The sequence below is a fragment of the Opisthocomus hoazin genome, chromosome 1, assembly GCF_030867145.1.
Source record: "Opisthocomus hoazin isolate bOpiHoa1 chromosome 1, bOpiHoa1.hap1, whole genome shotgun sequence".
Classification (NCBI taxonomy): Eukaryota; Metazoa; Chordata; class Aves; order Opisthocomiformes; family Opisthocomidae; genus Opisthocomus; species Opisthocomus hoazin.
The window spans coordinates 135,552,829-135,695,998 of NC_134414.1; the positions used below are offsets into that span (position 1 = coordinate 135,552,829).

The 143,170-nt window shown below is 46.8% G+C and overlaps 2 protein-coding genes across 3 annotated transcripts; one reads left to right on the forward strand and one right to left on the reverse strand.

Moving 5' to 3' along the window:
* Positions 1-4,793: 4,793 nt before the first annotated feature.
* UPK1B (uroplakin 1B) lies at positions 4,794-29,946 on the forward strand. Its single transcript, XM_075436941.1, has 8 exons — positions 4,794-5,200; positions 23,511-23,598; positions 24,155-24,355; positions 25,889-25,963; positions 26,688-26,810; positions 27,087-27,266; positions 28,045-28,128; positions 28,675-29,946. The coding sequence occupies exons 1-8, from the start codon at positions 5,070-5,072 to the stop codon at positions 28,723-28,725; spliced, it is 933 nt and encodes a 310-aa protein (XP_075293056.1). The 5' UTR covers positions 4,794-5,069; the 3' UTR covers positions 28,726-29,946.
* Positions 29,947-31,654: 1,708 nt separating this feature from the next.
* Positions 31,655-98,439, reverse strand: ARHGAP31 (Rho GTPase activating protein 31). 2 transcript variants are annotated; one of them, XR_012765654.1, is made up of 13 exons: positions 98,327-98,439; positions 61,274-61,376; positions 60,631-60,775; positions 55,286-55,368; positions 54,523-54,630; positions 52,640-52,785; positions 50,655-50,853; positions 48,765-48,889; positions 46,194-46,253; positions 44,894-45,520; positions 44,275-44,588; positions 40,508-43,381; positions 31,655-31,719 (listed from the first exon to the last, which is right to left on the reverse strand). XR_012765654.1 is itself a non-coding variant. In XM_009933243.2 (12 exons), exons 1-12 carry the CDS (start codon positions 98,424-98,426, stop codon positions 40,913-40,915), a joined length of 4,479 nt encoding a protein of 1,492 aa, XP_009931545.2. In that variant the 5' UTR covers positions 98,427-98,439; the 3' UTR covers positions 34,999-40,912. The 2 variants fall into 2 exon arrangements, 1 of the variants encoding a protein (XP_009931545.2); XM_009933243.2 differs by lacking the exon at positions 31,655-31,719 and having other exon boundaries at positions 34,999-43,381.
* Between the last annotated feature and the right edge of the window lie 44,731 nt (positions 98,440-143,170).

A 143,170-nucleotide genomic window follows, 5' to 3' on the forward strand; every position in this document is an offset into this window, starting at 1 on the left:
GGCGGGCAGCGCCCGGGCGGGAGGCCTCCGCCAGCCTGCTCCGGCTCGGCCTCCGCAGACACCGGCGTGCAGCCTCCTCCCCCCCGCCGTCGCTGTGGGACGCGGGCCCGCGCCGAAGGCCGCCGGGGCGGGAGCGGGCTGGGCGGCAGGCAGCAGCCCCAGGCTGCCGCTCCTCAGCCCGGCGCAGGAGCCGGCGTTCCCCGCGCCGCTCTGCGGCCCTTGCACCCGCTCCCCTCCCAGCCCGCAGCGCGGCTCCCTCCTCAGCAGCCCTCGGGCCGGAGGGCAGGGCCCTCACCGCCCCACGCAGGCCGGGAGCCGGCAGGCGGGTGGGCAGAGGCGGCTCTCCGAGGGCCCCGGCCGCACCCTCACAGCCGCTCCCTTCGCTCCCTCCCTGCCACAAGGCTGCTCTGTTGCTCGCCAGACCTCGGGGAAGCTTTAACTGGGTCTGGCCGCAGCTGCGTGAAACCAGGGGCCGGAGGGGCTCAGGGCCACGGCGTGCGGGGAGTCGCGGGCCCGGCTTCAGGTACCGGCAGCCTCGTGGATGGCGCAGCGTGGAGCTCGCCGCTCCCGCCGGCACCCTCGGCCCAGGAGAACCCCTGAGCCCCGACAGCCGCTCCGGCATGGAGCAGGGGGACAAATTCCCCGGCCTGGTGCTCACCAAGGCCCCTTGAAGCAACCATGTTTGATTCTCCAGTGTGTTTCACCTCATGCGTCCCATCACGATTTTCAAGCACCAGATGAGGTGACAGGAGTTTAAGACAGGCGTTTTCGGGGTTTCGCTATTATACATATATATATTTACAGCTCAATAAAACAAGAAGAAATAGTCAAAGTGAACAGACTGTGGAAAGTGATTTGTTCCAACTCTTCACTGCATTGCAAGAAACCAATCAAAGAGGCTCAGGAGTGGCTTGAGCGTAATTTATTAACCCAAGAGGGGCCGCATTGTTAACCAACATTATTTATAGGGAACAGCTCAACCATCTCTACCGAACAACCGTGTGATACTGCAGGGACAAATGCAATGAGTTACTACACAGACAGGACAAAACCAGCAGCAGATCTTTGTTACAGCTGTTAGAAAAAGTGTCCCCAGGAGACAGGCACTGAATCTCTAATGGCTATCTTATTTCTCTGACAATTTATTTAAGTTTTAACTTAACAGCGGGAATGATAGCCACAGTTACGCAGTGACTTCCAATAAAGGAGCGTATTGCTGATCTGCAGCTGGTGTTTTCTTATTTATTTCCAAGTCTTTAAGTTCCAGACTTAGCATATGGTGCCATATAAATAATGATATAATAATACGGTTTTGCTTTCCATGTGCCTGGATCGAAAAAAGAGCCATGTGATTTATGTTACATGAGCATTGTATTTAAGGCATTATTTTGCTCAGAATTTTTAATGCATTTAAAATGCATCTTCTGCGTTTCGTAATCTGTTCTTCTGAAAGAATAAACACAGCAGTGATGTTTATTTAATGGAGTCATTCATCTTACTTCCTTGTACAAAATCCTAGCTTTCCAGCCCCAGCAGCCAGACCCCTGCAGTAGGCAGTGGGGTTGGAAATGGAGAGATCTGCTGTTTACCAGTGAGGCACCGATGGAAGGAAGACATGGGGCTCGAGATTTACCCACAGCAGGACGCTGTTTGAAGCCAGCAGGCAGCTGAGAACTGCTTAGTCCCATCCAGTAAAAGATGGAGAGGAGAAACCCACGGGAGAAATTCTGCAGGGAGTCATGCTGTGGAGAAGACAGCACTGGGCTGGCTCAGCACACAACTGCCCATACACAGACAACTGAAAGCACATGCCTACTTCAGTCAAAACTGTAACCGCAGTTCCTAGAGCGAACAGCACCCCCCTGAAGTATGACAGGGCTGTAACGGTTTACAGCTTTCCTCTCAGACCCTCGATAAACTAGCTCTGTCAGCATTACGGCCGTGCAGAAATACCTCGCTGCAGGGCAGGGAAGATCTCCAGACTCACACCTCAACTGTTTCTGGACGTTGCTGTCTTAGTTTCCAGACTGACTGGCAGCAAGACCTCATCAAGCAAAAATTTCTTCACAGCTACAAGGGTTGCACACACAGATCACTGCAGAACAGAGTATTTCTAAGGGCTGTGCAAGACAAACCAGTGAATATTCTGCCTAGAAACTTAAGCCTGCTCCACTGGTCCACAGCTGCTAAAGGAAATATGTCAGGGTCCACAAATCAAAGACTGACAATCCCGAGCACCAGGCAGTCCACTGCACCCTCTCCCATCATGTCAGGACGGTATAATCAGTGGACGTTGAAGAAGTCAGATCCTGCTATCTCCCTAAGAGTCCACCCAACCAGCTGCCTAAGACCCTTCAACAATTTTACAGATTGTACCCAGCATCTTTCTAAATCACTCCAAGCAAACACAGACCAAAAAAAACCCGCCACACTCAAAAAGCCAGCAGTCCCATGCTGTCCAGAACCATCACAGTCACATGGGAAAGTGGGAGACGTAAGATGGGCTCAGAGGAGTTGAGTAATGACCTGGCACCCCACAAGCGCACACTGTAGTGCTGCAGTGCAAGATGATCTGAGTGGGCAGTGTGGCTCCGGACACAGACGTCACAAACCCAGTACTGGAGCAGTGGGCAAGCCATTTCTCTGGAAAGGTCAACAGCATAACCTGAAAAACACACACAAACTGAGCTGCTCTGAATGGAAGTGACACCTGTTAGTTTAGCACAGGTTCTGAAGTCCGCTATCTCCCTCCCTCTCACCCCCCATCAACCCCTATGGCAGTTTCAGCCGCTCATGTTTCAATCCCAGCTCTTGTCACGCTGGAGCATGAACCAGAGTATTTCAGAAGCTGGTTACTGTGGTAACCCAGCACAGCTTTTATCTTTATTTCTTTTATCTCCTCCTTGGGGGAAACTGCCAATCTATTTATTTGCTTTTTCCGATGAAGTTCATCACACAGCACACCATCAGGATCTGTGTAAAACCGAGGAGAGGAGAAAGCACCTCTCACGTGAACGTGCATGTAAATACTTCTCCCACCGCTCTACTACTCTACCTCTTGGTTCCCTGCTTCTTTTCACAAGCCGTTTGCCGTATCCTTTTCCATCTGACCCTCCGCATACAGCTAGTCTCTGCCCTTCGCCTCCAGGCCTCCTCACCACCATGGTACCAACAGGGCCAACAAGAGCAAATGGCTACTCTGGGCCTTCTTGCGTCCTTTACAGAGGCACGGTAAGGCCGAAGGGACACTGGAATTCAGAGCGCAGCGACCCAGCTCCCCACAAAACGAAAGGCCTGCAGCAGGCTGGGCTACGGCGACCCCCACACCCTCCCCTCTGCCAAGGGACCCCTCGCATCCACCAAGCCACAGGCAGCCGGGGGCCCCCCCAGAGGGCTCGCTGCCCGCTGACACGCACCAAGAGACCTCTCTGGCTGCTGCGGGGGGAAGAATGCCAGGGCCAGAGCCAGGCCGAGGCCTCCCCGCAACTCCTCGCCACCCCCCCCCCCCCCCAAGCCCCGCCCGGCGCTTCCGCCTAAACCCAAGATGGCCGCGCGGGACTCGCTGCCCACGTGACCCCGGCGGCACCGCCTACCGAGACAAGGGGCTGCGGTTTCCCCGGCAACCGCCCCAGCGTCTTCCGCCGCCTGTGCCGCCTACGGCGAGCGACGGGCGGCACAAGGGGCCGGCGCCGGGGGAAGGCGAAGCTCAACCCTGCCCCGCCATGGCGAGTCGGGGGCTGGTGAGGGCGGGCGGCGGCGGCCCCGGGCCCGGGCCCGGAGGCCTCTTCCCCTCTTCTCCCGCGCGCACCCAGCCCCGGGGGCCGCCCCTACACCCTCTCCGGCTGCCTCGACCCCCAGGCAGCCTGTCCCGGCCTCCTGCTCCCCCAGGCCCCCTGACCCCGCGGCCCACTTCTCCCCCGCCCCCCCCCCCCCCAAATGAAGCATCCTGTCCCCAGTCACAACACCCCCCTTCCCAATTACAGGGAGGGGCGCGGGTCGTGCCCCCCTCCCCGGCCTGCCCCCGACGCAGGCTGCAACCGGGCCCCCCAAAACCAGCGAGCAGCTGACATGGCTCCAGCCTCCTCTGCCCCGGGGAGTGTGCAATAGAGTCCCCCCCCAGCTGGTGAGCGAGGATCGGGCACAGGTGCAGCCCCTGCACAGCTCAGACCAGGTCTGAAGGCTTGGGCCTGAGCTTGAACAGAGTTCCTGGGCTCAGGGGCAGAAGGACCGGTCACAGGAATTAAAGCCTGTTAGTGCTTGCTCTAAGAGGGGCTGCAACGTATGCGCAGAAGGATGCAGTAATGTCATGTACATGGTCTGCAGGGCTATGTGTTTAAAACATTCTTTGTTCTCTATTTTTTAAATATTTTAGCAAGACCCCAATGACCATTCAGAATCTGAAGTGGAGGAATCTGGCACACCACCAGCTGTTGAACTGTCTGAGGGCCAGATGCCTACAGTTGAATCCCCACCATCGCTGGATGACTTACCTGGGGTTAAAACACCAGCATCTGCAGACCAGCCATGTGTAGTGGAATTGCCAGTGTCTGCAGACCAGCTGGTTGTTGAGAAACCACCAGGTTCTGAGGACCAGTTGCTTGTCACCGAATTTCTCACATCCAGGGAAAACTCAGATGAGATCAGACCACTTGTGGGTGAACAGCCAGGTTTCAAAGTCAAGATGGACGTGTCTGACTCCGCACAGGCTGGCAGTAAAACACCTGGGGCTCAGTCATCAGCAACTGTAGTCAAGCCAACGGAGACTACATGTGAAATATCAGAGCAGCCAATGGTGTACGAAGACCCCTTTGAAGTATCACTTAGCTACATGGAGAAACACAACATTCTGCAGATATTTCAGGTGAAACTTCTTTTTCCCTCCTCCCTCCAGAGGCTTGCTTGAAAAGCTTAGCCTAAAGTTACCTTGGACTAAATTATCCCTTCTCCAGATCACTCCTTGTCCTGTGCTTTCTTAAGCATAAACTGAAGAAAAGCAGTAGAAAAGGACCCTTGATCATCTTTGGTAGCTGAAAGAAGTGCTTGCTTTTTAAAGTGCAGCTAGTGTTGGAATGGAAAGAGCAGCTACCCATCTACCCAAGGATCAATGCTTCTTTCCTTCTGTCTGTCTCTGTCTCAGGACATCACAGAAAAACTGGTGTACCAGAAGCCTGATGACCCCTTGCAGTTCATGTTGCTGCAGGTATGGTGTCTTGCTGGGGCTCAGTGGGGACTGTCTGTTAAGGCAGCAGCAGTAAGCCAGCTTTGCTGAGAGCACTGGAAACATGGTCAGCCATGACTATTTCTCTCACTGTGTGTCTGCTTACTTGGGAGAAGGAGAAGCACAGGGCAGGAGCAGAGTCCCCGGTATGCAAGGGACCACAAGCTAAAAGGAGAGGGAGGAGAGGTATGGGAGGTGGGTGTGCAGAATAGCGAGTGGGGGGTGGGGGGGAGAAGGGGGTGGATGTGCCCTGGAAGACTGTTATCTGAGAGGCAAGGGAAGATTAGGGACAGAGATAGGGCTCCTCTGTGTCCCTGTGACCCTTCTCCAGCTCCCTCTATCCCACGCTGGGAGGGAGCACTTTTCCTGCCCACACCCCCCTGTTCAGGGGAGCTGCCTCTGCTGATCCTGCAGGGTATTAAAATACAGGCAGATCGGAGTCAATGGAGTGAGGCAATAGTCTGGGAGTGAGTTAGAAGTGTGGGGAGCAACCTGGGGAAAGCAGGAGGTTAGAGGAAAGAGAGCAGAGAGAGAGCCTTTTCCTTCACTGCCCTCTAGTCAGCCAGCGGAAGCACCACCTTTGATTTGCTGCTGGGCTCTTGCTGTGTTGAATGCAGAACCTGCAGAGGACTGGCAAGGTCAGTAGTGGGCACCAGTGGCAAGGAAATAGGCTCCCAAATGACCCTTTTCCTCTTCCTTTTGCCCAGGTGCAGTCTATGATAAATGCCAGGCAGGCAGAAATGGAGGGAATATTGGAGGAGAACGAAGATGCGGAGGTGTTTCTGGAAGAGGTCCTGTGCACTCCTTTCAGCACCTAGTGACCTTGCTATTGTGGTATTGCATGGAGCCTTCATAGCACCATGCTTTTGTACTTGCTGGCAGTAACTTAGAACAGGTCTGCTTGTATCTCCGTTTCCTGATTTTTCTGTTCAGTATGCTTGTGGTTCCCCTTGGGTATAAATCCTGCAACCAAATATTGGTTTGGATGCACAAACTCGTATCTTAAAGTGTGCATGGAGCTGCATGCACGTGGCACATCTCGGAGAGGCAGGTCTCCTGAACTGCTGTGCTGTCTGTGCATACAAGTGCGTAAATCCCACATTTAGGCCACACCTAGGCTCTGCTCTTCCGTGCAGGGAAACCTCACAGCTCAGCCAATGCAAGCACAAAAGCAAGCGGACTGAAAAGCAGCCCTGGACAACCCACGCTCCTCTCTTTTTTCGTACTGCATTGGTGGCTTGCTGTCTTCGGCTATGCAGCAGCACCAATGCCCATCTAATACTTTGAGAGGCTGGGTCTGTGGCTTTCCCCCAGAGCTCCTCTCATGCAAGAAGCTGTCTCTCTGCCACTTCCACACACTGGGTGCAGCTGTCTCACCCTTAACCATCCCTGCTGGGCTCCGATCACTCTGCTTTTTGAGGTTGCCCTGCTTGTATCCTTGCAAGTACAGTGTATATTTTGATAACCAGAACAGTAAAGCAATGGTTGCATGTGCCCTCTGTGGCTTCAGAAGACCTTGTCACTCAGGAATGTGGGAGGTGAATGAAAATAAACAAACCAAAACCAAGCACAGGTAGCCCAGGAAATTCAGAGACAAGGTACGCTTTGCAAAACTGCTTTTGATTCTCAAAACACTTGCAGTCCTCATTTTCATACTGTCCAAGTGTCTGTTTCCACCCTGTAAAGAAACTTTGCCTTTCTTTTTCTTGTCTCTTGCCTTCAATGAATTTCAATGCATTGAAAATGTGCAACCGAGCATACTGTTATTTTGGCTCCATTTAATGTGTATGTGCAGTAGATGCCAGAAGATTTCTTGTCACTACAGACTTTTCTTTTTTTTAGGCAAGTGCTCTAATTTCATGATGGATGGTAGTGTATTCCCAAATGACTGTCTCTGTGGCTATGAAGAGAGCACCATAGAAACTTATCTTCCATCTATCTATTTTCAGCTAAAAGTCTGATGATTAGGTTGTGTGATACTCCACAGCAGAGCTTGGGCTCAGAAAGTTTGGGAATAGCAGAGGCAAGTATTTGGCATACAAATTCTGTGTCTGAGAAGAGTTGCCTTTCTGTCTAAGGTTCTCAAAAAAGGTTAGTTAACTCGTGTGTTTCCAGGTTAAAGGCAGATAAGCAACCCTGTCATTCATAGGGCAGGAAGGTTTTCAAGGATATTGTGAGCCTAAAGATGACTGAAGATTCAGATAAAACCTTCATGGGTTTGACGTAGACTGAGGCATCTAGGGCCCACTGAAGCAGGGAGATGCTTTTGAAAGCCCTGCTTATCTTCAGGAACTAGAAGAACTGGACACTTAATGAAACCGAGAGACTGACTGGTTTTCACCCTGATATATTTTTGATCAAGACTTTATAAGCAGCCCTGTGCATATGTGCCCTGTGAATGTAAGAGAAGTGCTAATGCGCCTCTGTGAAACAGGCAACGCGTGGAAGATGAAGATAGTGGCTGACGCCTTTTCATCTCTATGATCACTTGTCAGCATGTTTCCCAAGAGATAGAGAAGTTGGCATGTCTTTGAATTTTGTTGCAGAACAGAATTAGGGTGCTTTTGTGTACAGCCTTAGGTGTGAATTTCCTGCTTCTATCGTTTGCGTATTGTATTTTGTTGTCCTCTTTTACTTTTGAAAAAATCTTTGACTTGTAATATGTTCTTGGACTATAGTTGTATACCCTCAACTTCATGTTAACATTATGGGGGTTATGCAAGGAAGAATCCTTAATTTGTCTTTCAGATAAGTTGAAGTGATTTGGAAAGTAGTCTTCTTACAGATGACAGAAGTTTTGCAAGAGAGGCCCTACCCAGTGTTCCCCAGTAATCTCGGGACCAAAATTCTCCCTTGGTGGTCTGGCCACCTTGTCTCATGCCAACAAAGTTGCTGCATGGTGGCAAGAAGTCCTCCCCAGTGCACATAAGAGAGCACAAGTGTCTTTTCTGTTTCTCAGGACCGAGGTCCCTCACTGTTGAGGAGCAGTAGTTGTATAGAAATGAATGAGGCTGTACTCAGCACAGCCGTGCGGGCCTGGAGTTGGTGTGTGTCAGTGGCAATAGACTGTGGAAGGCAGTAGGCCAAGGACAGCCCTTCAGCTTTCACAGACTTTGGGGGGAGTTGATGATCAGCTCTGAGCAAGGGCTTTGACCAGAAATCTTGGGCAACTCATCAAGAGCTGAGGAGAAATGTCACTTTCTTTGCCTCAGCCTCTCAGGTGATTGGATTGTATTCTTAACTGCATTTTTTCAAGGAAAAAAAGTCCAGGAACTTAGTTTTATGAAAACAGAAAAGCATCCTCCAGAAGATGTACAGATTAGTGCGTTTAAGCTAGTGCCACACAGCTGTCCTTTCTCTATTTGCTTCAGAGTGTCGCTGAAAAATACACCTTAGCTCTAGAAAAATTCTACCTCAGGTTAAGGCACTAACGCACCACTGCTCTTTGTGGTATGAAGGCTTTTCTGTGGTGAAGAAAAGCAGAAAAGTTAGATTTAAAGTGGAAAGATTTATTCTAGTCTTAATTCCAGAGTGACTGTCCCTTTTCCATTATTTCTTTCCCAAACCACTGGATACATGTTTCTTCTTCATAAGTGGACGTTTATCAACGTGACATTAAACTGTCATTAGATTTCTTGCCTTGAGTGCTCTGAAGGAATTAACAGTTCGTTGTGTGTAACCGAAACTATTCCATATAAGTCCTTATAGCATGCTAGTCACAGTAGATTTGAATGCCCTCCAGTAGTATGCTGGGCAACGTGACTAACATCTGTTGTTTGTTCTTTCTCCTCTCCACGAGGGAGATGTCTGTGCACTGAAGTGCATTCTTTTTGAAAGGGTGTTTTGTTTTTTTACCCACACCTGTGTATTGCTGTGTGCTTCGAGTGGATAGGGATAGGTCATGGAGTGGAAGGTGGGGAGGCTGGAGGCAGTTTGTAGTTCCCAAAGATGTTTCCTCCATAGTTTGAGCTGGCCACCGAGAAAGCGTAGTATTTTCACAGACAAGATTTTTTGTTGATCCATGGACTGGCGCAGAAGTGTGACATCCAGTTCAGCTGCCAAACAGCATGATCTTATGGTGCACAGACCGTTTCTGTTGTAAACCTTGTACTCCCCCAGAAGCAGGATGCAGAGGGACCGACCAGAAGGAAAGTGTGCTCACCGTGAAATAGGTGTCTTGGATCAAAACATCAGTTTCTTTTTCTGCCATCTCTGTACGGAACTTAAAATGACTCAGATGCCCCAAGCAATACTAAAGTTGCCTGTGTACTGCCTCTAACCAATGAAAAAAAATAAACGATGTTGTAACTGCTGATTAAATATCCTGTGAAAAGTTCACACAGACTCTGCTCTACTTCTTAGTTAGGCGGAGGGCACACGCAGGATAGGTCTTCAATGGCCAGCTACTTACAGCATGAGACATTTCATTGTGACTCACTGGATATGAATAACTGCTACGTAACACCAATTTTCAGCTAGTTTAATGCCATTGATTTCAAAGTTTTGCAATCATGTGAAACTCAAAGTAGGCGGCAGCAACTCTTCAGCACTTGCATGTCTGAAATGGAGGAAATTAACCTCTGGGTAAAGCCCGACAAGGAGCTCAGCTCGAGAGAGAGCTCAAGCTGAAGACTGGAGAATGTGGGAGTGCTTAGAAAGGGAATATACCAGGGCAAATTGACCAAACCCTGTCTGACATGCCTTCAGGTTGTATTCAAAGGAAAGCTTCTCTCGACTGTTCTTTCAGCTGGATGAAATGCAGAAGAAAAAGAAGAAACCTTTCCTTAAGGTCAGGCATCAATATCTATGGCTGCATTCCTTATTTGGGACTGCCTTCATGGACAACATTCATGTAGCAGCATCACCAAAAGTTCATGACCCTGCCTCAACATACACAATGAAAAGGGTTACTTTGAGTTGTTGAGGTGACACGTATTGGACAGTCACTTGCCATCTTCTCCTGGGGAAAGGTGATGGGCTGGAATGTCACTGCAGAACAGCTGAAGTTAGGCAAAGCAATCCCAAGAGATTTCTAGACACAGAATTCAAGACTGGAAACAGACTGCAGACACTGTGGTAGTTGGTCCATATTCGAAATGCCTTGTACGAAAGAGTGGAGTGGCTCTTCCTTCCTCCCCCAAGGCAATCATCTCAATTCCCCATGCAACTCCTCTCACAGGTGGGAAGAGCTCACCCTCCTTCGCCACAGACCTTGCTGCCTTCAGGCACCAGGAAGTCCATCTCCATGGCATATCCATCCAGGAGTCTGGGGTAAACATTCTGTCTTCCAGTGCAGAAAATAGGAGAAATTTCTGGTGTCATTTAATAAACTGCAGTGAAATAATACCAGGGAAGAAACCAACTATGAGATGGACTCACTTGCTTTTTTTTGTTATTACTTAGAGACCAAAATAAGCCTCTTGTTCATTGTCACTCATTAAAGTGGCAAGAAATGGAGGAACATGGGGTTACACAGAGCCGGACTTTTGAAGGTGCACAGCCGTTTAGTACAGTTCACAAAGTAAAAAGGTAGGCAGTGTAGCTAAGGGAGCGCGACACCCAGTTTACACTGGCTGTGATAACTTCACTATAAACTTACAGGCCTTTGAGGCAAATGTCTTACTTGGAATCACCTGGTCCAACACTTCAAAATTCTTCTTACAAACTAGAAGACATGATCCATGTTAGGGTTAGGGAGTTTCGAAGAACAAGACATGTGGAATAGCACAATTGTTTGTTAATGGGAAAAATGCATGTCATACCAGCCCTTGAAAAAAACAGTTCCCACCTTGAGGAGCTTTTGGTGTTTCTATAGATGGGTAGACATTAGGGAGAAAGCTATACTAAATGCAGGCAAGTGGTCAGAGCGCCAAATGTGTTTAACAGTGACTGAAAGGTGCCTAAGCACCATGAGCACCACAGGCGTCCCTCTGAAGAGCAGAGTGATACCTGCTCGATCCCGCTGTTGTTTAAGCATCCCCTTGGGTCTGGCATGATATCCTGCCTCTTGGCAAGGAGATTCAGGGAAGGGCAATGTTGCCAGTTTGCTGAAACCCCACAGTACTGAAAGCAAGTTGGCTGGAGAACCCAGCTTTTGGCCCTGTTGTTTGAATCCTTGGTAGCATAACAGTCTTGAGAGACTCCTTGACCATGGTGTGATGCCATGATGCTGATACATGTTCGTCATGGCAGACAGGAGTGCACGTGGGAGAAGCTCAGCCTGTTGTTGGGAGCAACAGCTCCCTACTTTTTGCCCTGTCAGGTGTCTAAATGTTTCCAAATGAAGAGCAAAGCTCTTTGGAAAGGTAGGAGCTGGGCAGGGTCCAACACTACTGTAGACAGGATTACTTTTCGTAGTTACCTTTCATAAACTTCTTAGAAGTTGTTCATAAACCTTCCTGGCTTTTCAGAAATCGTGTGTTGAAAACCGGTGCTTGAGTAGTAGGTTAAAAAGTGTGTGGAAAAAAAACTGAGGGTGAAACTTCACCTTTCCTACGTGTGCCCATGAGAGGGCAGCACAGACCGGCTGAGCCTTCGCTAAAGGCTATTGCGAGGCAGGGAGACTAACAAAGAGGTGATGTCCAGCCGTGGAGTAGCTACAAGTAGAGGAAAAAAGGTCTGTGTAAAAGGGCTGGATGGTCCAAAGCACAGCTCCATCCGTCGCTCACCTGAAACTAAAACCCAGGTACAGCTGGCTACAAGATTGACCAGGTACCAAACCCCAGGTGCACGGCAGGGTCTGAGTCCCACAGGCTCCTCAGGGAAGTTCCCAGTTAGTTACTGAAACCTCAGGAGAGAGTTTCAGAGAGAGAATATAGGCCAGTGCCTACAGTTCTGCCACAGCAATAAGTCGGTGGGAGACATCAACCACACCCTTGCCAAGGCAGAGGCTGTCACCCCAGCAGCACTATAAACTCGCCCAAGGCATGCACGCTATTTATTTCCATCCCAGTGCTCCTAAGCACCGTACCAGCCAACACCCCTCTGCTATTCCCCTTTCCTCCTGCTGCTGAGACTCTTGCGATGCAGCTTCCACTTGGCTGTCCTGTCTCTTTCTCTTGGGTGCTCCAGCCCTCTGGCAAGGGGGACGCTGGAGATGCAGAGGTAAATGAGACACAAGCTTGCAGTGCTTGGCTTACAGCAAATGTGTTGGAAACCGGATAGTGCCAGGCAACCATGTGTAGATGGCAGTGCTCCACTGCCAGCCTGTTACAGCCTCCCAGATCAGAAGCAGCTAATGCAGAGGAGGCAAGCAGGATGGGTCTGGGAGGAATGAGGTATCCTCAAACACCCTTCAATAATGAGCTGGAACAATTAATGTGAAAAAATGTCTTTGGTGCCTTGCAAACAAGCAGTAAAGGTCTCCAAAAAAGACCTCTTCTTTCTACCATGTTATGGCTCATGACTGGCACATGGGATTCTGGAGAGGTTTTTAACCATCAGCAAGAGCAATGCAGTCCCTGGGTCCAGACAGAACAGCTTGTTACCAGTCTGTTAGATGAAATTCAACTGAATCCCCAGCACCAAAGGATCATCACAGTGCCAAGGCCATTCAGGAGCTGGGACCACATCCTAATAGACATATTGACACTGGCATCTGCAGTCTTTCAGAGACCAGAAAGCCCTCAAATTCACAACCAAGAGCAATACAGAGACACTTTCTAGCAGACCTTCCCTGGACGTTGTCAGCCTTTCAAAGGAGCTGTCTAAAACACAAGCAGAAATTTTCCATCTTCTCAAAAGTCTTTTCTCCTGCTATGTATTTCACAAGATCCCAGGCAATCCTTTTCCTCAGGCACACTGAGATTGCTACCCTCTCTGTGTTCAGGCTGGCCTGCCTTCATATGAAGAGGAAGCCATGTCCCATTTACTGGCCCTCTGATGCCATCAAAGGTGTTGGCTGGGCAGCACCACTCTTGCAGGGCTTGGCTCCTCGTCCTCACGAGGAGAAACTCCTACCTGTGGGAGGGGAGCTAGGGCAGCTCCCCCAGGATCCTCTCTGCTTCTTTTATCTTCTGGTCTCTGCAGGTACAAAAATGTGACCTGTAGCTTGCTGAAAGACCTAGGTGAGATCAGCAGATCTAAGATGCAGATATTTGGCTCTGGATTTTCCGTTGCAGAAATTAGCCTCAGGCCTGGGATGAGGCTTTCCTACAAGTTTTCTTTGTTGGCAGCAGAGTTAGAGCCTTTCTTAGGGGGAGATTTAGAGCCCAAATCTCACGCAAGGTGTGCAGGAAGGCATCCTGAGGGTCTGCTTTCTGAACAGCAGTAGCAGCCAATGGACATTAGCATTTATAAACATTCACTGTTTCCCTAAGCTTTTGGGTTGAGACTGCTGCGGCACAGAGCCACACCAGCTGGCCTAATTGTTAGCAGTGGGATACTGAGATGTGTTACTACCTTTACCCACATGTGCAAACTTCACTATGAGCACTAGTCCAAAACTCCCTGGGGAAGCAGTTCCCAGCCTGAATCCAGTTCTTTTACGGCACAGAGCAGCTTCTTCCAAGTTGTTTGTCCTTTCTGCTTGCACACTTGTCAGAAGGAGAAGAAATGGTCTCTTCTGGAAGGCTGAAAGTATAGATTTTCATTGCAATCACATGATTCTGGTAGCTTGGACTTTATGCAAACACCCAAAATTGCAAGTCTTCACATCACCAAAATACAGCCATGGTTATAAGCTTGTGAATAAAATTATCATACAAAATTAGAAAAATAAGGTGTATCCCCTTCCTTCCGCAAAATATTGGGAAGCCCCAAACCTTGAGAACGTTCTTTATACCACTCTGCTTAGGAATGAAGAGTGCAATGCCATATTCATGGGTGGATTATGCACTGCCAAATGCAAAATACCAGGATTACTGGCATCACAAAGATGCCTGTATCTGGGTTTTCTGTAACGCTCTTCACCAAGGTATCTGAGGTTTTAGAAAGAAGTTGCTTGCTACATTCCACGTTATGCTAAATATATACATACAGTTCTGCTTTTCAGTCTATATGTTTGCAGGCTTAGAGGGACTGGCTAGCCCAGTGACCCCGTGGTTTATCCTAACCCACTATAATTAGCCCGTGGTTGTTGCTAACGGTATGCCATTTGTCTCCCCACACTCAGCACTGTTTGGTAAACAATTTCAGGGGCAGAGTTGCTCTCTCCTGATCTCCCTAGGTGGTGTTCACTTGTTTATTCTCCTCACCCCACATTTATTCCTCTCTCTTGAGGGTGAGAGGTGTAGAAGTGGCAAAAAAAAGGGGAAAAACATTGCAGAAAGGGGGAAGCAGCTGTAACAAAAGCCACGACCCAGCTGGGGAGGCAGGAGGCAAGGCTGGCGCGCGGCCAGGCCAGCTGGGAACCCGAGGGGCACAGCGGACATCTGTCCCCCATGGCCCGCATCCTCGCCCCCTGCACGGGTGCACCCGGACTGGAGAGGAGGTGGCCGTGAGGAATTCCCTTCTCCTCCGGGAAGGAGCTGGCTCCTGGCCACAGCACACGGAGGGCTTGGGCGGCGGGCGCGAGCCTCAGACCCAAATCTGGCCGAGGGAAGGGAGGTCGAGCCGTGGACCGCCAAGCAGCTGTTCGCAGCCCTCCCGGGAATGCGGGGGCAAAGCTGGGCAGCAGGGGTTGGGGCTGGGGCCGCTGGCGGCGGTGCCCTTGGGAGGAGGTCGCTGGCCCAGCCGGTGAAGGGGGCTCTGCCGGGAAAGGCGGCAGCCCCTCCGCTCCCACGCGGTGCAGAGCGGCAGGGATGCTCGGCCTTGCCCCTGGCAGGGATGCCGTGCACTGGAGGGAAGATCCGTCAAAAAAGTCCCCCTTCCTGGGACAAACAGACCATGTGTGTCAAGCTGAACCTGTGCGCAGGTGCACGGGCCCAGCCGACTCCCCAGCCACGCTGCCGGGGATGTGGGATTTACTGAGCCCCCTCCCTCAACCCTGAGATCTGATCTTCCTGCGCAACATCATGAATGCAGTTCGGAGCCTCCTGTTCGTGGATAGGAGTGGTTCCTTAGCGATGCTGGCATCAGGTGATCACAGAAATGACTCCTGGGACCCGGCCGCTTTGGCCATAACCTCCTTCTCCTCCCTGTGTGAGCTCTCCCTCTCTCCCTCCCTCATTCCTCCCTCTCACACTCTCTGTCTTAAATCACTATTTGCACGCTATGAAGAAAGGAAATTCAAAGGCTGCAGGAATGTGAAAGAGTATTCTCAGAGGTTAGGAGCAGGGCCAGCCCATTGGAGTTACCTACAGCATCTAATCAGCCCTTTTGAGCATCTTTGGGCATCCTTCAGCGTCCCTCCCACGCCAATTTTGAAAAGCCACAGCACACTTAGTGACAGGTGTGATCTCACGTTGCCCTGTGACCCATAGAGTGCGTCGCCATAGTCAAGTGATAGATCTCCTGAAAAATTTCATTTTCCACCTCCATCTGAAGATGGGCCAGGCTGTGGCCTCAGCATCTGGCTGTGCCTCCAGATGAAACCCCGAACTGCAGTGTGTCATCACTCCCAAGCCAGCACTTGCCTTTAACCCACACGCAACAGAAGTGTGCACGTATGTGGACCTAAGTCTGGATACACGTCAGGAAAGCATCTGCATGTGTGGATTTGTACATGTGCCCATAGATCTGTGAGTACGTACAGCTCTGCGAGGAGCTGTGTGCGCTTGTGAGCCTGTAGCTTTCGCAAGTGCAAAAGCTTGCACAAATGTATGGGTCTGGCTATGTAGAGGTGTTGGCACATTCTCATCTGGTGTGTGCCAGCACAGACGCAGAGCGACAGGGGAGGCTAAAGCAGCTGCATGCGCCCCTCTGGAAGTACCCATGGTGGCACCTGGGCTTCCCACACGGTTTGTCAGCCCCACTGCACTGCCTTGCTCAGGCAAGGTCTCTGTCTGACCCTCTGCTCTGCACATGCATTCATGCAAACTCACTGCCTTGATAACACACACCAAAAAAAGTGCAACCAAACAAAAGCTCCATACCGACTCTCTCCTTCCCAATACAAAATTTTTCTCCAGATATCACCAAAAAATATACTTACCCACTAAACCAGATAAACATCCAACTGTTGGTAGACAAATGGTGAGGGCAGCTTGGGACTGAATACCACCCTCCCCAGCCTTGCCCACTCATCCAGCTCAAACGAGGATTCACGCTGACATCTGTTTGCAGCTTCCCGGACAGGGCTACAGACCAGCAAGAGCTCAGCCACACCAGAGCTCTCTCCCAACAGCCGCTCTCAGTGCTGGTGTCTGGCAAGACCATGGACTTCAGCAGCAGCTTCCCCTCCCCTCTCTCCTCTTTCCTCATCTTCTTTTCCCAAATCAGCATTTCCACACTTGCTGCCTCATATCTCCTCCCAGCTGAGGCGTGGTGGAGTGTCTTACCATGGCAGGGTTGTGCCTGACTGCTGCCCCATGACTTGCCAGGCTGTGATGCACAGGAGACACACTGCTTATCCCCCGCTAGCTGCTCTCAGTGTCTGGCAGCGATGATGGGATCCTGCCTTCCTAGACCCCAGCACACCAGTCGGCATGAAACGTGGTCCTCCCAGCACTTCTGAAAGATGAGACAGCGACTGCACCTAGCCAGGTCTAGACAAAACTGCATCCCTGCTCTTGAGCACCCAAGTGACAAATTTCTTGTCCCTGTCTACTCGATCAGGCTGGCTGCAATAGCTGGGTCTTCTTTTGCTTATCGCTGTGATAGCTCACGGACCTGGAAATACCAAAAGCACTCTCCCGTCCTCAGGGCAAAATCTGATGGGGTCTCATGCAAGAGCTGGATCTCTCTTCAGTTGTCTCCAAGTACCAAGAGGATCCATAAAACATTAGAACTATTGCAGTTCTCACTAATGTCACACAAGATTTTTGCAAGGATGGCTACCAAGAAGATATATATATATATATATATATATATATATAAATGCAGTGGTTTGATGTTTGCTTTTGACTTGTGTAGGGCTCTAAAAACGTGAAGTTGCCACCCCCCTTCCCAAGCCCATTATTCATTTGGCTGGTTTCTGCACCAGCAGCTGAAGAACGCCAAGCACAAGCACCTGCTCTTTTGCCAGAGACTTGCTCAAGGCTCCAGTAACAGGAGTCATGACTTTTGGCTGACTTTTACTGGAACGGGTGAGAGCGAGGAAGGTGAGAGACATTCCTTTTCTGCTGTGCTCCTCAGCCTCAGCCCTGCTCATCTCCTCACAGGCCAATTAATAGATATGTCTGTGCTTGACTCTACTCAGTCTTGATAAGACTGAATGTGTTAGAAATCCAGAGTACCCAAGGAAGTGCAATAGTGTCCTCACTTTTCATGTTATCCACAGTGTCTTACTGAGTAGCCAACACCTACACTTCTGTTGTCAAAAAAAATCCCAAGCTAAATAAAACTGAAATGGATCCATCCCAAACCACTGGATTTTCCCCATGCAACATAATTAAATGAAATCATTCAAATTCATTTTTCCCGTTTTCTAGTCAGCACATTCTTCTTATACCCATACTCAAACAGCAGCCTAGAAATCCTAATTTTTATATTTACATCCTCCCAACTTGCCCACCCTCTTTAAAGTTCAAGTATCTCATACGAGTGAGTCATTTGTCCACCGTTTCGAGAGTTTAATAATAGAAATTCTTTAAAGCTTTGTGTTTTCGGCACAACAGCATTCCGATACGATCTCAGAATCACAGAGACACCCTCCGGTCCCACGGAGGACTGGGGAACAGGTTTGGCTAGAAAAAAAAGTTTTCCTCGTGATGGGCACCCTACCAATCACACAGCGCTTTGCTCAAGCAACTTGGGCTCTTTAAAGCCCAGCGCAGGTGGGAGAAAGGGGCTTTTTTGGCATTGCAGGTGGGTTGAGATTCCTGCTGGGAAGCATCACGAGAAGGTGAGTGCCTTGCTTTGGTCATCATCTTCCTCGTAATGAGGCATGTGAGTGAGAAGTGTCTGTTAGGAGAAAAGGAAGCTTTTATGTTTAGTGATTTTTATTTTAGTCCCCGGGCTGTGCTTAAAATGTGGGAGTCTGGTACCTGGATAAGGTTAACTGCAGAAGATTATTAAGTATTTCATTTTTCTTACCTCAGGCTGTATCTTCTCTATGGCTGTTCTAATTTGTTTCATTTTTTTTCTCCTAACGACTGGGGAGGAGGGAATGGGAAAATTAAATCTGTTGCAAATATATCAGAGTGTAAAAAGAAAAAGAAAAACTGTTGCAGAGAAAGATGAATCCTGTAATTCCCCCTCACTTGTTAAAATAGGAAAGGAAAAAAAAAAATCCTCTTGTTTTGGCTGTGCTGAACTAATGAGGGAGAGAGGAAAAACCTACCTCCTAGCTCTATTTCCGAGGTAATTATGCCTGATGATGATTTACCAGCCACTCCACTGTTCACACAGGCTTCATTTCATAGCAATCTGTCTCAAAAGGAAACTTAATTAGTCTCTGACCCCTGCTTGATTCTGAGCTTTGTTTTTGCTTTATTTTTTCTCCTTTGGTAGCACAAAATAGCTGGCTGGCTCTTCGTTTTCTGAGTGTGGTTGACTCCTGATGCACAAGCTGTTCTCTGTCAGAGGCGGCTGCACTTCGGGGCAGGTGGAGCGATGGGGAAAGTCCGGCGGGGCAGGAGGAGAGGAGGAGTATGTGGGTTTGTGTGCGCTGGAGGTGTTTGCTTTCAAATAAGTAAACAATGATGAAATGACACTTGTAAAGAATTTGGCTTTTTACAGCAGAGTCCAAGCAATTCACCAAGAACATATTTAATTGCATCCTCTTAGAAACTGTGTAATGCTGCAGATGTCCCAAACACTTGGAAACTCCCTTCTTTTTAAGCCCTTTAGTTGCTAAATCTTGTGCTAAAACAAATTGGGGAAAAAAAAATAAAAGTAGGTTTATTTCTGTCTGGCCCCTCAAGCCTTGATGCATCAGAGCCTGCAGCAGGTCAGGGTGTGGACAGGTCTGTGGCTCCTGGACGCTTTCCACGACACCGGCACCAGCACCGGCACCAGTGCTGGCACGGCACCTCCGGCAGCAGTTCCACCTTGCTGGCTTCCCTCCATCAGTGCCCCAGCCCAGGCATCTCTCTCCTGCCTGTAGAGACACACTTCGCAGCTGGGGCGGGGGAGCGTGAGGGGCAGGAGGTGTGTTCCCGGGCTTCTGCTCTGGAGGGGGTTGCCAGCAAGGACCGGGTTTCTGCCGTTGCAGGGCTGGGTTTGTTTAGTTGTGCTCCAGTGGCTTGGAGCCCTTCAGTCAAGGCATCTGGACATTGCAGAACCTGTGAGTAATAAAACAAATATGTCCCTTCTCCCTGCCTCCTTACACTAAGGGATGAGAATGCAACACCCTGTGCAGGGATGCTGAAGCAAGGCGGGTAGCAAGGGGTGAGGTGAAGCCTCTATAAGCCCTGCTGCTGCACTAAGAAACCTCGAAGAGCAGGGTGTAGAAACAAATGATGCTCACAGGAGGGTTTTTGGACATCCCTTGGTCTCAGTGCCGTGACTCCACCATGACAACTGGCACAAAGCGCAAGGCAATCAAAATGCAACGTGCTTTTCTGCATGGGGCAATGCCAAACCCATTCTTACCCACTGGCTCTTCTGGCTGATGATGGAGTAGGACTAGGTAAGCAGAGGGCATTAGTCTGTGAGGCTACTGAAATCCCATCCCAATCTATAGAAAGAGGGTGTGGAGGCTTCAAAAGCTCCACCAGCCCAGTGGGTGTGAGGGATGCACAACAGAGACTGAATCCTGCCTGCATCCAGGAACTACTGCGAGCAGGGCTTCCTTTGAAAGCCCACGTGAGGCTGGTCACCTAAAACACAAGGGCAGAATACAGCCTCTGCAGAAAGGAGCTTCCTTCTTGGCTGCCACAGTCGTGCTGCAAGTCCAGGAGAGCCCTTGTGAGCAGAGGAAAGGAGGAGAGGTCAAGAAAGCTCTGAGGGCATGGAAATAACAAGTCTGTAGGCAATCTGTGGAGGGGCAGAGGAGGCAGGGCTACCACTGCTCCTGGGCTCTGATGGGCCCAACTGGACCCCCATGATTGTCAGGAGTGTTTTGGGGTGTAGGGGGAGAGGAGAGGGAAGAAGTTGCAGTGTGGGTTGTGACTAGGCTGTAAGAAAGAGGAAGAAAGATGTGCTTCAGGAGGGGTGTAGGTTTTTGTGGTACAATGAGAGCAACAGATACTTTTCCAAAGCTGCTTGGAGCATGGAGGAAAGTCTGTGATAGCGATAATTGAATACCTGGCACCTAGACAGGTCACGGCTAAATTGCAAGCTTCCTGGGATGTGCTGAGGAACACCAGGTCCATGCAAGCTCAAAGCTGAAATCCCATGACCTGGCTGCCTTCTTGTGAGGAGGTTTTGGGTAACGGTTACAACTGAAGCTATGGTTTCATCAGGGGTTTCCCTGAAGCCCCAGGAAACTGTATTTGGGTCGTATAAGTGATCTTAACCAGCCCATGAAGAAGGTTCCTCTACCTCCAAACCGATTTGTGTCTGCAGGCAGAAGCTGCTGGCACCCATATCTCCGGGGGATGGGAGGAGGGCTGCCTACCACGTCACACCCGAGGGTGGCTGTGAGTCACCTGCATTCAGCTTGCCTCGGCTAGGGCAAGCCAAGGTTTGCCTCATGCCTCTGTAGCCACACACCTGCACCAAGCGCTGTGCAAGCTGCTCTTGCTTAATGCAGCTTACCTCTGAGGCATGAGGAGCACGCAGTGGGTGGAAAGACCCAGATCTCCCACAGCTTCTCCCCTGGAGGATCGGCTCTCCAGCTTCCCAGCTGTTGTCACAGCCTTGGAGCACCTCCTCACCCTCTCTTCTGTGATGCCAGTAGTAGACTGTCTACAATGGAGAAGTGGCCAGAGAAGGGCTTGCCACGTGTGGCACAGGGGACACCGAGAAATGGAGTCCTTCAGTGCCAATGACTGGGAGGCAGAGGGAGAATTCCTACTAATATGGCAACATCATTCCAGTGTTTATTTTTAGGTCTACAGTAAAGGTTCTTCCTTCCCTTTTCCTCTTCCCGGTGTGTCTGCTTCCCTCCACCCTGCAATCCCATCAGACTTAGGTAGAGTAGAGCCTTAGGTTGCCTAGAAGCGTGCCGCTCTCCAGCTGATAACTGTGTGGTGGTGACTGTGTCCGGCTTTCCTTGCAGCTACAGTAGCCTAGGAGATGGGCTTGCCCCAGGAGAAGAGTCTTGCTTTCTCAGGCTGGTGTGACTGCAGTAATACCTGCCCAAGGAGAGGCAAGAGCGAGCCAGGTCCTGCCTGCCAGGGAGGAGAACAAAGCCAGCTTGTGGGGAGACAAGCACGTGGGCTGGGTGGACAGCCCAGGTACAAGGTGTGAGTGCTGACGATACACTGCAGGGCGGACTGTAGGAGAGACAGGGAGGGAGAAAGAGGTTCCTGCACTGCGAAGAAAAGGTTGTGACTTTGTTAACCACACTTGGTGTGATCTGTCGCGCTAGCCACATGGCACGCTCAACCCTGCTATCTACATGGCAGCTGGAGCAGACCTGCTTTTCCATGTAATGGAGTTCACAAGCTTGAATTCAAACAGGGAAGATTTCCTTGGTTTTTGGACTTCCCCCTGACTGCCTATAACCAAAGGCTTTTTTAAAATCTCTGAAATTTGCAGCACGAAGATCCATGAGCCAGGCAGCGGTCCTACAGCTTTCAGATGAGTGGAGGACCCATGTTGGTCTCAGGTTTGGCAAAATCTGCAGTGTTGTATTGCAGACCACACGTAGTCAAACAATGCCCAGACCCAGATCTGACCTGTGATGCAGTTTTATGTGGCCTCTGGGCATGCTGTTTTGTCAACAAGTTTGGTAGGAAAAGGGCTTTAGGTTGACCTCATAAGCCTGCCATTTTCAAGTACAGAGCTGTACAGATTCAGGTGTATTGGCCTGGCCTCCAACAGCCTGGCTGGCAATAAAAAAGGCTTCTTACCTGGGAAATAATGCCCATCCCCAGGTGCGCTATCACCCAAAAATACTTACATACTCTGCTGCTTGTATAATGGTGAGAGCACTGGAGATCTCTCTGTGCCTATCCTCAAACCACTGCAGAAAGGGTGCTGGTTTTCCCTCTGTCACTGTTGGAAGTCCTGCCTACCCTAAGAGGGCAGCTGCTGAGGAGGCTGAAGGTGGCATTGTTAGAGAGGTCCTGCAATGCTCTGTTCCTCAAGAAACTCCCTTTCATTGACAGCTGTGTCTGCTCTTATTTTCAACAACTTATCTGAAGAATCTCAGAGTCAGTAACCCCAGCAAGAGAAGGCACTAGTGCAGGTACTCTAGCAGAAGAGGGGCATTTAAATTGCTTTTCCTGTTGTCTGCTCAAGTTGAGCCCACTTCAGCCTTTCTTTCACAGATTATATTTTCTCAGCCACCCAGCAAAGGCAGCTGTCTTGGGGGCTGGGGGAGTTTTCTCTCCCCCTCTCCATGCACACACGCACTCCGTCTCTTTGAAAGGAGGGATTCGTTGGTGCTGGCATCTGGACCTGTTTCTCCAAGAGGTCTCACACCTCTGACTAGTGCCTTTATGCCGCTCACTCTGGAAGGGGGTGAATTCCACGTGGGGCGCCTGGCCCCAGCTTGCAGGATATAGTGCACTCAGGAATTTGGTGGGAATGCTATTTGGCCCAGCTCCCATGAGCCCGCTGCAGCCTGAGCTGCTTCCTCCATCCCTTGTGCCTGGGTGGGAGTGGGAGACCCAGCTCCAATTCCTGGCCTGGGGGGCAGATTGGGCTGCCCTTAGCAGGGTGGTGCCAAGCTGTGCGCCATAGGTGTGAGTGTGAGATACAGCTAAAGCACTGTGGTTACCAGTCCGGTCAAACTGTGCCAGTGCTGGCCAAAATTAAATAGCCAGCTGGGTGGATAGCACACCCTGGGTTAAGTCTGGCTCCTTTGGAAGAGGGGCAAAGTGAGGGCACTGAACTTGTCCTCTGTCCATCTGGGTGTAGCTGGTGTTTCTAGCTGGGTGGAAATGCAACACCATGAGCTGAGGTTTGCACAGGTGCTATTGTGATGGTGAAAACCCCACTCAAAAGGGAGACGAAGACACAGGCTGCCCCAAAGTAGTCCCAATCTTCTGTAGCTCAAGTATCAGGGAGATTTTGAGCTACCAGATTCATACCTGGGGAAGTTTCTCCTCTGAAACTACTGTGAAGGCAGAGGTGGGAGGTGTACAGACAGGCTGGCAGGTTCTGTCTAGGTTCTGTCTATCTTTCTCCTCAGGGATAATTTCTATTTCTGAGTGAAGCCTATTGTACTAGTCTGACTGATGATTGTCTTTTTTCCCAGGTTGCATGAAGAATTAAAGATGGCAAAAAGTGGAGATGGCATACACATCTTGCAGGGTCTCTTAGTCTTTGGGAATGTGGTAATTGGGGTAAGTGAAGCACGACAAGTATGGATGGAGGCTTCCTTTCAGTATGACACTTCTTAAAACCGTGGTTCCCAGCCATAAAATTCCTCTAAATAAATAAAGGAAATAAGTAGATCTAAATAAATAGACCAGCAAAGAGTGAGAGGAGGGGTAAAGGACAGCTGTGCTAGCTGATCAGTTGGGTGGGGAGGAGAGAGCAAGGGACAGCAGAGGCTGATCCACAAGACCAATATGAGTTCCAGAGGAAGAACCCTTGCAGCTGACCAACATCCTTCCAGCCACCTCCCTCCATATAGTGATGGGAAAGGTTCTGTTCATTCCTCCTTAACATCCTCAAGTCCTAGGCCTGACCTCTCGAGTCTAGGCTGGGTGAATTTTTCCTGCAATTCTTCTGTCAAGGCACAATACAAGAGATTGTAGAGTTGGGCAGAGGAGGAGTAGGGTAGCTCCTGTTTGGCAGGAAGCTGAATGAAAGGAAAGCAGTCTCCATCTTCTTCTGTCTCTACTATTCCTTTGGGGAAGCTTGATCTAATGCATTTTCCTAACTTGAACTTCTCAGATGTGCGGCATTGCCCTTACAGCAGAGTGCATCTTCTTTGTGTCCGATCCGCATGGTCTCTACCCTCTGCTGGAAGCCACAGAAAATGATGACATCTATGCTGCTGCTTGGATTGGCATCTTTGTTGGCTTTGCACTCTTTGCTCTGTCTATCCTTGGCATCATTGGAGTCATTAAGTCCAAAAGGACCTTGCTGCTGGTGGTAAGTATAGCAAAGTTTGCCCAACCATTGCTGCCAAACCGAAAAAAAATGCCAGCTTAGTTTCCCTGTTCACCTTGGTAATCACGCACTGAGCAAAGACAGCTTTTTTTAGTCATGAGAAGGCAAAGGTTCTTCTTGACCATGGCTGTGGTCTCCCACAAGGTGACTCCTGTGAGCACACATGCATGAGAAGCTCCCGAACCAGGATGAGGGAATTAATGGTGATATCCACAGTGGAGGTTTAAGCTGACTGGCTTGGCCCTGACCTTGTCCTGAAGCGATGCAGAAGCACTTGTGCAATCAGATGTAGCTGGGATGCAGTTTAGATCCTTGTTTCTCTCCACCCCTTACTGCCTTTCAGTTGTCATGTACGATTCAGTTCAGGAGCTAACAAGTAATGAGTTCTGTGCAAGATATTAGTATGTGTTAGTATACGAAATATGGGTGCAATCAAGAACATTAGACATCAGGAAGCAGGCAGAAATTACAGGGGTGGACACAGAGAACTTTGGATAAGCCAAGGACAATGTTGAGATGTGAACAAGCCTCTGTATGATTTCTTACTTAGTCCTTCAGCTTGATGGTGGTGAAACTTAATTGGTGCTTGCATTAAAGCTGAGTTGAACTGAAAACTCTGGAATTGGCTCTCTCTTGGATTAATATGGGATGGCAGGGTGCCTGTTTTAAACAGCAGACACTTAGAGATCTGAACTCTTGTGCCAGGGAATTTGCCAGCAAACAGCTGATGGAAGAGTATTCCCTTAAGTCGGCATTTTGGTGTCTTGGCTGAAACCCAAGGCTGTGATATGGGAGAGAACAGAGGCTACAAGGTGCAGAAGCTGGGGTAAGAAGAAAACAAATGCCTGGAATCTGAGAAGATTATGGAATGTGGGAGGAGAAACAGAGGCACAAGAACTGCAAAGGGAATATGGGAAAGGTTAAAGTGGTTGTGCTGAAAAGGGAAGAGAAACAGTGAAATAGACTACGAGAGGTGATCAAAGTAGGAATGCTGAAGGGTATCTGATAATGCAAACTCAAGAGAATCTGAACGACACCCGAAATGGCACCTTCTGTTTCCCGAAAGCACAAGCTCTTCTGCTAGGAGTGAGCAGCTTCTTGCTGAAAAGCTTATAGCTGGCAAGTGAAAGTGGAAGGAGGAGAAATGGAACAAGTGTAAGTTGCCAATAAGATGCAACAAAGAAAAGGGCAAGTGTTACTCTAGGACATATCAGGCAAAGTATTTTCTACAGAGGCAGGGTGGTGTTAATGCCATGAGGTTCTGATGAAATCTTGCCTGTGAGATGGAGAACAAATTCCAGTTGTAGACCTTCAAGAAAATAGATTGCAAACTGAAACAAGCACAGGGAAGGGTGACAAGAATATTCAAGGGAATGGAGAGGACTGAGAAGACTGGGACAGACTGGCCTCCTTTGTCTTGAGTGGGGTTTTGGGCTTAATCTTGAAAAATATATAACTGGAAGGAACTGCATAACTGTTTCTCCAAGAGCTAACTCTGTTGTCTTTCTCCCACAGTATATTATTCTGATGCTGATCACTTATGCATTTGAAATGGCTTCTTGCATCACAGCAGCGACGCACCGAGACTTTGTGAGTATTGCTTTCCTCGTGTGTTCTTGTAACCACGCTGGGAAATGTTGCTGTCCTAGGGCACATGGCTGTCCTGTTCAGTGTAAATGGCCTGAATGGTGGTACAGTGGAAACTCAAAGGACTACTGCTGAGTTAGAATAAGGCTCCCACAAAGAAAGTCTCCAACATCATTATTCCAACTAAGGGAATAACTTTGTTCTTTTTAAAATAGTTTTGTTATTTTTAACATTTTAAAATGTTTACAGCCTTGCAGTTAAGGAAATAATAGCGTGGGTTAGATGAATCATCAATACAGTGCTTAGTCTTTCACCTACAGACTGATTAATCTATCATACATGCAGGAGACAAATCTTCAGCATTGCCCTAGGCAGTGTTATTAGTGAAGGAAAGATTACGTGAGCTATTGGAGATATTGGCAGAGGTGCAAACAGCTTGTGGTGCTTCAGTTCCAAGCAACATACCAGATGTAACCCATAGCTTTCACACATCTCCTGTGATCTGTCGTCTGGTAGGGCCTGCTGAAGAGTCGTGCTCAAGATGTATGTCTTTGTTGCTCCTGCTCCTCAAATCCTGCTCTTCAGTCTCCTGTGCATAAAACTGGGGGATTCCTGTTCTCTAGCAGGACTGAAACAAGCAAACAAACCCACCCCAAACAACCCCATATTTGCTTTACGTGGTCACTTATTTACATAGTTCCTGCATTCTTTGTGTTTTTTTCTGTAGCTCACTCCGAATCTCTTCCTAAAGCAAATGCTGGAGATGTATCGGAAGTCAGAGCCCATAAATAACAATGACAAATGGATGACTGAAGGGGTCACAAAGACATGGGATAAACTCATGCTTGAGGTAATAACAACACTGAAAACTCTCACTAATCACTGAATGCTCTGCAGCCCTGGAATTTCAAGTCCTCCTTGGGACCTGATAAAGAGGACGGCATCTGCCTTGAACCCTAGAGAAAGTCCTGCCACACTCCCTGTTTTGCTCATTTATCAGATGGCAGACTGTCAAAGGCAGGCACTTCAAAAATCTCTCCCATAAATTTGTGGTTAATGCCTAATCCGCCATGTGCAGGGCTGTGACCTGGGCCTGTAAAGACCGTTCCCTTCTCTCGCTTGGCAGAACCAGTGCTGCGGGGTGCAGGGCCCCACCGACTGGCAGGAGTACATGTCCGCCTTCCGCACCACGCACAGCGATGCCGACTTCCCTTGGCCACACAATTGCTGTGTCATGGATGCCCAAGGGTCTCCTGTCAACCTCGATGGCTGCAAGCTTGGAGTCCCTGGCTACTATAACAGCAATGTAAGATCCTCTCCACTTTTTCCAGTTAACCTATGTTGGTCATAAGCACCTTGCTGGAAAGGAAAGAAACAGAGAATAGCCTTGCTCCTCCACTGTAAGCTACAGGCATTCAAAAGCATTTTGGAGGGGAAGCAATGCTTGTAGGGTCCTGGCCATGTTGCTGAACACAGGATAGGTTTTAATAGAGGTTTTCCTGATGGAAAGAGAACTATTAGGAAAACTGTCCCAATGCCACCAGTAAGAAGTGACATCTCCAACATGTAGATGGACAGCAGCTAAATCAATCTTAGCCCAAAGATGAATGCATACCATACAAGTGAGGGAGTCAGCAATTCTCCTCAAGGCAGAACTTTTCAGTAGGCCAGCTTGTCCTATTCAAACAGATTGCTGGGTCAGGACCATCAACTTCTGCACCAGCAAGCATTTCTAGAAGGCATTCAAGCTTCCAAATTTGCCTGCAGCTTCTTGATTCTAGAGGTCAACTCTGTGTTAGCTGTGTTCGGTTATATGTGTGTATTTGGCGAGTGGATGGCACAGGAAGTTGAGCTTGAAGTGTCCGAGGTGAGTCTACTTTGTATTTGGAGCTAGAAACAGTAAGCTATCTGCAAGTTGTCAGTAAGCAGTGTAGCTCTGGCTTGTCTTCTTGAGACCCTGTGAGCTATCTAAATTGCCATAGGAGAGGAGCACACCACCTCAGTCTCTCTCAGACGTGGATGAGCTTGTCGCCTTGTGGTACAAGCTCAAAGCTGATGTTGACTGATTCACGGTTGTCTTGCAGGGTTGTTATGATGCTATTTCTGGGCCAATGAACACACATGCCTGGGGCGTTGCCTGGTTTGGTTTTGCCATCCTCTGCTGGACTGTGAGTACTTAATATCTGCCTTTATTTCCTCTTCTCCTTCCTTACTATCACACACCCAGTTGGGTGGAGGCAGATGACAGGACTGACGCACTGAAAATGTCTGTACATTATAGTTATTCATTCATCACCAATCTGCCGGTAGCCTGTTCCACTAACAAAGCTGCATTTACAAGATCCCCTCCATTCTGGCTTCTACAGGCGAGGAGCTAGATGGCCTTTGTGAAGGGTATTGGATCATCTAAACAGTAATCATGATAGATTATTCAGTTTCTAGTTTGAAGACTTTGTATGAGTGTTTCAAGTACTCAGGGTTCAGCAGCCTCGTGACAGATAATCCCCAGTGAGCTGAGTGATCCAGTAAATAGTTACAACTGCACTGTGAAGCTTCTGTGCAGATAAAATGCTTTAAGCTTCCTCTACCTGAATGGACTTCACTTGTAAAGAATTTCTGTTGCTCTCTCCTAACAGTGGGACTAAATGGAGCTGGGGGAGAGGTGGGGAGAAGGAATTGGGGAGCAGAGAAGCTTAGTAGTCTTGTTGTTCCAGTTCTGCGTCCTCCTTGGTACCATGTTCTACTGGAGCAGAATTGAATACTGAAGGCCCGATGTCCTCAACGCTGTCCAGAAACACCATGTGAAACTGCATTCGTTCATCTCCTGCTCCGTTTTCCTTGTGCCATGGAAGATTTGAAGTTATCCCACTACCTCTCCCATATATACTTTTGCCCCTCCAAAAACTTGACACACAGAGCTAATGACTCTAGGAAAGAATCTTCTTGTCCCTTCTTTGTCCCTTGTTCAGCAGCCTTAATGCCTCCTGGCTGAGGCACAATCCTTCTTTCAGTGTGCAAGAAATCCTTGGAGCATAAGATAAGAAGTGATCTTATTAGTTCTGTGATGACATCAGAAAGGAAAATGTCCATGTACACTTGCTCCAGAAAAATCTCTTTTTAAAACTAGGTTGAATGTACATCGTAATGCTAAAGACTCTGGTAAGGGCTAGGTGAGCAAAACTGTAACCTCCTGTGACCAATAAAGACAAATGCTGCAAGGGAGAAGACTACAGACCTCTCTAATATATTTTATCATTCACTTTCTGTTCCTGGTCTCTGTCAACCCTTGCCTTAGAATAAGGCAGATTCTCTAAGAGCTTAAGTGTGTCAGCAGTAAATACATGTCACAGATAAAAAGCCTGTTGCTAGTCAAGCCCAATAAAAGGCTAGCTCACTCCTCAGCAATATGCTGCCTGTATTCAAGCCTACCTCCTGTCACTGATGAAACTACTGCATGCACTCCTACCTTCAGAAGTGCCAGTCCACAGAAACCTCCTCTTGCTAACAAGTGACTCCTTCAGAAAGCTGTTATGTATTTCACACAACATTTCACACACATATGGGCTAGAATTTGTGCAGAACAGAAGAGGTCCTGCGCTATAGTTGGCTTTGCGAAAGTGGCTGTCCCACACCCCTAAATTACTATGCTTCTTGCTTCAGCTACCTGCATGTATATGGTCACATCCCCTGTGTACTCCCCTTCCACATCCCCGGATCACGTAGGACAAATGGCAAATAAGGGCAATGAGTAACTCTTGTGCAAAATGCAAGCCAGGAGCTCACTGAACCAAATCCAGTCCTTGCATCAGCAGTAACAGTTCTCATTCAGTTCAACAGAGGCTGTTTACCTTGGCCCAGACTGGTGTGATGCCTTTCCTAGCGAACGCTTCAGCAGTTACCTGTGTCCTGTGAAATATGCTCCTGTACTGAATTTTTTAAGGTGAAGCCTCTTCCAGAGGTGTACTGGTTCAGGTCCTGACACTTGCCAGCTGCCTTAATTCTTTGGTTTTGTATATTCACAAAAATGCTAATTAAAAAGAAGTGGAAGTGAAATTTTTTCTTGCTCAAGATTGTGTGTTTGGGAAGTGGAAATGACAAAGGTCTGTATCTGGGACATCGGGGGCAGAGCAGAGGCAGGCTTTCGAATGCTGTGATTCGGTCCTGAAGATCTGAATGCAAAGCACCACGATGCACTGTGCTACAGAAACTCTGTAGCTGATTAGTACCTCACTAGGTCCTGGGGGAGAGAAAGAAGCAGCTATGAGCGTGAACAGCTTAAAGGAGAAAAAGGTCCCTGCAACATAGTGGGGTTTTGCTGTATGAGCATGCCATCAAAAAGGAAAATCTCCATGGATCAGCCACTCCACTGGTTCTGTGGGGTGGTGACTGTCTTGGAGAGCCTGAACTCTCAGCAATTTCCGTAAGGAAATCAGTCTTCAGCACTTTTTTTTGTGAGACTCGAGGACATGGATAGACCATGGGGACTGTGTATGGAAGAGGTGTGGGTTTGTTTTTTGATTATTGGGGTGTGTGGGTGTGTGTGCATGAAGCTGAAAGCTAAAATCTAAAGAAAAATAAGTGTCTGCCTAAGTTAGACCGCAATAGCAAGGACTGGGTTCTTTGCTACTTGCTGTGAACTGCAAATGTCTGCCAACTGCAACAGCAGAGAGGAGAGCAATGTGGGAGCAGGGACAGAGCAGGCACACAGTCTCTGTCCTTGTTTGGCCAAACCCCTCCGACAGCTCCTCAGCCATGGCAGCCTTCGTGGATAGCTGCACACCTGTGTGAAGGTCTCTTGCTCAAGTTATTTCTCAAACTCAAGTAACTGCAAATATGTGAAACAACTGGCAATGGGACTTTCTAGAGACTACAATGCCTTCTGCAGAAAACTTTTTGACCACAGAAGCAGGTAATTTCAAATATTGTTTTCCTCCTCTGGTCTGTTGCTGCTAACCCAAAGGCCTCTTCCTTCCTGCTACATCTAAATGTGCTGTGATTATAGCACTGCACTCAACATAGAGAAAATGCTGCAGGACTTTGCAAGAGAAGAGGAACTGAGACTACTTTGAACAGGCTGTTGCAGTATTAACTGCTCCAACCAGTTGCAAATGATACCACTGACCTATTGCATAAGTGCAATTTGAGCCAATGAAGTTTAGATTCTTCAAATTTGCCTTCTGTTTCCTGAGCCTTTCCCTCACATGGCACATTATGATTTATGTTTTACAAAAATAAAAGCTGTCATGAACAAGTGATCTGGGCAATGATGAATCTATGCAGAAGTGCCAAGCATGCAACAATGCAACCAGAAAAACCCAGCTTTATCCACCTGAACTAAGGAGGAGGAAGAAGACTGGACTGATGGCAGAATGATGTTGAGCAGGCTTGTGAAAAATCCTGCACAGATTTTTCTGGTTTTTCAGCTTCTGAAGGGTGATTCCAATCTCTGCAAGTTCCCTACCTGGGATGCCAGGGGAGGGTGAGGAAGAGACAGAGTCCATGGCAGGAATGGTAGTGAATTGTTTCACATGTTTGTTGAGGCTTGTAAAGAAACCCTGTTAATTCTCAGCTGTTTGAATTCCTGCCTGAAGGTATGGATGTATGTGATCTTCAGAGCAGGCAATATGCATAAATGCATAAAAACTGCTGGACTAAGACAAGACGAAGAAAAAGATTCTCCAGGTGGAAGCTGTGTGGCTTGTTTGCAGATTTTCTCTGTGTATTTCTTCTCTGTAGGTGTGAATATTCACAGTCCTCTCCTGGCAAAAAAAAGCATGTTTCAATTCTCAGACAGATTTACCAAAAGTATTTTTAGATTATTAATTTATTGTAATATTCCCAGCTATAAGAAATCAGAGTGTTGCTGAGAAACACCCTCTGTTCATACCTGATGGAGCAGCGTGGCCTCCAAGCCCAACAAGAATCCCAAACCCCCAGCTGCTCACACGCAGACATAACCTGATGTGTTTCACATTCCTGAATGTTTGTGGCTGGCAGCACTGAAGATCTCTGTTCCTTTAGGCGATGGGGCAATGTGGGCTGCCTTTGTGTACTCTGTGCCTTGCCCCCATTTTTCCAACAGCCTTTCCTACCCCTTCCTCCTTTCCCCTCACTTCTGCTTCTTATTCTGCATAAGATCTCTTTGCACAGACTCTCCCTATTTCTCCTTACCTTGACGGTTCATATACAACATACAATGCTCACTATGTGCCATGCTCGCATCTGGCTACCCACCTGACCGCGAAAACCTGTACCAGGCTGTTGGTGGCATTCGCTGTCCTCTGACTCAGATGATTTATGTCCCATCCTGCTCACTGCCCTGGCATCTTAGTTTTTCACATTCCTTACAACAGGGACTTGTGCCAAGCAGAGACCAAGTACAACCTAAAACTAGCTCATAAATGAACACTTCTTCTCCCACCCCTTTGCTGCCCTGCCCTCTTTGGCAACTGGGGAAAGCCTCTGCAACGTGTGGTATGCTGGGAACCTCCTGCAAGAACTCTTCCTGTAATCTCAGGCATCTATCTTTAGGAGATCTTGCTGTGTGTGGAGTTGAGGATGACTACTAAGGGTGTATCCTCAACATGAAAAAAAGGTGAGGGTGTTTCTGACTGCATTAGCTTGCACGCAAGGTGAAAATCCAGCATGGACAAGGTCATCTGCAGTTCTCGCACGTTCACTAGTTGAGATAACTCTGCAAGAGAGCTAAGTGATGAGCCGTGAGCTGCTCTGGCTACCCAGGGCTGCTACTGACTATGAGTGAATCCAGGACTGAAAATCTTCCCTTTCTATTTTTCCCAAGGCAACGCTCACCTTTAGCAGGGTATTGTGGCTGGCACAGAGGCTGGAGAAGGTAAAGCCAAGCCGTTTCACATAATCCCTGTAGATAGCCAGCGTAGTCTTCCTACATCTCTCTTCTGCCTCCACTGTCTGACCCTCAATATTTAAACCAAATTATCTCACAATACAAAAAAAGGTGAGTAAAGCAGTTTGCGGGCACCTGTTTTTTCAGATCTAAACTTCTGCCTGACTCTCATGAAGGAGGAGGGAAAGAAGAAGTTACCTGTTATTTTTCAGACTGGTTCAACTGTATCTTACAGCTGGCTTTGGTTGGGTTTTTTTCCTTTTTGGGTTTTACTTATCTGGAGCCTTTCCATGTTTAATAACCATCAAGGGTGTTATTCTCCTTTCTCCAGCTCTGGTTGTTCCCATGTTACTGTTCCTCGTGGTTCATTCTTAAGCAGCTACTAAGCTTTCTTTGAAACCATTTGCTCTCACTGAACTAAAATACTTCCTGGTCTTTTCAGATAAGGGATTTAAATGATAGAGAGAGATGTGCTCTCTGTAGCAGATGTGCTATGGCATAAAACAGGTCCAGTTTTAAGATGTATCTGGACCCAAAGTGCATCACATAACTTGTATGAATTTTCTAGGTTTGCAGAATGTATTTCATCTGGCACTGCAGTTGCAAATAAGACATGAGATAATAGCTACACTTTTTTATTATGGAATGAACCAAATAATCTAACTTTTGGGGGCATCAGGACCTGGCCAGGTGTGAGCTTCGCAGCTCACATTCATTTCTAATCCTTAGCTCTGAAACTGTTCATCCTTTACCCTTGTGGCGAGACATGTTCTTTGAAAAGTTTATCCTGCTCACACGGGAAATTAAGTCAGAGATCTCACTGTCTTTCTCTATCTTGGCCATCATGATCCTTTCACAGAATCACAGAATCACAGAATCACAGAATGGTAGGGGTTGGAAGGGACCTCTGTGGGTCATCTAGTCCAACCCTCCTGCCGAAGCAGGGTCACCTACAGCAGGCTGCACAGGACCTTGTCCAGGCGGGTCTTGAATATCTCCAGAGAAGGAGACTCCACAACCTCCCTGGGCAGCCTGTTCCAGTGCTCCGTCACCCTCAGAGGGAAGAAGTTCTTCCTCACTTTCAGATGGAACTTCCTGTGCCTCAATTTGTGCCCATTGCCCCTTGTCCTGTCGCTGGGCACTACTGAAAAGAGTTTGGCCCCATCCTCCTGACACCCACCCTTCAGGTATTTGTAAGCATTTATTAGGTCCCCTCGCAGCCTTCTCTTCTTCAGGCTGAGCAAGCCCAGCTCCTTTTGCTGTTGTTGATGTTTTGTGCCAGCTTGGCCAAAGTCTCCCCCACTGGGCTAAATTTCCATCCCTGCACTGCCTGCCTTCCCTTTACTGCCAGTTGATCCTTAGCTCCATCCAGTGGGATATCCGCTGGGCTTGTCCCGTGTTCCACAGCTGCCAGACTCCTGTGTTGCAAGGAAGATGCATGAGACACCAGTATCAAGTGCTTCTTGGTGCTGGGTTAGATTGTTTCCTGGTTAACAGCCAGTTTGGGAACTTGCTTAATTCTGGTTTTGGCATAGCTGAAAGTATCCAAGATGTTATAGCTGGTGCTTCCAGTACAACCTACACGGATGTTTGTCCTGAGTCAGACTTTCAGATTCGTAGTGATGGGAAAGCACACAAAAAGATTTGGCTGAAACTGTGTTCAAGCACTTCCATGTGTTTAAGCACCCTGATTTAGTGCACAGTCTGGAGTGGAGCCTGACCAGGTCTGCGGTGTGTCTTTTGCTTGATTTTCATAACCATGGGGATGCTAGGGGCAGTTTGAGATTCTCCTCTTGTCTTGCGGCCAAGCCATTGCTAGACTCTGTGGCACAAAGAATACAAAAATACTGTTTCTCGTTGTAGGCTAACAACAATTCCAGAGATCAGCAGACATGGTTTTCTCTCTCACTTTGTGTGCCAGTTGCCATGGTAAGCAGGAAGCACAAGCCAGGCATTTTCCTAAAGGGAAACTGAAGTCATGAAGGAGGTAGGAAAGGGAGTCAAGCCCAGAGTTCAGCTGCTGAGTAGGAAAAAGAAGTATTTCGTTTAACCTAATGATTCATCTGCTTTTTAAGGGGAACAAAGAGCAGGCTGAACTGCAGGTATGCCCACCAATGCTGCAACCACAACAATCCCTGTCTTTTTTTTCCAGGGCACAATAATGGACAGATACTAATAATATTTATTTCCACGCTAGACCTCAGAGATAGAATCAATGATGGCATTGCAAAAATCCAGAGAACCAGGAAATGTAATTTGTGTCTTTTTTAAGTTCTTGTTTGTGCTTTACAAACCAACAGAAGTGCATTCATAATGCACCAGAGGCTACATAGTTAATTCTCTTGTTCCAGCTTGGCTTCCCTTCTACAAGAACTGGGATCCCAAATTATTTCTGTGCTCTATTCTGCATTGCTCTACATTATCACCGGCAAGGAAGAATTCTGCAAGAGATGTGCTAAATGGGAGGATATGGTTGTGCATCACTGAAACTTCAGCCTGGTAGAAATAGAAATTATAAGAAAAAAGATTAATTTTACCCCTGGATATTTTAAAGAATTTCAGATAATGGTAATTCTGCAGATGTCTCCAAACCCTCACTTCATTTTCAGACCTGCAGAGCAGCTGCAGCCCTCACAACCTCCAGTCAGCAATGTGTGTGATCAGGCCCTAACCTTCATCCGCACAGTCAAAACCCAGACAGACACAGCTTAATACCCTGGCCACTCACACAACGAAAGAAAGGCTCAAACTTCATGTCAGAGGAAGACAAATGCATTTGCACCACATTCATAAACCAAATTCAGGAAGAAGAAAATGTTTCAAAATATCACTAGGGCACAGGTCTGTTTTTATAAAAACTCCAGTTTAATCTCATGGCTGAGACCTGGCAAAACATCTTTTTTTGTGGCTGTTTTTTTCTTTCTTTTTTTAAAGCAATAAGGCACAAAGGCAGGCAAGTCCACACAGAGAACAAAGCTTAACAAAATACAATCCATCAGAGCTAGCAGGAGAAATAATCACAAACCAGGGTCGGTGGGATGGGGACAGTCCTTTTCACAGTGTCTGATTTCCAGCCCTTCCCTCGACCTGGCATCAAACAGTATTTCAAAGGGGACCAGTGCCTACAAGAACAAGATCTCAGGTCAGGGCTGCTGCATGGAGCCCTCAGGAAGCACTTGCCTCCTGCCATCCTTCCTTTCCAGGGCTGTTAAAGTCTTGCTCCACCTCCAGTTGCACTCAGTGGCAAGCTTTCCATTCCTTGCCTGGAGCAAAATTAGTTACCACCAAGCTTTGACACTGATGAGGAGCAAGCAAAAGCTAAACCAAATTTGGATCAGCTACAGCTTCTCCCCCACTCTTTTTATAATTTTCTCTAGACATGGAGAGAAGCAAAAGGGACAACTGAAAAACCTGGGCATACCTGAAAGCTAATATATGCTCCAGTAGATTGTTTGCATTTCAAGGACTGGGGAGAAGCTTGTGGTGGAAAGGTAAATCAATTCTTCCATCCTGGTCTCCCCTGATCTCATCCCTCTTCTCCCAGGACATGATCTGGCTCAGGAAGGCAGATTCAGGCTGTCTGCCCACCACAGATTAGCCAGAATTAATTAGCTTCTCCTCTGGGGGCAAAAAGCCAGTTGACCTCCCACCCTCAGTGCTGCAAAAGTTGCAGCAGAAAACAGTTCCATGCATCAGCCCAAGTTTCACAGACGTGCAGGATTCTAGTTAGGCAATTCCTTCATTTTAATTACATTTCCTTTTTAATATATTTATATATAATGTTCTTTTATATATATATATAAATTTAACACAATATTCACTGCTACAGGCATTTCAGAATTCATAAAGGAAAAAAAGACTTTGATTGCACCATTTGGACTCTGGATGAGGGAAAATGTTGTAGGGCTTTGTGGGTGCTCTCTAATGCAGACCTAAGTTCTTCTGAAGCTCTAAACATGAAAAAAAGAAGTGCTTCAGTCTTTCTGAAGTGATAGCATGGGATGGACAACCCAGAGGAATGTGGTTTATAAGGTAAAATACAACCCTTCTTTCTGTTTACACTCTTGCCAATAAGGCAGCTCCTATATGAGCTTACATTATCTGTGTCCCTCCTTTGCTTCAAGGGATTCCCATCTTAACCAGCCCAACCATTTCACTCTGAGCTACACTTAACAGAAGCTACACAAACCCCCTTGACTACAAGGGAAGAATAAGTGAAATTTAGTCACTTGTCTCTCATTGGTAGAAGTCCACAAGAAACATGTGATGGTGATACCATATCATGACTGAGACTGGGGCCATCTGCAAACTTAGTAGTGGCCCTTACATTCTTCACAGTCTCAAGGGACTCGAAGGTACTGCAGGGTCCCTGAAATGATCCTTGCAGAGCTGCAAATGATGTGACAGGCAATTTAGGAAAGTCATTTCCATAATGCCAAGAACAAGACTTAGCCCTCCCATACACAAAACTTCAAATTCTGGGCCAGACCCATCTTCCATAAATCTTTTCTATCCCTCTCCATAATGCTTCACAGGAAAAAAATAAACAAACCCAAAACCAAGCAAAAAAACCTAAAATTCTTTCTTAAAGTTTCTAGTGTTGCAGGGTAGTGCTGGAGCACAGGAGTTTGGTACCCACAATGTACCACTGCAAAACCCTGAACTTCAGAAGAGCTTCCAGTCTCAGGTTCAATCTGGTATTGCAGGGTGACAGAGGACAACCTAAGGTCTCTGAAGCAAAGAGGACATCAGGTCTGACCCTGAAACTGATCATAGAAATGGCTTAGTAAAGTTGGATCTCAGGAAGTTCCAACCACACAGTCAGCACCACTTAATGGGAGATGGCTTCTGTCTTCTGGATCTATGCAACTATCAAGCCCTGGTCCTTGAAGCTGACTGCAACTATCAGTATCAACACGGATCCATCATCAGGCATTAGAAACTCTGCAGAAGTTTGGGTCTGGATTTTTGAATGGTTACACCTGTGCAATGGTGCATCTTGCACCTAAGCAAGTACTCCCAGCTCTGCAGGATCTGGGGCTTTATCTCAGCTCTCTTGATAGAAGCCCACTGGTGACCATAGAGCTACAGTGATGTGCCTGCATTAAATCCACTTGGCTAGGCTCTTGGAAGTTTTCTGTATCAGCTGAATGCTGGCTATGAAGTTGTACATAGAGGTCTTATTACAGAATCTCTGCTTAATTAAAATCTGAGACCTGGAACTGAGTTCACATTCTGAAACACACTTAAAAACTGTAATCTGGATACAGATTTTAGTTGAGGCTGATCTTTACTATCAAGTAAAGATTTCTAATAATTTTCTCATGTAGGAGTTTCACCGCTTATGCCAAAAGCACTATTACTTACTGGAACGTTGCTACAAGTTGAGACAGTGTATTGTATGCAAATTGCCAGACCTCATTTCTTGTTCATAGATCAGCTTATATGAGAACAAGAAGGGAAAAAAAAAAAAAAAGAATGGGTTTAAGGTGCCAAGGTTTCATCACATTTTCTTTTCCTTTTGATAGATTACCTTGTGAGCTTCCTGGCTCCATTCCAGATGCCTTGGCAGTCAAAACTTCTAGGAACTGAGAGAATATAAATCCCTGCCCAAAGTAAACTATTTTGTTCATGCCAAAAAAACCTGGACATCGTTTGCTCAACTTTTACTTTCTGTAAAGCCTTACCACAATACCTTGCTTAGAACCTTTCCAAGTCATTTGCCATTAACCCAGCCGTGGTGGTTAAAAGCTTTCTCAAGAGGCAGTGAAAAAGGCATTTGGATGCCATGTAAAAGCAGTGCAGAGCTGTTAATACCATGAGGAGCATGGAAGACTGGCAGTCCCCGAGTTTTAATGAGAGTCTGCACAGGCATCTTATGGTCTGGGAGGAGGAGGACCCAATTGTCATGAAGCTGCATATTCTGGACCTGTCACCCATGGCTTGTCCAGGTAAAGCATAGGCTGACACCTGTGAGAGAACATGGACCCGAACAAGAACTCCAAGCTCTCGTCTGGTTTAATATTCTCCCTCAACAAAACTGACAGCACAGATTTAGTTGTCTGCCCTGTTCCTTCTTCTATGGCGTTATGCACAAATGAGTACAGTGGGGAGGATCAAAGATTCTAACTAGTGACAGGGAAAAACCCTCTTGTTTCTTTCACACTCCCTTTAGATATGCCAGGAGAAAATTCTGCTGAAGATACATTCCTCGCATTTGTGGGCCCAGAACTTCTCAAAATTACTCTGGTATATCTCCCCTTTAGCAATGAAAGAGTGCAGAGAAAGCCCTCCAGCCACAGTGACACTAATGAAGTGGTGCATTCAGTACAGACCACGAGCTCATGGGCTGAGTTTGCTAACAATTTGAAAATACCAGTACTTCGGAAAAAAAGCCCTAAACGTACATCCACTGGGAAATTCTGACTGACATTCATTATGGTGGCTATAGCACCTCCTACCAGATGCTCAGTTACTGCTTAAACTATAGCCTATAATACCCCTCCAAGGGCCTACAGACTCAGCCATCTCCATGAGTGATGGCCTCTGCAAGCACCACTACAGGGACAATCTCAGTTCTGGCAGCAACACCTGTGTTCTTGTCTCCTCCGTAGTCACTAGCGACACTTAAATTGCAGAGACAGCACAGGCTGTACCTGACTTTGCAATCGCCCACAGTCACACACCAGGCAACAGATGAGCCTGCGGTGAATGCAGAGTTGGAGGCTTTATAAAGGAAGCTTTAATTCTATTCCCGCAGCAGCTGTTGCTTATGTGAACGTGTATTTGCCTGTAAAAATAACGGCCCTTCAGGAGAGAGTTTAATTCACTTCAAATCCCCCTCTTAGGATATTGTTCATGATCTGTTCTGCAGTCCCACAAATCATCCTCTTTACCATACTCTTAATCAATCTGAAAGTGCTGAGGGTCAGGGAGGTGGCAACCAGCCAAGCTTTCAAAAAAACAGTGTAAAATCACAAGGAGAAGAAGTTTAAAGGAAGAAGAAGCACGTGGGGACATGCCACACAGTGGCAATGAGAGACCAAGGGTCAAAGATATGTCAGTCAGGATGCAAGAGGGCAATAGCCGTAGGACATGCCGATCAGAAGGTCCTCTTGCTTTTCTCTGCTGTTGGCAGTGTGGAGCACAGCTGGAGATAGTTGCAGAGGTGTCATCTGGCTTTAAGCAACGATGAAGATAGTCGATACTGGCCTTTGTTACAACCATATCTTTTCTGTCATCCATACCAGCCTGAGAAGTCTCTACTGCTGGACAGACAGCCGCACACTCATTCCCGAGCCACACAGATCTTGTCTGCCCAAGGAAGGTGTGGCTGAGCACAACAAAACTTATGAGCAGGACTTGAAAGATTAGAAGAACAACTAGATGTTTCCTGTCCAGCTACTTTCAGTGCTTGCACATGCTGGAAAGAGCACATCTTTGATGCAAGGACAGAGCTGGACGCAGCACCTTCAGGTTGTATGTTTGTCACTGGAACATCCTTGGGTGTCTCATGCTTTGTATGACTTGCTCATGCCAGCTACACCTTCCTCTTCAGCTATCCCCAGCCTCCTTGCACTATTTATTTACAGTCTCTAAATCAGACAACAGAGATGGATAGGCATGGTCCTTCACTGGTGGCTGGGAAAGGACGGAAGGAAGTCCCAAACCTCTAGACTTACCTCCTCAGGAGATGTTGTGCCCCTGCACCCTGGGCTGCAGTGCTTTGGAGCAGTGTTTCCTCCCAGCCCTATTTTCTAATTATACCGAGATTTATTTTTCCTTTTTTCCAAAGGGAGGATGAGACTTTCACAGGGTTTGTTAGACAATAAGTATGCGGAAATGCAAGTTCCCTGGGACTGGCTTACAAAAAAAAGCAGACAGTGAGGGACTAGATAGGGGTGAACAAGGGAAGGAAAAGCAAGACTAAAAGTCTATGACCCTCCACAGCAAAACGCTTTGCAAGAAGCCGTAAAGAATTTGGGTCCTTCTTGCACAAAATAGTTATAACAACAGCAAAATGGCAAGAGTTGGTCTTGGACACTGCCATCCCATTCACCATGGAAAAGGAATAAGAGAAGCAGTTGCTATTCAATCTGCCTCCCACTTCGTCCATCCAGAATCACAGAGCGCCTCTGGGGCTGGTAAAAGCAGCTAGTAGAGGTCTCCAGTCTCTGGCCATTCTTGGGGATGGTCATTTTGTTCCGCAACATCACCCCCTCAGGCGTCGCCTGCGAAGTCTCAGACAGATCACCACAAATGGGGCTGGAAGAGGTGGTCTGAGTGGGGCTCCTTATGGGTGATAACAACACCCTGGAGTCTGCTGAAGAGGAGGGATGGTCCATAATGGGGAAAGGGGGACTGAACAGAATCAGACTCTGGGGCCTCCCGGGCCTAGATCTGTAGGAAGGCTTGGAGAACCCTGATGGCCTCTCCATCTTTGAGGACTGTGGGTTATCTCCAACTGTCTCCCCCTCAGAGGTGCGCTTTCGGCGCAGAACAGGGGCATCCAGAGCAGTGTGATGACTGGACTGAGATGGCTCCAGTGGAGAGCCAAGGCTGCTGTGCCAAGGACAAGCTGAGTCCTTTTGAGCTGGGTCACTGTTTTCTTTCTCTGCTTTGGCTTTCTTCTCTGTCAGTGGGCTCTGGGGGCCCTCCAGGTGGCTCCACGCCACCCGCTGAGTCTGTCTGATGGCCTGCTTGGCTTCTGCTTCCTTCTTCTCGGCCGGCAGAGCAGCATTCTGAGCTTGCAGGGGCTGGGGGATCTGAGTGTACTGAATCTTGGGTGGTATCACAGGAACTGCTCTAGCCTGGCACATCTTAATCATGAAGGAGGTCCTGACCGCTGACACGCTGACAGGAGCAGAGTTACGACGGCCAGTGGTGGCATGGGCCACTGCCAGGTAATCCAAGTCTAGATCCAAATGGGCATTAAAATGAGACCCCCAGGGAACTCCTTTACTGGCAGCAGGGCAGGCAGTTGGCAGGGATGGGACAGAATCACTGCTTTTTACTTCCTTCTGCCCACACAAGAGGTTCCCAGGGGCAGAGGGCATGGACAGGCTCTCAAACGTGAAGAAATCTGGGGCTGGAAGGAGCGAATCCAAGTTGAGTGATGATGGCCTAGTCTTCACTTTACGAGGTGTTTCTTCACCTTTATTACTCAGCTGTAATTCAGTGGTAGAGCACAATGCTTTGGTAACAGCCTCTCCTCCCAGGGCAGTGTCCTGAGACATGGATGACTCCTCCTTTGTGCTCTTCACCTGTGAAGAGCTGCCTGGGCTATTTTGGTATGGTAAAGACAGCTCAGGCTTTGAGCTCCAAGGGTTTTCTTTGCTCACATCCACTTTCTTTTCCTCAGGCTCTGAAATAGGGATTCTGGAGGGTTCTTCTTTCTCAGCTGATGCTTCCTCCCTGCTGAGGGAGTACTTCAGCTCCTCAGGTTTCCAAGGTTCTTCTGGAGGACTTGTGCCATTCTCCTCTTGCTTAGCTTTGCCCAGACTAGAAGGGGAGATGGGTTGTGTTTTGGGAAGCTCACAAGTCACTGTCAGAATGTCACTGCATGGTTGCTGCTGGTCAGAGCCATCTATGAAAGAGAATGGGATAGTCCATAGACTCATCACTGTGTCTTTACTGTCCAGGGAGAGGCTGCGACTGAATCGTGGTCTAATAGAAAGACCTGTCTCTGCTCTCTGGCTCTGTGGCTGAAACTCCTGTATCATCTTCTCCTGAACGTCCTTAAAGGTGGGGGAATGGAGTGGGCTTGTAACCCACTGGTGATCCTCCCATGGCTCCACAAGTTCTAAGCTCTGCACATTATCTGTCCAGGTATCCTCATCATCCTGGTCACCAGCATCATGGGTTCTACTAACAGCGTTGCCCTCCTTCAGCTCCTGGATTCCAGCTCCACTCAGCGCCTTGGAGGAGAATGTGTCCCTTTCATCAGCAGTCATTATTTCAGGCTTCTCCCTCTGAGCCCGGACTCTGTCAAGACCATCATTTTCCCTCTTCAGCTGGCAAGTGCTATCTTTTTCTCTCCCTGACTCTGGACATGCTCCTTTGGAACAAGAAAATTCATCACTTGGGGCAACCTCATTAAATTCTGATCGACTATGAAGCTTCCAGTCCAAGGGAAGAGTGAGACTTTCACTCCTGCTGTCCACAGCTGAGTGGTGGCTCTTTGGAGTGGTTGTGTGAGTCGGAAGAGTACCCGGTTTGGCTAGGGCTGAAGCACAGCTCTGCTGTGCAACCGTATCAGACTGGCAGTCGTGGAGGCTATCTTGTTGTTCCGTGACGACAACACCACATAAAGGCACCTGAGTTGTTATCTGTGGTGTTCTGCTTGCAGATCTCTGCTCAGACAGTGTTGCACTCTGCCCCGGGCCAGGGGAAGAGCTATCTGTTTGTACTGAAGAGGAGGATTCAGAAATTAGGCCCGTCTTGGAGACAGCGGCTGGCAAGAGCAAGAGCTCCTCTTCAGGTTCAATAATTTTCAGTTCCTGCTGTATGTCTGGCCACAGTGGTTCTAGAAGGGCATTCGCACTGTCCTCCTCAGTCTGAAAGACAGAAGAAATGCCATGACCTGGCAGCTCAGAACTTACCAGTAAATACCACTCCATTTTCCGTAAACAGCCCTCTTAGAACAGACAGGCTTCTGGATGAGCACGCTCACAGGTATAGAAACATAGACACACATACTGCTAGCATTTCAAGGAAGGAAATAAGTCTATAAACAAGTGGGTTTCTGGAGGAGAAGATCCGAGCTGCAGCTAAAATGAGGTCAGGACAGACATACTGAAAGAGTGAGGTGAATGAGTAGCTGTAGTGTCTCAGCCCGTTTCTCAGCTCTTCCCATTCAGGCTTGCTTGGCCTTGCCAGAGGATCTGCATTCCCAAATCACACACGAACTGGAATGAATAATCTATTCGAGGAGCTATGCCAACAGATCTTTAAATAGCTGTCCAGAGATGAGTATCGCTGTAAGAAACTTGGTGAAAAAGCTCTGCTAGAGATACAGAGGAGGCAAAAATACTAATTAAAAAAAAATAGTGTGTAGAGAATGGAAGAAAAAAGGACTGTTCAAGCTGTCCAGGACAAATGGGACAGCAAAAATAGAAGAGGAATTCAGAGACCGTGGGTCAAAATGCTCAGACATCCGGACAGTCTCACATCTGGACAGTCTCAGAGCAGACAGATTGTACTGACAGCAATCATATAGTTACAGGAAAAAGAAGACCAAAAGGGGACAGCAGGTAGCTGTGTAAAGATAAATCACCACACGGTGATGTGGACAGAAGTTAAATCAGTACATTGTCAGTTCTTGACCCTGCTTAGCATAGGTCATAGACTGAGTTTTCACAACTACAGACACACAATGAAACTTTAAAGAACCTCCCAGTCACCACCATGACATTGTCCCCCATCTTTTTTCTCATGCCTTCTTCCTTACCACATCTCTTAAGCGTGAACCTTCTTCTGTTTTAGCTGTCTTGATCTCCTGCTGACCACAGCTGCCTTCTGAGGAGACAGCCTTTGTCTTGAGGTGTCCTTGCTCTGCCTTGTCCGCAGGGAGCGGCTCCGCATAAACCTCTGAGGCTGGTGTTTGTTCCAAGGTGGAACTCTGCTCTGAAGACTGCCGGGAGCTGCCAGTGCTGCTTGTGCAGCTGCTTTGCCCACATAACCTGTCCTGATTTTCTGCTGCTGGCTGTGGAGTTTCTAAGGACTTGGGTTTCCCAGCTGCCACTAGTTCCTCAGGGTGAGAGCCTGGATCAGAAACATAAATGAATGATGTAACCACTTGTGACTGAAAACATGTGCCCTGAGACAAAGCGGTGGGGTTTCAACCCAAAGCCAACTAACAAAGCTGAAGAGCTCCCTCCAGGTACAACAAGACACTGCTGGGAGGCCACCCACCTCCCCAGTCTCATTACTGCAACAAGCACCAACCTGATCTGCTATGGTCAACACCCACCCTGCTACAGCTTGGTCTCTCATGCCACCGAGCTGCGGGGCACCTCCAGCAGCCCAACAGAGGCTCCACATCTCCCTCCTTATAGACACACTTTTACCTCCAGACGCTGCCGCTGGCAGGGTGGGCCCCGGCTGTTTCTCCTTCCGCTCCAGCGCCTGCTCTGTCCTCGTGTGGGTCCCCACTTCCAGGGCAGAGGGGCTTATGCTCTCGGCCACCAGGGAGGACAGCTCATCTAGGCTGGAGAGGGACAGCTTCTCCTTGGTGGGCACACGGCATGGAGTGCTATTGGTGCTGATGACTGCGGAAACACGGAGGGGGACAGAGACTGCGAAGGGCTCTGAGATGTTCAGGGCTTTCCTCTGGTGACGAGGAGAGGCCTCCAAGGGAAAGAGGCTGCTTGGAAAGCCTGACTTGGTGGCTGTTTCAGAGGTGTAGAACATGCGGCCCCCTTTGGAGGAAGTCTGCTCGTTTTCGGCATCCTCTGATGCCCGGAAGACCTTCAGCTGCTCAGGGGGTGACTTTGCCTGCGGTGTCCGGGGAGTACCTTTCTCCCCACTCAGCTCTGAGCATCCTTTGGGCCCCATGGCCGTTCCTTCCCGCTCCCACTCATTCTCCTTACTGAGGTCATATGAGCTGCCTGTGCCTCCTGTCCGTATCTTCATCACCGGGACAAAAAACCCTCCAGTAGTCACTGCCCGTTTGAATCTGCTCTTCTCATCCTCCCCTAGAGGAGAGAAGATACGAGGGAGTCAGTAGGAAGTGAAACACTTGCAAGCAACCTTCCTCTGTGAGGAGCCCTCCTCTGGGGATGGGTCCTGCCCCGGCAAACACCCACATTTCTCCAGAGGGATGGGGACAGCAGACACTGAACACCTTCCAGGCTCAAGCCCTGGGGCCTCCTTCAAACTGAGCAGGCAGGGCTGGATAGGATGCCCTCCAGTGGAAATGACGTAGGACTTTCATTAGAGGCCCTCCTCGATCACACTCTGGAAGTCTAGGACCAGTGTGCATTGCCCACAAAGATCACAGCTCTGGGCTTTATTGGTTTATTGCAGGCACTTTTCACTGCTTTGTACTTTTCCTCATAAATGTGAATTTTGTGCCCAGAATAACCAAGAGTGAAATTGAAGCAATCCGACTGCTAATAAAGATGCAGCTAGGCACAGCGGTAACTCCCAGGTGCATGCGCTAACATAAAAGACACAGAAAAGGGTGAAAAATGCATGCACACAAAGATGAGGGCACAAGTCAGGAGCCACGGCATAAGCATGCAAAGATACACAACGGGGTGAGACAGGCAAAGAAACAGACCACTGCATGCAAGCAGGCACAGGGCAAAGCTGAGAATGCAGAGGTGCAATCCTTCACCCTTATGGTATAGGCTATCGATGTCTCACCTTCCACTGGCAGGGAACACAGCGAGTCCATGCTCTTCGCAGGCCGAATAGTTGCTTTTTCTGTGGAAAATTAGTTTTGGAAACAGGCCTCAGATTCTGCAGCTTTGCAAGTTTCAGCCCATAAAGACCAAAGGCTACATATAGACGGGCATGCCAGGCAGACATCAAAGTTATTTTCCATTTCCAAGCATTCCCTCTCTGTATCCACAGCACATGGCTTATTACCCACAACACTTGTCCACGCAGCTGGGGATCTGCTAGCGCTAACAACAGCTTTGCACCTGCCGGACATGTGGAGAGCTATACTTAACCCAGGCAGTCAACACCATCTCCACTGAGAGCCAGTTAAGCATCCCCAAAGCTGTTCTGTGCCATTGCCCTCCCCAATCAAGTCAGGCTGTTGGCTGTGGGTGCTTTTTAACTAAACTAACATAAATGTCTTCTCACCTCTCATTCCTCATAGCAAATGTTAGGTTATTTTTACATTGCATTCTCAGGCTCTTTTGCTGGCGTGAGCATACCCTGCCTCCAGCAAGCACTCTGGGAAATTTATGATAGCTGTAAGCAACCTGTTCTCCTGGTCATCCTCACTGGACTTACGTGTCCAGAAACAGGCTGCCATTTGTCACCAGATCCTCCATAGGTCTGTTTCTGAGAAGTTTTGGAAGCATGTAGCTGTTACTTATCTGAGGAGGGGAGATGGGGGAAAACGTAGCTGGCAAGAAAGACAAGTTAGCCTCTGGCAGCCCGAAAAGGGTCCATGAAGCTCTGGAAAATGTCTGGGAGCAAAGTTTGCTGTTTACAATGTTGCACAAAGTAGGTAAGACAGAAAGTGAGCAGGCTTGTTGGACTACATTTGTTTATATAATTAAGGCTTCTGCGACTGACTTTCACATGATCATAGGAGAAACTCCAGCTACTTCTTGCATTTATCTGGACTCCTGGCTACCTTTTACACTCATATGGTATGGTATCTTAAGCACTGACTCTGCTTTCCTAGAGGAAAAGAATTCAAGCTGTGGAGCTTGTGTTTTATGTGACTCGCAGACGTGTGTGCATGGACACAAACCGTGTTAAATCATGTGGTGAGTTTCAATAGCAAGTTCATCTGTTTCCTCACATTAGACTGTAGGCAGAGAGCACACAAAAATACAACATGGCAGCACTAAAGCACTGCTGCTCAAAAACGCTACTTCTGTGCCTAAATCTTGGCATGCTGTTGTGCATTTTTGTGTCCTGCTGGTGAAACTGCACAGTCTCCTATCACTCAGTACTGTGCTTGGAACAAGAACTCAGCCTCCACGATCACTGGGCTCCAGTCATTCCTGGGCATCCTTGGGTTAGCACTATTTTGGGACAGAGCATTCCTTATCAAAGTGCAAAGGTAATCTCGTGATCAAAATAGAATGGAGAGCTATTTTGAGGTCTTTCATGGGCACCCTATGGAGGGCCATCTGTACATGCAATACATGGGGGAAGGCAGGGGTCCAAAAAGAGCTGGATCCAGGATTTAGCTTCACACTCAACTTCTGATCCAAATACAGCACCTCTTACATGTGGTTGTAGGTAATGTTGCCAACATTAATTATTTTATTTGAAGTCTTGCAATGTTTGGTAGTGCTTCTCCAAACACCAGCTCCTGGAGTTGTGATATTACCTTAAAAAAATATCCCACCTTCATCTTTGCACAACCTGGTGTAGTGGAAGATGTCTCTGCCCGTGGCAGTGGTGTTGGAACTAGATGATCTATAAGGTCCCTTCCAACCCAAACCATTCTATGATTCTATGATTCTTTATAAAAAGTAGCTTTCTTGACTTGGAGATGCGGATAAAATCTAGCACATACAAACCCAAAACACTCCTTTATGAACTCAGGTAAAAAAGGGTGTGCTTTCTTTTAAAAATTGTAATTACTTTTAAATCAACTTCATGATTTTTAGAACTTGAGTCATCTTTTCTGAACACTGAGAATTGGCATTGCCATGTGCTTTTCTAGGAAGCAGAGTCTTTAAGAGATTGCAGCTCAGGAGGGACTAGAACTTGGAATTACAGCCAGGAGAAAAGGCAACTTCTCTCTTGTAAATCCTGCAAAAGTAATAGCTTCCCTCGAAGTGCTGAGAGCCAGGAGTCATCAGAACTCCTGGCACCTTGACTTTCACAGACACTGAACACAATTGGTTCTTTAATGCCCTTTAATGGAAGGACAGCCTGGAAGGATAGCCATTTGCCTAGTGCCATATAAGGAATATTAGGAGCCAGAGGCTGGTTGGGCTGGAAGAGTAGACTAATCCAAATGCACATGGCACTTCCTCGTCCCCAGGATTGACAGGTGGACAACAAGAGCCTGTTTATCAAGTACCAAAATGGAATCTTTACTGTAGCTGTCTGGCATATCCTACTGAAAGGGTGCTTCTCACCACCACGTGAAAATGGGATGTCCACGAATCCAGGCAACAAACATGGCCCCATTAGACTATCTCAAGCCTAATGGTAATAGTGCCATCTGGATACAGGTTGCCCCATGCTGTCAATATCACAGGAGAAATACTTCACTGAAAAGTGTGTTCTTACCAGAGAGCTTCTGTGCCCTTACGAAGACACTCCCATTTCGACTCAGTTTAGACTTCGATTCTGAGCCAGAACGGCCCAGGTTAAATATCGACTTCCATTTCTTGGACTTGGTAGATAATTTTCTCCTGGAAGAAAAAAGGGCTCAGGAGGTTACCAAACCCTAGAGACTTTTGTCTTTTTAATATTCCACAAAAGCCTCTGAGCTCTCTCCCCTCAACACTGTCCCTCTTTTCTTCTCACACCTCTTTCAATTCTAAGGCATGTATGGCACAGCTACACAACCATCTCTTGCTTTTCTGTAAACGATTTTTCTGTATTGCTGATTTAACTGTGCCATAAATGAGAAGGCACCTAAGCCAATTTCTCAGAGAGCTGGCTCTGGCATCATGCTACAGTGACTGTGGTTGACTGAGTGATCAAACATGCTTGTCCCCAGAAAGGAGAGGTTTACGATGCTAGAACTATCTTGCAATACAGTAAAGAAAAATTGCCTTTTTAAGAAGTTTTAATGACAGAATGCAAGATAAATTCCAGAGAACTGATGGAACTGGTACTATTGCTCAGTGCACAAAGCTGTCCTTTAAAGTCCACGTGTTCTACAGTTGTTATGAATGCGAAAATAAAAGGATCCCTTAATACAAACTAGCTGTTAATGCTTCTCAGCCCAACATTAATTTAACCATAGGTGTTATATGATCCTATGCAAGTATCATGTACTAACCACAAAGAAAAAGGCTTAAGGGAATTAAATTAATCTCTCGTAACTGTCAGCAGAAGTGCGACACCAGTTCCCCATGTCTCTTTGGGAATTCCAGCTTTAAACAGAAAGACGTTGCTACTCCTGAAGCCAGTTTTATTCTATGCATATTACTGCATGAAGTTCTGTTTCAGTTCCTTCACATACCTGTTCTGTCTGCTCTTTCAATCTCACCTATTCCAGAGCAAGAACCTTCATATCTCCCTCTCTTGATTTCCATCAGGGGCTTTTGACTCCCATAGTTCTGCTTTTCTTTATGATCAGTACTTAGAAGAGCACAAATCAGTCCTACAAAGAGGATTAGTATCTTTGGGATAGGACTGTTCTCTTCAAGTGAGAAAGCAAAAGGTATCCTTTTGTCTTCAGCTGGTTATCTTCTTGCCAGTATTCTGTTAGACAGCTCCTTTTTTCTTCAATATATCAGGTGCAAATAAATATCTTTGCTCGGGTGCTTTATGGGTCAGTAGATTAATGAGCCTCCTGCTGCAGAGGCTATAATCTCTTAGAATGAGGCAGCAGAGTGGCCGTATATTAACAGATAGATAGACCAGTAGATAAATATTTATGCTGGGCAGCAGCGCCAACAACTGCAGCAACCTCAGCTGAAATTGGACTCTTCTCCTGGCATAGGCATAGGTGGTGTAGGTGCCACTATGTAAATATCTCTTCATACTGGGAGCGAAAATTTGCCTTGCTGCTTGGCTGTGAGTGCAGAGGAACCTGGAGAACGGTGACACTGAGCAGGTCAATGCCACCAGGCGTGCCCTGGACCAGCCGCCAACAGGTGGAACTCGTAGGAGAGCTGTGTCTGGAACTGCTCCACATTCAGACCATGTTTAGCCAACTCCTGAGCTGACGAAAGGATGCAAAGACAATTAATTCCTCCTGCAGGAGGTCTGCATGTTTCTACCCCCATGGAGGGATGAGGAGTAGTGGAGCTATGAAACCAGCAACTGCAATGCTTCTCAGGAGAAGCTGTGCCTCTTTTGAGAGGGGCATACAATTTTTTCTCAGTGGTGGCTGTAGATTCATGCGTGCAGGTGTGGGGTATCATACTAACAAAAGTCTCATTTCTGATCACGCTGGGCAACCTGCACTTTTTTTTTGTACTTTACACTCCTCTTGGCACTTACTTGCTGTCAGGGAGGTCAACAACTGTGTGGAAGAGGGACCCAGTTACAGGGACGATTTCAGGCAAGCTGTTCTCTCTTCTCTCCTTTCGAGCAGGGTGGGAGGCAGATAGACTCCGTGCCTGTGCTTCTTCCAGGCTCACCAGTTTCATTGGCAGGGAGGCCGAGGGGAGGGTCAGACTTTTCACAACCGATGCACTCTCTGAAAAGCAAGAAAATACATTCCAACCTAGTGTGAGGAGAGACGAGAGCAAGACCTTCATGTCTTTGTTTGACTGGAACACCTCCTGTGGAGGGGGTAAAGGAGCAGCACGTGCAGGGAGAAAGGCTTTTTGTCAGATAAGTCTTCCATCTCCCCAGCAACCTTATCCATCTAAGTGCATTCCCAACAGGGGCCACGCTCTCCAGCCAAAGGCTGTGTTGCACAGACTTACTGCCTCTGCTGTAGATGCTTCGGTGTGAAAGAGGCATCTCTGAAAACCACCAAGATCCACACATTCCCCTTTCTCCTCCCGTCTTCCTTCTCTCCCTCCCCAAAATTTGGAGCAGTTCAGTCCCCAGTCCAAACCTGGTCTCTCACTTCCACATCTTTCTCCTTGTCTTGTTTAAGGAAGGGAGGCTGTTCTAAAGAACAGCATTCCTTTACGTTCCTAATGCATTTCAGGGCCATGGAAAGGAGTGTGACCGACAGCCCTGGAAACTGAAGGTGCCTGTTTACATGGGAAGTGGCAAAGCCAACTTCCCATATGCCACCCCACCAACAGCCCTGTCCTAAACAGACCTCCTCGAAGTGCATGAAGGAAGTGCAATCTCTCTAGTCCATTAGGTACTTAGCCCTTCTGCTGAAGCAGGGTGCAAGCTCCTGCCTGTGCAGAGATGCTGGGTGAAAGGGCAGTTTCCCACCAAGAAATAAACCGGGGCCATCAGCATGTTCCTCTCCCAACTCCACACAGCTGTTAAAGGCCAGCAGTGTTCAGCACTTACAAAACTCGGGTCAGATTTGCACCAGTGACCTGCAGTACAACCAGAATCCTTGGAATTTACTAGTCAGCACTTTGCTGCAATGCTTAAGGGTGGTACATAAGCAGCTTCTTATTCTGTCTTCTGCCTTATGCCAGGGCATCAACAAGGACGTAGGAATGGCACCCGAACCAGCAGAGCAGGGATGCTACAGGTCAAGCAGGGCACTGCACTAAAACTGCGGGCTTCAAGGACAGGCTAGCAGAGAATGCCATATGTTGAGCGAAAGGTGGGTGTGACAAACTGACAGAGGGCTGGAAAGGCAGAAAGTTTACTCCCTCACTTCTGCAGGTATTATAAGTCTTCCCAGTGCGTAAAACAGAACAATGTTTATTTCTGAAATTACTTGAGCTCACTGTGGATCCAAGTCCTCTCACTTCCCAGGCTGAAAAGCATTTTGACAACAAACCTGTCACTAAATAGCAAAAATCAGCATCTCCCATGACTGTTCCTGTCCCAAGAAAAAAAAATCTTTTTATAAAACATCCCCAAGTAAAAACCATAAGCTTTTAGAACACAAGCTTAAGTTTTATCTTGGGAGTGTGGCCTCTGACTTGGGTGGATATGTTGGCTGCAGGGCAGGTATCATCGGTATGAGTAATTATAACTGGGGGAGCCTGAGAGAAGAATTGAGACTGCGGCTGATGGGCTTAGAGAGAAAGCTTAGGCCAGGACTGAGAAGCAATCAGTGGTCTTCCTTTCTTGGAGAGAGTTAAGCCAAGTGAGATCATGCAAAAGCTGAGCCATAGGGCAATCTGGGAGCACTGAAGGAGGCTAGTATTCAAAAGGAAAATGTTGGAGGTGGGGATGAAGATGACAAGAGTAATGAGGGGTTGGGCTAAAGGTGTGTTTGGGGGAGTCTGTGAGCATGATAAGGGTCAAGTGCTTGAAATATTAGTGGAAGGGGACACAGTTAAACCTGGACTACATGGCAAGTGACACCTAGAGTGGTTCAGGGAGGTCATTACCAATGTTCTCTGCACAGCTGGGTTTTCTGTTGTTGTTGAAGATCTGATCCACGTGATTCAGGATGAACTCGATCACCAGCTGCTGCACTCGAACCTCCAGGAAAGCTGCATCCCCATTGCAGCCCACCGCCTCAATCTCCTTTGACCTGTACCAGGAAAGAGATATACTAGTAGCCAGCATTGCCGCACACAGCCTCTGGGAAGGAGAGATCAGCTTTCTTCCTGCAAGACTTGGAAGAGGGAGGTTTTCCTCTCTTGCTGCACCTCTTGCTCTCCTTCCCTCACAGCCCCTCATCCTTTCTGCCTTTTAACTCATTTGAAAAATATTTTCCTTGTTTTCTCTGTCACATCTGCTGCTTTCTTTCCTGCCTATGTTATTTTCCCTACTTCACTTTTGCATTCTTCAGCAGTAGATAAAATTGTGACTCTCAGACTCTACACTTCTTCCTCTGTGCTCCCCTTTTAGATATTTCGAAGGTGGGCCTGAAAGACAATGCAGAAGCTTTCAAACACTGCTTTGATATCCCTACTCAATGCTTCAATAATGTCTCAATGAAATCCCTTAGAACCCTGCTCAGGTCTTCCCCACATCAATTTTTCCAATGCTTTGTCGTGTGCCCTGGTAGTCTCTCCTCTACCCCCCCCCCCTCCTCGGCACTCCCACATTCTCACTCTTGCTTTCAGCAAAGAAGCATTTCTTATCTTGACATGCCAAAGTGTTGCTGAAGAAATTATCTCTGGGCAACGGATCCTTTGTAAAGCTAATGACTGGTGTGTTAGATAATAGTTTGGGGCATTGCCAAGAGGATAACCCTGTAAGGAGACTGCAGTTGCATTGCTTGCTCCTTTCTTATTCTCCCTGGGACTCGCACTTACGAAAGATTGCAAAAGGAAACAGACTTCAGTTTTTTTGACAAGGATAGATGCTAGAATGAAAATGTCTCAGTAGTAAAGGTCCACTTTCTGATATTCAATCGAGTCAACATTTGATTCATTTTCAGAACCTGCTTTACCTGTTTTGTGATTTAAAAGGGTGAGATATCTCATTAGAGCATGCTTTTCAGGCCTGTACCTCTCTAGGCAATGCCCGTCCCTCCTGTCTTCTCCAAGCTCAGGGCTCCCCCCATCAGCTCCGCCAGCACCCTTCTCCTTCCCAGCTGCAGTCCTGGACTCTCCCCACACAGACCGTTCTTCTCAATACATGGGTATGGGATGGACAAGGAATGGAATTTTAACAAGATACAAAATATTTAAATTTTTTTTCCAGACACTTCTTTTTCTTGTTCTGCTTAGCTCTACAATGTATCAGCCAAACCTCTGCCTGCATCTTATCCAGGCCTCTTCCCAGCAGAGTGCCAGGCATAGCAAACATGACAAACTAGCTGGCGGTCTTGAGATCTGACACTAGCTGCCGTCTTAAGCCCACGAAGCTCTCCTCACTTAAATTCAAGCAAATCTGGGCACATGCCTACAGTATAACTGCCCTGTTGTCCTCCCTTCCAAGCCTTGCTGTCTCTCACCGCCCCACTGCAGAAGCACTGGCACTGCCAGAAATCTCATTTCCGTTCCACAGTGATGAGCTAACTCCTCATTTTTAAATCAATGTACTCAACTTGCAAATAACAGCTTTTTTTTTAACATATAAAAAGCACACAAAACCACAAGCTTCCTTGGATGCTGGCAGTAAGACCTCAGATTATTCAACCTGGAAGATTTTTTTTTCTCATTTTGGAAGCTGTTTTCTCTGCTCTAGTGTTCCCTTTAGTTGTTCCGCTTTTCTCTGTCTTTGCATTGCCCTCAGGGGATGGGTCTCCAGGTTCAGGTGCTGGCGTTCTCCTTGGGGCTCAGCATGGTGCTCCGGATGAGAGGACTCTCTACTGTACCTGAGGAGATTGGGAGCCCACACCAAGGCCAGGTTTCTGGTGTGCATGTTGGTCATGTTGCTGAAGGAGGCTAGGTGAGTCAGGTGCTTGATCAGGTATTCCAGCGTCCTGCAGTGGTTTCACATGAAGAAAGAAAACTGTGTCAAGTCATCGATGCCTGCCCACTGAGGCAGCAAGTCTCAGACCCAGCCCTGGCCTCAGATTTGTCCCATCCTCAAGGACAGCAGTGTCTGCCATGGCACAACAAGCCCCATAGGACAGAGGGTTTACAGCACCAGCATTTACATGACACGGCTGTGAATACCTAACAACTGTGGTCTGTGGTGGTCAAGGATAGGCAGGAACCAAACAATCCTTAGCACGATGATGTTGTCCCAGGGCATCAATGGGTGCGAGGAAGATGGCAGACAGATGGGAGATGGAATGGGATGCTGCAGAGTCTGAGGGCTTAGCTCTTGCTCGAGTGCCTCCAGCAAATCATCTTCTCCTCACCACATCCAGGACACTAACCAAGGGTGCCATGGGGCTCATACCCAGGAAAGAAGGATGACAGACTGTAGCAGAAAGAGCCTGTTCAATCTCTCACAGCGGTTTGTTCAATCATATTTAAATGCCAGATAAACTGTTGTTCAGATTTGGAAATGGGCACTAAGCTTTTGGGAATTAACTTCTGGAAATTAACTCCAGCACTGTTTCAGGCAATATTCCCTGATGGTGAGGGTCACCACAGTGTTCCTCAGCACCTCATTGGACACATTCTCACCTGTAATGTGATGGTGGGAGCTCCTGGATGACATTTTGAATCCTTGCCAACTGCTCGTCCTCGGGGAAGCGTGATACTGCTTCCTGTGGAGATACAAGGAAACAGTCCACCCTGGCAATGGACTCAGGGGAAAAGGAAGAGGGATAAGGAGGGTCACGTGAGACAGCCTGTCTCAGAGGGAATGCTCCTTTGTTACCATACAGAGATATTGGTAGAAGAAGTTGTTTTGTGTTCCCAGCACAGCAGAGATTTGCTGAGCTGTTGTTTCATGTCTTGGTACATCCTTCCCACGTGTTGGGACGAAGTGGTCAATGTTTTGGGGAGAGGGGTGTTTTAAGAACTGAGAACTTCAATTAGAAGTTACGTTTCTTTTTTTGTTCTTTTTCCCTTTTTTTAACTTAAACAGTGACTAATGAAATGGAAAGAGAAATGAAAATAATGAAAAAATGAAAAAAATGAAAAATACTGGTGCACATCCCTCTTTGAAATGGTGTTAAGAATAAAATAGGTTTTTCAAACCCTGTGGTATGAAAACAGCTTGGATATACATGTTCCATACACGTCAAAAGAAGCAATAGATTTGGCTGTTGTATGAGAAGAGCTATAAGAATTGTTTGTGCAAGTTTGCACCTTTTATGATGGTATAAGCCTTAGAAAAATCACTGTTCAGGTAGATTAATGAATTCTTATACTCAGAGATAGACTAGGTTAGACAGAATCAAGGTTATACCTCTCAGTCTTGAGCAAGTCTCTATGGACCAAGAGCTTAGAGAGCCACGATAAGCTTTTGTTTGCATTCCTAGGAGTTACTGCACTGGTATTCATCTGCCCAGCTATTCACTTTTAGTATTTGTGCTGGGGGAGGACAAACCACCAGTGAGTTCAAACAATGCATGACTGTCTGGGAACCTACTGCCTACCCTACTGCCACTGGAGTTTGGAGTGAGTTCAAAGAAAGATGCTGGGACCCGCGCTGCCAGCAGAAGCTTTGCCTACAGACAGACGTCAGCACTGCTAGGAAAGGAAGGAAATAACCCATCCCAAACCTCCCGTCGCTTAAACGTTATGAACCTGAAATTACCAGCCACAATTAGAGACGCATTTTCTTGTCCTTGCAGTCACTACAACATCCACACTGATGCTGCCATCTCTGTTCTGGTCACTGTCCTTTTCCCAGCAGATCACTTCTCATGTACCACCACCGGCAAACCAAATATTACCAGTTTTAAGGCCAGAGATGAATATGAATCCTGTTTTATTCAATAACACTGCTAATTGAGATCTATGCCTTCTAGTTTGAACTTGCTCACTGGTGTGATGGCAAAGAAAAATACGTGAGCTCACTAGTATGGTGTACGTGAGTTGCAGATACATTTATTTTGCGCATATTAAAGGTAGGTTAACTCCTAATACTTTTTACCTGTAACTACAGCACCTGGGTTTTTTTTAGGAAAAAAAACAAACACTATTACCATCAGCCCAGGAATCACAAGAACTCTGGAATCCTCATACAAGGTTTCTAGTTGAATGGTCTTGTCCAAAGATGGAGGGGAGAAATACATGCTTTATCTGGTGTGTCTAAAACGTTATATTTCAGCTGGCTTGTCAACAGTATTTTCTTCCTCAGTGCTGATTTTCATTCCCACATTTGACTTCCAGATCTCAAAGATCTAATTCTTAGACAACAAGTGAATACCAGCCTCTCTGAGGTCATGACCCATTCAAACCTCTGAGCGAGATTTCTGCCCATGCGTGTTATGCCTTTGAAATCTGAGGCCCTCTTCAAAACTGAGGAGTACAGCAGCAGAATGCAGAATTCAAGGAAGAACCAATAACTCCATTTATTACATGTCTGTTAATGTATGAATTCATATCATTTAGATTTTCTTCTTAGAAATGGGAAGAGAACATTCAGATATAGCAGGAGGTATGTAAAACAGTTAAAAATCTTGGCTTTTTTTACTCTGTTGGTGATTCTGGCAGTGCACAATTCACAAGCCCTCGTTAACAAGTAGAGTAGAGTCCCAAGAGAGAATCATAGAATCACAGAATGCTTTGGGTTGGAAGGGCCCTTCAGAGGTCACCTAGCCCAACCCCCCTGCAGTGAGCAGGGACATCTTCATCTGGACCAGGCTGCTCAGAGCCCCGTCCAACCTGGCCTTGAATGTTTCCAGGGATGGGGCCTCCACTACCTCTCTGGGCAATCTGTTCCAGTGTTTCACCACCCTTATCACAAAAAAATTCTTCCTTGTGTCTAGTCTAAATCTACCCTCCCTTAGTTTAAAGCCATTACTCCTTGTCCTATCACAACAAGCCCTGCTGAAAATATTTTCCTCATCTTTCCTGTAGGCCCACTTCAGGTACTGGCAGGCTGCTATAAGGTCTCCCCGCAGCCTTCTCTTCTCCAGGCTAAACAGCCCCAACTCTCCCAGCCTTTCCTCGTAGAAGAGGTGCTCCAGCCCTCGGATCATCTTTGTGGCCCTCCTCTGGACCCGCTCCAACAGCTCTATGTCATTCTTGAAGGAAGGCTTTGAATGTAGGCTTTGACTTCTACAGCTGATTTGCTCTGAGGGAATACTCGGTCACTCTAAGCCCAGGTTAGAACAAGCCAAGCAGATTCAAGTTATCTCTCCCATGAAACAAGCGTCCATCACCAGAATACAAAATGGAAAACTGGAGAGCATGAGAGGGCATCATTTTGCAAAAGTTGATAGCCGGTGAGGTCATGTCTGGGATGTTACATCCATGAACTTGACATAGCAATGACCAAAAGGCCAACCCCTCCCTAGTCATGAAGAATTTGACTTTCCTTAGTCACAAATGTCTGAATCACTCTGGTGACTCAAAGTGGAGCCTATCCCATCTCAGAGACAGCTCTGGCTGAGTCAGGCTGGGATTAGCACTCATCCTTTACTCCTACCAGTGCTCTTCTGCCGAGGCACAGCTGCCACCATTCCCTGTTCAGACACCCCACGCATATGCACACTCCTAGTGGTTTTTCTGCTCCATGGGGAATTGGTCTTTTTTCTTTCTTTCTTTCTTTCCTCCTGGTATCTGACTGTGCTTCCTGTCATCTGGGTTACCCATTATAAATCCCCACTGAGTAGACTTACGTGAATAATGGATTTTGTGGCTGAGCGGACAAACAAAAAAGCCGGAGATTAAAATAAAAACCACTCTTTTAGGTCAATCCAAAGTGATAACATTTTGGGGAGCTGGCATGAGATTTTAAAAACCAATTATTCAAGGCTGACCAAAGCATCACACTCAACTAAAAGTGAAAGAAATTGTCATTTAAATTTGGGGCTGTTTAACCCTTTTCTGGAAGATGTTTTATTTAGGAGTTCAATGTGTTGATTTAATGTTGAAACGTTTCCTTTAGAAAGTATTTGTAAAAGAAACATTTAGACGGTTACAGAGTGTTTTGCCTTTTGTTTTTGAATAAAAGTATTTACTGAACATATCTAATGAAAATCTGCAAGTCATCATCCCAAAACTGCACTTTTCAGCAAACATTCTTTCCTAAAATTTTCCATGTAAATCTTCATGTTTCCTTTAGAGCATTTTTCTTTCATAAATCAGTACTGATAGCCAGAAAGACACCAGCCAAATAACTTCAACAAGAATGAGACTCACCAGTTACTGTGAAAGGTTGAATAGCACCCTATATTTTCAAGGTCCTATTCATCCTGACTGTAGTTTAGAGATCCTATCCTATCCTATATCCTCAGGATCCCTATATCCTGAGGATATAGCTCAATTTTTCAGATCTGGCCAGAATTTTGACTGAAGTTTAGACTGTACATCACCTTGAAACACAGGCAAATGTTACTTAAAATTTGGCATCAAAACAGCAAGATACCTAACACTGTGGTGTATCTGTCAGGCAGCACAGCGAGTCAATTCCCACCCCACGTTCCCCAGCTCAGCTGTAGCCCCTAACAGCTACCTGACTTCTTATAGCAGGTTGCTACTTCGCTGATCCTGTCTGGCTTTGCCCTACAGCAAGCCCCTGGCACAGATGTGCCTGCCTCTTCCCACTGTGGACGACAGGGAGTCCTCGGAGAACATCTTCTTTTGTGGACCCCGCAGGTTTCTCTCAGTGTTGCCTGTGCCCTAGCATCACTGCTTGGAAGTTCTTGGTTCAGGATAGAGGCAATGCAGACGGTAACACCCGAAGCTAAGGTTGCTTGTTGCTTTCTGTTTCATTTGGATGTGATTTTGCAAAACCTCTGACATTTTTGGCGATGCCTGTCCCCTCCACCTCCCAGCAAATAGGAAAGAGTAGGATGACAGAAATTCTTAACAAAGGACGGATGTTTCTAACACTGAGGAAACGATCCTTCCCATCCTCCCACCTCTGCTGTTTTAAGAAGCTGGTGAATGCTTTTAGCTGAAAATTCACACCTCTGGCACGTAAGATTTCAGCCTGAATGACTGGATTTAAATTTATTGGTATCATAAACAACTGAAAGTGGATTTAGAGCAGTAAGAAGCAGGCAACCTTAACAACAAGCATAGCTTGCTGTGCCACCTTTTAATAAAATATTATCTGTCATGAAAATTAGCCAACCCCCTTAAAAATTCAGGCTTTGTGGTCTTATTTTTCTGCTCCCCCGCAGTCTGCTCCTAGGCTTCAACTGTGTCCATGTATAATAATCTACAGTTGTTTTGCAGAATTGAGTTACTACTCTTTGAATTATAATGACTTTAAACAAGGTTAGAGATTTCTGCTTGGCCAGCTGACACTTTCTGCCGCCATTTGTATTTATTACACAATCATGATGGACCTGATATGCCATAGATGGCATAACCTGTGTCATCATTTGCACTCTGACAAATTCTGTGAAAAATGCTACAGATGCAGAAAAGTTGGTGCTTTATACATGGGCTGAGCAGTCAGTTTGCACAGGTGTCAGGTACTGTCAGAGGGATAGGGAGAAGGAAACTGCACCCTTGTGATTATGATCACAAGCCACAGGTGACCTAGAAGACTCTCCATGATGGACAGAAATGAGGAAAAGAAAAGAATTAGTAATTCTGTAAGGAGGTGGACAGTGGGGAGAAAGACTAAGAGCAGGGAAGCAATGCGGTGAAAAACCGAGCAAGCCAAAGGGAAGGAAACAGTAGAGAAACTGAGAGAAATAAACATGAAATGAGGGAAAGAAACAAGGACAGGGAAAGAGATCCAGTGCAAGATGAGAAGGGAAGAGCACCAAGAAGTGTTTATACAGATAGATGCACCAGAAGCCAGGGCATTGGAGTTAATCCCAAACAGCTGTCATGGAGGAACCTGCAGCACATCCACACTGCTGGAGAAGAATGAGAACAGAAGAGGGTCTCACCGTGAATTTCTTGTAGAGCTCATAAGTGAGGAGAGGGTTGGGCAGTTCCCTGAAGTATAACTTGCACAGTGATCCCACGCAGTGGATGTCCTGGAGGTAAACTTCCCTTGTTAGATCCGGGCATTGGTCAGAAACAAACTCTTGTCTGAAACAATATGGAGACATAACAATGTAGGAGAATAAGAGCTGTAGCATCCCAGTACTCCACCCTAAGTACTCTTTTATGGCTAGAGGAAAAACAAACTGGATAGTAGAGATGCCTCTGCGGCCTGGCCCAGATTGTCTCCCAGGATCAGGCTCCAAGGTTTCAGCTAGTCTCTGATTTCCACAACATAGTCCCATGAGTGGACCTCAAACTGATATAAAGAGATTGCTTTGTCTTGAAGTGAGAGAAAACAACTCAGCATTTGTGCTGAGATGCTCCAGGCCTTTCCCATTAATAGGTGCAGAGGAAGATTATTTTTCTTTGTCATGGACTAATCCCTAAAATGTTGCATTTCCCTCTTACCAGCTTTAGAGACATTTTCTCTTCTGCATCAGTGCAGATGTCTGTTGGCTCCAGTCTATGCCTGAAGGACTAAAAGTGAGAAGGTACCAAACAGTGTCATCACATCCCTCTGGCACTCAGACAGATTGCCCTTACCTCAGCTTTTGTATGTTGGATGTCACTCCTGAGAGGCGGTAGATCCCATCCACAATGCCGTGAGTCTCAATGAACTCCGCACAGCTCTTCAGCACGTAGGGAACTAGGAGAGGAAAGCAAGGCAAGATGCCCAGTGAATACAGATTGAGAAACTCCACAAGTCACCACGGAGGAGACATTTTCATGAAACAGCAGCAGAGGCTCTCTGTGGGTTCAGGGAAGGGTACAGCAATGGGAGAAATACAGAGAAAAACAAAAATAAACCCCACTAAGTGGCCGTAGCCACTTTGAGGATATGCTATGGTTGGGCCATGCCACGCCCATTGCCATATGATTGAGCCTGAAGTGACAGACACATTATGGGAAGAAAGGTAGCGTTTCTTTCTCTCCCCTTTTCTTTCCTGTCCAGAAATAGAGGTAATTTTGTTCTAATGGAAAGCATGAAGTAAAGCATGAGGTCCTGGGAACATCCCCCCTCCCCAAGACAGAGCTCCAGCCTTGCAGAGTCGTGCCAAAAGGTCTGATTGGCTTGGATAAAAATCAGAGAAGCATTCACACTTCCATATAAGCCTACATATCCACAGTTTTGTGCTCATAAACTACCACAGAGGGGGTATAAAGTTCATATATTGACTAGATCTGTACACTGACAAAGTCTGACACTGGCTCCAAAGAACCCCATCAGCATAACCAGCCAAAGACTTAACCAGCCTTAAAGCTGAGAGGAGCCCGAGGCACAACATTTACATCCAGACCTGGACCCAAAGCATATGTTTATTTTTTCCCCATTATATAGGTGTAGGAAACCCTCATCCTCTTGGTCAGACCAAGCCTCCCTGTCCCCAGTACTATAACAACCCTAGCTCTAACAATAACAGTAAGAGAGTCCTTCCTTATTAGGTGCTAGAAACTACTGTGTGTTTAATGCAATGCTTCACACAGCCATAAGCACAAAAGTCAGTAAATGCAGAAAAATTCCTCGCTGTAATGCTGACTGCTGCACTGCGCATTTGGAAAGCTGTATGGAAGAAAACAGACTAAGTCACACATTGGACTGAAAAGCCAGGCATAGCAATTTCTCCATCTTTGTGACACCACAGAGATAATGTCTCCAGCTGGACCTTCCCTGAGTTCTTCTCCCTGAAGTTCAGGACCATAATGACATATTAACATGTACTTCATTACATGGGATCCAAAGACAGCACTTCAAGGACAGCCTGAACAAAAAAGAGCATTGTTGCATTTCTCATGAGTGCTGCTGAGGCCAGAGCCACCTCATGGGTGGACTTGCCCCTGTCAAGCAGTCCAGGGCACAGGCTCTGGTAAGGAGGGCTCCCAAGGTGGTGCCTATCTCTGTAACACACTATTACTGAGCCCAGTTAGGGAAGTGCTACCCTTCTGCTTCCCAACTCTTACCAAAGGAGATAAAGAGCTCCTTCTGGTGTGTCCCTTCTCTTCTCAGCATAGCCAACCCAAATTGCAGAACACACAAAGTGCCAGTGATTACTTGGATAACTGAATATTCCAAACAGACTAATTCTCAGAGGCCGAAGAAACCTCTTCAGAAGAACAGGGAAAATTTGACTTTATGTTTTTTCGAACAGGGACTCATAATGCAGGTACATTAGCCATGCTGTGTCACACTTAAAGCCTTTGGGCTGGTTTTTAAGGCCCTCAATTTGTTGGGCTAAGACTAACAGCTGAGCTTTGGCAGGGATCCTAGCCTACCACAACAAAAATCTTCATGGGAAACCAAGAAATTGCCAAGAGGACAGGTGAAGTCTACAGAGTCAAAGCTTTGTCCACAGCAGTCAGAGAGTAATAGGATTCTCTCCTCAAGGACTTATGAGGAGAAGGCACATCAATACCTTCCAGAAGAAACATGGGAAGCATTTCTTTCAGTGCCTACAGCACCCGCTTCCGAAGAGGACTAGACGATGTGGAAGGAGACAGAGCAAAAGAAAAGCATGAAATTTTCTTAAAATCCTGCCCTGAAAAGCCCAAGTGACACATCAAGAAAGAGGCCCTTCCCGTCTCTGAGTAAGACCTGATTATCTGTAACTACAGTAGGGAACTCAGATCATATGATGATGAGCATGCTAGAAGTAAAAAAAGGAAAGGCAAATTACTTCAGGCCTCTTTTTCATTTCTGTCTGATCAGGCTGTACCATCTTTGTGGCAGGAGCTATGCATACATGGCATATTAAGATTTTCTTCTAGGTAGGGGTCTTTGGGAATAAATCTAATGAAAACATCAAAAATGAAAGCTAGGCAGATCCATGCTCACTTCAGATCCATTTCATTGGGAGACTGGGTGAACCACTCCATGCCACCTCGAAAAATAAGAATCAATTGAACAGAAAACCTATTTGAGCAGGACAACCATGCAACAAAGTTTGTTTAAAAATTTAAAAATCTTTCATATAGACAAACTTCACATGATGGTGCCCAGCTGCCACACAAATGAGGTCTGTGCCCACAGCACCCTTTATTAGACACTTCTTAAAACCTCAGTGTTAAGAATAAGTACACCAACTAAGGCTGTGTATACTGATGTTTGTTGGGACTCATTTGACCTCTTGAAAGTCAGACCTATTAAATCACGCTATTTTTTTGCTGAGTTTTAAGTTTCCTTGAGATAAATTAGGTCAAGAGTCCTCAGGCAGGTAAGCAAACCTCTTACACATAAACCAGAGAAGGCTGGACCCATCTGTGGAGGACTGGTAAGCAAAAAAAAGGGGCCTGAGGGGAATAATCTGTAGCAAATGTATAAAATTCAACCGATTTTTCAAAGTAGGTGAAGACTCCACAGTAGACATAGCCTATAGACTACAGATAGACAATATGTGCCAGGCTCTGCCAAGACCTCTTACTCCAGCCCTGCAATATGCCCTGATTTTCCAGCCCTGCCTGGCTTCTCACATCTCTGCCAGTGCCCTTCGCTCATCATGTACATGATTTCCTGCCAAATCAGGTCTTTGGCTCTTACGCAGAGAAACAGCCAGTTACACCAAAATGTGTGGTGGTTTTGTGATGTAAAAAGAAATCCCAAATAGGATGCATTTCACAACAAAAAATTACGGACTTTGATCTCTGGAGGTGAAGGTACTGCACCAGCTTCCTGCAAAGCAAGCCCCTAAATGCAGTGCTTGTATGAAACTGGAGTACAATAAACGTTTTCTTTGAGCAGAACCTGCAGCTCTGAAATTCCTGAGCAGCTCTGATCTCCTACAAATCCGAGTCTTTGGGGCACTTGGGGGAGGTCAGGTTAGAGCAGTAGTGAGCAGCTCCCTCCCACTTCACACCACCACTGAGGTGGTTTGATTATTTCAGACGCGGCTCTCGATGAACCAAAGGCTGCAACCAACCCTGAGTGTGGGGTGGTACAGACTCTAGCATGTGTTTTACAACAGGACTCTATTGGCGTTACAGGGCACGCATAAATCACAGACCTGGGTCTCTCCTGAAGGAAGATCGGACGTGGGTGCCAATTTGCAGCAGGGGCTGTGGGTGTCTGTGCAGGCACAGAAAGGGGCTGGGGGAGGGTGTCCAATCTTGACACTTAGATAATTAAAACTGTTCTGGAGGCTTAGAAGCTGGAAGAGGCAGCTGGTGTCATACAGACCCCGCTTGTTCTGCCAGACAACCAAACTCTCCTCATTTAAAACTACAATAGAAACCAGATGGAGGAGGAGAAGAGAGCATGGAACAAGGCATCAGTCAGAGGGAAATTGAGTTATAAACATACTGCACACAAAAGACAATACTTCTCTTCCCCTAGACAAAAATAAACCAGCAGGGTAGTCACAGTAACTCGTTCCACTCTCACTGGATATCATCTTCGAGCTCAGCGTACACAGGCTCACCTTCACCAGGGTCTTTTCCATGACCATAGCTTGTGCCACCTCCTTTACGCATGTGTGCTGCTCCTGCTAGGAGTATTGCACCTCCCTGCCCTTCTGATCCCTCCGGCTTCCAGTGCCAGCCATGGGCGCCGAGTGTCTCGCCTCCCAGCATCACTGGGATGGGGAGGGGCCCTCTCCCTTCCCCTGTCCCTTCCCAGCCATGGTGCTACCACCCACCAAAGCTCCCCACCAGCAAGCAAGGTACTCACTCTTTGCCTGCCTGACAAAGGCTTCATCTGGCACAAGACTGAGCATTTTGGATCAAACCCAGGGACCTTTAAGCGTGTACCTAACTAAATCACCAAGCAGCCCAAGCAGGAGGGAACACTAGGAAGAAAGGAAGTCACCCTGTCTAACAGCCTGTGGGAGGATGGCCTCCTGGCCTCCCACCAAAGCCAGCAAAGACTGAGAAAGACCCTGGCCTAGCAGGAGATGCAAGCAGTGCCCTGTGGCCTTCAGTGCCACCTTCTAGAGGGAGCTCTTGGTCTCCATAGGCTACAGAAGGACCCTAAGGAGGAGACTGCGAAGTCAGCCACCCTAACCAGCGAGCGTGAATACTCTCCAGCAAGACTGTGCTTAAAGCTACCTAACCTGAACTGGGTCATGTGTTCAGGGTACACTGTGCTGAACTGGACTGAATAGCAGCAGGCTTCATTTTTGTCTTATCCATCTGTTGTCCTCTCAGAGGGCTCCCTGCAAGTATAAAAATTAGTGACAGAGCTACTCAGGTCCTCCTTCGTGCTTGGTTTATGCCACATGGAGGAGGTTTCACATCCTTTCTAATTTTGTTTTAATTTTAGATCAAGTAACGGGAGGATAAATGCAGATCTTTCATTTCACCTGAAACACCAACTTTTTGATGTTTGACTTTCAGGAAACAGTTTGGGTTTTTTTTTCATTGCTCCCAAAAATTTATTCCTATGCCATAAAAAAGTTGTGGGCATCTTTTATTTCACCATTTTGGTTTTGCTATGTATTAGTGTTTTTTTTATTGTCTTCCATTGCCCTCAACATTAGTACATGCTTCCATAGTGCATGCTATGTCAATAGCATGACAATAAAGGTCAAAATAGTCTCTTGTTTCAATTTAAATTACTAAATTAGGAAATATTTCCCCCTAAAAATAGTGCTTCAGCCTGTACTAAGAAAGAGCTGTTATTGTGTACAAAGAAAAATAACAAAATAGTACACGTTTTAGAACATACTAATATATGAACTTGGCCTCCCAATCACAGGAAAGGAACAGCATTGTATAAATCGCAACATACTTGAGAGTCAGTATCTCTGATGTGACATTTTTCTGCACTTCCTCACACTTCCTACTTCAAATCACGAGCTTTCATGCTGATTCACTGGATTTCTTTGTAATCTGTATTTTTTTTGCCGATTCTGTCTGATTTTTACTAGGCATGAGGAATCTGAGAAACAGATTCCAGAGGAGATCAAACTGTGCTTTCCTCCCTGCAGCTCACCCAAGCCTTGGTCCAGCACAGCAGTTACAATTCCAGTTGCCTCCCAGTGCACAGCCCTAATCTGTGGCAGTTGAGGATAAATTCTGCCTTTCCCCCAGATATCATCTCCTTTGCCTTCCACCATCTCCTTTTCAGCAGTGGCCAGGGATGGAAGGGACCACGGCATCCGAAATCTCTGCAGAGGATCTCTCCTGCTCAGAGATGAAGTTTTCAGAGCTGGGGATGGGGAGGGTTTGCCCTGCCTGGACGTAACTGCTACCAGGACAAAGAGAGGGCATCAGTCTCCAGGATGTCTATGCATACTTTTCACCAGCGCTAAATTAATTTTACAGAAGAAAAAATAAACTGCCTCACCATCAAATTCTAGTGTTTAGTTTGGCTGTTAGTGCTGTGCTACCAGAACCCCCCCATGCACACACACACCTGTGTTTGAATAGCGTGAGATAACTAAACACCACCAAACAGGCTTAATAACAAATCGCCTTGTTAGAGTCCTCCTCCCCTCTTCCCCCTTAGTTGCCTTAAACACGGTTAAAAAAAAAATGAATAGCTGGCGCCGAGGTGATCCTGTCGGCATGGACAGCACAACTGAATCACCATGTAAGTCACACACTTTTTTTTTTTTCCCCTCTAATTTTGTGGGAAATGTCTCTGCAATGTCATGAAGGTTAGCACAACAGTGCCATTCCCTGCGATGAAAGCATCATCCTGAACACAGTTGTGATTCTGGTGGGCAGAGACGTAGGAAAAACAGATCTTGAACCTGTCAGATGCTGTGAGCCATCACCCTCCGTGGCCTGAGCGGGAAGTGGAAACGCTGAGCACTGTTCGGGATGTGGCACGCTGATTTCAAGGAAATGCATTTCAACAGAGCCTTCAGGCCCAGTGTGAGTCTGAGTGAAGTCAGTGGCAGCACCATCAAGGGTTTTTTTCCCATTGATATTATACCCAGCTTACATCTCACGTGCCTGAAGAAGACGTGTAAGAATACCTGATTTTCCAGAGCAGATCTGACAACTGTGATGTTCCAGGCAGAAACGAAAGAGCCCGTAGCAGACTGGCCAGCTTCTTGACAACACACATCAAAGAAAGCCTAAGAGAAAGCACTGCACAAGCAGATGCTGAATGCTGACTCTCAGCCCCGGAGGTCAGCACGCCCCTCTGAAATGTGACTAGTACCTTGACATAGCCGGCAGATTCTGTCATGCAGGCACTTTTGAAAAGAGGTTGTACTAAATACTAGAATAGTTCTGTTAGGAAAACATCCTGCTGCGGGTTTCCTGCAAAAAAAGACCAGATAACCGAACAGGATATCTCCACTCCTAACTTTTATGGCTCTCTGGTACAGCCACCTCGGAAAACAGTGGCTTAGGTTCTGCAGTGCAGGTCAATGAGCTGTGCATGTCCTCGGCTAGCCGTTTGAATCCCAGCAACTCTGATCCACAGCAAATTAGGGTGGATATTGTACGGTGCTTTGTTCACCACAGCACAAGCAATTGAGGTAATTAATTCTGGAGGTAGGAGTAATGGGACAATTTATGCTGTCTCAGAAAAGGAACTCAGATATAAGTATAGAAAGGTCAGAATAGTTTTGAAGTTGCATATAATTAATTGACCTCTGTCTCAGTAAATGCCTAGATGCTGTGAGGATAAGCAGGCTGAGACAAGAGTTCTGCGATTCACCTCATTACTGATGACACATACTAAAAACACTACCAATCCTAAGGCTGCGTCAGCGCTGATGGGGCACAGGAGTGAGCGGGGCAATGCCGATGCTCCATCTCTAGGGAGACAGAAGAAGAAGCCTGCAAGAAAAGAGTGCAGGTAAATGTTGAGCACTGAGATGGATGGATGGCAATGTAGGCTCCATTTGAAGTCTCTTGGGTGTCCACTGCCTTTCATCCAGATCAATAAACAAGCTTATGGACTGCAGATGTCACACTGTATCATGTCTTTGTTCCTTTCTCCACTCTCTTCTTAAGCATGGGCATCAATGTAAGCCATGCTAACCTGCTTAACTGCTGGCAAGAAAGCCAGGAAAATATAACGACTTCAGAAATTTTCTCCTCCTCTCAACAGATTTTGACCTATATGTTTTCTTTTACAAGGGCTTCAGAAGCAAGTTAGAAAACAAACAGTGCCCAGTCTCCATCTTTTACCTGAGCCTGCTAGCTGACGCAGACTTGCTCAGGTTCTTACAGTCCCAAAATTACTCTAGAGGTAACTTGCAAGATATTACACTCATTTCTTGGCTGTTAAAAGGCTGTAGAAACCAACATCTCCCTTGACACAAGGGGAACTCTCCCAGAATCCAGAGAATGGCATTTCAAGGGGATCAATGCATACTCCCTCATCTGGCTGTCCACGTTACTTTGTTCCTTATTTCTTTTTGACTTGGACTTTAGTGTGCCAGGCAATGGGGATTCAAGGTTTCTTTCTGTAAGGAAGACTTTTGGGGCTGTTAGATAGAAACTCTGGCTGCTTAGATCTTGATGGGCATCTGAAAAATACCAGGTATTAGTTAAACAGTTTTGAAGTTCTTTGTACTGTGCCTTTCACAAATGCCACCTTCATACACTGAAATCTATAGCAATCTCCATAGGATATAGAATTTGTCTGTAGTTTCCGTGCTGTTCTGTCATGCTATCTCACTGGCAGACAGATCCTTAGTCCACTCTTGCAGTGATGGCATGCTGGTGACAAAGCAGCTAATCCCCAAATAGATGCTCTTGGGAAGCTTCAGGAAAAGTGATGCTGCTGTTACCCTGCTGGTGAAGAGACAGAGTGAAGAGAGGAGCTGGGCAGTTATGTCATGAACTCTGGTGCTGTAGCAAAGTGAGCTTTTCTGCAGTTGTCTCTGTGGTTCTTTCCCAGGAAATTATTGTTGTCCCTTTGAATGTGCAAGGGCAGGCTGGAGGTCCATCAGCACTCATGGTTCTCCTTCCACGCTTGCTGCACAGCAAGTCATTTACAAACATATATTGCAGCCCTTCCCAGGCTTTAAAGCGCACATCCAGCTGTGCCAGCTAATGCAGAATGGCAGTGCCGATGAGCTCAGATGCGTGAAAGGGAGAGCAGGAGCCAATCACACCACTCTGACCCCAGGTTAATATTTGGTAGCAAGGTACAAAGTAACTGAGAAGCTGGTCCTGGACCAAGGTCTTATATGGATGAAAAATCGCACGGCTGAATCTCATAGCACATATTTATATCTTTTGTCTTCTTTTTATTTTGCCCTCTGTCACACTGATGGACTGATGCAGACTGACACTAGATTGTGTCAGAACAGCAATGTTCTTTCACTCAGGCCCCTTCACTGATCTTGCCTCTAGGGCTCTCCTAGTAGAAGAGTGGATACAGCAATTTCCAGAGGTTATTCCAAATGGGCTGGTTTATGGATAGTCAACAACTCGGGGCAAAGAACAGGGAAAATTGCTCAGGATCATTATATATCACAGACAGACAGATGAGGAGCCTAAATACAAACCCGTAAAGCCTGCAAATGAGAAGTGAAAGGCAAATGAAAACAGACTTTTGAGAAAGAGTAAATAAGGCTTTATGATGTCAATCTGATTGAAAACAAACATGCGAAGGCACTAGCAATAATCAGTCATTGCAGTCTGAAGCCAAGCAGCACAAAATCTATTCCATCTTTGCTCAGTTGCAGGGCATATATTTAGACTGCGTGTTTTCATTGCAAGGCTGTCTGGGCCTGACCCAAAGAACCACACGCATACAAAAAATCCCATTGAATTCAGCAGCATTTTCCACAAGAGAAAAAAAAAATCTGTTTGTTCTGCTCTCTCTTACCTTTTACTGTGGCATGCAAACAGTGGCAAACGAGGTGTAGGAATGATAGGAGCATTTTCACCAGCTTTACAGGAGCATAAAACGATGGTGTGAGTTCAACACAAAGTGGAGAATTAAGACTGCTGCTGGCAGTGGAAGGCCACCTAGAAATGTTCCTCCCAGCCCCACTCAGAGGAGGCTGGAAACAAGTCAGTCTCTATTTGAAGAGGATTAAGCTGTGAGTAGCTCAGATTGCTGATGTTTGGCTGGTGAAATGAGGTGCTGTTGTACCCATCCTAAGTAGTGCCCAGACTGTACAATTGCCACAGCCTGTGGGATCAGTTTCTGTGTCTGAGCAGCATGGAGAAAATTCTGCCAGAAGCAGCACCTGGTCAGACACACATACCTCTACACATAAACAAATATCTATCTGTGTATATGTCAATATATATATGTGTGTGCATACATGTACATAAATGCATGTATTTTTACATCTACAATTATATTCATTTATGTATGTGTATATGTGTGTGAGAGGTTTCACGTGCATTACTAGGAAATTCTTCTCAGAGAAGTAGCTGTTTTTTAATAAGGTGTCAGTCAAAGCCTAATATCTAAAGGTGGTGTTTATGGAGTCAAAAGCTTCAAAAGTCTTGCTAGGCTGATGTCATAGGTCTGGAGGACACACCACTACATGCTAGTGCTCTTGCTTGTTGAAGCTTGCTCAGCGAGCCAGAGAATAAGTCATGGCCACAGATATTTTCTATGCTCTACTGTCCAAGGCAAAGTGCATTTAGCTAGTGCGTTGCCCTGCATGTTCCTACTGCACTGAAGGCCTTTCTTGGTGAAGTACTTAATCTCAGCCAAGGAAAGGTGCTGGTTTGGAGGTGGATTCCTCGAGCACACATAGATTTCTACATCATCAAGTCCAGAACCAGCCTCAGTGGATTGGTTTCAGTAGCTTAGTTAAGAAGAGTAGTCCATGGGATATGGGTCATTTTGGCTACACCTTTTCATCTCCAGAGGCTGAAGTCCTCTAAAGCATACATTACAGCCTTGATTGCAAGGATCTTATTTCCTTTCTATACACCAGGGAGGGCAAAGAGCTCTAAAAGAAGCTGCTAAGCAGCCTGGCTTCAACATCTGGATGTGGTGCTGCACCTTCAGGGCTTCTTTCAGAAACAGCAGGGAATACAGCACTGCTCCATCTGCCAGCCTTGTGGCAGATCAACACTTCACATATGTTGCAAGAGGGCAGCTCGCTCGCTCTCCATGGACTGCGAGAATCACCAAGGACAGCAGAGGAGGCAGAATAGCATTTGCAGATGTCATCACACAGCCTCCCAGCCTTCTGGAGGCTGATGCTGGGCTGAGGTTGTTTAGAAGAAAATATTTCCTGCCCTGCTGTTGGTGTCTACCTCCGCCCCAGGATACTGGCACATAACTAGTGAGATGCACCCAAAGCATACGGCATGGTTTCTCCAAGTCTGCAAGGACTGTACCTCTGCAACTGCCTGACAGAGGGGTAAGGGTATCAGCAACAGAAACTAGTTCTTTCAGAAGGTCAGTGATGAAAGGAGGCAACGTTATTGCTTTTACAGGCCATAATAAAAGAGGAAAAGAAACAAAGCTGAATAAAACATTACAGCATGATGCCATCTTCTTATTCTCCAAGCAGGATTCTATCCCCTCACCTAGTAGGGACAAGTCAGGAGGGGTATCCGTCAGTCCGCCACTCTTCTTTGTGTTCCCAAGGCCCTTCTGCCCCCAGCGGGAGCAGTCATCCCCACGACTTTTCTCCCACACAGAAAATCCCCCTGGTTCCACACGGGATGCAAGACTTTCCCTCCCTTCACCCCTCAATAAATGTGCATGCCAGGGGTTATCAAACTGAGGGTCATTCTCAGTGTTAACAATGGAAAAAAAATGCAATACCCAGCTGTTACTAAAGCAGTAAATCTAGTCACTTCGCAATTGCGCTTCTCAGTTTCCAAGCCCCCCGACGGATTCCTGATACATTCCATATTTTACTCTTTATTTTGTTTTCCATTTGGCAAAGGACAGACTCTAAACCAGTGTGAAGAAAAACAACTTTTTCCCCGCCCCCCTCCCCCTTCTTTTTTTGCACAGCGCTATCTCTGCTCCAAGTCAGGCCAGGTAGCGCTTATCATTTCCTCCGCACTGCGAACACCAGCGTGCACGCGTTTCCTGCCGGCGAGTCCTAAACCTCGAGCTGACATTGTTTTCCAGGCCCCCTCGCTCGGAGGCAGGAGCAGCCCTGCCGCACGGCGCTTCCTGTTGATGTCAGGGCCCTCTTCCTCCCAAAGCAAACGGGCTTCCTGCCGGCATCTGTGTCCTTTTCCATGAGGACTAGCAGGAGCCGTTTTCCTACACAGAGGCCATGAAAAATAATAATTAAAAAAAAAAAACAACCAAGGTAGCAGAGACAGGGATACAATGTGGAGGAGCAGGGGTGGACTTTTTTTTCTTAGCAGTGTTGAAGAATATCTGAGCCCCCTCTCAATGAGGAGGAGAGAGAAGAGATAAGAGGTCAAAACAATAGAGCTATGTCTCAGGGATGCCAGTATTTGCAAGCACAGAGAAATCACTTATTAGCAGGGAACATCAGAGACTAATTACAGCTGCCGATTTCCCACTGCTAAGGAATGTAAGCTCACAAAAGAAAAGCTACAGCCACAGCCCCCATGCTCCAGCGGTGCTGTCGTAAGCTGTGGGAGATGCCAAGACCTTCACACCAGACCATTGCCTTTATTTTTATTCTTTCAAATGGAGGAATCTCTACCACTGCCAGCAGTGTTTCATCTACAGTGGAGAAACTGGACGACGATTGCAGAACACAGCTTATGCCAAGCTGAAACTCTTCAGCTCCACACACTGCCACTGCACGAGCCACTGGCCCAGCAGAGAAGGGAAAACCTAACCAGACACCATCATGGACCTCCCTTGGTCCATGGCATTCAAGCTTTGTATTTGTGCTGTTAGAGAAGCTGATGGGCTTCTCTCAGCTCCCACCAGGAGGTGATCAGTTCACTGTACAGCGTCAGAAACAGCCCAGGGACATGTGATTACAGGCTTTCTCACGATGGGGACACATGACACGAGGAGCACGAGGAGCACAGCCAGCCATGGCAGCAGCGTTGCCGCCTTCCGCAGCAGTTCAGCCACACAGCCCCTGTGTCCTCCAGCACAGGGCGGGCAGCTGGCTTGTGTTAGGATGTGTTCCCCTACAAGCAGAGGTTTCCCCTACCTGGGGAATGACTGGGGAAACACAGTCCCCCAGCATTTTCTCTATCAATCACCCTAAAACATCCACCTAAACAGGTGGAGTGGGGAGGGGGTTTACTAAGGGGTCCCTAGAAATAATGAACCAGGTTGTTATGTTCCCTAGCAATAACCAAAGCAAGATCTGTCCCTGAAAGACTCAACAACTGCTCCTAATGGTCCTCTCGGGATGAGTTTCATGTATATTTCCGTATTCTTATAATATGGTTTTCTCCTTCTTTCCCTATCTGTTGCCTGGTCAGCTTCCTGCGTCACTGTAGAATCTGAGCAAAGGGTTACACTTCCAATCTCTGGGTGTAAATTGCCACAGAGGCTGACAAAATTACTCCAGTTTTATGCAACTGTAGCCAGAAACAAAAGTGGCCCCAAGTCTGGCAGAGCTGGAAGAGTTGCAAGAGAGTGAACTGGGGCTTAGTTTTCCTCACAAGCAGAAATTCTTACTCAAGGTGCAATTGCAAAATCTTGACAGCTGATGCAAGTGTAAGATGCACAGGAAAAAAGCCCACCTGCATTCTCACGGCAGAATTTGGCCAGGGCCACCAGAATTCACAGCGCTGACATTTAGGCGAGCACTACCAGCCACGGAAGATGTACCCTGCGTGGCTGAACTCAGCTGGAGCTCTGTCGCTGCTTGCACATAAGAGTGGGAGAGGGGTCTGGGAGAGGAGACTTCCCTGCACTTTTTAGGGAGCTCCAGCCTACACGGTGCCAGTGGCTTTTCTGGAAGGTGCCTATTAGCTGGCAGTGTCAGCTAAAAACCGTGAGTGCTTTGCAGGATGGGACCCCGTTTCCAGAGTTGCTCCCAGAGCAAAACTGCACTTTGATGAAGGAGCAGACAGAAGGCAGACAGGCTCCGCCGAGCTCACATTTTCCCGTCATGCTCTCCCTCTCTTTTAGTATGGCTTGCTATTCGTGAATGAATTACCTCAATCCCTTTTAAGCAAGAGGGATTCCTCTTGACCAGGAAAAGGGTGTGGGGATTATTAATGGAAAAATCCTTGAATCTTTTAGCCCTGTAGCATGGCTATGGTTACAAGGAAAACAGGATACCATGCTGCATATGGGGAGGAGGAAGAGAAAAGGAGCAGAAACTCTAATGAACTACAGGGACTGACTCGCAAGGCGGAACGAAGCAGCGGTGGTAAACAGGCACAGCTGGCCCAACTCACCAGGAGAGAAAAGAACATGCACAACAGCGGTCGGCACGTGGTGCAGGTACCACCAAGGGAAAGGGCTGGTTCTGGATGATCAAGGGGGCATAACTAGGAGTGGATGAATGAAGTTATGAAGTGAAATTTAGGTTGAATGGTAGGAAAAAGCTCCTAAGAGTGAGACATAGCATCATATTATAGAATTGCCTTCTCAAGGGAGGGGGTGGGAGCCACACTGCCTGGATGTTTGAAATTAAGCAGGAGATTACTCTGAAGGGAATGGTCCTGCACAGGCCGCTGTGACAAAGACAAAACAATCTTGCTGGCCTTCCCATATCGTTATCAGGCAATGCCTTTTAAGCCACAATGAGATTCCCTGGAAGAGCTTGCTGTGTTAATTATAAAGCAGAGCATATAGTGCCAGCACTCACTACAACAACGGACAACCGCAACAAGCAGCTGGAGTTTAAATTGGATACTAAAGCATGCGGGAAGAAAGGCTACTTGAAAGTCTTCCAGAAGAATGATTTTCCTGTGAGGAAGTGTGCATTTCACAGAATCAAAATGTTTCACTGTAACGCAGGGTGAAGAAACACTCAAAAATATTGTCTCTAAAAGGTGAAATATGTTCACTTCCATACCACTATTTTCAATGTAATATAACCTTCTGGAGAATTTTTATTTAGGGGAAGTTTCGACTGGTTTATTCCAATTCTGGATTAAAGGAAAACTTGCAGTAGGGGAAGGTGGAGCACAGTGCAAAACAGGAACCAGCTCTAATGGATATCAAGTGATATCACCAGAGACCAGCTAATGTTTGCTCCTCTCTGTACACTTCTGGGGACAGCAGCACTATTCCTTGCAAGCTGAAGCCCAGAATATTGTGTACGTTTCTTGTCAATGAACAAGAGAAAAAGGAGGCAAGTGTCCTAGGGTTTGCTTTTCAACCCTCAGGATACAAAAAACCCTCATTTGAAATCTTGCTTGTATCTCACGTCCCCCATTGTGAGGATAAAACCCCAGCACAGTCTCACAGAGTGTGCTTTGCTTCTGTCAGCAAAAATCTAACCCCTTGGCAAGAAGTCACGAATTAACAGAGGAGAGGTATCGTTCTCATCCCATAGGTACAAAAAATGAGAAACAGAAAAGAGTTGGCAGCCTGAGGTCATACAATGCGTTAATGGAAGAGCTAAGTTTAGAGTCCGTGGCTCTGATTCCTGCTCTGTAACCAAACCACAGGACCACTTTTCTTGTAGCTGAACTCCTGGTAAACAGAAACTTACCTTCAAACGTTCAGAAATTGGTAAAGCATGCAAAGATTGCAACTGGCTTATCAGAATCACTGACCCAGAAATTCAAGTTGAAAATCTCACACAGATGTGTTTCTGTGAGAGAGGCTCCATTCTTCCCAGGCTCCTACCAAACCAAAAAGACCCTCCCTGCCCAAACTTCTAATCAAAATCTGAACACAGACTAAAAGCTCAGAAAGATATTTCAGTCAGAGATCGCCGATCAGATTCTTGGAGCAACCTTTGGGTTGGTTGTCCTAAAAGCTAGCCTTACACCAAAAGACCAGACTTCAGCAACGTTTGGAACTGGATACATGCTTTGTGGCTTGGTCTTGCTTCCAATTATTTCCTTTTTTTTCCTCTTGAATGGTTCTCTCATAATTAAATACCACAATAATGGCAAGAAGCTACCCAGAGGCCATCTGGGGAGAAACTGCATTATTTCTGATCATTTCAGGGAAGGGAGGTTTGTGGGGGTGAGAAGGGAGGCCTGAATTCACTGGAAAAGATGTTCTGCCTATCCACAAATCAGATATACCAAACTTCTTGCATTCCCTGTCTTCTGACTTCTTCCATCACCTCAACTATCCATGGGTTTCCTTTCTTTACCTTTCATTTTTATTTCACAGGGCACTCAGTTTTCAGTGTAATTTTCTTCCAATGGAGACCAAACTCAAGCCCTGTCTTTGGGACCTGGACCCAAGTCAAAAATCCCTCCCCAGCAAAAAGGTACTTGGATCTGGCATTTACGATTCAGGCCCATATCTTCCAAGTGCAGCTCTAAACTGGATCAAAGACTTTTGTTCCTAGCTTTTGTTCCCAGCTTTCATTCCCTTCTCTGCTCCCTTGAAATGTCAGCAAACATGATGGCTTTGTTGATGCCATCAGGGTGGTCTGACCGCTTCCCACGCTGGGCATGCAGATTGGGTAGCCGTGAAGCAGTCAGCAATTCACTGGGTGTCTCCTCTAGGATGTTGTTGTTCCTCACACCAAGGCACTGGCCTGAAGCAGCAATGCTGCCGTGAAATCAACAGAAAACAAATCCACCTCCAGCTGCCCTGGCTCGCACAGGGACACACAGACTGTTTGTTCCAAACCAGCAGCTGCCAATGCTGCCAGGAGGACAGGAAACCATGCTGGGAACTCAAGGTTCTCCTCAGATACTGGGATGGATATCCACCCCTTCAGACATTCCCTGCTTTGTCTGGAGGAAGGCTCAAAATGTATGCATTACTGCTGCCTCCTGAGCCGGCAGACTGCAGGGCTGTCAGAGCTCACCGCCCTCACCGGCTGTTCTAGCTCTCTGCTGACTTCCAAGTGGAAATGGTTTCTCAAGTCCAAGTGGGGGCACAGAGATATGTCCTACCCCAGACACCTTCTGTCACCTCCCCAGATGCCCCTGGGGCTGCTCTGAGATGACCTGGAAGCTCCCCGGCTACTGGCTGTTCCTTGGCCAGCGCTGGCTGCGCTGCAGGGTAGGGGTAGGCAGCACTGCTGGCCATCCTGACCCATGTTGTTGCCTGCAAGGTTACTAAGGGGCCTGTGCAGAGCCCAGCAGGCTCTCCCTGAGCCATGGGAAGTACCCACAAAATGTGTCTGCCTGCTGCCACAGCATCACAGGGCAGCTCACAGGAGGGATGGGGAAAAAGATAGGCTATGAGCGAACTGCAAACCATAGGCCCTATTTCTCTGCCCCATCACAGGAACCACTTTTAGTCTGCACTGGACGGTAAGGGATGCGTTAGCATCACCCTTCTGCCCACCTGAAGAGTTTGTACCAAGGGGGATCCTCAGGACTTCTGGGACATAGGACTTCTAGGACTTCTAGGACATAGGAGGGTTGGACTAGATGACCCACAGAGGTCCCTTCCAACCCCTACTATTCTGTGATTCTGTGATTCTGTGACATTTGTGCTGCTCTTTCTGCTTTGCCTGCCAATATGCTGCAAAATAGCAGTCATGGCCTCTGAGCTGTGCTGAAACAACATGTTTGCCTTCAGCCTGAAGAGCCCAAGCAGCGCTGCTCTACTGCACTTCCCTGGAGCCATCATGCTGAGGATGTGACCGTATTTAAGAATGAGCTGAGGGTCTTCCTGCTTTCTGCTCTGCACCTCTCAGGTTCAGTCCATGTTTTCCTTCCACAATGCTTTTTCTCACTGTTTATTACTAATTCATTTTCTCCAGTATCAGCAGAAAAGGGCCCTGGCCAAAGAGGAATTTTGCAGCACGTCTCAGAAAAGATCGTATTTGTCTGTAGCTTGGCTTCATTTAAGGAAGGTCATTCTGTGGTCAAGTACTCTCAAAACAGACAATGCCTTGTCTCCGGAACCTCCCATCCAGGCACTGTCATCGAAGATTTCAACTAGAGTGCTCCTCTGATACATATCCAACCTCACCAATCCTTTCTCAGCAGTCTGTTCTTCAAGAGATTTAGGCCAACACAATCTACTTCTCTTGGAGTTGATTCTACCACCATCTTCAATGCCAGCTGAAGTAAATTACAGCAGTGCTACCTGCTGCTGACAAATCCACCTAAAATTTGGATCTTTTTCTCACTCTTGACATCAGTTGTGTTCTGGTGCATTCCTTGGACTCCACTGGAGACAATTCATGGCTCACTCTAGTGGTAACATGGAAAGCATGGATGTTGCAGAAGCACTTTGTCACAGGGGAGATTCGCATGTACCCACATCGTGTAGACGTCGCTTTTGTTCTGCTGTTTCACCAATCTGAATTATAAGCCCCTTTACTGCTGGGAACACTTGCTGTGTACGCACGTCTGAGGTACTTCCACACCAGTTGGCTGCACCAGCCCAGATTTATACTAGTGTCACCGAGGTCAGAAGCTGGCCTGATGGCACGCAGCCTGTGCTTCTGGAGGAGCTCAACGGTAAAAGGCAGTACACTGAAATGGCGGCAAGGTGTCGGAGTGCTGCAAGACACTGGAAGAATTTTTTAGAGCCATAGCAACAAAAGGAAGACACCCTTTAACTGCCAGCATGTGAATTCCTTGTACTTCTTGTGTCCCACTGTGAGAGACCCTGTGTTTTGGAGAACTCGAAAGGACACATGGGGTACCAAGACCCACATGCTAGGGAAGGCCTGTGGCACAATATGCAGCCAAGGAGCATGTTCCTTAATGGGATCCCTTGGCTTGTATAGCTCTGTTCCACTCAGCTTTGCCTCACAGCCCTGTGTGTTCCTTTCTAGTCCGTAGCTTCATACACCAGAAGACAGCTGGGAAGGGGACAGCCAGTCAGCACAGCTGTGCCTCTGGCCCACCTGGGCAGGACAGGAAAGGAGGGAAACATATCCGTAGGAGTGCATGAAGTGCAGACACAGCTGTCATGCAGTACAGACTGATGCTCTGGTCTCCTGGGCACATGTGGTCCCGTGTAGACTTAGAGTTTGGTTTCACCACATGCACAGCACAAACACCTTTGTGTACAGACACGCATGCAGCATTCAGGCCATCCCAGGTTTTAGGATAGCTCTGGGTAGAGACAGGAGTCAGTTGTATTAATCCCGCATGTAACGCACTACCCTTGATCTGAAATGCTGGGCATAATGGCATGATATAGCAGCTTAGCCTGGTGCATAACCCCCTGTGGTTTGGCAGTATGCAAGTCGACATTTGGGTGGATGATGTCTTGTTGGACTCGGGCTGGAAGGGTAGATGGCAAAGCGGGTGGGAGTCACAGTCAGGTATATATTGGCAAGCTTGTCCAGCTCAGAAGAAACAAAGGAAACTTTGCAAAAGATAGTGACATTTCCAGGGAATTCACTTTCGAACATGGCTTGCCTGGCCGCGACCTGAGACTCCTTTATAAATCGCATCAGGAAGGCAGCAGCAGCCAGCAGAACACAACAGCTAATCGTAAAATCCGAAGAATATCCATTATGCGCTCAGCTAGTGACATTTTAAAGCCTATAATTTTTTGCATCTGTAAGCTCCTGGCCTGCAGTATTTGCTCTCCCTTCACTTGGAGCCAAGCTAGAGACAGACTCAGATAAAAACCCTGCAGCTGAACACCCCTGATTTCAAGGAAATTGAATCCAGGCTTCTGTACTTCAAATTCAACCCCGATCAGAGCAATCTGAGAAGAACCAGTTCAAAATGAACTGGGGTCCATACAGGCATCTTCATCTCCCATTTTGGGCAGGAGACACCAGAGGCAAGTGGCAGGCCTCCAGAGCGTACTCCAAGCAGGCTCTTGAGATGTGCAAAACTCCGATGCAACTCCACTCAGCTTTGTGGACCTGCAGACCTTTGTAGGCAACAGACATAAGGTCTTTTTCTTCTGATTTCAGGTTTTGTGGGGGAAATTTCTTAACTGCCATTTAGTAGCACTTGGGTAACCTCAGTCCTCTTTTACACAACAGCCTGGGCACTCCTGACAGGAATCTTTATAGAGGGTTTGAAAAACAGAGTTGGAAAAATGTGAATTCTGGAAACAGGATGTTACAAACTTGCTAGCACAAAGGCAAAAGCCGCTGCACGTGCACAAATTTAGAAGCGGCAACAGCATAATCCTTTGAAGGAAAACAGCGGTGATTTTTCTTATTGCCTTATATGAGTTCAGAATGTTGCAAAGTTAAACAAAGCAATTATAAAGCTGGATATTTAAAAATACTGAATATTTCACAGTCTCCTTTGAGATGAATCAGGTATCCAAACATCTGGGGACTGTAAAATCCATCAGGAAACACAGACAGATGAGACACATCAAGACAGGAAGGTTCAGGGCTGCCATCGGAGAGACAAGGAACAGCAGGAGATTCCCACAGCTTCTTTTGGGTAAGAAATGTTAGTACTACATGGATGTGTACAGTAAACAAAAAGAGGAAGAAAAAGAGAGGGCTAAAAAAGGTTTCTGCAAGTCTCCTGCTGTTCTGTGTCTTTCTCACTTTGCTCTGATCTCTCTGTACATGTCACTGGCTGGCAGGATGACGGCTTCCTGCTTCATGATTTCATATTTAATTCTTTCTATATAAAAGGAATTTAAAGGAAATTATTACAAATGGTTTGGCCACACTGCATCAAGTCATTGGAAACTATTTCATTAGCCCTGACGTTTTCTTTTTTTTCCTCCTTTTTTTTTCTCCTTTCAGAGAAAAGCTAGATGCTTTCCTAAACGCTTTCCAGACTTGAGCTATTCACAGATTGCATGTGGAAGGCAAACACAGCCCAGGCCTGGAAGAAAGAGGCTCTCAAACCGGACACCCCAGTAGCTTGGGGCATTGCAGGCTGCGTCTGCAGCAGTGTTTCCTTTCAGAGAGCCGTTGCTGCATGAAAATGCTCTGGGTGTAGCAATCCTGTGCTCATCCCACAGGCACTTCATGAAAGAGGCAACTGTTCCGTGTTGGGAATTCAGAGGAACCTCTGGCCAGCAGTGACTGCTGGAGGCACCCTGATTAAAGCCCTATTGTTTTGCCCTCTCCAGCAGTCCTGCTAAACTGATGAAGTCCCTGTCTGTCCAGTGGTTTGGGAAGAGGCAAATAAGTAAATACGGTCATTGCCGACAAATAAGTAAATACGGTTGTTGTTGGGAATAACAAAGACTGGGGAAAGCAAGGAAAGAGGAAGCAACAACAAAAAAATTCTTTTATGCACTAAGTTTCTTCAAAGGCAAATGCCAAGGAGTTGGGTTTCTGGACTGTGTTTCTTTTGTCTTTCTGACTCCTGGATCTTGCTGTACTAAGGGCTTTGAGACACTAACAAACACATTGCAAACACAAGAAGGGGTGTTGCAGGAAAAGGGCGTTGAGGTCATGCTTAATCAAACTTCCTTACATTTTGATAGCTACAGTACTGCCATATAAGTCAATCATCTCTTTGCCTTTGCAGTTCTCTGCAGCCAACACAGCTGAGCCACACATTTCAGGCCAAGGCCTGTATCCTGATGTTAGTACATGACTGATGGGTTTCAGAGGAAAAAAATGCCTGGCTAAGTTAATGTCCTTGTACAGGTCTGTCTCAAAGTGGGACAAACTACATGATGTAAAAGCAGGAACTTACTGGAGTCTGTAAAATCACAGAAGTTTTGATTCAGAGGACAGGCTTCCAAAGCAAAGGAAGATGAGGCACTGCATGCCCTCAGCAGGCAATGAAGTCGAGTACATGTAAACATTAAGTATTGCAAAGTTATCCAAGCGAGACAAAGCTGCTCTTGCTCACGCCCATAGACTCTGGAACTGATCAGAGACTGAAGTTCATTTTAACATCGGTTAGGGACCAAAGAGGGAATGAAAAAATGTAGTTAGATGATGAAAAAATGCACCACTCGCAATTCAGTAAGTCAATGGCATCTCCTTGCACTTTCCAAAATTAAGCTTGTTTCAGGGCCTGAAAGGAGCCAGAAATAATTCCCTCACCTCTTGCCCTGGCTCATTTTTGGGTAAGAATCTGGAAGAGAAGTTTTGGATAACAAGAGTCATTGGCACTGTGAGCATCTTCTTTTATTCTCCACTGTTTCTGATGAACACTATTCCTGTCTGTGCTCCGGCTGTCTGTACACAGAAAAGCATCTCTTCATCTGCTCTGCCCTCTTTACCAAAACTTCTAGGATTTTTAGTTTTGCTCCCACTTATAACCCTCTTTCTTCTACCATTCATTGGCAGTCTCCATTTGTTCCAATATGGTCAGTTTTGCTCTCAGACTAGTTTTTCCAACCTTTCCCTCCTCTGTTTCAAGCATACTGCGATTTTCTCACATGCTTTCTCCACTCCACCTTTACCCTTTTTCCCTTTCCCCATTTGTTCCCTCCGGTCTCCTTTTTCATTTTTCTGCAACACTTCTTCCCTCCCTGGTGTTTCTTTGGATGCATTATTATTAACTTCTATTAATAAGCTAAGGTCAAGCCTGGTCCCAAAACCAGAATCAATCTGCCATTGACTTGTAAGGGGTAAGGGGCAGTCCTTTCCATAAGCCAGTAATGAACCACGTCTCGTGGCATGCAAAGAAAAAGCTGTGTTATTGTATATTCTCTCTTCTAAATCAGAGACTATAAGGTGAAGGTTGCAGTCTTGGAGAAAGTGTTTGTAGCACTTTTTCTTCTTTTTTCTGCCTTTTTCTTTTTTTCTTTTTTTTTTTTTTTTTTGTTTCCCAAGATTAGCAGAACTAAAGACAGCATGCTGGCCAAATTCCAGTTTAGGGTAATCTCTTCTGCTATTTCAGATAGATGTTACATTGTGTTTCCATTTCCTACACCCAGAGGTTAGTTGGTAAATGGCTATCATTCTCTTTAAAGCTAAAACAGCACGTAACAGGGCAGAGGCCTCACTAACTCAGAAGAAAGCGCTAGCAATCTTCCTGGGGGTGCTGGCTGACAGCTGGCTAAACACGAGCCAGCAGTGTGCCCAGGTGGCCAAGAAGGCCAATGGCATCCTGGCTTGTATCAGGAACAGGGTGGCCAGCAGGAGTAGGGGGGTGATCATCCCCCAGTACTCACAGAATCACACAATCACAGAATGTTAGGAGTTGGAAGGGACCTCTGTGTGTCATCTGGTCCAACCCCCGTGCCGAAGCAGGGTCAGCTACAGCAGACTGCACAGGACCTTGTCCAGGCGGGTCTTGAATATCTCCAGAGAAGAAGACTCCACAACCTCCCTGGGCAACTCGGCACTCATGAGGCCACACCTCAAACACTGTGTTCAGTTTTGGGCCCCTCCCTACAAGAAGGACATTGACTTGCTGGACCTTGTCCAGAGAAGCGCAATGAAGCTGGTGAAGGGTCTGGAGAACAAGTCTTATGAGGAGCGACTGAAGGAACTGGGGCTGCTCAGTCTGGAGAAGAGGAGGCTGAGGGGAGGCCTTATTGCTCTCTACAACTACCTGAAATGAGGTTGTGGGGAGGCAGGTGTTGGTCTCTTCTCCAAAGTAACTAGCGACAGGATGAGAGGAAATGGCCTCAAGTTGTATAAGGAGGAGGTTTAGATTGGCTATTATGAAAAATTTCTTTACTGAAAGAGTGGGCAGGCATTAGAACAGGCTGCCTAGGGCGGTGGTGGAGTCACCATCCCTGGAGGTGTTCAAGAAACGTGTAGACGTGGCAATTCGGCACATGATTTAGTAGTCATGGTGGTGTTGGGTGTTGGGTTGGACTTGATCTCAGAGGTCTTTTCCAACCTTAATCATTCTATGATTCTGTGATTACCATCTAGGTATGTAATGCCACCCTGGTGTTCCTCACACCTCCCTCTGAGGCTTTTGGTATGAGCCCTGCCTGAGACAGGCAAGGAGGGTGAGCACCATCCTTTTCTGCCCTCACTGTCATCCAGTGCGGCACTCTCCACAGCCGCAATAGCTCTTTTTTCAATACTGGGTGATGAAAACAGCTGAAACCCTTCACATTTAATAAAAATAATAAAAACAATAATAATACTAAGAAATTTTGTACCAAAAAAGAAGATTATACCAGCATCATTTAACCACTGAGGGGAGTAGGATGTGGATAAAGGAGCAGCCTAAGGTCTCTCACTGAGTCAAGCAGTGGCAGGAACAGAGCTTACCATGGCCTTTAGCATGCCACCAGTGTGACTCCTACCAACTCCTTTGCTCTACACAATTTGAACTCCAGTCTGAGCAACTCAGCCTTCATTTGTGTACAAACATAGGAATTTAAAGAGAAAAGAAAAAAGTGTTCTTTTAAGATACTTACATCTCCACCAGGTCACAAAAATGGATGGCGGATAAAGGAAGCCGAACTGGGGGTGCAAAAAGCTCATTTCACCAGTGGACGTCCACACTCCCTTTTAGCCACTGGTCACTGCCTTGGTGCACAGCATGGAGTGGATGGCACTGCGCGGGGCACACATGGAGCTCTTCCTAATGTTCCAGACAACCGTGCCACTGGTGGACTGCAAAAGCGCTCAGCCAGAACTGCTGACGTGTCAAATTCCCCAAGTAGCGCTACTGGCCCAGCCAAACAAGTCTAAGAAGCCATCTGCCCAGGGACATGGAGCCCACATGCCAGGGGCCGGCCTCTTGCTCCCCGGGCTGGGATAATTGGACATTGTTTGGCCACTGAATCGCCGCTCTGTCAGGCTGTGGGCTTCCCTCATGGGGACAAGCTAATTAATATGCAAACTGTGAAGGGAAGTAGAGGGTCAGAGATGGCCCTCACCCCTTCCTCTCCTCCATAATAAACAGAAGGTTTGTGTGCAACCTCAATGCCCCAAAGCAGAGAGGGGAGAATGGGTGGGGAAGAGGACGAGAGAAGCCACTTGAACACTTCCCATTCAAACCCAAAACCAGGACCCCTCATCAAACATGGGAGAGGATTTTCCTGCCATACCCAGGTTTTTGTTTGCAATCTGTTCATTGTGAATTTGCAAGCCGCCCCCAAAGCCGCCTGGAGATCTCAGCAGCACACAGTGCAGTGCCACACTTGCTGCCTGCTCTTCCTTGTCCTGCATCAGCTGAAGTCCCACTTTTCACAGCCCAACCGAAGAGCTGAAAGCACTGCAGAGACAGGACTGCACTGAATGTCCCAGCCTCCTCATTGGCATCACCATTTGGTAAAGCAAGTAGCAATATTGCAATCAGCCTCTTTTCAAGGAGGCAGAAGTGGGGAAAGCGATAGAAATAAGGCACTTTGCAAGCTAAAATATTTTTCCTTAAGCACAAGTATTGATGCCAGGTGCACCCGCAGTGTCCCCTGAACCACAACTACACAAAATCTTTTCATATCCTGCAAACATTCGCTGTCACAGGAACACATTTTTCTGATTTTTCCCATTCTCCCAAAGAAAACAGGCATGTCTCTTTCCCCTTTTTCTACTGATGCTCACTTCAATTTCCTTCATAGGTATCTAAAGTTGCAAAGCAAAGCCTTGCTGTCACCCTTTGTCCATCTGCTAAATCCTTCCACCATTCTGCAGTGAGTTCAAATCTGTTGTAAGAGATGCATGCAAAATCCCAAGGAGGGAATATTTCTTAGGGCAGGGATAAGCTCCAAAGCCCTTAGGATCCAGAGCTGCAGTTCACGTCTGTCTTTAATGCCCAAGAGCTAACATCAATAATTTAACGAGCGCCTTACATCCTGAAATATTTCACAAACTGCAAAAACAAGACTCACTCCACCCACCTCTAAGTTGGGAGGTGGCAGCTGTTGAGCTGGGCAGAGCAACAGTATGTGACAGTTTAGGACATGGGGTAAAAAAATAAAAAATCATGGCTCCAGCTGGAATTGCTTCTGGAAAGGAAAAGACACAGCAGAGCATGTACATGTGTAAAAAAGTCCTTATCCCCTAGAAGCAAAGGATAAACCAGAGCTTCTTATAGAAGATTGGGGCCCTTGTCTTGCCCTGTGCCCAAACAACATTTTCCTAAATGATGCCAAGGCTGCAACTTGACTGAACAGATACTACGCTTGCCATCTTCTGAATCACCAAGCCCATTCCTGCAGCAGATTTTCCTGGGCAACTCCCATGCAAGCGCTAACCAGACATAAAGCTGCTTAGGGTGTAATTGCTGCAAGCACGGCTTAAGGCCGAACAGCAGCACGCTTCTCGAGCTGCCGTGTTTAGGGGCCTGAGTAGTATCCAGTTAATCTTCTCAAATCTCATTATTGCAGCAGAGTGACAGATGGGTATTTTAGCAGGCTAGAAATAAGGACTAATTAGGACTCCTAGCCCTTCTTTGTATTCATTACATTGGTTCCTTCCCCATCCCTGAAGTGCATTTCCAAGCAGTGCTGGGGGACTGCCTGCCCCCCGAGGACAGCAGGAACGAGGTCACCCACCCTGACCTAGCGACGGAGCTGCAGGAGGATGTCATTCCTCATCCAGGTTCTGGGAGACCCCAAATCAAAGCTGTTGGGTTCCAGAACTGAATTTCCTGACTCAGATCTCTTTTGTGGCTTTACACAGCAAACCTTGGGCAGCAGCATGTGACTGGCACTCGCTACTGAGCCAGGAAAGAAGAATAATGGACTCAATAGATCAAAACCAGCTCTTCCCATTTACTGCTCTTAAGCCTGCCTTAGGCACAGATGCTTGATGTATTGACTTTGGCAAGATATGCATACTGCCATCCTGGCAATAAAGTTATTGAAGGGGGGGGGGGGTGGGAACCACCCACAACTGAGTAAGGGGAACAGAAAACATTTGAGAAAAGGGAGAATCCCCCACGCCCCCTTTGTAACCCTGAGCCATCGCCTCAGGCCAAGCCCCCACGCTCCTTTTAGAGGTTCCAGGACATTTTTTTTCCCTTTTTTTGCTGCATTCCTCTACCTTGTTGTACTTCTGGTTTCCAGCAGGGACTGGAAGGGAGACAACAGGATTATAGAAGGAAGTCTGTTGCTTTATTCTTCTGGCTTGATTAGAAGCAGAAGATGCAATAAATCTCACAAGAGAGTTTGTTCTCCTTTAGCCTCTCGTGTATCTAAAACTACCTGACCAGAGCAAGGGTAAGGAAAACGTAATACCAAGTGGAGCATACTAGGAAGATAAAAAGAGAGGGAGCAAAACAGTGAAGCTGTTCCCCTCTGATTCTGCATAAGGAAAGAAAGCAATTCAGTCCCGCTGACAGTTTATTTATTTCACACGAATAGCAGAGCAGACACAAGCGATTCAGAAGGACGCTCACCCTGCCTGATCACACCTCCGAACCTCCTGAGGTGTGACTGCCACCACTACCCACAACACCATAGCGAGAGATGAATAGAAAAACAAGCACTAGTTGTACATTGAGGAAAGGGTTTTCCACATGCTGGCTGGTCCTGTTGCGCTGCCAAGCTGTCTGTCTGCAACAGGACTGACAGTCACATTCGCTGCTGAGATGGCAAATACAGAATACTAACAGTATCAAAAATATCTCGACTGAAATATTCAGATCCAGATAAACAAACCCTTCCTTTTTTTTCCCAGTGTTCTGGGTTTGATACATCAGCATTTTTTTTATGAGCCAGTAAGTATAGACGGTGAGATCAGGCGCAAATCTAGCCTGGATTCTCAGTCCTCAACCACACACATAGAGAAAGTTTGCAAGCATGTCAGCACCTTTCAGAAAAAAAAACTGTACCAATGCTGCTGTGTTTGGTGAAAACCACAGTGGTATCTTTTAAATGAAGCTTTTACTGGAGAATCTGACCTGTTCTCCTGTCCAACACTCTGTAGGCAACAAGTTACACAACTTAGTTACAGCAGAAATGTCTCCTGGCCTTTTGGATGTTCAGTCCCTCTTTTAGAGATGCAGGTATATCTCCTCTAACCATTTCACCATGTGACAGTATTTAATCACATCACAAAACGAAACGCACACACGTTCCCAGATGGGAGAAAGCAAAGAAAGGACATGAGATGTAAAGAGAGCTTTGCATTTGGTTTGGGGTTTAGTTTTTGTTCTTTCTTTAACTGCTCTGTACTTTACAGAACTAAACAAAGCCTCCTGTTTCAGACGATAAATCTTCAAGCTGCTCCTGGCCCCAGAGAGCACAGGAGATAATAGCATTTCCAAAGGCATTTAGTTAGCTGAGCCTTGAGCGTAGAAGAGGGCAGAGAGAAGAGCTGGAGATAAATGGCTACAAACCCAGCTCAGCTGCTCACGGCATATTTCTGCGAGCAGCAGCCACAGCTGAGAATCCTGCACAGGGATGCACGTTTCCCCTTCCCTTGCCCAGTCCCCGTGCTGGTGAAGGACACGTAACACAGCCACCCCAAAAGGAATAATTACGGCCACAAGCCCCAGGTTCAGTGCACAGTGCCATCTGGGGGGGCTGTACAACCCCTGAGAAAGGCGTGCTGCTTCACAGCGTTATTTGTAGGCTTTCTATTAAGCCAAGCCTCTGCACAGCTTTTATCAGATGCAGCATATAATAGTATGATGTAAAGTATACATTAATTTGTTTGAGCTGGCCAGCAGCAAGACTGCAGAAACCATTAAAGAACAACAGCCCTTTATGAAAAGACAATTTGTTTTCAGCACTAACCAGGGTAGAAAGGATCCTTACCACTGTCCCAATTGCATGTTAGTTATTGACTGAAATTGCCAGCCTAGTCTAGGACACCAAGGCCAATTTCTGATAGAAACTGTATAAATAATTAGGAATATTGGAAAAATTAGGAAGAGTGTTTCCAGCAGGTCAAGTGATGTGATCCTTCCCCTCTGCTCAGGACTGGTCAGTCCACACCTGGAGTCCTGTGTACCAGCTCCGGGCTTGCCAGTGCAGGAACGACTCAGACTTACTGGAGCAAGTCCAGCTCCAGGCTGCAATGACTGAGGGACTGGAGCATCTCTCATGTCAGGACAGGCTGAGAGACCTGGGACTGTTCAGCCTGTAGAAGAGAAGGATCAGGAGGGACCTTACTGCTCTGTACAAACACCTGATGGGAAGGAATGAAGAAAAGGGAGCCAGGATCTTCTCAGTAGTGCCCACTGACAGGACAAGAGCCACAAATTTTAAAACATGAGGTTCCATCTGAACACGACACTTTTTCACTGTGACAGTAGTCAAAGGCTGAATCAGGTTGCCCAGAGAGGTTGTGGAGTCTCCATCTGCAGAGATATTCAAAGAACAGCTGCACACAGTCCTGGGCACTTGGCTCTAGCTGACTTTCCTTGAACAGGGAGCTGGTCTAGACAATCTCAAGAGGTCCCTTCTCATATCAATAATTTTGTGATTTTGTAACATTTTCTGCTGCTGCTAAAGTAACTCCTCCCATATGCACATTAAATTGCCTAAGTCCAAGCGGCCACCCAGTCAACCCAGCATTGCTTGGAGCTGGGGCTGTCACACACAGCATCAGCTGCTGGCACCAGGACGGAGGCAGGTTGGTTTGAGCCTAGGCCAGGCTGCTGTTCCCAAATGGGAGTACAGCAACCGGAGCAGAGGAATGGAAGGTGAGGGCAAAAAATATGAGTTTTGGTCTATCCCTTTCGGTGCACTGTTAAGACCAAAAGTGCCTCCACGGGGCTGAAAATGGGGAGTCTAATCGAGCTGGAGGGTTGTGCTCAAGGCAGGAGGGTGAGACAGAAGAGGAGTGAGACTTCCCTGTCCGCTTAAGTGGTGTGTGCCAAAAGACTTGTAGCATTAGGGACTGAACTCCTCGCGCTCACACACAATGATAGCATTGATCTGGCACTTGAGTGAGGGTGAAATTTAGTATTGGTGTCTACAACTTCATTATATGCGAGAGCCTAGACATCTGACAACAAGCTAGGTCTCAAGCACACATTAAATACTTTCATATCTGTAATCACAGTGGTGTAGAAGACCAGCAAGTCTGCTTGTGGTTTCAGGTAAATATAGAAAACGGAGGGTTACATTATTGAATTAAGTATGAAAGGTAGTAATACAGTCAGCACAGTTGCCCCACGTTATTTAATTTAACACTAAATTCAATTTATGTTACACTGTTCTTTATCTGTGTCCATTGTAAACATGCTGCAGATTTTTGTTTTGTTGATAATGCAAAACACATTCACTGAAGTTATCAGCAGAGAAGCTGAAGGCTCTGGCATATGAACAAAGGACAGATGGGGCTTGAGACTCTGGGAATGCACAGAAAGTAGACACTGGTAGGCAATTAACAACACCAGTTGCCCTTAAAACAACCAGCAGTGGAGACAATTCACAGCCTTTGTATTGCAATAAGGTATCTGCAGGTTTCCACGTCAAAGCTCTAAGTACATCTGGCACCCTGCTGGTGGTTCAGGACTGGAGGCAGACGCTGGTAGCTCTTCATCCTTTAATCAGCCTCCACTTGTATTTCAGACTTAGGAAAACTGCACCCGGTGCAGATCAGAGATCCAGTCCAAGCCGTGAAGTGGGCAGCCAATCTGCACCCCACTGCAGCCCATGCCCTGCAGAGCAGGACTGGGTATACTATTACTGGCAGGCTGTTTTCATTTCCCCTGTTACATTAAAGGAGAAACACTGGAACATAAATCTTTGGCACAACCCTGACTGCCAACAAATGTTGCAGCTGTAGAAGTGCGTCATATATGCAAAGCCCAGGTTGCAGATGCAGGCTTTCTAGTACTTTGTTTGTGTCATGAGATCTCCAAAGTAAAAGCAGGCCTACACCAAGCAAGCACTGCAGACAACTGGGGATCTCCCAGACTACTTGTTCACCATGTCTGCATGAGCCTGTGTTGCACATCCACCCTGTGCAATGCCAGCATGTCATCCACTGCAGTTATTTCCTTAAACCTTTGACAGCTGTGATACCACAAGCAGTGAAGTCCCTAGTCCTTGGTTTCCCAAGTTCCAGTGAAATCAGCTGTTACTAACAAAGAGAAAACATTTGCTAAATCAAAATACATTTTCTGATCTAGAATCTGCAGGCAAGACGTGATTCATGCTGTTCGCAGGGGGTGGGGAGAAGGCAGGATCAAAGTGGGGCTTAGTGCATGCAAACGACACGTGTGCCTCCTGCAGTGCTTGGTAAGGGCAACGTGAAGCAGGAGGCAGCATGGAAGAGCTCTCTGCTAATCACACAGCACTAGCAACGGAAAGTCAATACAGAACAAGAAGCTGAGCTCGCAACATGAACATTTAACTGCAGTAACACTGTGCCACAGAGTCACAAAAATCCAGCTCCCAGGAACCAGAAACAGATTGAGGAAGTAACACAAACATCATCCAAAACAAGGAGGAACAGTGGAGTAGCAGAAGCAGACAGATGGCTTCTGTTCCCGTTGTTCCCAGGGTCTTGTTGCTCTCACTTTGTTGCCATAGAGGCTGTTATCTGGGACTCATAGCGTGATGGTCGGCTTGTGAGAGCAGGTGGAGAAAAAGCAGCCTTTACGCTATTCATAATTTCCCCCACACTACCCATTTGGGCAGCAGAGTTTCTCACTCCCCTGCCCGCTGGTCATGCCTTGGTAGACTCTGAAAGGCCAAGAAGCTGTTTTACCCCCGAGCCTGGCTCAGCTCCTCCACCCGCCAACTCATATACTCAGCCCTCAGGGCCGCCCTGCCACAGCTCTCCTCCACTGTACAATAATACAGTCCCCCTTCTTTTGCCCTCAGACTTCAGAGCCCAACTGTCCTTGTTGCTCCCATCACAAAGATGAGGCGATGCAGCCTTAGGTATCCGCGCAGGCTGCAGGACTGCAGCCAGCGATAGACCCCACAGAGGTGGGGCAGGTCATGGGGCTGCTTAGTATATCAGCAGTGCGAAAATGTAGAGCAGACTGCAGCAGCACATCAGATAAATAAAGAGGACTAATGCACTTCAAGCAAGTCCAAGAGGCTGTTCTCATCCCCTTCTCCTCCCAGCCCCTGCTGTTTCCTTCCTTGCAGGAAGACAAGTGTTTGCATAGCCTCAGAGTGAGGTAGGTCAGGGAGGAGATGTGGATGGAAAGCAAGCTGGCCACAAAGAGAGAAAAACACTTCTTTTCAGCTTGATCAATTCTTGAGACAGAAATCCCCAGTGCCAAAGCTACTAATTTTGCAAGAAGGATGAATGCAGCTCTTCATACTTCTGCAGCAGATTAAATGAGCATGTGGCATTTTCATTTTTCCAAGGGGACTTGGAAAAAAACAAAAGTCCTCGTCTTTTTCCTCCACATTGCCATTAAGGATCCTTCAGCAGTTTTCCCAGGACTTCCTGCATGCATCACAAACCAAAAGCACCTACCCAAAAGCATGGGCATGTATTCACTTCAGAACACGAACACAGAAAAAGCAGCTTAGAAGAAATATACTAAGTGGACACAAATGCATGTCTGAGTGCTACACACTTAGATGTGCTCTGGACTGGCACGCGCCCTCACGCACATCCCTGCACGCTGTTATCCCACAAACTCATGCAGCTGCACATGCCAGCGCGAGGAAGGAAAGCCACATGATCCAGAAAAGCTGCTTCACATCTGGGTAGCAGGTTTAACGACTGGCTCCAAAGGGAGCCTGTTCTCGAAGCAAACTACTTTCTTCCTGAGTGACAGGTCTCCTCATCCGTCTGAGCACAGATGAGGCACCTTCACAATGAAACACATAGCATCAAAATCAGGCAGAATGTAACATGCTGAGGGGCTGTACCAAAACAGCCAAAGAGTATCCAAGGCCTCCTTTCATTTGTACAAAGCATACTTCCACTGAATTATGGTTACTGTTTTCCCTCAGAACACTTGCCTAGCCTACAGTAGAGTCTTGACCTACTGCAGCTCTCAAAAGGGGTTAAGATCCTGTCTGGGGAGTCAGTGCAAGCCAGAGCTCCTGTGTTTTTATGAGTCCACTAACGCTAAAGGAAAACATTCCTTACTCTTTCATCCAAACGCAGTGGTGACAAGGCAGCAGCAGTCACTGCGCAGCTACACAGCGTACAAGAATATCATGTGGGCTACCCATATTGTTGTCTCCTTCCCGTATTACAACCCAGGGGCTTGTAAGGATTTCCTCTCCCTGTGCTACACTTGCAGACAACAGCTCCCTTTCCCTCCCCGGGCTCAGAGAGTGCTGCTGGCTGGCCCTGCTCTCTGCCATGGCAAGAAGGAGCCCCAAGTCGAGAGCACGAGGGGGTGGATGGCTTCAAAGCCCCTCAAATGAAGCAGCTCTATTTCTACAGCAAATAATAAACAAAGCCAATAAGCAGCATTAGATGAAGAGAGAGAAAGTGCTTTGGGTGCCACATGCTCAGGATAAGCGCCACTGAGGGAGCTGTGGGGAGTGCGGGAGGGGGTTAATGGGAGAAGTTGATCTCATTGCATCCCAACCAGACAACATCAGGCAGGAAACAGATGTGGAAGAAACCACAGAGGGGTACAGCAACAGCAAAACTAACTCTCCAGCAAATAGGAGAAGATAGGACACACAGTGCTGACCTGAGTGCACCCTGAGAACAAGGTGTCTAATTTGAGGTTTGGCTTTTGCAGTCCCGGTAGCACCTCCTATCCCAACATCTAGACACCATCATACTAAAAATGCAGGAAATGACTCAGCCTATATCCAAGTCCTACCTGGCTCTAAGCAAATGAAGCAAAGGTAGATCTGAATCAGTAGCAGGTCCAATGCAAATGACTGGATTATCTTTTACCAGCACAAATTTTTAATAGATGTATCTAGTATCTATTTCCATTTTAAAAAATGAAAGTTGTACCTGGTTGTGTACCTGAATTCCCAGCCTGAATCTCCCACAGTTAGAAGTACTGAGAATATTAAACTTCACTTTGACTTAGTCCTTCTCACTTTAACAGCTTTGACTTTTTCAGCCCCTTCTTACACCACTTCTGTGATACAACCAGAAGCAAGACTACTCTTTGTGACTACATTTTTAAGCACTTCAGACTGTCCTGCCCCAACTAAGGTTTCTGCACAACCTTATGTCTTGTATTCTCTGCTGGGCCATCTGTCACTAGAAAACGATACAGCTGTTATCACAGGAACTGGGGGACTGACGTGCAGCTCCTACTGACTTCAGGCACTATGTGCTTTTCTTCTCTGGAAACCAGGCTGGTCATCAAGAGGCCAAAATATAACTGTAATGTTAATCCTCCAGGACTAACATCTGTTAGCTCCATTGCACCCATACAACATTGTATTAAAGTCTGACACAGGAAAACACTTTAGCAGAGCAAATGAGAGCTAATTTCCTGCTGCATGGGTGCCTATTCACACCCAAAGCCTGATACTGCTTTCTAGTGAAGCTCTGACACTCCAAAAGATCACTTGCCTACGTGTGTGGATTCAGTGCTGGAAGCAACAGAAGAGGGACTACGTGAAATCAGACGACTTTTACTTCTTGGTATTCCCAGCCACCATTCTTTTATGTCTTATGAGAGCTTTTCCTCAAATCCACTGCTATTAAACTCATTGTTTGAGAATTTTAGTGGGGAGGAAGAAAGCCTCATTTTGCCTGGAGTTTCTAGCCCTCTTGCCAGTAGCAAGACTTGAAAATGTAACTCCGATGCACACGGAAGCTTCAGAAAACAGAAAGAAGCAAAAGAACCCAGCACTCATTTTTATTTTATCTGGTGATTTTTGTGGCCTGAGTCATGATATTAAATGCTTGGGAGCACCCATAGCAGCCTGCCCCCATAAGGAGCGTTGACCAGTCTCTGTGTAGAGACTGCCAGCAGGAAAAGGCCAAGTAGGGACAAAAGCGGTAGTGACAGGAACAGACTTGAAATACAGTAAATTCAACACATCTGACCTTCGAACCAGCCACCAGACAGCAACATCTGTCCATAACCACCAACCTGGGTCAGATCTGAAGAACTGGCTTAGGGCTAAAGGCTTTGTATCAAATTTTCAGTCTCCTGAGCTACCCCACTGTACTTGCAAAAGTCTTTCCATCTACACCACTCTTAGATACTTTGTAGTTCCTGCAGCTTTTCTTGTGTTATCATAAAGCTCTTTATAGCACAGCCTTAGGTACATCTGTCTAGTAAGGGAGACAGCGGGATCTTTTCACCCTTCACTGAAACGCAGCCATCTCTGAAGCGAAGATATTAAACAGTTAAATGACAGGAGAGGAAATGCTGATACCTTAAGCAGAATATAATTCACTCCGCTGGGATTTGGCAAAGACACGGGGACTAAGGTCCTTGCAGAAAACACAAGCTGCTCTTTAACAGCCGCAAGCACGCAGGGCCTCAAGCCGTGCATCTCCTCCACGAAGCACCATACCAGTAGCGCAGCACCCCCCAGCCGTAACGGCTGCCTACTAATCCAGAGGGGAAAAAGCCAAACCGAGCTGCCCGCTTAGCCTTGGCCGTCCCCTGTGCTCCCTTTGCCACCCCCAGAACCAGCAAAGAATGCATCCGCTCCTCTTCACCTGTGTGAGTGTGCAGGACCACTCACACGAAGCAGCACCAAAGGATGGTGTAAAGCAGACCTGAGCATGAAAGCATAGCCAGTCTGACTTGTGTCCTGCCTGTCCTACAGCCTCTTCTTCTTTTCCAGTTAACCATTCTGGGTGCATTTTAAAAGCTGTTTTCACAAAGGTCCACCACAAAACGCTTTCTGGACAGCAGCCAAAGTGCTCTCCCTCTCCATCACTCCCAGATACCATGAACAGTCTTGCATGTCTGTTGCTTCCAAGTAGGGAACAACCAGAGCCTGCATCCCACCAGCTAAATGCACAGTACTATCTAAAGCAGAAAGAAAGTTACTGCTTTATGTCTCTACCAAAGCGCCTGCTTACAGGAGTACTCGCTTGGCACTGGAAATAATTCTCAGCAGGACAATTCAGCTATCCCCAAATCAACCATCTCTCGTACCCTAAATGCTCTTCTAATTTTGTTTCGGAGTTACAGGTTACAAGTTTGTGATGTCCTGGGGACATCTGAACCTTCATTTTTTCCCAAGACATCACTTTGCCACACTTGGTCACTTTCCTATTGAGCCTGAGAGCCCTACCAGCAAAAAAATCTAGCATCTCTTATTCTCTCACATCTCTCCCTGTCCCAATGAATTGGATTGTACCAGTCTAACTTACACCCTTCCCAATAAACCTATAACAATTGAGTCTTTCATTTCTGGATCCCACGGCACTGGGCAATGGGATGTGCAATTCAGCAAATAACAGTACTGCATAAAGGAAAAGGAACTTCACATTCTCTCCCACCGTTCCTCCCAACCAAGTAGGTTGGAACTGTGAACCATTCCACAAATGAGACTCGAGACAATATCCTTCTTTCTTGCACCCAAAAAAACATTTTAAAAAAACTATGGGATTTGGAGTAATAAATTTTGCTTTTCTGGCCTAATTTCAACGGCAGTAACTATGTTTCTCCCTTTAAAATCCCCCTTGCTGCTTGAACTGAATATACTGCCTGTGCCTCCCTTCCCTGCATTGTTTTTCAGTGTTCCTGTAAACAGCTGTAAATACTTCTTCCACTGCAGCAGTTCATGTTAGCATTGGATGGAATTTATCTATCTGTACCTCGCGCTGGCAAAGTGGTATCAGTTCATCAAGTCTGTTATTTTTGCTATTTCAATTCAATTGCCCTTAAGGGCTATACAAGTTAAAAGATACAGTAATTGTTACGGACGACTAACAATGAAATTGAATGACTGGTTTTCCCCCATACCTAAATAAATGCACATATATAGCATTTTAGATTAGTGATGTATGTACTGCCCTCTTCCCTGTGCCACGGAAGGGACTACTGTTTTGTAGTCCATCCCTCTGCCAGCGCAGTTCCACACTGTGCTTCATCAGCCATGCTCGTCAGCAAATGAAAGACCTGATTGTACAGCCCTCCCCGTACAAAGCTGACATTGCTGCTAGGAGCTTTTTTTGCTGGGAATAGCCTGACATTGGTAAAAGTTAGTTAATTCAAGCTGGAACATAATGCTAAACGTGGAACATAATGCTCACGTCAGGGATGGTAACAGGCATGTGTTTATTTTTCCTCTTGCTAAACTGCCGGGTTTCTCTATGCCAAACTCTCAACTGCTTCTCTCGCTATCTAACCCTCTTTAAGAAAAATCGTTCTGCTCCTTCCCTTATCCAGGACTGATCCTTTCAAGCTTGGGACCCTCTGATCTCATTGCAGTTACCTCTTGTCTGAGCTACCATGTTCTCATCCGATACCTGAAGGCATGGAGGTCAGGGGTAGGAGGAGAGGAGAGAAAGATAACAGGCAGAGTAATGAAAATATTAGCTCAGCTGCCCCCTACACCTCACGCCCATCCCTGTTCCACCCCTGAGTCTCTGTCCTGTCTCCATCCAGCAGTGAAAGGACAATATGGGAACTGTACTGGAGTCCAGGAGGGGCAAGTGGGACATTCCCAGTTCCTCCCTACAGCCCTGCAGCATTCTAGTCTTGTGGACTTCGGGAGGATTTCCAAGACTGGGAGGAGGCAACACGAAGCGCAGTTCTGATTTCTGAACCTAGCTCCCTAAAAGCCCGCTACCCCCTTCCAGGGCCAGGTGGATGGGAGCGGCCATCACAACATAGAGCTGGCTGTCTCTGCCCGCACTTAGGCAGCCCGAGAGCCCCAGTCCAGTCCTTTCCCACACACAGCACTACTCATGCAAGGGCCATGCAGACGCGTCACCAAAGCAATCTTCCGACCCTTCATTCATTGTGAGCAACTGGGCAGTGACTCCACTTCCCGGGGATAAACCAGCTCCAGGTTGTGTAGCCCTCAGACTTGGGAAAGGTCCGGTTTGCAGTCTTACCGGTAAAAAAAGGGGGGACACGCGCTTTGCTCATCCGCTACCAGAGTGAGAATAAAGAGGCATTTACCATCCTGCCCAGAGCTCTCCAGATACTCCGTCAGGTCGCAGCCAAACGCGCTCGCGGCTCCCTTCCTCTTGAGTTTCTGCTTGGCTCCCTTGTTCTTCATGAGGTTAGTCCCAAAAGAGGTTTGCCCCCCTCCTGCCTTGCCCCCCTCCCCCTGGCCTCACGCTGGGTGACAAAAATCTTTCTCTTCTCAGACCACCGCCCGTGTCCCACTCCCAGGGAGCAACATCGGGGGTCCCACACAGCGTCCGGATGGAGAAGTAAACATTAATCCCCACCAGATGTTGGGCTGCTCCTGTGGCAGAAGAAGGTCAGGGCGAGAGGAGGCTCCCCAGCCGGCAGCAGCAGCGATCATAGCCCGAGCCCGGAAGGGTTCTCATCAGAGGGAAGTGGGTGGTGGACGGGTGCCCACATCGGAGCTGGCAAGTTGGAGGCAGCCGACGGCGAGGGGGACGTCTTTCCCTCAGCGCAGTCCCGGGACCCTCCACGGCCACCTTCTGGGTTTTGTCAGCCACGCTGTCACTACTTCCAGCAGAAAGTGTCCCAGTCCGGTCTTCCTTCTCTCGGCTTTCGGAGGAGACTGGAAGTTCAAACGGACTAATGAAAAGGGACCGGGGAAGAGTCTGCACAAGGCTCCTCTTTGGCTCCCCCCCTTCCCCTCCTCCTGCCTTCGGACAGTTGGAGGAATGAGAAACCAGCTTCCTGTCCTGACTCCCGCTCGCTCGCTCTCTCCTTTCCCCAGTTTTACAAATCCTAAGATTATCCAGCTCAAAAAAATGCTGAAAGGAAGTTAGCTGAGGAGGGGGCGGAGGACAGTTTTTGGCAGTGAAATGCGTGTGTGCGTGTGTGCGTGTGTGTGTGTGTGTGTGTGCACAAGAGGCTGAGGGAAGGCGGGGAGAGGAGTTGGGGGACGGGGATAGGGACGCGGTGGGGGGAGGAAGAGGGAAAGCCTGTCCTGACATTTGACAGATAACGGACTGCCTGAGAGGAAATCACTGCAAGCCGAGGCGCAGCCCGCAGCGCGGTCAGACGCTTCCTGTGCTACCAACGCTCAGCTCGGAAAAGGCCCGAGGAGGGGCTGGCGAGGAGGAAGAGAGAGCAGGGACTGCCTCTGTAAATCTCTGCCCGTGTTCATCGCGTCCTTCATCGCAAGGCGCCTTGCTGCCCTCGAACACGACTCCGTCACTTCAGGATTTGCCTTCCTCTACAGAGGCGCAGGCTGGAGCTACCGAAGTGCAAGAAAGGCGCAGAAAGTTGCAAAACTAAAGAAAGGGGGGAAGAGGGAAACCTTCAGCTCGCTCCTCCCCAGCTCCCCAGCAAACAGAAACAGATGCCACCCAGGCATCTAAGTGCACGTACTTTAGAGTCAGCTTCCAAAAAAGGCTCCCCTTGACCAACAAAGGGGTTTAAAGAGAAGGAACAGAAATCACCCAGTGGCGGCAAGAAAGGAAATGTGATGGGTCTGCCCTCAGGTCCTGAGTCTTGCCGCCCCTGCCAACACCTTCCTAGTCTAACCTTTAGTACATGCATATCTCTGCTCCTAAGGGCAGACACTTGCACTTTCTCCACATTTTTTACCCTAGAAACACAGCCTGTTTACAGGACTGGGTATGCTCGTGGGCCACACGCTTCACCTAGAGAGGCAAACTTAACTCTTCTAAGGCTTCACTGTCCCCTCGTGCTCTGCGCCAAGTAACACTCTATGGGTCTGGGTGAAAAATAAACAAACAAATGAAAAACAGGAAATTGCAGCTTTTCAGCAAAAGTCAGACCAAAGATAGGGAGAGTAGTCTTTGTCTGGAGGAAAACTAGCCAGGAAATGGTGCAAAAGACTCCCTTAACCCACCTCACTCCACACCCTCACACAACAGAGAAACCCCATCTCCTCTCATAGACCTCTACAAGCTCACCACCTCACCCCTTTATTTAGACAGACCCGTTTTTCAGAGAAATCAAGCCTCCAACTGTGATCTGATTGCTGCCAAAAACAATTCAGGTTCTGTCTGTTGGTATGGTGACTTCTTTCCTTTTTTTTTTCCTCAGAAGTGTTGGATGTTATCACTTCACTCGTGAGAAAAAACACCAAGAGGCCTAGTGAAGGACCTTGAGCAATTGTAACTCCTATTGTGCAGTTTATCACCATAATTACCATCATTATCCCCATTTTACAGCTTGCTGGATGATGAGCTGGGGGGAAAATGATATTCAGAAGGGTGCCAGAGAGACGTCTGTCCTGTCAGCTCCCAGCCTCCTGCTCCCAGGCCAAGGGGGGAAACCGAGCTCTCACCACCAGAACGATGGTTGTTCTCAGGGACCCTCAGAGCTCACAAAATACTTCAAACTTCCTTGAATTTATCCTGAGCTTCTCACAGCACCTTGATGTCGAGCCGGCACCGCAGAGGATCACTCCCTGTACTGGCGTGCCGCCCAAGCCATGGCGTGCAGCAGTGCATCCCGCCTGCCTGCCAAGGGGCAGACTTCAAACGGGGCGGACAGACAACAGGACGCTCTGACCTGGGTATCTCGCCAGGCTGTCCTCCCGCTGCCTGGGCGGCTGGCTGCCTTCTGTAGTAAAAGGAACCCCTCTCCTTGCCCCCTGGGGGAGGAGGCACGTCCTCCCGCACACGCCGGCCCTCTGCCGCAGGGCCGGGCCCCAGCACCGGATCAGTGAGGGGGACCTGCCACCAGACCGTCTTCTTCCAAGTCCTGAACTCCTCACTGCAGACACCTCTCTCCTTCAGCAAACCAAACAGGACATGTAAAGTCCCCACGCTGGTCTCTTCCATCACCCTGTGCCAGACAGCATCACCAAGAGGGTCTGTGTCCAGAGCCCTCCCCTGTCCCCTCTGCCCGCTGACCCGCTGCACCACACTCCCGCCCTCACCTCCGTCCCTTCCCTCATCTTAGGTACAGTTTCCCTGCTTCTCCCTTCCAAGCCTACCCATACACAATGTCTTCAATACAGGATGGCTTATTAAAAAAAAAAAGTCCATAAATAAAATCTACCCCTGCATGCATACATCTTCCTCACATCACCAGCGAGGGAGCTATGTCCCCAGGCACAGCAGGGAGTGCTCCGGCATGGCCGCCGTGCGACACGGGCCCTCTCCCCTCCCTTGCCCAGCCCTGCTCTGAGGAGCCACAGTGGCCGGGTCAGCCCATCACCCTCTCCCCTTGGCTTGCTCACAGGTCGGTAGGCATTTTCAGCTGAAGGCACCGTTCCTTGGAGTCAGCTCTGTGGCAGTTCCCTGCAGCTGCTGAGGGAGACGCCATCTTTGGGAGCCGTGGTGGTGGGTCCCGCTGGCCGATGAACATGGCAGGAGTCGAGCACTGCCGCCCGATGTTGGTGCTGTGGGGGCTGTGCTGGGCTGCCCTGGCCCCAGCTGGGCTGCGGGAGGGTGGTGGCTGCCCAGGGCCAGGCTGCAGAACTGCCACCAGCCACTGCCACTGGGGTGACACAGTGGAGCGGGGGGTGACCGCCATCCCCCGCCAAGGAAAAACAGTATTTGAAGCACAAACCCAGGGAAAAGGAGCTAGAAGTGAAACAGAGAGGATTCCCACTTTATTCCCAGAGGCTATCTCGTGCATTGCAGTCCGCTGCCCCACTGCCCCGTGCCAGGTACCCCACAGAGGGAAGGGGGAGTGGAGGAAGGAGCTGCGTGGCAGTCGAGGTGGAAGAGGCGTGTGCCACGGTGAGGGAATGCAGGCATGAGGAGCTCCAGGAGAGCTCCAGCCAGGTGGGCTAGGCTACAGGGGTGGCTTTCCCCATGCCAGGATGAGGTTCAGCGAGAGGGCAGAGGGGAGGTGGCTGCGGGATTGCCCAGGAACCCGGGACCAGGAGGAGGAGGAGGAGAAGGAGGAGGTCAGGCAAGGTGAGCGGGAACCAAACAAGGGAAGCTTTACAAACAAAGCCTTTGCATCGGAGCCTGAAATCGGTGCTGAGCCAGGGGATTTTTCCGAGGGAAAGGGGCAATGTTTTCCTCCATAGAGGAAAAAAATAAGAAGTCTGGATTTGCGCAGCCTGGCAGGCAGAGGAGGTGTCTGCAATAGCTCGGGTGAGCGGCAGGGCTAAGGACTAAGCCAGTGTCCCTCCTGGAAAGTCTTTCACAGACGAGAACCGGCAAAGCTGGAGAGGAAAAGAGCTTGGGCCAGAAGTATAAAAAGCAAAAAGGAGTTCAAAGCTGAAACAGCTGGAAAAAAAGCAGGAATTTCTCACTCTCCTAAAAAAATGGAAAAAGAAAAAAGCGAGTCTGCAGAATAAGAGCAGCACCAAGCCAAGCCAGAGCTCTCACAGAAGCAATCCCTCCGTGGAGACTACTTCCTAGTCCCCACTGCCGTACAAGCAGCACGATGGCCAGCTGCCCCACGGTACCGCAGCCCAAAGCAGCACGCCATGGCCCACGACACTTTAATTCCTTCTCTTTGAACCTGCAAAAATAAATCAGGGTTTGAAGATAGTCACAGAGGCCTTCCTGTCAGAGAGGGCACAGGTTCATGTGGGAAGGCGGATCACCTCCCCATCCCGCTGCGCTGTTGATCTGCGACACCTCGCCCTTTGGCTTGAGAGCAAATATGGCAAGCCAGCGCCCATGTGTGAACGGATGTAGGATGGATAATGACTTTACAGTTCTCTCCATTCTCACAGAGAAGGTATCGCTGACCCCAGAAGCAGTCAGAGAGCCTGGGGAACAGCTTTGGCCACTAGGCCTGAGTATTTCTTCCCCTTGTCAGAGCCGGGGTCGGCGGCGGAGGCGTCACCGAGGCTATTTCTGGGCACCAAGCTCTCCCCTCCCTGCTGTGTTTCCTTCATTGTGTTTGAGCTCTTTCCTATGCGTGGCTTTAAAATCTCCACCAATCTGCCAGGCGCCACTCAGTACAAAAGGGGGGAGGGGGGGCGGGGAGTGGAAGACCCAGGGAGGAGGGGATGTGAACCCCTAAAAATAGCCCTGCCCAGTAGGACTGTTTTCCTGACACAGACGGTGCATTGTTAGACCCTGACACGCCGGCTCACCCTCCCTCCCCACCCCTCGACATACTCTCTTTCCTCTCCTGCCCCTCTCCGGCCCAGTTTCCTGCCTACTCCCATCGCGTGGCCAAAGCCGGAGCGTATTGTGAAGCCTAAAGCCTGGCGTGGAGGCTCTTGTTTCTCTGACTGCTTGTCAGACGGCAGACTGTGGGGCTACCCTTCAGCTTCCCTTGTCACAGGGCACCCACCACTCTTGGTTCCCAATTTCACCCAACCCCAGCCACAAGCCCTGTCTCCCCCGGCTCTCCCTTTCCGCCTTCCAGAGGACCCTCTTGCCTCACATCATGGCATACCTTCTTCCGTGTGCCTGTCTGCCCTGTGCAAGCTTTTTGCTGGCTACTTCGCAGATCCCAGCACTTCAGCTACAAATGAAGGAGGCACCTCACATTTGCACGCTTCCGAGGCTCCTTACTGCTGGCTGCACACCCACGACACAACTGTGTAACCAGGAGGTACAACAGACCAGAAGGGTCTAGTTATGAGCCTGCATGATGATATGATGTCACCGCAGCGATCTCGTAGAAGGCAACTGGAAGAGAACAAATGGAACATTCCTGGTACCAGGAAGGTATTTTTCTCTCTACTTTGCTGGTTAGGGCATAGGGCAAGGATCTATGGCCAGAGGACTGGGTGTAGTCACTGGCATATTAGAAGCAGACATTTGCTCCTGTCCTTTCTACTTCCTTGCGTGTTGTTCCAGACGCAGTGAAGTCTGAAGTACGTAAGCAGCCTAACAATTGCATGATATTCAGTTATTGACAGCACATACCACAACTACAAAACATGCAGCTGCACTTTTAGCCAGACTGCCTTCTCCCACTGCTCACAGTAATTTCAGAAGTGTATTGCATACAGAAAAACAGATGAGGAAAGTATTCCCCTTCCCTAACTCTGAGCATAAACTTGTCTGAACAGTGACGGTTTCTTAATCCTGTGTTAGTACAGCATCTAGCGCAGAGAAACTCTAATTCTTGACTGGGGACTCCAATTGTTCTTTATTTAAACAACATAAAGACCATTATAGAGAGGCTTTATGTATCCCAGTGTAAAACCCTATTGATAGCGCAATCATATACGGTAGTATTATAAAACTAAGATTCAGAGAAAAACTCTACCAGACAAGCCACACAGCTATCAAAAGCTTCCTTCACGTGAGGCATGTTCTGAACTTTCTCCAAGCATCTTACCAAGATGACCCATTTGGTGAGGCAGGAAGGCCACAAACCTCACACCATGAAGCCATTCCAAACTCACACAGGCCTTTTCAAGAGCATCCTGCCAGCAGCATTTTGGATAACATGGAAGAGGCAGCTGGCAGCCCTGTGCTGAGTATAAGCAAGACAGTGTGTCACAGAGAGAGAGATGATCTCCTCAACACATTGCATCACTGCAGATAACAACAATAAGGATCCCCACCAAACAAGGAAATGTTTTTGCCTCCTTTTTTTCCCCCGATCAGGTAACTAAAAAGACCTGCAGAAAGTAAACTACTTGCTTAAAACTACATCGTGACTCTATAGCAAAGCAAAATGCCAAATCAACAGCATCTATGAACCCTGGAAGTGCCTGAACAACAAGCCCATTACTTCTCATGTCTTACCATCCTGTGAACACAAGGAATAACCAGATTCTCAAGCACAGCCAGGATCTCTAGGAGCTTAGCAAACTTAATCGGGGAATAAAATCCTGAGGAGATCTATCTATCACTTCAGACACCTGTTGCTTAGTCACTATGTCCGGCAGCTGTACTACCACAGTCCAAGGGAGAGCAGAAGACTTTCAGTATCTGCTCCTCCACATTTGCACCCCACTGGTTTTGTAGGAGTTTCCCCCACCCTTTATCCTGTAAACACCATTCCAGCAGAAACGAGAAATCTGTTGAGCCAGAGGTCTATAATGCGAAAAGGGAAACTATTTAGTCTCTCCTGCTCTCAGTTCTGTCAAACAGCACCATCGATAGTATACCATAAAGGACCTCACATGCATAATTTCTGATTAGCCCAGCTCACGGCCACTCAGAGGACACTGACATCAACATCCACTTTGCTGCCTGTATCTCCACCTTCATACGTCCCTCTCTTATTATCTGTTCTGCTAATGCTGTTGCCATGGGAGAAGGAAGTTGTGGGTTAACCTGACTGCATAAAAACAGCAGTCCATTGCACTTGCGTTATTTTAATGGTGATGCAAGGCTAAGGACTGAGAAAGAATCTCTATTACAAGGACTAAGCTGGAAGGGAGGAAAGAAATGGGTTTAGGGGTTCACTCAAGCAATAATTTCTTTTGAACACTTCCTGTAGAACATAAGGGCTGTTTTGTAATAATCTTATTTGTTGGAAGAAAAACCCTAACAAATAGCTCAAGGGTGCTCACTACGTTAGGGATAAAAGCTAGCCTGTTACATGCTATTTTTAGAAGTCACTTAAAACTTGATTTATTTTATTCTGGGGTCTTCTCTTGATCACTTGCGAGAATCATCTTTTCTATGAGAGAGCTATGTCTTCTTTTAGCACAAGCTTTCAACTAAGACTCCTTTTATTGCGTCTGAATGTCTAGCACCAAAAGGAAGAGTTCCTATGAAGAATCACTGGCTATGATGATGGCCTCCAGCTAGGACAGACTGCTACTTCACCCCTTCTCTCTGTCCCTAGCAAGGCAAAGTATGATTTGGTGGCAGGAAGGGGGAAAAGAGGAAATACAAGTTTGCAAAAGCCATGTGTCCCCTTTGCAAACACCTCTATAAGAGGGCTGTCAGCTGTGATGGGTAGAGTGCTAGCAGCTGTGGCAGGCAAGGCCAGGTGTTCTTGCAAGTGGCAGGCTCCGGCACATTTGTTGTTTCTTATTTCTGCTCGCTGAGCTAAGTCCCCGTAGGGAAAGCTTTGGTGGGTCTGCACAAATTATCTCCTATTGTCTTCTCTGCAAGGCTGACCATATCCCCTCTCCCTTCTAGGATTTCTCTTCCTGCCTTGCACCACATCCTTCTTCACAGTCCGGTGTGTGATTAGGTTAAGTGGAAAAACAACTTGCCTTTCTACTATGCTCTCAAATGCTGAAGGTACCGAGCAGGGAAATCAGCTGTGGTGAGATTCCTTCTGCCTGAGATCTGAGTGCCCCTTCTCTCAGGATGTACAATGTTAAAGCTCTTTGTATACTCCCTCGGGGAAAGCCACATTTCTCCTTTAACATTTCCTTACCTGTGCCCCGGCTGTTCTAGCGGGAGGGGTTTTCTATGGGGATGTGCCAGGCTGTGGTGGATTTTTTAAACTTCTTTGGCACATTTGATTTCTCTTTTCCTCTGCCTTCAGAAGTGCCACCAGCCCTGCTGTGCTGTCAGCAACATTATTTAGTTTGAATCCTACTGAGTCTCAGCACCTCCAGGCAAAGGTGGCACAAAGTTATCTTCTTTCAATCATAGGGCAAAAGGGCTTGGCTCGCCTTCACTCTGACCCTTCGTTGCCTAAGTCTGTAGTTTAGATCGTTTCCTGACTCATGCTGAAGTTATACTGGGAGTGAATTATAGCAGAAAGTACTCAGAAGACTTCAGGCTGGAACCAATAATATTCTCTCTGTGCTTTGCAATTACTTACACAGCCTAACAGGCTGCTTTCAACTTTTATGGCTAGTGTAGCATCATTGTAGCTGGCCAGTATGATTGGGACATCTAAGGAGCCCCCTCCCGTGTAACTGGGGTGCCTATAGCAGAACTGATGTCTTTTCTGTAGGCTAGCAGAGGGGTTTTGTTATCTTTAGAGTAAGCTTTGGCTAAGAAGCCTGGCTCCCTAACGCTGCCCTGCTATATTTAGACCCTCTTCTGGTGTGCCCACCCAGTGCTGTTCCCCTTGTTTGTTTCCTACCAAACAATGAGACCTGAAAGAATTGCTTGGAAAGGGGCCAATGCTCTTGCAAACGAAACTGTCAGGCGGCCAAGCTTTGCAACGGCCCTTTGTAACATACTGTACTGGGAAATGGGAAGCAATTGTCCCTCTTGCTTCAGCCTCCAGTGTGGGCTTTTTCCCCGTGCTAAGAGTTCTGTGCTGTGGCCCTGTCCCGAGGACTGTCTTTGAGGAGATGTCAGAAGACACAAGGGAAAACAAATCAGGGTGGCAAGGAGGGATGTAAGATCTGCTCTCTGTTCTCCCTCACCTCTAATCCTGTATTCCTGCCAGAGCATGTTTTAGCAGCAGGTTGTTCCTGGAAAGCCTTTGCTATCAGCCCTGATTGTAGTAGAAGCTGCTCATGTACATATAGGGTTACAGGTGCGGTCAGATGCCCTTCTCACTCACCCTGTGTTTCTATTCTGTGCTCTTGTGGTGTTTGGCCACCATTTTCTACAACCTCAGCACTGTAGGGTGAGATAAAAAGCAGTCCCAACCCTGGTGTGCAGAGCAAGAGCCACGTTAAGATTACGTATGCTCGTTTTAAACAAATGGAGCCAAAGGAAAAAATAAAGGAGGAGAGGGGAAAAGCCAGACAGGGAGAAGAGCGAATGGACAGAGATTTCTTTAAGAGAGATGCATCTGCCTGATCCGCAGCAGCCTAAATTATGGGAGCCTGGAAACTGCAGATTTGTGTCCAAAAAGGATTTTGTTCCACTACCTTAGGTTCCAAATTTGTTGCTTCTTTTGGCCTGCTGAGCCAAACCCTCTCTAGCCAGAAAAGGACATGTGTATCCCTGAGGGAGATTCCAGGAACATCCTTCAGTTGGATCTGTTTCGGGTTTTCCTTTAGGCCCATAAGCATTAGAGAGGTCAGAGCCTGCACAAAAAAAATGGATGCCAACATTTCCAGCAGGGGAAGAAAGGTGCTGAGTACCAGAATCATAGCAAAACTTAGGGCAAGAGAAAGATCAGCTAAAAAGGTATCTGCCCAAACCACACAGGCGCCTGTCTGCCGGTGCTGCCTGAGAAGAGGGGTGTAGATCTCCTGTGGGGATTCGGGGGAGCGCACGTGGCCCCGGTGTCAGAATGCCATGCTCTCACTCCACTGATCACCACAGATGCACTCTTCTGGCAAATTTAAGAGATGCTGCGACGAATCCAATGGTTCGAGTTATAGTTATGTAGCATCTTTTTTGTAACAAAACCAAATATTTGCAGCTTGAAAATGGAACCAAGTTTGAAGAGCAGCTTAGCAGAACACATGCTAGCAGGAAAAATGCAGCTTGGGGAGAAACAAGATGGTAATATTTTGACACCATGGGCACACAGCACCAATTGACAGGCACTGTAGGACATCAGCCTTAGGCAGAAATTGCGTAGGTGAGTGGAGAGTACTGGGAGCAGTTCAAGCATTACAGCAGGTAAAAGGGAGAAATTAACACAGCAAGGAAAGGTTACATTTCAGACTCACCCCTGGCAGACAGTGCCTGTAGAATACAGTAAGCAGTACCCTGTGCAACATATCGCAGAAGACAATTTGAACAACCCAAATGTCACTAAAAAACTGCCAGAGTCAATTGGGGATGGCCCTTGTCATAGGAAATAAGGCAGTTTTATATGCATCGGGCTTTCTGGGTTGTAATATTATTGTCATACATAGCAACTGTCTTAAAGTCCCAGTTCCTGGAGTCAGAGGATTTCTTGTAAGAATCTCAGCTTTCAGTATAAACCAGTACCAAAAAAGCTACATCCTTCATTAGTGTATGGGGAAATTTTAAAGATGCAAACCCTAAAAGCTCGGAAAATTTTGGGTGGCGGCCTGAAAAACAAAGGCCCGTCTCTATAGCAGCTCCTGATTTGGTGCACACAAGCTGGCCGAGAAATCTGGGATCCTCTTGGCTCATGTTGCACTAATAAAGAGAGTTATTTCATACTTGCTGTTTATTGCAGAACACAGATCCACTGTGCTCGGTGACTAAGGATCATTTGTGGAGCCTTAACAGTCAACAGGAAATTATATTCTTATTTTGCCAAATCACTTTATCATGATGCCATTATGAAAAGACTGTTCATCTATTTTAGTGGTTGCTTAGGAGATGTGAGAGGGATTGGCCTGCAGCCACTCCCCTCTTCTGACTCTCCCCAAGATAGCGCTGCAGCCCCTTACCTATAAGAAAGCCACTGGGCAACTAGTTGAACGGCGAAGGAGATTTTGCACTTGGGCTCATTTCATGACCTGCTGTGGCAGCAAGGCCAGGTGGAGGAAGTCCTGAACGCCAGCTGAACGGGAAACAGAAAAGCTTACCAGCAGGGAGGATCAGGGGAAGAAGGTGGATTAATGACACTCTGAGAAGCTCAAGGATGGCAAGGAAATGGCTGCTGAGGTGGTGCTAATTCTCTGAGGAACCCATGGCAAAACATGCATTTGGTAGTTGCGTGGTGGGCCCTGTTCTGGAAGGACCCTCTTGCAGAAATTTTTGGTTAGATGTGAAATGGATTAGGAGGACTACTGGGGGAAGAATCATAGTTGCCTTTTTTTTTAATAGTGGTTTTAGCCTTCAAAATAAATGGTTCTTCCTTTTAGAAAGTGAAGCCGTTTGAAAAAATTAATGTGAAATTTTGACACAGTGTATTAAAGGCCTGATCTCACACCAGCAAAGTGAGGTGAGTCACTGGTACGAAGTCTGAGAGAAGTCTGCTGAAGTCAAAAAGCTCTATTGCCTACAATTTGCAGCCTTTTCTGGAAGTTCTAGGAGGTTTTATGAAACATTCATTATTATTATTTTTTTTGATTCAGTAACTAATGTTCTGATCATCACTAGGAAATTCATAACAAGTTGGAAAACCAAGGAAGACTAGATTTTCTTTTTTTGGTCTCAGTATAAATGAGATTTGAAAGGCTGAGACCTGTTAGCTCTGTTAGCTCCGAAACGTTCTAAGACATAATGACCAAAAAGAAACATTTCAATTCACTACCTGCAGATAATATGTCCTTTCCTTCCTTAATCAGTTTTGATCAACTTGTCTTGCATATCCTGCACAGCTACTGCATAGCTTCATTATCTAATAAAAAGCAGAATTAAAATGCTGGCTTTCTGCATCTTAATTGAATTCCAATTCTCATCTAAAAATAGCTTGACACGAATCAAAGTAAAAAAATAATTATCATGTAAATAAGCAAAGCCATTCACTATTTTCTAACATAACTAAATGCAAATTATGGATATGAATAAATGTGAGTGATTAGATTGTTCTATTTACATGTGCAGAGAGCCCAGGCTAGCAAAAAGTTACCAAATTTAGTGGAAGGACTATATTTAGTTTCAAATCAGGACACTTTAATTACCAGCTAACAGGAAACAACCTTTTTAGTTGGTTTAGTTTTGGTTTCTGGTAATTTTTATGCAGTTTTGGAAATAACTACAAATGTGAAGCACAATTAAAATAAATTGCTCCAATCATCCTTTTTTGCTATCTGATATTTTTAAATCACACCATCTTGAACAGACATTATCACACACCAGTCTTGTGGAAACTTTACAAATGCTTTTCTAAGATATCCCAGTTCTTGCCAGCTCACAGTCGTCTCCCATTTAAAATATCTGGGCTACCCACAAATGAGTTTGAGCTGGATCATCTCCTTTTTTCAAGTTAACTTTTGCAAAAAATTACACAGTTCGTCACGTGTTTGCTGGCTTTGCTGGCTCTTCATGGCCAGAGCAGAAGTGGATAGCAGTGGGTACCCCCAACACTTAGTATGTGCTTAGCAGCCTCCAAATAAAAGAAAAAAAATAACAACACCTTTTGTGGTCACTGTAGTCTAACACTACCTACTGCTTATTACAGGCATGCGAAACCACAGTCACTCAATAACTGAGGGCTATAAATCTTTTTTTAACATGCTGCCTAGGCGTTGAAGTGCCACTGCATCTGAGTACAGCCCTTGCGTCAGGGGTAGTTAGGCGCCGCATTTCCAGAAGACCTTGGAGTCTCCGTCACCCCTATCAGCCCTCTTGCTCTGCCCCTTCCTGGTACAATGCTTCCCGTACTGCAGCTTTTCGTGCTGTCCTTGGGTTCCCAGAGCCTGTTTGTAGGCTGCAGAACAATAGCAATTGCTGAAAATATGAAATGGGAGAAAAGAAAACATCTTGGTAAAACACTCACACACTGAGAGTAGGATATAAAAACAAGAAGTGACAGCTCAGCTCTGGGGCCCCAGGATCTATGGGTTGTGGATAAAAACTGCTTCTATTTTTCTTTTAGAGTCTTACCTCTTGATCTTCTTCTGAAAAATGCCTGTAAGGAGACAGATCATCTTTGTCATCGCTCCTAGGTAGTGCATTACTGCTGTGCCAATACCAGCATACTTTCTGTTACCGTAACATATTCTGGATCCTTCTCTCTCCTTTTATTTGGCTCCTAGATCTCAGTGAATAATTTTGCAATGAATTGTTTATTCAGCAAATCTCGCTCCTTTTTCCATTTTTGGAGTATCCCAGAGCAGATTGCAATTTCTTCAGGTTCTTTATTATCTTCTGTTATCTGGCAAGTTCTCTGCAGTTTCTGCCTCTCATCCATGGATTGACTGTGAACTTTGAGGGAGATACTTGCCTAGTTGTGGTTTCAGGCATATGGGCCTGTTGTGATGAGCGAGACTGCATGGATTGAGAAAAATCAAGAGCATGGTGAAGTGCCAATGTTTGACTGCAAAAAGATCATCATTATTACTTGAAGTTGCTATTAACTTTTACACCTGTATCTTTCACTTAAGGAAAGTGAACATGAAAGAAGGGTGCTGAAGGGAGAATCACTTAAGTGTAGGACTGCATGTCTTCAAAGGGGAATAACTTTTTCATTATACTCAGAACAGGATAGCCTCAGATATAAAAATCAGACAGAGAAATGATGACTGAAAAGTGACATTGTTAATCTGCCAACAGCCACCTCATTTCATTGCTATCCTGGGGCACCCTGGTGTTTTCCATGTCCCCATCCCAGCCCCTCCCGAGCTGTTGTTCAGTCGGAGGAGGTGACTCTGAAGACAAGCAGAGCAGGTAGTTACACAGGAAAAAAACAAAATGATCCTTCGTCTAAACACCATGTGAATGTGGGTTACCATAGTAAGGAAATCCCATGAAAGGGTGCCCCAAAGTTGGTATAGTATGAAAGAGGGCCCCTGAAGGGAAGTGCTTGTCTTGGCTGACCTCCTGGCTTGTGTACTGGCCCCACCTTGCTGTAATGAGAGGGTTGGTGGAAAGCACAGGTTTGCTGCACGCACCCGTCATCCCTGCACTCCTTAATTTACCTTTCCAGTGAGGGAGGAGAGGCAGGGAGTGGAGAGGAATAGCAGCAGTTTCTTTGAACAAGCACTGACTGAGAGCCGGAGTACTTTAGGGAAAAAGGAGAAAACAAGGGAACTCCACCCTTTTACCACAGAAACGTCTCAACCACATCCCAAACCCTGACTAGCTACAGAGTTCTTCCTCGCATTGAGAAGCAGGCCAGAAAGGGAGCCAGGAGAAGTGGGATGTTCAGGGACCCAGAGATATTTTTAAACGTGCCGGAGGTCTGGTTGCATAGTTTTGGCCTGGTTTTGTTGGCACAAGGCCCTTTCTTCCCTGGTTTTGATAGATCACACTTGCTGAGGAGGCCCTCCTTGTGTGTCAAGATGAAACTTTCTGGCTGATGAGATAGCTCTGGGGACGAGTAACCAGACCCAGCAGCTTTTTTAACTGGGCTTATTCTGCAGCCTGTTTGGTTGAGGAGACCCTCCTCTCAGGCGTGCTGCTCCATGAACAAAGGCAAGACTGTCAAGCAGGACCTGCTGTGAGCCTTCAGACAATGTCACAGGTTTGACTGAAGGACTTCAGGCCAAGACAGCCTTTCCTTCCCACGCAGCTTTTCAGCCAGAGCCTCCATTCCCCATGCAGGAGGCAGACCATCACCGTGCCGTGTTTGACAGACCCTCTGTCCTTAGAGACATGTGCCTCAGGGACTCTTACTGGCTTGCTGGTCACAGAAGAGGACTGCAGGAAGCGCTGAGGAAGACCAATCCAATCAGGGACGTGAGCCATGACTCAAAGTTGTTTGCACACTCTGCGTACGTGGAAGATGGACAGGGAAAGGATTGTGGCCGTACGCACGGAGACAGTTTGGGTGCCTTACACATTTCAGAGGTATAAGGCACCATTGCTAAACAAGAAGGTCAAAAAAAGGTGATGAAATCCTCCTAGCTAGGCTGTGGAGGAAGCACGCCCTGTGCTGGCTCTGCACCCGGTGTACCTGGTCACCCTTGATCCACTGGGAGATGATGATGAGGAACTACAGGCAGGAGTGGCCCAGCCACTTCTCCACGCAAGAGAGGGCTGAGCTGGTCTCAGCCCATGTCATGCTGCGGTGATGTGGTGTGTTGTGGTGATGTGGGACATCCTGTGACACAACTTGTGACAAAGCCAAGAAAGATTAAAAGTGCTAGAGAAGGAAAGCCTTGGCGTGTTTATTTTTGGTAGAAACAGGAAGGATGCTGGTGAGGCTAAAAAGAGCCGACGCAGTGTCCTTTCAGAAGCCTACACCTAACAAACTATGTATTTTCCTACACATGGTAAAGGCAAGACCTCATCCTTTACATAATACAGTTCATGGAAGAGGTTTTTAGTTAGATGGGGATTTCTTCACCTCCTGCTGAGAAGAAACCCCATCTGGGTGGGAACAGAGCTGTCATTTAACCACAAAGGTGATGAAAAGAAGCACGCATATCTGAGAAATCAGACACTTGGAAGGCACTGAGCTCAAACCTGGCCAGAGTAACAGTGCCATAGACCTTTTCTGATGAAGGAAACACAGGACTTCTAATAAATGCGCTTCATTAGGGGCTTCAGTGCTCAGCTCTTCCAAAGGGGAGCACCTCCACCGCTTCCAGACTAAGCCACTGGAATGAATCAGCTGCTTTCATGGGTTTTGTTGCTTGCAGGGGCATCCTTGATCCAAATGCTGATCACGACTTCTGTGCTTTGCAGATGAGTGCTGCTAGAGCTGCAGTCCTAGGCTAAGGGCTCCTCAGCTTCTTCTCTGATTTTGGTTTCAAAGCAACTCAAACTGGCCCAGAGGGAACAAAGCGATAATATAGCCTATATTGCTGATAAGTTAACTTCTTCTCTATGGACCTATATTAATTGCTTCTTCCATTAATGAAGTGAGCAGGTAGATTTAATTTTTGAACAAGTTCACGGTTAGTAGCTGTTAGTAACACCTGAGCCTGCCTCTCTGGGCAAAGGACCCCTTCAGAAATCCCTGTGTCCGCAGTAGCTAAAGCACTCGAAGCACGTCAATCATTTTCCTCCGAGGATAAATCAAAACCCACCCTACCACCGCTGCTGGGAGGGCTGCAGCGGTGGCAGCCCGCCGGCGCTCGTGGGACTCGGGACACCGTTTGACCTCTAGTGGCGACGGGCGGTATGAGCCCAGAGCTCGCCCCGGGACGGGCGAGCGATCGCGGGCCCGGCTCAGGCAAGCCGAGGGAGGGTCCCTCCGCCACCGCTGGACGCTGCGTGTAGAGCCGCACGCCTCACAATCACAGAATGTCCGGGGTTGGAAGGGACCTCCGTGGGTCATCTAGTCCAATCCTCCTGTCGAAGCAGGGTCGCCTACAGCAGGCTGCACAGGACCTTGATGCCTCGGTGCGATGCAGCTCCTCATCCTGTGGTGACATTGGACTGCGGGAGAGAAACAGCTCGGACGTGGGCCCAGGTCATATTTCACCCAGAAACGCAACATCTTGTAAGATTTGTGTTTTGATCACTTTGCTTCTCCCCCCTTACATCATTCTGCATGCTTTTACCGTGCTAATGAAGCAGGAGGGTCTTGACCCAAGTAAAGCGACAGAAGGTGTCCAAATAGTTCATTCTGAAGTCTGCTAGGAGGCTGAGTTTGAAGAAATTTGGGCTATTTCAGCTTCAGGTTTGATTGGAGCCATTTATGATTGCAACCAGGAGTGTCTCGTGGAGCTGATGTCCTGCTAGGAACTGAATAATGAATGCACAGACAGACCTGTCTTCATTAGAAGAAAATGTAGGGAAGAGCAAAATGATTCAGGTGACATGAGCAGCAGCCCAACCTACCACTTCTGGAGGGTTACAAAGAGATTGAAATCTTCCTAATTTTTGTACTACTCCACATTTCCTGCGATCAGAATGTGAAAGTATTGTCACCCCTTCAAAAACATGGTTTTAGCCCAACCCACACTCAAAATCTCACAGGGAAATCGCATGCTCTTAAAAAGTCTGGCCGGTTTCTAGGTCTAACAAATTCAGCTTGGATTGCAAGCGTTAGCAGCTCCTCTGAACTTGCAAGGTCTCTTTCTTACCACTAAAATCAGCCTGTGCAGATAGATAGTGGTCAGGCGGTTGCTCTGTCTGCCTGGAAACATTAGATTAACTATGTATACAGGGATTAGTAACAATTTACCGGGGCTGAATTTGGCCTACTGTGTATAGCTGCCAAAACAAACAGAATAAATGTTAATTAGAAATTATATTAAGAGTTCTGGAGCACTTAGGGCAATTGTCTTCTTCCTATTTATTTTTAGAGAGAGAAAATAAAAATAATCATTAAATCAGAATAGCATTTAAGGGTTAGAGCTGATGAAATCACTTACCCTGTCCTCCAGAGGTAGCAGACTAGAGACACTCCATTCCCCATCCCTCTCTGGAAGGAAGATCCTTCTTCTATGTGCATTAAGGCAGGGGGTAGTACCCAGTCTCCGTTGTATCATTACGTGAACCCTATATGCTACAGTGCAAACCACACTTGAAGTCCACTCTCTGGTGCAGTAAAATGATGTTTGCTCCCTGAAGAGCAATTTCTCCGCCTCTGAGGTGTTTAACTCCCCCCCCGTCTAGGACACAGCTCAGCTGGTCTCCTGAAAATTGCCTTTTCAGCCTTTTGCTGGCAGGAACAAACCCTAGATTTGTGAGTGTCCAACAGACACATATGTGGATGTTCAACTGAAAAAGCCAAAAGGTTTGGCCTGCTTTATCAGCCTGCCTGTTTGGAAGCATTCCTCTGTTTAGTAAGTCAGGCAAAGGGCCTGACTGGCTGAAGAGGTAGGATCGGTTGGTTTTCCCTGGCAGGTGGATGGGAACCATGCTTCTGCTGTAAGTCTCCGAGTTGCAGAAGTCTCCAGGTGCAAGAGGTGGAAAGGAGTAAGAAGCACCAGTGAGTACTGGTTTGCGGTATGGGAAATCTATTTGCTCTGTCGCATGGCCCGTTCACACACCATGAACAGCCACAAGGTCTGAGTGCAAGAGTACTTCTGTCAAGGCTTCAGACTCTGTTCACAGCCCTACTATGCACTTCACAGCTGCTTGCTTCCTCAGGCAGTCAGATGAGCTGGGATGGTTTCCCTAATGAGACCCTTCATTCTGAGGAGAGATACACAGCTTCCCCTCCCAGGGTGGAGCAGGGAACATCTGCACAAGCAATTCCCTAAAAGACTTGCATTTCAATTTCCTCCCTCTATCACCAGGTCTCTGTCTTTTTTTCTTTTTTTTTTTTTTTTCCTAAAACCTAGATGCACTCAAGAGCTCCTTGGGGCAGAAACTATCTGTGTCTATTTGCCAGGAGGGTGCTACAAACATTTGTGGCACAAGACAGACGATGTAGTAGTGTTGCCTCTAGAAACCAGGTGCTACTACAGAACGAGGAGAAAATCTACCAGCAGCAGGAGATCTAGGGCAAAAGAAACAGCATCCTGGCCAGTGGCTGCTCTAGTGTTTTCTAGATGGTGGGGGTCTTGAAAGAAAATTTTGTAGTAAATACGCTTATACATCTATAATGTGATAGAGGTTTAGAGGAAGAGTATCAGACACGAACTTTGAAAGATTGTTCATAACCAAGGTACTACTATCTAGGCAAAACTATACAGGGTTCTTTTGGAGGATGGGGGTGAAAAACGGAAAATATGGTCATTACTTCATAGAAGACCTTGTAGCCTTCTCCTACATGCCCCATCTTTGCAATCACCCTGTGTTGCTGCATGCCCACCTCCGAGACTTGGGACAGCCAGTGAAATCCCCACTGAGGACTACTGCACAGGAGCAGAAATGCAGAACTCTAAAACGTTCAAGCATTATTTAGAAAGTGTATAAATTCATGGGAACTCATTATGAGTACTCTTAACAAGTTTCCATGGATATATTTTCTGAAATAACACTTGAATATTTGCGAGAGTGGCAATTCATAAGAACCCAGAAAAGCTTGCGTAGGAGAAAGTTGTAAAGGTTAGTCCTTTACAAGGTAACGGCCATGTCTTCTGTCTTCCAACATATAAGAACAAAGTGTTCTTGTTTTGTTAACGTTATCTTGATAATGATAACTAGTGCTGTTCTTGCTTTGTACAATGTTGTTCCCTTAAACACCTGTTGCATTGTGGTGTGATTGTACAGTGTCTTAAAACAAAATGACAAGGAAAGATTTTAGTGAAATTTATAAAATACTGGTGGGGCTGGATGCTGCTGTCCCCAGGCGAAGAACTGTTCTGGTTTTGACCTTCAAAACAGGAGAAAGAAATAGGATTTTCATCCCTGCTTACAGAAGTTCTCCCTTCCCCTTTCTCCTCCGATCATGTCTGCTCTAACAGCCAGACCCTACAGTCCTCTCCAGCTGGGAAGGTGAGATCCTGAATAACCCGGTGAGTGCTGACTTCTACTGTCCGGAGAGGGGCTCTTGGTCCTCCAGAGAGGGGGTCTGGGTCCTGGTGTTTTACGCTGCAAGTCTCTCAGCCTGAAGGGCGTGCTGTATTGCCCGCACAATCTCAGCTCTCTATGCTCTTGTTCCTCGGCCGGCCTCTTACATCCTCCTAAAAAGCACAGTAAAACAAACAACAGTTTATTTGCAGTGGAGAAATGGCTGAAAGAGGCCATGTGTCGCAGTGTATCAGCAGCTCTGACGCCTTTCACAGAGACAACAGAGCAGTGGCTTTTGCAATCCGTTTCTGGGTATTGTTCCTATTTATCACTAACGCCCTGCAGCTTATAGCTGTGCTGGCTTCCTTCTGCTGCCTCAGGCTCCCCAGACCCACACAGGCGGTGCAAAGCGCAGACCCGGGGTGGCCTTGCATGCAGCAGCCTGTGGCCACTACACGTTGCGCTTCCAGCATCCCCCCTGAACCCCAGCGAGAGCCCCAACATCACCGCAATTCAGGCACAAACCAAACAGCCCGGTGAAGCCTGCCCGCGTGTTTCTGGACAGCAGTTGCCTTCCTAACACGGACCTCGGGCGCTTACTCTTTGCAGCAGCGCGGCTCACGGGCAGAGCCCAGCTGCAATACTGGAGGAACAGAGCTTTCCGTGCCCTCGGAAGAGCCGGTGCTCTCGCTACGTAACGCCTTTGCAGAGGAAGCGTCGTTATTGCGCTTGGCCAAGGCCTGTGTCCACCATGTGCCTGGCAGTCCTTCCTTCTGAGGTGCGTCTCACCTCATCTTTAAAACTAAACTGCAGCCGCTCCAGGGCTGGAGCTTGAAACGTTTTTCCCGACAGATTTTCAAAGGAGCTGTCAGGGGAGGATTCTTCTCCCCCAGCTGTACAATGCCTACGTCAGAGCTTGTCATCTGCAATATCTCTTCTTATGATCAACCAAAAGGAACAGGCACTTGAAGGGCATGGTTCATTTCTTTTTGCTGACTATAAAGGGAGTCCACGATGATCAGCCCAGCTGCAAACTTCTGGATTCAATCAAGCTGAGGGAGACGAATTCCATCCTGGTGCCCAAAATTTTTTGGAGGCTCTAAACATTTAACCCCATTGCTTAACATTCAGAAATTATTCCACATTTAGGTTGGAAGCATTTCTCTTTTCTTCTGGCAAGTTCAGTCTCTCCCTTCTTGCACGCTTTAAAAAAAACAAACATCATCTTGGCATCATCTCTGACTAAAGCGGTGGATGCTAGTTAATTGTCTAACAAAACTGATTGATTAATTTTTTATCTATCTATTTATAAAACTCTTTTAAGACTATGAAATGCTATAGAAATGCCATGCTGTTGTCAATAATTAATGCAGTAACATCTGGTGGGCACAAAGATGGATCACCATCCCACAAATTAAGGTACACTGTGTTAAGTTGAACACTATTTTTAGGTGAGTGCAGCTCATCACAAGCCTTCACAGAACAGTTTTGCTGAAAGAATAGTCCTTGCCTCTGACAGCTTTTATTGTTGTTCTTGCTGTGGCTAAAATAAACTAGTAGCCCAACTCTTTGTTTTCATCAGGATTAATATAGATATTCTTTCCTCTCACTCTAGTCTGCTCGGTTTCTGGAGCCACCCAGCAACTGGGATACCTGGTCTCCTGCCAATGCACCACCAAGCATCTGTCCTGTGTGCTGCTCCAGCACCCTCCTCAAGAGGTAACTTCTCCGTGTGTGTGTGTGTGATGGTAATGAGAGGCATGTGGCTTCGTTTGATAAGTCCAGAGAAATGTGTTATGCATTTGGGTTCCAACCGATCCCTCCTTTTCAAGGCTGCAGGAAGTAAATCAGTCGTGTTTTAAATGATCCCACGCTCCAGCTGCTGCATATATGGAAATCGTTAATGAATGCTGCTCACAGTGTTATCTGCTTGTGGCCATATGGCTCTGTAGGGAGAAACTTCCATCCTGAAGTATTCTGCACACCTTTCCGCTGTACTTGCAGCGCTGCTGGAAGGCAACCATCACCGGGCTGGAGGGTGACACACTGTGTTCAGTAGCCAGTGCATCACAGCTGGGCATGAGGGATAATTTATTGGGTTTTTTTTAACACAGGCTACTGGGCAATTTTTTTGTTTTCTGTGCCAGTGTGGAGCAGACTTTAAAGGCCTTGACTCCTAATGATGTGCGGACAGCATCCTGCTTGGCATACTAATGCATGAAATGAATCTTTTCCGATTGCATCTTCTCACTTGGAAACGCTCTGATTCCCTTCTCAAGGTTCGGCGACCTTTGGAGCAAATGTCCATTCCTTCTTCTCATATTCCAGTGCCAAAATGCTGTCTTCTGTGTGTGGCTAGTGTGAGGCTTTATCATATTGATTGTAGACTAATAAAAAAATATGGGTTAAAAGGGACCTCAAACATTCATATTATCCATCTCCTGCCCATAAGAGAACAACCCATATCTGGGCCATTCCTGGCAGATATTTCTCTAAGTCTACCTTGATGGAAACTCACCCATTCCAGACAATCTACTTCAATGTGTCTCTAGCCTTACCCATAATACTTCAATGTCCAGCTTGAATTTCTCTTGCTGTAGTTCACTATGCATCCTTTACCCAGCTTAGTTATGAAAAAAGGATTATTCCCGTCCTTACTGGAGTGGTCTTTTATGTGTTGAAGACTGCGCACCACATCCTCCTCCTCAGCCAATGTCATCTTCTCTAGGTTAAGCTAGCCCGGTACTTTCTGTCTTTCCTCACAGATCTTGTTTTCTCGACCGTTGACCTTTCTTGGCACCCTCCTCCTAGACTCTGTCCAGCTGATCCACAAACTTTTTGAAGTGTCATGCCAGTTGTTGAGCTGAGTTCGTACCAATACTAGCACTGAAGGATTACTTCCCAAGCCTTAACAGGAGCCTAGCCATACTGCTTAGTATGGTCTTGCACATTTTCACAACAGTGTGACATTGATGATTCACAGTCTTATTTTGATCTGGTGGAAACCCTTCCCTCCCACCCTTTTCTCAAGTCCCTCTATACCGGTGTGTTACATAGATGGCAACAAACAGTTGCTTTTCAGTATCTAAGGGACTTGCTTCTCTTTGAATGTTACTGACTTACCCCCTGGGACAGATCAAAAATCCACTGTGCCTCCCAGATATACCTTAGAAGAGCAATCTCCAATATCCTTAAAATGATTACAGCAATTTGCATAGCTGTTCAGAAACACGCTTCTCCATGTGAGGTCCTTTTAACCCCTATATGAAGCTTTCACCCTGTTTTGGCTGACACCAACGGGGTCTTGGCCCTCCCTGGCAGCAGAACGAAGCTCCCTCCAGCAATGGGCAGGTCAGGAAGGGCTTGGCTTGAGCTGCAGCATCCCATGAGTATGAAAGAGGGTTTTGTCGCCTGTCCTGCTGGAAGGGAAGACTTGGCGTAGTTTAGAGGGAGAACAGTTGTGAGAGTCCTTTGTTAGAAAACCAGCGGCACAGTTCGCGTCTTATCTTCTCTCCTTGCTTCATCATGCAACAGAGAGCTGCAAGAGTCCCTTTAACATTTCACTACAGCTTCAAGTAAAGGCCCCTTTGAGTGTTGTTCCAAGGGCTTCAGAGCAGGCCAACAGAAACAGGCAGGGATGATTAAACTACAGACCGGCTGAGGTGAGCTTGACACAACCACTGATGTTCGGGTCAGCCAGTGCTTGTCTTCCATCCAGAGGATTTTCCCTTTGACAGAGTAGGGTCCTGCCTCCAGTCACACAAAGGCTGAAACAGGGAGACAGTGCTCAGAGAGGAACTCCTCACTGGCCTGGGCAAGGCAGCTAACATCCAAAGAGGCTGCCCCACCATTTTCATGGATGATAGTGTGCAAACGTGGCTGGAGGTAGGTGCTCAGGGGAAGGTCCGTAGCAAATGCTGGCTTGATGGCTGTGTGAGCAGGCTGTGGCAATGCTCTGCACAAAACAACACATGGGTTACTCCTTGTCTCCATGGTGTCATGGCACCACCAAGAGCTTCCTACCTGCCTGTGGCTGTCTTCCCCCCCTCCTGTTGCTCAGCCAAGCTCCTTTGTCCAAGCTCCCTGCTCGGCTGAGAAGAATACAGCCCTGCAGCAAGGCTGAGGACAACGCAGAATTGTCAGCCTCCAGTGCTGGTGTCAGGGTCGGGTCAGTTGGCAGACAAGGAATCGTTTGAGCTCAACTCTTAGGCAAGCTAAATGAGCTGTGCTGGGATCGATCACACACAAGCCTGCAGATATGCACCATGAGCTAGGTGCACTGTTCCCAGAGGATGGTGCTTCACATGAGGGGCATCTCTGTCTCAGCCTCTGTAGTTAAAGAGCTGGAGTAGGGGAGAAAACCTGAACTGTACGGAGAGACTTCCAGGAAAGTTAATGCCCTACTATGTTTCAGAAAAACCTTTTTTTCTCAACAGAATATATCTAACTCTTTTAAAATGAAGCTACTGGCTGATCTAATTCCAAATGCTCTCTGCTTGACTTGAAAGTGATTTCAGCAACTCTTTGATCTGCACCCAAAAGCCACCGGGAATAGCACCAACTGCTCAAACCAGCCAAAGCCAAGAAAGGAAAGGATCCCTACACTGAAAAAAAAAAAAAAGCATCCTGGTTCCTAGGCCTCCACTAGATCCAGCCTGCACCCAGGCAAATTCACAGGCTCTTGGGAATGCTTCTGTTTAAAAACAATACCCTCTGGAAGGTCATGTGTTGTTGGGAATGTTTCCCATCTCTTTCTAGATCACTCTACCCAGCCTTCTAATTACAGCTGGCTAGATTATTTTTACAAATAAATTATCCTACTAATTCAACCCTTTATCCAGCTCATGAATCATTAGAAAACAGACTTTGCTTTTTGTTGTTCTTGGTAATTATTTCATGAATGGTTCATGCAAATAAACTTCAGTCTGTGGGAGGTGTCTGCAGCTTGCTCCCCTCTCCTGTTCAGGCCGTGTAAGTGGCTCTCTCGCTGCTATGCTGTGCTTTATTGCTCTTGAACTGCATGTCAGAATGCTTTTAATTACAAGATTTCTCCCTCCTCATGCACAAAATACCCCTGCCACAGCTGTGTCCCAAACTCTGCACACCAGGCAGAACCCCATTCACTCCCGCCCTCATGAATAAGAGACAAAAGAGAAAAGGGGAGGAGTGGAGCTGAGCAGCTGTGCGGAATCTGAATAAATATTCACTGATTCCCTTTTCTGCAGCATCTGCTGTCTAAGTCGCCTTCTCCAGCACAAATAACACATGAAGTGTGTGCAGGGAGTGCTAGGAGACAGTGGTATGCCACATTTTTCTAGGGGCTGGCCCACAGAAGTTAGCAAGTCCTAATAATGTTTCCAGACAGAAATAAAGATCCTTCTGGTTATTATAAACCCCGTTGCTGCCTCATCTTCACACCTTATGTTTAAGGGAAAACATTCTGTTGGGATAGGGCTCCACCATCCCCATCTCCCTGGGGCATGCAGCTTTCCAAAGAAGCCAGAGGAACAGCAGAAGTTTTTATGCTAGAGCAGCACTGTTCATCATCTGTCATGCTGTCCTCTCCTGAACAATGATCAGACAGCTGTGTTCTAAGATGTAGTAAAATAGCTGATGACACATCTCATGTTTTCATGTATACTTTGGAAAGAAATGCCTTCCTGGCGGTGATCCACTTCGACTTTGACACATGACAATTGGCAGCCATGGTTGTTTTCACCTACTAGGTAGCTCTGTAAATTCTGTTCTTTTGCACAGGCTAACCTCTTCCTCTTCCCCTGCCCTTGATTTCTCCCTAATATATCTTGCTCTGCTGTGTTGAATCCACAGCTGTTCTGCTGAGTGATGTGTATCATTTGTGACCGTGTATTACTGCCTTTAGCCCAAAGCAAACAAAAAATGCTTCCTTCCCTTTATAAAAAAAAAAAAAAGAAACACAAAAATTTGGAATAATCAATTCACACCTAGCACACTAAGACAATTGTTCACAAGATACTATGAGCCAGGTCCCTGTGATTCTCTGTTTAATGGTGCTCCCTCTTATTTACAACCTTTTGTCTGCCATGCTTTGAAGGCACTAACATAACTTAACTGCCCTGGCTGGCTTACCTGGGCCCCCCACCCATGCACCCTCTGGCCATTAGCCCAGATCTGAGCTTAAATAATGCTCCTGGCCTATTGCCTGTGTATCTGTGCTCACCTCTGTTCTGGCTTAATTAATTGTTTTTCTGGAGAGATGCTGGATCCACCTTGTAGATCCACCTCGTAGAAAGCCTTGTCTTGTTCCCTGCAGCGACCCTGGACTTCACTCATCACCTTGCCTTGCTTGGGGTTGTCCATGGACCCTGTCTCTATCAGCACCCTGCCTGGTGCTGTGGGACTGTGCCTGGTTGGTGAGGCTACCACCCGTGCAGCTATCACTCTTGTCTACCTGCTTGTCTTCCCTTATATTATCACCCTGGTTGCTTTATGCCATGAACAGCATACTCCAAGGGGTTGTCATTTACTCTCAGTGCTGCACCAGGTGTTCACAGAGCTGAAAAGATACAGAAACCTGCACATATACCAAAATGTGTGAAGCCTCTGGCTTCAAAGCAATATGACCACCTCAAATCTCTTCCACTCAAAAGTAACCATAAGTGGCTACCATCTAATAATGGCTCTTTCTTGTGGAAGATTCTGTCCCGCTCCTCTTGAGGAACTGTCCAGGTCACAAAACTGTCACCACAGTTGTCCCCCTTATACCCAGTCTCATCAGAATGGATGAAAAGTTGCTGGAGCTTGTCCTACATGTGGAGTATTCCACTCTCCTGTGGAAGATGGGGGATTTCAGTCTCAGCAGTTGTCACGCTGACACCTTTCAGCAACAATAAACTTGACAAAGAGAGCGAAGGGCACTATTATAGACAATTAACCTGATTTCAGGCTATATATAGCCCCTATATGCATTGCAGCCATTCACAAAGTGATTGCTGCCATGGTACAGGGATTTCTGTTGCACCGTAGCCCTAAGCTGGAGGTGGAGAGTGTCTTGCGGAAGCAGTGTAGGAGCTCACTGTGCCAGGTTCAGCAGTCCATAAAAAGCCATCACAGCCAGTTATCTGTTCTAAGAGGCTATTTGGCTCTTTTTGCTTCCAGAGGGTTTCATTTATTATTGTGGCTCGAGTGAGCTCCTAATATGCTCATCAAAGGCTTGCTTTTCTTTTTTTTTTTTTTTCTGGACAAAAACTGAGTTTTCAGAGGATTGGGTGTTCATGAGAAATGTTTGTTCCCTTAGAGATTTTAATTCTTCAGAATAAAAAAACCACTTGATTCTTCCTCAACTTTTTGTTTGTTTAGGCTGAGGAAGGGGTATTAAAACAAACAAACATTTTTCTGTTAGAACTGAAATAGGATGAAATTGCTTGATATGACTGAAGAAAGATGGTCCACATGAAATAAAACAGAAATTATGATTTAGTGTTCATTCCCAAAGGAAACAAAGTTGGGAGTGGGGGAAACTTTGGAAAAAAATGAAAGCTGTGTATGTGTGGGGGTACATCATGTGGAAAACAGCCACCATAATTTGCTAGTCCTAATGAAAGGTAAATGTGTTTGGGTAAAGTGATGTGAGTTTATCGTTACTGTTCATCAGTTTTAGTATGATCTCTGGCTGTGCATTTCACAGCCACAGACTCCCTGTTGATATTCTTTTTCTAGACCTTTGGCTTTACTGAATGCAGAATGCTTTCAAAGTGTACATTGCAAAGTGTGAAACTAATAGCAAGATTGCCGTCAGGTAAGAAAGCATGCCAGACTTTGAAGATGTTCTGGAATCAGAGCACTGATTTGGGACCCTGGAAACAGGATCTGTCATATGAGTCTTAATGGGTTGCAAGCTCTTAGATAAGTAATGCAGATTACTCTTGTTTCAAAAAAAAAAAAAAAAACACAAACACCAGGGTCAGCTATGAGATCAGACCACGTTGCTCAGGGCTTTGACCAGACCGATCTTGAAAACCTCCAAGGATGGATACTGTACTTGACCCATCAACCTAATGGTTAAAGACTTGAACCATATCATCCTGAACCATATCATCCATTTTATGCATCGGTTTATCCACTCGTTTTCCCACCACAGCAATATATCCGATCATAGCAGGAGAATGGGATGCTAAATAGCTGTTCAGAGAGGAACTGTCTCTACCAGATAACCATGCTGATGACTGACCACCATTTCCCTGCTGTCTCACTGCAGGATTTGCATGCATTCACTGTTAAATATTCAGATTCTTTGGTGATAAACATGAGCAAGATCAAATAACAGGCTAAGCAGCTCTCTATGTCACTTCAAAATGATTCATGTCTAGCAAACTACTAAGATGCTGTTGAATCGACAGGTATTTTCATGGAGTCCTAACCTCCTTGACATTGCTTTTTTAGATCCATGTCTGTTAATCACCTGTGCTGCTTGCTGATAGGTAGGCTGGCATCAAATACGTGCTGTGTAAAACTCAGAGGCATAACTGTTCTTAGTCCCAAAGTTACACTCAATGTTAAAGATTCATATTTCATACTTGCAAGTCCATTATAACAGCTCTATGCTTGTTATAAGCACCAGGGGAAGAGCTTTGTGTATAGGAGAGCTGTCTAACACATGTGGTGTCCCAAGCGAATGGTAAAGTTCTGCAAATTCCTAATGTTCATTTCTGTAGTCGTGGCTATAACAGAGGCTGGGGTTACTCTCTAGGACTGGATTGGTTCTGCCCCAATACTGATGACATCAGGTGGCTTTCAATAGCCAAAAAAAGGAAATTAGGTTGGTCATTATGCAAATAGCTGCCTATTTTTTAGTAGGACTAGCTCCTGAATTAATTAGTGGGCCATGCAGTATGGCTGTACACTGAGAAACTGTAGTACTGGACACTGGAGAGGACAACAGATGGAAAGGTGTATGCAGAGTCATCTTACTGCCTGTTTCATTGCGCAGTCTGTGAGATTGGGCTTCTGGTCCGTGAGGGTGATCCCCATTGTCTAGAAGACACTTGGTAATCATGTCAACAGTTACATTTTTCATTTATTTCTCATCAGTTGGCTCTAGCAGACAGTTTCAGCACATAGCCATATCCTCTTTTATCTATGCTGGCATATGCCAAGACAGATACAGTCTAAGTGCCTGTATGTCTAGAAGCTTCTTCCTTAAGTCCTTACAAGAGCAGAAAAATTTCAGAGTCAGCAGGAAGGCTGCCAGCACTCAGTCCATAGCTGCCTGGGAGGGTGCCTGCGCTGCTGCTTCAGGGACACAGGGAACCTGCTCCTCCCACTCTTAAAGTCCAACTGCATCTTTTAAGGATACAGGAGATGGCGGAGAAGAGCGTGCAAAGAGGTGGTGCAAAGGTATCAGTGACTCCTGTTCTCCTAAAAGTTCTCGCTTTTTATTTTCCACAGCATATAGTATTTTTTTGCTCCCTCCCTTAAAATTATTTTTTTGGGGCATAAGAAACTTTTAGTCTGCTAATGTGTTTTGTTACAAGGACTGGTATATTCATTGGAGTGATTCTTACATGGACAAAAATATGAAAACAAAGGGCGCTAAAGAAAAAGAGGTTTCTGATACTTAATCTGAGTGCCTCTGTACATATTCTGGGCCTGATTTCAGTAATTCAGTTTTGGTACATACTTTTATGCCACCATATTTATAAGACATTATGTTACGGATGACCCATATATTTCTTATGAAAAAAAAATCCTTTGTTTAAATAGTTACAGATGCCTAATAGTAAAATTCACCTACAGAAATGGTTACCGGCAAAGAAAAGTCCTTTAGCATCCCCTCCTTTAACATATCTCAACCCAATAAAAAATATTCACATTTTTCAGCTAACTGAATCCCACCTCTATAAATAAGACATAGGTACTTTGAAAACGTGCAGTAACACAATAAATGTCAATTTTCTTGCAAGTCGCACTGAAAGTCAAAAGTTCACCTCTTTGAAAAGCCAAGATGGATGTGCACTTTCTGCAGCACAGAGGGTGTCAGATGTGTTACTTTTCCAGGGGGAAGGAAGAGATTGTACTTGAGATTTTTCCATTTTAGTGCATTTGAGAGACATTTTTTATCCATTTACTCTTCTAGCATCAGTAGCAAGAAAGTGTGTGTGAAAGAGATTACGGAAAATATAAAGCTATTCAATAAATCAATAGTGTGCTTTCACTTGGAATATTGTGTTCAGTCCTAGTCACCAGCCATCAAGCACTTGCAGTAGAAATAAGAGAAGTTCAGAGACCAGTGACATGAATGATTATCTGCTCGGGAGGCTGCTGTTAAAGAAAGATTGAGAAGGATGCGATCCTTTAGTTTAAAGAAGAGACAAACAAGAATAGTTAGATTAGGGGAATATGAAACAGCAAATGGAACAGGAAAACTGAGTTACTTGGGACTCTTTCCATTAAGGCAAACACAGTGCAAATTCCCAACCTGGATAATATTTGCAAGTGCTTTATTATATATTATTATAATAACTACCATTTAGTACAGCATCATTTAAAACTGTGTGCTTTGTAGACAAATGTAAAGACAAGAAGCAGCGACTCAGCATTCAGACTCGCCATCCTGCAGGACAGTTATAACCACTCCTGGTCAGCACAAGCCACCCTGGAATGAAAATTCTGCAATCACAAACATTAAGTTCCAATAAATATTTCTACCGACATGCATAGAAGTGCTGTGTACTTCTTCCTTCCTCTGTCTGTCTGTTTTTGACTAAGTCTGCAATGAAGCACGAATGTTCAATACCCTGATCATTAGGGACAGCTAATTTAGGTCCTGCAACATTTAGGGCTCAGTGAGATGATTCCTTTGCACGTGTCAGTGTTCAGCAGCTGAGCTTTCTCTGCCGGTGTGGCAAGTCTTGCCTCTTTTTGTTTAGATGCTTCAAAGCCTTCTGTAGTGTTTGGTCTTATATTATGCGGGGTCCAAGGGAAGAAAGGGTCAAGTCACTTAGTTACTTAGGTCTTGATCAATTTATAAGCAGCATTGTGGGACAGTAGCTTTTGTTAGCAACGGCTGGATTCAGTCACCATAGATAACTCTTGCATTCATATGTTCTGAAATAATTGCACATCTAGCTGCATAATTTTCCAGCTGCCTAATTAGTAAAGTGTGTCCAATATGAAATCCTGCAGCATTTTGCCCCATTGCAAGCTAATCTTCTGGTCATACTCCTTGTTCTCGCTGCTGCAGGCTGAACGTCTGACCCATAGGACAGTTTACTCAGTTTCCTTAAGTGTTAGCTGCGATTTCTTTTATTCATGATGAATTACATCTTATTCTCTCAGCTGTCCTGCTGAAATAAAGCAAGCCACTAGTGATGGAGCAAAGTACAGCTACATGCTGGGGGAAGTGGTGGAATTTGTAAGACCTAGTTGAAAATACAAATTTGTCATATAACCTCAGAGTATGGTAGAATATATCTTGACTCTTCGGTCCTGAAGGCATAGAGCACACTTGCACAGGGAGGCCTGGTTTGTAAATCATGCTTTGCTCTGAGCTTAGGCAGTATGAACTGTGGTGCCCATGTCCTGAGGTGGCTGCCTGCAAGATTTCTCTTGAAGCACCACTGAGACACGTTGCAACACAATGCCGTGATTTATTTGTCTGTAGTCTGCACTAGGACATCAGGACCCCATGACTCTGAGGACCAGGAGACGTAACAGCCACCTGACCGTATCCCCATCACTCCGGGATTTCGCTCCAGAACCCCCTGCCACCATTAGGGAGCCCCAAGCCTTTGTGACAAATATGTTTCTCTTCAGCCACACTACTGCTAAAACTTTTTGCCTGCAGCACTGCTGACAATCCAGCCATGATTAATACTGTTCAGATGGAGCTGAGCTCCTCTTCAATTTTATCATGCAGGCAGTAGTATGAAAGGCTGAGGAAACAGCTGATGCACCCCTTCCTCTAATGTATTCTCTTTTAAATGCTTGACTCAGCTGAGAGGTGACCAAGCACCTCCTGAATGATTAGCATTGGAGCAGGCACCTGAGCTTTTCCTCAGCCCAGAGTGACACAAGTGCTGGTACTTGGTGACTTCATGCTCACCATGCGTTGGACACAACAGAGGAAGTGATGAATCATAGGCAGGCAGAGAAGGTGGTACCTATCCTGACCCAGTGAACATTGAACACACACGTTCAATAGCAAAGGAAACTATGGCTTGCAGCAAGCTGGACAACAGTATCTCACATGTTTTTGCACAGAGCCTGTGTTGTAAACATACACTGGAGTCAGATTTTAGACTAATTGCCATTTTACACACTGCATTTCCGAGATAAACTGCTCATTGCCCTCTTGGGTGTTTCCTGTTTGTTTTTGCTGTAAAAGCACAAGCTGAGGCATATGAGCAAAGAAGATCTCCATCTGGTGTTGCACTTAGTGTCAGAGATTGTGGCTGACAGTCTAAACTAATGATAAGCATGGACCAAGAGCAAGTTTCTGATAAAGGTATGTGTTGTGCTAGGGAGATTTGTTTTTTCTTGCTTTGGTTTGTTCCCTATTAGTCACTGCTGGAGGAACACCAAGCAGTGCAACCAATGAGTTCTTCCATTACAGAGGAGGTGAGGACATTGGCTAGGTAGAAGCCTGCCTTGCTCCAGGAAGAACCAACGTCGGCTGTCTCTCTGCAGCCTTCTCCAGGAGAACCCAGCAAGCCTGCTAAGGGTTGGGAAACCACTTGTTGACTGAATCAACTTCTCTTTCCTGGTGATCCAAAGGATTTGAAACTGATGTATGAGACCTCAACATCTGTGGGATTGGCTCTTTATAAAAGCAAGAAATTTTTCAAGGGATTATACTGAAAGTTTAATTTGTATTATCACTCTATCTATATATGTATGACTACCAGCATTGCAAGATCTCCTGTCTCAGATTTATTATTTGATATTTGACGTCCTCTGCTGCAAAGATATTTCCTCCTGTCTAACTGTTTGTCACCTGCTCAGCAAAGAGTCCTTGTAACCCATGCCCCAGGGAGGCTGCAGAGGAGACATCCTATTATGATGGGCAGTTGCTCATCTGCCTCGGAAGCTCCTGCCTGCATGACTTCATACACCACCCTCTGAAAACCTTTGGGAAGATGGAGAGATGTCACTGATTCCCGGTCTGTTGCTAAACAACTATGCAAGTGACATGGCCAGCACCACTGGCCCATTTTCGATGAACCCTGCAATATCTAACTAGAGGGACAGCAACTCAGGCAAGCAAGACATTTAGCTGGAGCATAGAGGGAAATAGTCTGACTTGCCTTATGGCTACCAGCTAAGGGACTCCATGCCCTTCAGAGCAGTTACACAGATTCGGCTGCATACTGGTCTCTAAATCTCATCATCTTTGGACCAAAGTATAAGAGGTATCTTTTCCACTAATTCCCCACAGAATTCCCTGCAGCTGTAAATGTGAGAAGCAAAGACATTTTTGCCTTCCTTTATTTAGTATGTCTCAGCATTGAATATCACATCATGAGCTTACTGAAGACAGACAGACTTGACAGGTGCCAAGTTTCAATGCAGTAGTTTTTACTGTTCTTGTAGGCAAAAGAGCAAGCCATCTCCATAGCTAGCCTCTAGCACTGTTATAAAACAAGGATGCGGATACAATCCCGATACCAGACCCCATGCTCCACACCCTCCCTAAGAGTCTAGCCACAGTGTGCAGGGGTAAAAAACTGACGTTGAACTCGGCTCATCACAGATAAACTGCACTGATTTGGCAGTATAAATGAGAAGAAATGTTTCAGCTGCTCATGTTGCAGTGCAAAGAGGCTCTGTAACAAGCAAAAGAAATTAGATATTCTCATTGATATAATTGGCATTGCTGAAACCTGGTGGGACACCTCGCATGACTAGAATGTTAAAATCTATAGGTTTAATCAGTTTAGGAGTAAGTGAGTAGAGAAAAGAAGTGGCGGTGGCAGTCTGCATTAAAAACATCATTACTTGATTTAGGGTTATTGATAATCCAAACCCAAAGGATGTTAAATGCATATGGATTAATGTGTTACCTAATAAAATCCAGGAGGCATGCTGGTACAGGGATGTTCCAGACTGCTAAATCAAACCAGAAAATAAGGTGAGTTATTCTTTAAGCACCTGTCTCTTCTTCATACCTACTGCAGAAGGAAAAAATGAAAGCACTGTTTTAAGGAGCTTTGATTGTAAGGATATATGCTGGAGTTGATAGAGTTTAAAGGTTTCTAAAATTACAGATGATAATGACTGTGAGATGATTACATTAAATGTGGGCAAACAGAGGGCAGTTGCAAAGAGCTAATTTCTCAACAGTAGAAGAAAAGTACAAGTGAAATTGATGGGGGAAAAATTAGGCATGAAAGATGCACAAAAATTGGCAGGTCTTACAGAAGATTTTGTTAGAAAAAAAGTATGGCTTTGCAATCAACAAAAGACATGCTTTGGCTGAGACCTCATCATCCTTATTCAGCTGCAAAGTCAAAGCAGCAATCAGGAGCTGGAAAGACATGTCTGATAAATGGGTTATACTGTTTCAAAAAATAGAGAGCAGTCAATATAAATTAGAAGTCGTGAATATAGAAAATTGATGAAGGAAGCTGAACAGAAGTTGAAAACAAGTGACTGGTAGAGCTAAAGAAAATAAGGAGAATTTTAAGTGTGTTAGGAACAAAATAAATTCTACCAGTTGCATGGGTTCATGACTAATGGAGATAATATTTTATTATATATTGGGAAAAGGGAGACTGACTTAAGTGCTTCTTCTGTTCTGTATTAAAAAAGAAATCATAAGAGGAAGAAGAAGTACTTTCCAGTCCATTAGTGTCTGAAGATATTAAACACCACCTGCTAAGGTTAGATATTTTAATGTTTCCAGATCTGAATGACTTGTACCCAAGAGTCCTAAAGATTTCGCTGTGTTACCTATTGATTAGAGACAGTAACCTACAGTAAACAAATCTCGGCATGGAGGGAAAATCTCAGAGGACTGGAAGAACGCTAATGCTGTGTTAATGTAGCAAAAGATGCAAGCAGCTTGTTCCAAGTAATGGTAGGTCAGATAGGCAGGCATCAGCTGCTGACAAAGTAATGAGCAGAAATATAATTAATGCCAATCAACATGTTCTTACTGAAAGAGAACATGCCAAACCTGTTGTGATTTTCTTAGATTCGCAAGTTTAGCTGATGAAGATAACCACACAGATTTCACTTAGTAGCTCATGATATTCTGATTAAAAAATAGACCTGTGATGATTTTACAGCATCCATAAAGCACATCATAAATGGATTATGAACAAACAGCTGTAAGACCTCTAAAAAGAGTTGTCAGGAAGAAGAACTCTTCAAATGGGGACGGTGTCTCACACAGCTCCACAACCAAAACTGGCCCTGATGGCTAATGATCTGGAAGTAAATAAAAAATCACAGCCGGTAGAGTTTATAGAGACATAAAGTTTGGCAGAGTAGTAAATACAAGAAAAAAGACAGTCACGGACCCTGAATTGCTTTGAATAACAAGTGGGTGCTCACAGACAAAATGCATTTTGACGTGGTTCAACGCAAAGGTAGGAAGAAAGCGCAAGCCATTCCTACTGAAAATGCCTCTGCACACATAGGCTCTGCATAGGATGTAGTGGCTATGCCAGACAAGAGGTGATGATCGTGCACCATTGTGTGATAAACAGGGCTAGTAAGAGCCTTGAACGCAGAAGAAAAAAATGTTTCTTACTTCTCTGGTGTAGAGAGGTTATTTTATGTCTGTGTAACAGTATTAGTGGGTCTAAGTCTAGAATATGCTCAGTTCTGGTGTCCATCCCTTCAAGGATGCCGAAAAATCAAAGATGAAAGCAAATCGCCACTAAAATGTTTGGAGGGCTGGAGAAAGTGCCTTACAATGGGAATCTCCATGTTTAGTTGTGACTCGAAATGCAACATACAAGTACCTTCATGGGGAGAAAATGTCAGCTACTAAAGAGGTCTCTAATCTAGCAGAAAAAAACAGAGTAGGAGGCACTGACTGGAAGCTGAAGCTGGACAAATTTCTGCTGGAAACGAAGGATGAATTTCAACAGGGAGGGTGGTTAACCAGGGAAAAGCCACTGGCATAAGATACAGACATCCCATTCCCTGCTGTCCTTAAATCAAGACTAAATACTCATCTGAACAAGAGATGTTTTCACCAAACACAAGTTCTTTCTGTTCTTACAGTGGCAACGGAGTAAGCATGCAAAAGACCCGCGGTGCACAAAAGGTCAGACTACTTGATCAAACTGTGATTCCTTTTAGCCTGAAACTCGGCAGACCCAGGAACTGCATTTGCGTTCCCTTGGTCAAATAAGCCATGCTGCAAAAATCTGATCTCCAGGAAATACAGAGCCGGTCTGTTCCTGCCGCCTGCGAAGGTGTTATTCCCCTCTATTGACTGGCCTCTGCGGAAGCAGATGGGGAGCTTGGAGATTCACAGCTAACACCAAGCTGCTCTGTCATCTCTCTTCCTTTTTGTTACCTATAGAGGTTTGGTTAGCAATCCCTAAAAATCAGCAAACGTGAGCGCAAGATCATCTGTGGCATAGCGTTGTGGAGAGTGTTGAAGTCATTTCTCTCATCGGGAAGATTATCCTTAACCAAAACCCTTTGGTATTACTTGGCAATATTTTGTTGTGCTGTAGTGTAGCAGGGAAAGAATTTGTATAACGCAGGATGAGCTAAAGGCAGCCGCAGAGCCACAAAAGACCTTTAATTCCCAGGACAAAACAGCACTGCAGTCCAAGATAGCACTTCCAAAACAGTTTGGGGCTGTTTGAGTCATTGAGTCAGACTGCCTCTCCGCATAGAACAGACCACAGGGGGGTAAGAATTGCCTAGATTTATGGGGGATCTCTAGCACTGACAGACCAGGTGCCAGTGTCCACCAGCCGGAGGACACCGCACCTCACCTCCTGTTTGGGGTACAAACGCGTGTGTGCTGTGCCTCTGCCCGCCAGCCCGGGGGCTGGCTCCTGCGGGTCCGACTGGCTAACTTCCCCCTGCAATCCGAGCAAAGGGAAAAGAATGGAAAAAAACAAAAAGGGAAAAAAACTCAACTCCATCTTGCAGCTAATTATTAATCATATGTGGTTTCCCAGCATTTCCAGAGTAGTTCCCTGGTCCCCTCAGGACTATGCCTTAGCATTATGAATCAAAAACAAGCTTCTCTCTCTCTCTCTTTTGACACATCTTTTCCCATTCTTTTGCCTCTTTTCCCCTCTCCATCATCGTACACCTTCATTCCTTTCTCTGATTCTTCTTTCCTCAGCTCTTAATTTCTGTTCCCTGTATCACCTTCTCTTCCATCACCTCTTTTGCTCTGTACTGTTTTCTATCATATTCCCTCTCTCATAGCTCTACAACAGCAGTGCCCTGACACAGAAAAAGTGATCTGTTCCTATAAGAATAATACAGCTGCAGCCTTGGCCTATTTAATGAAAGCCTTGAGTATATGGCAGGAAAGGCTTGTGAGTCCCTGAGGTAGAGGTAATATTTTGTATTAATATTTGATATCTTATTTAGGATGCTAAATCAGATGCATGAAATCTCCCGGGAAGAACTGAAGGCAGAGTTCTGTTTAAATGATATAGTGCTAAGCCAGGCTGCCAGACCACCCCCTCTTGTCTTCCAGCCAGACCTCTCTGAGCTGCCCTGGTTTTAGGTGGAGCACAACCTGCTGTCAATCCGAGAACCAGGGGAATGATATTTATGAAGTTCCTATGTTGCTTAGGTTAAAAATTCCCTGCAACTGTGTTGTCCTCCAACTTTTGTCTTGAGTTCTTTCTTTCTTTCTCTGGTGGAGTGCCTAACTCCAAATGCTGAGTCAGACCCCTTCCCACATACCTTAGATCAAGCAAAGAAGATGACTGTGCATTTTTTGGTCTTTTTCTCTCTCACATACACACACGTATGCAGAGGGACTTCCCGCCCTTTCTGCATCCACATATATGTGGCAGGGGGAATGAAATGTCTCTAAACTCATAAAGCTGAAGCAATCTGGTCCCTGTTAAAGACAAAGCGTTCCTAGCTTTCCCCTCAAATCTTCACCCAATTAAAGTTTGTACCTTCCCTCATGTTACCTCTGAAACATACACCTACACCCTTGCCTTTCCTGCAGATGATTTGGAGACCCTTAGCTCCAGAGCAACCTCATTCTTCCAGATCTGCTCCTGCAGCTTCTAGTTGAGCTCTTCTCTCCCCTTTCTGAAATCTCCAGATGGCACTAGCAATAGCTAGTGGTCAGAGCTGTAAGAAGCTATGATCGTTGCGTACCATTTCGTGAAGCTAATGTTCCCATCTACTCTGCCCCAGAGAAGACCTGGCACAACAGCTCCTCACTGGGTGTCTACTACCCTTCATCTAGGTACTTTCTAAAAATGCCATACCTGAGTGGGTTCCTTCCCTGAGAATGCAGTATCTCAGCATGAGAACCACCTCAGCAAACAGGGCAGTGGGAGAAGGAGGTTACCTGCCCCACAAACACTCAGAAGGGCACTAACAGGTGTAGTGAGAAAAAAAAACATGGTTTTTTTTTTTCCTTTCTAGGCTTGGGCAAACTGACAGGCACAATGAAATGTGTGGGTGTCACTTGGCAGGTGTAAATTGTTCAGGCAAGCTACAGTACACATATTTAGTTGTTTTAAACTGTCTTCATACATCAGACCTCGCCGCCCCTTACGCAGATTTATTGCCGCAGTCTTTCATTGCAAGGATTAATGTCATCCAGACCTGGTTGCTGTGGACATTTGCATCAAGGCTGCCAGCCTCGTAGTCGGCATTTCCTCCATGGCCGTTTCTTTCCTGAGTCATTTGGGAGAAGATCAATGCAGGGAAGGGGAAATTCTGGCATCCTTCAGGTGAAGTAGTGTCCTGTCAGTAAAATGACTTGACTCTCTGTGGCCCCTCTCTGCTAATACACACAACGCATTGCCTCGGCTGAGCAGAGAAATCCCACCCAGGGCCTGGGGTCTGGTTTGCAGAGCAGGCATAGCCAGAGGTCTGGGCACACATCCGGAGAGTCACACGTTCTCTTGTTCAACTCCGAGGCTGACTCACTGCAAGACCCTTGCAGGCAGACCCCCTCCCTTTGCTGAGCTTGTTTTCTTGCGTATGAGTTAGGGCTGACGGCAGTGACACAGCTAGGTGCAAGATGGGGGGCCTAAACTTACTACTGTGAGTAAAAAATCATTGTTGATGTTCAGTAATTATGCATGCGTTGCTGTGTAGCGTTTGGCAGAGTCCAGCGTTACATCTGGCTGTATACAATCAGAGGATTTTTTGGTTTTTTGCCTGAGGAATAGTGATCAGATTTATCTCAAGAATAAATTGGAATAACTTTCCAGTTATTCTAATTTCCTGATGGAAGGAACACAAGTATTCTCCCACCCCAGAGCTAGCACTTCCTTTTCTCTCCCATTCACTGCTGGCTGGGCCAGTGGCAATTAGGTTTCTTTCATCAGGCTGCCTGCCGGCACAGCTAACCCACCAGTTCCTCAGCAGAACCGTTACACTTCTGTGGAAGCAAAAACCCACGGCCACCACAGACAGACAGCCCTGCCTCCCTCGCTCTGCGCAGTGCTCACGCACGGTTGCTCCCCATATGCACCGATTACCCCCTCCCCGTGATTAACCATTTTTTCGATGGCTTCTTAATTGGTTTTTCACCTCAGGATTGTGAAACCAAGTGGCACCTTGTTATATGTGCATCCTTGTTTCTCTGTGTATTTAAGCAAGCCGGAGGATGCTGGCCTCTCACTACGACAAGCACAGACCTGAAGGCTCCGCAGAACAGCGTTACTGCCAGGCAGCCTCCCTACAGTACTGTACCGTGGCTCCCAAGGGCACATTTTCTTCCTGATATCAAATACACTGTTCTTCATGTCCTTCTCTTGGCTACTGCTCCCAGTCCTATTTTGGTCATATACATCTGTGCTATAAATGGTCTCCTAAAATCAGAGCTTATCAACATTGGCTCTGGGCTCAGGGCTTCTTTTATTGCATCAAAGGTGCATTGACGTCCTTCCATCTCATTTACTCCTCTTCTTTTTGGCTTTTTTTCAGCAAATTGGTCAGAAGGACATGGTAATAAGCAAAAATTCAAAAATAGATCTCTAATAATAACCTTCTACCTCTAAAATTTTCTTGCTTTTTGGAGTTAGGAATTCAGCACTTTCCCTACAACTCAAACCTTAGAAACTTCTTGGGTTTAGTACTTAAAGTATTGGCTCTCTGAAACAGCTAGTGTATCTTTAGTGGGGAAGGTAAAGAAGGCGGCGGCTGACAGTCATCCCCACTTTGACCACTCAGTTTTTGAACTACTTCCACTGGGGTTGAACATTGCTTTAGTCAGTGCTGTAAGAGACCATGTTCTCTAACTAGGCTGCCGTATCCTCCACTCAGAGCTGTAGAAATAAATCCATGAGATGCTAGAAGGCCTTCTGTGGCCCCCAGAGTACAGAGAGCAGTGTAGCCTTTGAGGGGTGGCAAAGCAGATTTGCATTCGCATCGCTACCCCAGGGCAATTGGCCGTATGCACAGGCAAGGTCTAGTATGGCAACATATCTGGCTCTGTTTTGCAGATCTAGCAGATCATCTAGGTGAAGCAGAGGGTAACTGGTGCTTCAAAGCAGACGTTAGCTCTTGGGAAGCAGAGTGCTATGAAGAGACAGCACAGGCAGTGATGCTATTAGCTGCGGACACCAACACATGTGCTGCTTCCCTTCTTCATCCAAGGTTTGGTGGACTGTTTGTGGGGAGAAGCACATCTCTTTGATATCATGCATATCTGCCTTTGCCTACGTATGAACACTTCTCCAAAATTAAGGCTGTGAGCTCTTCCTGCTAGTCATCCCTTTGGCTGCATACCTACCCCTTTCCCCCCATGCCTGTGTGCTTCCACCTACGAAAATTAAAAAAGGGAGGCTCTTTTTCCACCTCTGAAGTACAGTTCAGAGCTTCCTGGGATTTCACTCAGACCGGAGTCATAGTAAAACAACTTCAAAGATTCTCCTCAGACTGCTCCATTCCATAATCATCACATTCCCCTTCCCTGCTCAGCCCAAACCTTTCTTGCCGTTTTGCCAGTAGTATATCTTCAGTTGCAGGTAGTAACAACAAAGCTCTTCCTCATTGCCAGCCTGATTAGTTATATCAGCCAACCTCCCTTGCTGCTTTTGTCTGAGATTTTCCCCTGCAATCTTCTCTCTCTTATCTCTAAACTGCGGTGGAAGTGTTTGGAGTCTAGCTTTGGACTGAGGGCCAGGAGGCTTTAGGCTGTCAGCCATTCATCATCAGATGGGGCAGGCCCTGCTCAATCCTGTGCAGCCTCCCACTGGACAAACAAAATGTAGGACAAAAATCACCTGAACTCCATTCACCTGCTTACGTTTCTTGTTATGGCCTGATTCATCCTCTCTACTAATTTGCCCATGCAGTGATGATCAAAAGACATTCACACGGCTTTTCGTGGGGGAGTAAAGCCTGGAAGCAGTCCTCTACTCCATCTGAGTTTCTCAGGCTACTCAGGAATGTTTAACCAAGTTTGCCTAGCTCTTTCTGCTGTAGTGCTGTGTAATGGAGCTCCCTGTGGCCATCAGGTCATATTATCACAGATAATCAGAGCGTATCAGTTTCACACAAAGCTCAGCCAGACAAGCAAGACGAGACAGTCTCCAATGCACCATGAATCTCTCACTCTCACTCACATCACACACCATTTCGCTTTTAGCAAGACCACCCTGTCACAGCATATAATGTATAGTACCCATCTTACAGCGCAGCAGTGAAAATTGGGTTATAGCTGTAAAATGTTTTATTGCAAAGGCCTGTTTATTCTTTTTATCCTTATTCTGAATCTGAACATCTCAATATCTATGTTTCCGTGTTTGGTTTAGGGTTTTTTCACCATCATGCCTCAGAAAACTCTTCCTTCTGCTCAGTAACACCAGACAATTGAGTTTTTCAGACTGCAGCAGGGGAGGAACCAGTGTGCCACAGCGCAGATGATCACAAGGTAAGGAAACATGGCCAGGAGCCAACGCAGAGTGCAAGAGGTCTCTTGCTCAAAGGAAAGTCACATCGAGGAACAGGCTGAACCCGCATCCAGCTTCCTCTCTGCCTTTCAGACTGCAGTGAGCAAGGAAAAATCACGTGGGATCACAGAGACGTGGTGGGATGTTACAGCTGGAGTCATGGTCATGGATGAGTTGTAGGTTGTTTAGGAAGGACAGACAGGGGAGAAGAGGATAGGGAGTTCAGTCCTATGTAAAGGAGGTCCTTGACTGCACAGAACTGCAATGAAACGGTCAGTCTCTGAATCAAGATCAGCAAGAGAAGAAACATGGGGATGTCGTATTGGGGTTCCATCACAAACCACCCACCCAGTAGGAAGTGAATGAGGCTTTCCAAAAGCAGCTACCATAAGTCTCTTTCTTGCAGGTCCTGATCCTCACAGGGGATATCAACCATTCAGACAGCTGCTCGGAGGGCCACAGGAAACCCAGGAATTTCCTAGGAAGCTCAAAATGCTACAGGGACAAAGCAATGCTCTTCTTCCTGCTCACAAACAAGGAAAAACGGTGGTGAATATGGCCACAGAGATTAGTTTGGACCACAGTAATCATACAATACTTGAATTTAAGATCTAGAGGATGCCTGGGAAGGTAAACAGCAATTAACACTCTGGGCTTTCACAGAGCAAACTTTGCCTTTTTTTAGAGACCTTCTCGGCAGAATCACCTGAGAAGCTGCCCTGAGGGGTTAAGATACCCAGGAGAGCTGACTGATTCTTAAAGCAAAATTATTGAGAGCTTAGGAACAAACAATCTTATTGGCCAAGAAGACTGGGCATTTCAGCATAAAACCCACTTGGATAAGCCAGGAGCTTCTCAATGAATTAAAATGCAAAAGGAGAGCATAGAAGCAGTGGAGACAAGGATAGACATCAAAGGAGGAGTACAGAATCATTTCTTGAGTCCTTGGGGACAAAATAATGAAGACCAAAGCAAACAAGGAACAGAGCGAGAGAGATTGGAAACCTCAGCAAGAAATGTCCAGATGGGATTCATTTTAAAAAGTCAAGGCTAAAATATTGCTAGCACATACTCAGCAAACAGAAGAGATGTGAAATGTTCCTGGTAACAGCATAGGTCCTAGGGAGATGAAGCACCAACTAAACAAAAGGTTTTAATATAAAAATGTGCTTAAAATGATCCTTGTTGCTTTGGGCACCTAACAAAGATGGGGAAAAATCTGACTCTGGCAAGAGTTTACATCAGCTGTTTACTGGTAGCACTTCTGGCCGTTTCTGGAACTGGAGATCAGAGAAAAAATGATGAGACCAGTCAGAGGGCTAGAAGGTCAAATTTACAGCAAGTATTACAGAAGTTAAATCTATATCTGTGGGATTATAGATGACCAAAAGCAAACACAGCTATTCATCAATAGCCAAAGGACAAGGCCGCTAAGGAGGCAGGGAGACAAGCTGGCATAAGCAAAAGCAAAAGAAGATATTTCCCACTTGGTGTCAGGAAAGTCACGTGGCCAATGTTGCACTGGGTCATGGAAAATTTTCTTGTGGGCAGAGATGGGAGCTCTCTCTGCTTCGTTTCACTTGTATGGTGGCCTCTGTGCTGGGTAACAGAGAGTGATCTGTGCCAGTAATGGATGGGAGTTTTCAGAGTCAGGACATGAGAGGGGCAGGGAGAAAACGGTGTCAGATCCTAGGAAGGGAACAGTGCCACTAGGTTCGATTGCCCTGGGTTTCTGCCCGCCATGTGCTCTTCCACCTTCACCCGCACCAAAACATCCACCAGGGACTGCTGCAAGAGATCAGGGTTTGGCTCAGAACATAAACCTGACTTCTTGTAACCCTTATTTTTTGGTCTCATTGGAACGGAACTGACCTATCTCTGCCTAGAACAACACAGTACAGGAGGAGCTGCAAGCATCTCCCTTGGATCCAAGTTGCTCAATTCCCTTGCACTAAAGTCCCATTCAGTCAGGTGAAAGGGACACAAACAGGATTCGGATTAAGAAGGTGTTGGAAAGGAGTGGAGGAAGGATGCTGTGTGTCTGGCAGAAGTGAATCCTTCCTCACTGGGGGGCATTTGTGGAGGAAAAATCAAAGTAGGACCGTATAGACGTAGACCCCAGAAGCAGACACCTGCACATCTGGGGTGAACTGAGTGCTATGCAGGGTAAGGAGAGGCTGCATCATGGTTCCCCAGTCCTGCCCTCTTCCCCCAACACATACACCCACTTCCCGAGGGGCTGCCTACTAACTTTTTGCATCCTATCTCCTGGCTCTTCCACACCGGGCTTGCGACTGCAGATTTAACTCTTCACAAACGCTCCAGAGAGAAGCGGCAGCTCTGGGTCATTGCAGTGCGGTCAGCTGGAAAGCTGCCCTGTCCAAGCAGACAGCAAAAGGCAGGCGATTCCCCCATCTCCCCCGGCCGGCTCACACCTTGCAGTGCCCTGACTGAGCACCGAGCTGCCAAGAGAGGAATCCCTCACTCGCCCCTGACAGCTGCTGAGCCGTTAGAGAGAAGAGCACTTGGTAATGATGTGTATGCTTTGCTCTGTCAACACCAAGATTCGTCCCCCTGCTACCCTCCCCAAGCTCACCCTGCGGCTGGATTTCAGCCAACGGAAGCCCTTTAGAAAATGGAAATGGATGCATCATTCACAGTCATTAGTGTGGATCGTGCTAATGGGATGTCATGATAAATACTGACAGTTAGCTGAGGGCAGCAGCGTTCACTGTGAGACTCCGAATGCGAGGGCAGCAGATGCTACCACAAGCTCAGCGTGTGCCTGCGGAGGGGGAGGACGCAGTGGGAAGGCGGAGGCAAGCTGGCGGGCAGGCAGGCTGGTGACGAGCTGACCGAGAGGGCTGCTTCAAGGTCACCAGCCCGAGAGCCGTCCTGGGTGCTTGCGACGCTGCAAAGGGAGAGCAAGTGGGGTAAGGCCCTGCAACGGGCCAGGATTTTGCATATCAGAAAGGCGAGGCGCTGCTGAAACCTCAGGAGGATCCCGTGTCACAGCAGATGTTAGCACATGCCTGGGGAGCCCGGGGAGGAGAGGTTAGGGGGCTGCACAAGCAGGATCGCATAGGTGCTACTGAGCGCCACTAGCAAGGGTAGTTTCAGGGGAGAGATGAGATGGGGGAGAGGATTACTTGACTTGCATTATCATTTGAGCTCACATGCACACAAAAAAAAAATGAGCT

What these genes read in the sequence shown, in the direction of transcription:
- UPK1B (XM_075436941.1), top strand. Translation starts at nt 5,070, where the DNA reads ATGGAAAGAGCAGCTACCCATCTACCCAAGGATCAATGCTTCTTTCCT. An exon ending in TGCAGTTCATGTTGCTGCAG is followed by an intron (nt 5,201 to 23,510) that starts GTATGGTGTCTT and finishes CTTTTTTCCCAG; the next exon opens with GTTGCATGAAGAATTAAAGA. An exon ending in CAGCGACGCACCGAGACTTT is followed by an intron (nt 25,964 to 26,687) that starts GTGAGTATTGCT and finishes TTTTTTCTGTAG; the next exon opens with CTCACTCCGAATCTCTTCCT.
- ARHGAP31 (XM_009933243.2), bottom strand. Translation starts at nt 98,426, where the DNA reads ATGAAGAACAAGGGAGCCAAGCAGAAACTCAAGAGGAAGGGAGCCGCG. An exon ending in TGGGCTCCCAATCTCCTCAG is followed by an intron (nt 52,786 to 54,522) that starts GTACAGTAGAGA and finishes TTCCTGGTACAG; the next exon opens with GTCAAAGGAGATTGAGGCGG. An exon ending in GTGTTCCCTGCCAGTGGAAG is followed by an intron (nt 45,521 to 46,193) that starts GTGAGACATCGA and finishes TCTCTCCTCTAG; the next exon opens with GGGAGGATGAGAAGAGCAGA.